The 142,741-nt window shown below is 44.8% G+C and overlaps 2 protein-coding genes and 1 pseudogene across 13 annotated transcripts in view; 2 read left to right on the top strand and 1 right to left on the bottom strand.

Annotated features, from left to right (window-relative positions):
- Window positions 1-9,017, top strand: part of LOC129826629 (calcium/calmodulin-dependent protein kinase type II subunit beta-like) — a 155,095-nt gene extending 146,078 nt beyond the window's left edge. For 10 of the 11 annotated variants that reach the window (XM_055887566.1, XM_055887555.1, XM_055887559.1 and 7 more), the window contains 4 exons: window positions 3,522-3,597; window positions 3,921-4,015; window positions 4,260-4,502; window positions 4,864-9,017. In XM_055887566.1, the coding sequence (XP_055743541.1) occupies window positions 3,522-3,597; window positions 3,921-4,015; window positions 4,260-4,492 (404 nt within the window). In that variant the 3' untranslated portion in view covers window positions 4,493-4,502; window positions 4,864-9,017. The remainder of the gene's footprint in view (window positions 1-3,521; window positions 3,598-3,920; window positions 4,016-4,259; window positions 4,503-4,863) is intronic. The other variant, XM_055887556.1, reaches the window with a different exon arrangement.
- Window positions 9,018-9,608: 591 nt separating this feature from the next.
- LOC129826630 (zinc-binding protein A33-like) lies at window positions 9,609-12,314 on the bottom strand (annotated as a pseudogene).
- A 10,880-nt stretch (window positions 12,315-23,194) lies between these two features.
- LOC129826628 (sushi domain-containing protein 2-like) lies at window positions 23,195-75,933 on the top strand. Of its 2 annotated transcripts, none has more exons than XM_055887552.1 (15): window positions 23,195-24,099; window positions 25,283-25,487; window positions 39,164-39,312; window positions 39,731-40,100; window positions 41,245-41,446; window positions 41,573-41,658; window positions 41,852-42,120; window positions 42,340-42,483; window positions 45,398-45,556; window positions 45,853-46,107; window positions 49,281-49,439; window positions 50,302-50,418; window positions 51,007-51,183; window positions 70,828-70,924; window positions 74,792-75,933. In XM_055887552.1, the coding sequence occupies exons 1-15, from the start codon at window positions 24,030-24,032 to the stop codon at window positions 74,838-74,840; spliced, it is 2,508 nt and encodes an 835-aa protein (XP_055743527.1). In that variant the 5' UTR covers window positions 23,195-24,029; the 3' UTR covers window positions 74,841-75,933. The 2 variants fall into 2 exon arrangements, with proteins under 2 accessions (XP_055743527.1, XP_055743528.1); XM_055887553.1 differs by having other exon boundaries at window positions 23,209-23,244.
- The last annotated feature ends 66,808 nt before the right edge of the window (window positions 75,934-142,741 follow it).

The following is a 142,741-nucleotide window of genomic DNA, read 5'->3' as shown; positions in this document are numbered from 1 at the left end:
TTCACACAGTCTCTGAACAGTTGATGTTGAGATGTGTCTGTTACTTGATCTCTGCGAAGCATTTATTTGGGCTGCAATCTGAGGCTGTTAACTCTAATGAACTTATCTTCTGCAGCAGAGGTAACTCTGGGTCTTCCTTTCCTGTGGCGGTCCTCATGAGAGCCAGTTTCATCATAGCGCTTGATGGTTTTTGCGACTGCACTGGAAGAAACTTTCAAAGTTCTTGACATTTTCATCATTGACCTTCATGTCTTAAAGTAATGATTGACTGTCGTTTCTCTTTGCTTATTTGAGCTGTTCTTGCCATAATATGGACTTTTACCAAATAGGGCTATCTTCTGTATACCACCCCTACCTAGTCACAACACAACTGATTGGCTCAAACGAATTAAGAAGGAAAGAAATTCCACAAATTAACTTTTAACAAGGCACACCCGTTAATTGAAATGCATTCCAGGTGACTACCTCATGAAGCTGGTTGAGAGAATGCCAAGAGTGTGCAAAGCTGTCATCAAGGTAGAAGGGTGTCTATTTTGAAGAATCTCAAATATAAAAAATATTTTGATTTGTTGAACACTTTTTTGGTAAGTACATGATTCCATATGTGTTATTTCATAGTTTTGATGTCTTCACTATTATTCTACAATGTAGAAAATAGTAAAAATAAAGAAAAACCCTTGAATGAGTAAGTGTGTCCAAACTTTTGACTGGTACTGTAGGTACTTAGACAATCAGCACTGTGTTCCAAAATGGCACCATATTCTCTCTCATAGGAAAATGATCTGTTCAGTTTTGTTCTATTATATGTGTTTCGAGAGGTTTTCATTGACATGTTTCATAATCAAAGCAAATAACATTTTATTGGTCACATACACATATTTAACAGATGTTATTGCGGGTGTAGTGAAATGCTTGTGTTTCTAGCTCCAACAGGAACATAAGCATTTCCCTACACCCGCAATAACATCTGCTAAATATGGGCTAAATATGTGTAATCTTCATTCTAAATCTGTTTCATAGAATATGTCCCTTTGTGTGCGTTCTTTAAACGTAGGTTTTTTCATTTTATTTTCTGATCTGTTCTAAACGTCCTTATCTTTTGATTTATTTCTCCTTCTCTATCTTTCCGTTGCTCTCTCTCTCTCCATCCCTCTCCATCCATCCCTCTCTCTCTCTCCTGCGACCAGTATCCCGTCTCTCAGACCTAGTGAGCAATGTTCGCCGGTCGTCCGCCCCATCCCCAGCCCCCACTCCACCTGCGCCCGCCGAGGCGGAGGTGGTACCATCTCCCAGGCCCACCCCCCACCCATCACACCCCACCTCCCCTCCTCCCCCCATGTCCCTCTCCAGCCTCTCCCTCACCTCCCAGAGTGAGTACTCAGCATGACCCCTGACCTCAGAGAATCTACCAATCAAATGGCTTTGTGGGTTTATACCTACAGTGCACGCTGTGATGCCACTCACTCAGCACCTCGACTTGTGTGATGAGCCCTAACGAGTGTTTCCCCGATCATTACACCAGGCGAGGCAGGCCTCTTACCTAGCTCTAGGCCATATAGGTTTGAATCTATTGTTTTAGTGTTTACAACGTGTTTTGAGTGTTGCTCTAGATGCCTTTTTTGCTTTAGGGCATTTAATAGACTGAAATGTCGCTGCAGTGGTTTTACGAGCACCTGACCAATTACAGTTGAAGTCTGAAGTTTACACACACCTTAGCCAAATACATTTAAACTCAGTTTTTCACAATTCCTGATATTTAAAATTGTTTATCTTGGGTCAAATGTTTCAGGAAGCCTTCCACAAGCTTCCCACAATAAGTGTTGACCCATTCCTCTTGACAGAGATGGTGTAACTGAGTCAGGTTTGTAGGTCTCATTGCTCGCACACGCTTTTTCAGTTACTCCCACAGATTTTCTATAGGATTGAGGTCAGGGCTTTGTGATGGCCACTCCAATACCTTGACTTTGTTGTCCTTAAGCCATTTTGCCACAACTTTGGAAGTGTGCTTGGGGTCATTGTTCGTTTGGAAGACCCATTTGCGACCAAGATTTAACTTCCTGACTGATGTCTTGAGATGTTGCTTCAATATATCCACATACTTTTCCATCCTCATGATGCCATCTAATTTGTGAAGTGCACCAGTCCCTCCTGCAGCAAAGCACCCCCACAACATGATGCTGCCACCCGTGTGCTTCACAGTTGGGATGGTGTTCTACGGCTTGCAAGCCTCCCCCTTTTTCCTCCAAACATAACGATGGTGATTATGGCCAAGACATAAGACTCCTGAACATCTAGTCAAATGGCTACCCAGACTATTTGCATTGCCCCTCCCCCTCTTTTACACCGCCGCTACTCTCTGTTGTTATCATCATTGTATAGTCACTTTAATAACTATAGCTACATGTACTTATTAACTCTGTACCCCCCTGTTTATAGACTCACTATTGTTATTTTACTGCTGCACTTTAATTACTTGTTACTTTTATTTCTTATTCTTATCTGTATTTTTTTAACTGCATTGTTGGTTAGGGGCTCGTAAGTAAACATTTCACTGTAAGGTCTACACCTGTTGTATACGGCCCATGTGACTAATACCATTTGATTTGATTTGATCTACCTGTGGGGTGTTGTTTTGCTTGTTGGAAGTGAACATTGTGAATTGTGTGGTTTCCCGTGGAGCAACTAACATTAACTGCAGTGATATTATGCCAGATGGAATGGAAGCGGTTGTTTGTTCAGCTGTGGGAGTTAACAACAGTTTGTGTGTTCAGCTGTGGGAATTACCAACAGTTTGTGTGTTCAGCTGTGGGAGTTAACAACAGTTTGTGTGTTCAGCTGTGGGAGTTATCAACAGTTTGTGTGTTCAGCTGTGGGAGTTATCACCAGTTTGTGTGTTCAGCTGTGAGAGTTATCAATAGTTTGTGTGTTCAGCTGTGAGAGTTATCAACAGTTTGTGTGTTCAGCTGTGAGAGTAATCAACAGTTTGTGTGTTCAGCTGTGGGAGTTATCAACAGTTTGTGTGTTCAGCTGTGGGAGTTATCACCAGTTTGTGTGGTCTGCTGTGAGAGTTATCAACAATTTGTGTGTTTAGCTGTGGGAGTTATCAACAGTTTGTGTGTTCAGCTGTGGGCGTTATCAACAGTTTGTGTGTTCAGCTGTGAGAGTTATCAACAGTTTGTGTGTTCAGCTGTGAGAGTTATCAACAGTTTGTGTGTTCAGCTGTGGGAATTACCAACAGTTTGTGTGTTCAGCTATGAGAGTTATCAACAGTTTGTGTGTTCAGCTGTGAGAGTTATCAACCGTTTGTGTGTTCAGCTGTGAGAGTTATCAACCGTTTGTTCATTCAAGTTGTGAGAGTTATCAACAGTTTGTGTGTAGTTGTGCTGGTGGTTGATACAAGATTACTAATCAATATTGTTTGCGTGTGTTCAGGTGCGTATGAGGTGGATACTCTGCACTCTCACTGCCCTCCACTAGTTCCCTCCACCTGCGTGTGACTCTGTCCTGCTTTCCTCCTACAGCACGTAAACAAGACATCATTAAGATCACTGAACAGCTGATCCAGGCTGTCAACAATGGAGACTTTGAGGCATACGCGTGAGTTCATTTGAGTGTGAGAGAGTCAGTGTGTGTGAGAGAGAAAGAGAGAGAGTGTGTGTGTGTGTGTGTGTGTGTGTGTGTGTGTGTGTGTGTGTGTGTGTGTGGTGTGTGTGTGTGTGTGTGTGTGTGTGTGTGTGTGTGTGTGTGTGTGTGTGAGAGAGAGAGAGTCTCTGTGTGTTAGAGAGTGTGTCTGTGGGTAGCTACACATTTGATGATTGGTTTAGTCATTTGTAGTGTGAACATGTATTGTAATGTGTCTGTGTGTGTGTGTGTGTCTGTCTGTGTGTGAGACATTGACCTGTGTTTGTCTCTCTCCACAGTAAGATCTGTGATCCTGGTCTGACCTCCTTTGAGCCCGAGGCCCTGGGAAACCTGGTGGAGGGAATGGACTTCCACAGATTCTATTTTGAGAACCGTAAGAACAAGCAACAGAGAACTTCTCATAACATGAGTTAATACTCAAGTTATGTTTCTACACCTGCATTGTTTGCTGTTAGGGGTTTTAGGCTGGGTTTCTGTACAGCACTTTGATATATCAGCTGATGTAAGAAGGGCTTTATAAATACATTAGATTTGATGATACTCGTTAGTAGACCAATGGACAAAAACAATGCTCCCTCCCTCCCTCCCTCCCTCCCTCCCTCCCTCCCTCCCTCCAGTCCTGTCTAAGAACAGTAAACCTATCCACACCACCATCCTCAACCCCCACGTCCACCTGATTGGAGAGGACGCCGCCTGCATCGCCTACATCCGCCTCACCCAATTTGTCGACGGCCTGGGCCATCCACGCTCCAGCCAATCAGAGGAGACTAGGGTGTGGCACCGCCGGGACTCCAAGTGGCAGAACGTCCACTTCCACTGCTCGGGCGCCCCCGCTGCACCACTCCAGTGATGTACGTGAGGTACGGAAAGGGCCGCATTCGGTCTTCGACGAGGTCCGGGGGGAGGAGGGGAGGGGGGGGGGGCAGCAGCAGCACTGAAAATGATTTATATATTCCCTCTCCGTCAAAATTAGCAAAGATTAGTCTATCCATGGTGTTGGAATTTTCTATGCTTCTTGACTGCCTAGCTTTCATCTCAGTGATTATTAGTGAGCTGGACACAGTCAATAAACTGTATGAATGTAGGTCCGGTATCATTTATACACAGTTTCAATGCGGTTTTAGTCATTTTAAAGTGTATTGAGTCCCCCCTCGCCCCTTTCCAACTTGTTTCAGAAAGTATTACAATGCCTGTTAAATAGTGTCTTGTCCTGTATTTCAGGAGGAGAATGCCAAAGCCATGTCTGACAAGAGTGCTCTGCTGGAGAGAGAGAGAGGGAGGGAGGGAGGGAGGCGGAGAACATGTCCAGTGTTGGGTGGCTCTAAGCCTGCAGCACCAGACCTCTCGCACACCGGATACCCAGCATGCATCTCTTCTCTACAACTACCGCCCCCTTGTCTGTCGCCGTCTGCCACTGTACCCACTGACAACACCACATCTCAACAACCAACCAACCAACCATCCAACAACAGCAACCCTCTTCTCACCGCAACCCCAACCCACTGTTAACTGTCAACACACGGTCAACCTACTGTCAACTCACTGTCAACCCACTGTTAACTGTCAACACACGGTCAACCTACTGTCAACTCACTGTCAACACACGGTCAACCCACTGTCAACTCACTGTCAACACACGGTCAACCCACTGTCAACTCACTGTCAGCCCACTGTTAACTGTCAACACACGGTCAACCCACTGTCAACTCACTGTCAGCCCTCCCCCAAACCCAACCTCTGCGACTCTCCCCTCGCCACACACCAGTATTTGGGCAGGGAGGGTATTGAGGGTGTGTTAGGGGAGTATTGGACTGTTTTGTTGTCCTCGGTGTGCGTTTGATTCTTCCTCTTTTGTCTCGTGATGTCCTCCTCTTCCTCTTCCCATCTAAACCTGTGTTGTGTAACACAGCAAATACATGATGTAAAGTTAAGTAAAAATCTATTATTATAATCATTATTATCATTATTATTACTACTATTACACCATTTAAATTGTATCTGTAATTGGTATAATTCTAATTCTTTATGCTAGTGGTTTCTAGATAGAGAGAAACTATCTTTTAAGGAAGCATGATGTTTTAGATATTTGGCTGTTTTTTATTGTGGCTATTAAGTGACAAAATGATACTGGCAGTTTTTAGTTTAAGCTTCTTGTACGTTATTTATTATATTATACTCAGCCCAAGATCATGTTCAAGGGGTGTGAGGGGTGTGTTTGACGAGGTGTCAAGGGTGGAAACTGCATCACTACTGAGGTCCTGCAGGGAGCCGTGCCCATGGCTGTCCTCACTGATGCCTGTTTAATATGTGGAGTGGACCTTAATGGAGAGGTAACAGGCAGGCTGTTGGAAGACTATTGTATGTATGTGTGGACTGGAGAGATGTGGGCCTCTGCGATCTGCAGGTGGAAGGTGTTTTAGCCATGAGATCACATGTAGGGAATGCATGTGTTTATTTTGTACACACCTTGACTCTCTGTCCTGTGGTCTCTGTAGTTGCTGCTCATTTTAGAGTGGAGAGCTGTGACTGAGGTCTGACAGGGTATGCAGAGGAGTGTGTGTATGAGGGAGAGCGCCGGTTGTTGGAGTTTCCACGTGAGAGAGAGGTAAGTTAGGACAGGACGGCTTTATTTCAGGGGTCCTTTCAGTCCTCTGCCTTCAGTCCAGGACTTATTTTTCTTATGATTTAATTATCTTTCTATGTATATTATATTTTCACATTTGTAATATCATCCTCATTGACTTGTTACTATCTAGTGTTATTGACTTCTGTTACTACTAATCACCGTGTTTGTGCCAAGGCCAACAGAGATGGACAGATGGATTTAAACACTATAGATGGCTTCATACACGCATGTACTTTAGCAGTGAGGATGTGTCGCTCTCTGAAGAGACATCAACACCCAGATTATTTCTCTTTAACGAATAGGAGTAAGGTTTTCTCCTGACGCCGTCCCACCATAGTCGTTATGCTTGCCTGTGATTGGCTGCCTTAGGAGTCTTGTCGCTATTGGGCAGGCAATTTTTAGCGAAACCCTCGCATTGGACAGTCAGGCGGTCACCCGGTTGGTTAGTCCTCAGGTTTATATTTATTTATTTTGTTGGATAGTTTAAAGTGTATTTACTTAGTTTCTCCTTCAGGTTCATGTTTGATTACTCTCTGTTGATTTATGGTTCCCTAGTTGAAAGTTGAAGGCTTCATTTTATATGTCGCTGGAAGTGTTCCTGAGTGATCGAGCTAACCAAACACGTGACCCCTCCTCCTCCCCCCTCCAAGAAAAACAAGAGGAAGCAGCAAAGGTGGTGTTGTGTTCTTCTTCTTGTGTTTACTAGCACTGAAAATCTATATAAAAAGAAGCATGTTTGAAAAGGGGGGAGTATACAGTACTACACAACTACTATTAACTAGTATCTTAGGGGGGAGTATACAGTACTACACAACCACTATTAACTAGTATCTTAGGGGGGAGTATACAGTACTACACAACCACTATTAACTAGTATCTTAGGGGGGAGTATACAGTACTACACAACTACTATTAACTAGTATCTTAGGGGGGAGTATACAGTACTACACAACCACTATTAACTAGTATCTTAGGGGGGAGTATACAGTACTACACAACTACTATTAACTAGTATCTTAGGGGGGAGTATACAGTACTACACAACCACTATTAACTAGTATCTTAGGGGGGAGTATACAGTACTACACAACTACTATTAACTAGTATCTTAGGGGGGAGTATACAGTACTACACAACCACTATTAACTAGTATCTTAGCTGGCGTTTCTTTGCACGACGACACTAGTTTAGGTGTTTGTCCTTTCTCTTCTTCTCTTTCTAATTTTCTACTGAATGTTGGAATACTAAACCTCTATCTATTCTCTGAGCTTTTAAAGACCATACAACTATTGTCTCGAGAGGATAGATATCAAAGATAGATGAATCCTCTCTAGGTTTCTTCCTAGGTTTTGGCCTTTCTAGGGAGTTTTTCCTAGCCACCGTGCTTCTACACCTGCATTACTAGCTGTTTGGGGTTTTAGGCTGGGTTTCTGTACAGCACTTCGAGATATTAGCTGATGTACGAAGGGCTATATAAAATAAAATTGATTAAAATTGATTGATTATGATAAGGCTATAATGATGATGATGATGATGAAGATGATGATGGTGATGATGAACATGTAATGAAGATTCTATAGCATTCTTTTATATGGGTCTGAGTGTTAATTATAGCTTACTTTTCTACAGTGGAGAGAGTGCATCATGCATTGATGTCAAAGGGAGACTAAGTGAACATTTGACCTCAGTGGGAGTTATGATTCAACATATTCTGAGAGGAACTTTACTCCAAACTAACTCAACAGGACGCATAAAGCATGTTCCATTGTACAGCCACTAGAGGTCACTCTCCCGTGTAATAAAGCACAACTAGCTGATCTGGGGTCAGATTAGGCTCCGGTTGTAAATCACTGTGGCTGGTGAAGTAACTAACCTTTAAGCAAACTGTTAGTAATCAGCTCCGATAGACTTTAGAGGGAAGAACACACTAGAAACGATCACACCTCTAAATACAAAGTGCCCAGTCTACATCAGTAGGTGATTATGTTAGAGGAATTGGAAATGTGTTTTTGGCGTATCCTAACTCCCCCTGAGACTGGGGTCACGGACAGCCATTATCAATGGCGACGATGGCGCAATTGGGGTTAAGTTTATTACCCAAGGGCACATTCACCTTGTCGGCTCCAGGATTCAAACTAGCAACCTTTCGGTTACTGTCCCGATGCTCTAACCACGAAGATACCTGCAACTTCCCAAAGTTATATAATATCGCACAATTTACACATTCATATAGCTTTCACTTGTCCATTACTTTTAGTTAACAAAAAAAACAATCACTGCATTTTCATGTCCAACTTTTTAAGTGACTTCAAGCTTCTTCCAGTGTACTAATCACTTGATAAATATGATGTAATATAAATATGTGTTAGTATGGACTGCAGAGTTAGAGAGGATGTGTTGTGGTCTTCATAAAACTATTCTACCCCCTCCCCCCTCCATCCATCCAGTGACTGGACCACCTGCAATGACAACACTGAGTTAGTATCTCTCTGTAGTATTTATTTAACTATTTTCCTAGTCTCTCTGTTTAAAAACCTTAGTCAATCATTTCTCTCTCTATTTTCCCTGGCTTGTTCTCTTTGTATCAGTTTGGGTTTCTTCTGTAGAATATATTTATCCTAGATTTCTCTACTTCTTCTGGTTATTGATCCGTACTTCAACATGCTACATGTGTTTCTCTAACTTAAGGAAATGTGTTAAGGTGTTACAAATAAAAATGACAATTTAAATAAAGCTACACTTCTCTTTCTCTTTGATTCTCAATCTTTATTGATCAGAGGCGTCCTCAAGGGCTTTTTATTGACGATGAGAAATCATTTTATTTAAATCAAAACAGTTCACATCCCAGAGATGGGCAAATAATATAAAATTGACATTCAATATCTAACAGTTATTTTATCTGTCACGTGTAATTGGGCTAACGGCTTACACTTTACAACCACACATAGTTTGAGGTGATTTATATTTTTATTTCATTGACAGGAGGATAAATCAGTTTCATTCAAATCAGAACAATAATATGAGTGATTAGTAAAACAGTATTACATAGAGTATGTATTGCTATTCAATACTTAACATTTCAATTAGACATTCAAAGGGTATATCATGAGGTTGGAGTAAGATCTTTCAGATACAAAGGCCCAACTGAGTGGAATAATTAACCTATAGAACTCAAGGCATTATAATCACACAGTGAATTTAAAAAAGCCCTTTTTTAAGTGTTAAGATCAAACTGTTTGTGTTTTTAACTACAAGAAACATCACCATGTGAAGGTATTTGTAAGTATGTGTAATGCCCGGGGTGTAGTGGATGAAGGAGTCAGACGCAGGAGACAGAGAGTTCAGAGTAGCGTTCCAATTTAATTCCCAACACGGGTGAAAACACGACGCTACTCTAAAAGTAATGCTCCACCACATAGTGAGAACACGAAATCACAAGACACAACGTACACGAACCGTGACACACAAGAATGTACTACCTGTACACACAACAATCCCGCACACCCAGCAGGTCGGGCTGCTGGGTAATAATGCCCCACTAATCACCCTAACCACAAACAGGTGTAACCACTAAACAAAAGGGAGGGGGAGGAAAAGTCAGTAGCAGCTAGTAGGCCGGTGACGACGACCGCCGAGCGCCACCCGAACAGGAAGGGGAGCCACCTTCGGTGGGAGTCGTTACAGTATGTATGCAGAGTATACCACACGTTAGGACCCCCCCCCCCCCCCCCCCCCTTTCCCCTCAGAACAGCCTCAATTCATCAGGGCATGGACTCGTCAGGGCTGGCCCATGTATTGGCTGAATGTCCTTTGGGTGGTGCAACATTCTTGATACACACGGGAAACTGTTGAGCGTGAAAAACCAAGCAGCATTACATTCCTTTACACACTCAAACCGGTGCACCTGGCACCTACTACCATACCCCGTTCAAATGCACTTAAATCTTGTCTTGCCTATTTACCCTATGAATGGCACACATATACAACCCATGTCTCAATTGTCTCAAAGCTTAAAAATCCTTCTTTAACCTGTCTTCTCCCCTTCATCTACACTGATTGAAGTGGATTTAACAAGTGACATCAATAAGAGATCATAGCTTTCAACTGGATTCACCTGGTCAGTCTGTCATTAAAAGAGCAGGTGTTCCTAATGTTTTGTCCACTCAGTGTATGGAGTACATATACAGTATTGCTATTCAATATTTAACATTCAAAAGTATCTAAAAGTATCAAAAATTTAATGGCTATCAGCTGATACTGTATAATCATAGTTTGACATGAAGATGTAAGCCAATCTCTTAAACAGAAAGGTCATGAAATAAACAAAAGCTTTTGAAAGAAAATCTCTTGCACAGAACAGACCTCTGGAGCTCCTCATTCAGGCATGACAATCATCTCACTGTAACCACACACACACACACACTATGACATCACTGTCAGAGACACCTCTGATTGGCACATCTGTATATGAGGGTGGTTGACATCACCAGCCTTTCCAATAGAGAAGAATGGGTACATTCTCTCAGTAAATGTATCTCTGAAAGTATAGATGTGTGTCAGGTCTTTGGCATCGTAGAAGGACACCTCTCCCCTGTCATAGTCCAGCTGTACTCTGATCCTCTGGGGTCTCCTCTTCAGAGTAAGGGTCTCACCTATTCCTGTTTTATACTTACCACTGTCCAGTTTTAAAAGCCAGACTCCAAAATCTGGGTTAAAATATTGTAGTTTCTCCTGCCTTTTGAATGACTCCTTGGCCACGCCTATAGACCAGTGAGGATGGTCCCCCACCTCCACCTCCCAGCTGTGTTTTCCTGAGCTGAACCCCTCAGAGCCCAGAACAATAGTGTAAATTGTGTTCCTCTCTGGGTTGGCAGGGAGCTGCTGCATTGGGCCTGTCTGACTCACACTGGTCAGATCATCAGACAGAGAGAGAGCCAGCGGGCAGCAGTGTTGGGGTCCAGAATCACAGGAGTGTATTTGACAATCTCCTGCATCTTCTCCCAGACTCTGAACTGCAGGTTGCCCAGGTGTTTGGCCACATCCATCAGTGCTCCTGAGACCAGCTGTGGATCCGGCAGTGTGTACTGGGCTCTGGAGAATGTCTGGGTGTGTTTGTAGCTCTTGAGAAATGGCACCTCTCGTTTCTTGAGTTCCTGTTTCACAGCAGTGATGTTTTCTGTGAGAGAAGAGATCTGGTCCTGAATGTTCTTCATCTCTCTGGCAATCATCTTCCCCTTCTCCTCCTCTTCCTCCCTCAGTGCTGCCAGTCTGGCCTCCTCTACCTCCCTCAGGAACTGGTGAAGCTTCTCAAACTCACCTCTGATCTGTCTCTCTGTGGATACCAGCTGCTTCTTGGAGTATTGAACCATTTTGTTGTATGTCTCCTCTATGTCTTTGCATTTAACCTGTTTGCTCTGCAGTGAGTCTAATTCTGAGGTTAGTTTTTCCTTCAGGTCTTTCACTGCCTGTTCTAAGGGAATGACAGTGTGTCCGTGATGTGAAGGAAACTCACAGACGTGACACACAGCTCTCTGTTCCACTTCACAGAACCATTTAGGTTCATCTGTGTGTTTAGTACAAACCACTTCTCTGTCTTCATTTGGAACCCAGTCTTTCTCCCCTGCTTTCTGTCTCCCGGCATATTTGTCAGACAGTTCCTTCAACTGAAAGTTAACATTTAGATGATCCTTAGAAGATTTCCTCTTACATACCGGACAGTTCTTGTTTTTGGTCTGAACCCAGAATTTGTCCAGACAGCTGGAACAGAAGCTGTGGTGGCAGCCCAGAGAAACAGGCTCTCTGAAAGTCTCTGAACAAATATGACAGCACAGGTAACTATCCAGGTAACTATCTGCCATCTTCTTTCAGTATCCTAGTAAACTTTGATTTTCAAAACAAACACAAAACGAATAATGCAAGCGTCACTAGAACAACCACCACTTTATATGACTAAAATTAAGTCAAATATAAAGTCAAATTAAATCAGAAATATGATTATTCCAGTTGATCGGGAGACGTCTCTGTAATGTCCACACCCTGTAATGGCGACTCGGCTCTTATAACCAATGTCAAACATTTACTTTCAGTTCCACTCACTGCTATCTCAGGTCAACAAAATATATGTTCCAGCACCTGCTTGTTTCCTGTAGATGGTGCTGTTAGATGTGGAATTTGTTGAGGGTTGTATTCATTGACTTTTAAGTGTCCCACCCCTGGTTGTCTGTGGTGTATCCTCATCCCCATCCTCTGAATACTCATGGAGGTAAACCATGCCACTATTCTAGTAAGACATCACACAGCACTGTATTGCCACAGATTTTAATTTCAGAGGTTATTTACAACAGAAGAAAAAGCAGCCATGTTTTACATGTCATCATTCATTCAAGTGTTTGAGGTCAGCAATCCAAGGGCAAATCATAAAATGTTCAACAATCCATAAAAAAACCCTGACATAATTCACTATAAAGTCCCCCGCAGACAAATAGTTATTAAAAAACTATTAATTATTAAGAACAAAACAAAAACTTTTTTTGGGATTGTTTGACCAAAATATGAGATTCCCACACATTGTTTGCTTGCAAAGCTTCAGTTTAATTTAACCATTCCAGTTTCTCCGGCCAGTTTGACCAGCCTCTTGCTGGCCTCCCGCAGTTTCTTGGCCACGCCGGCGTCCCTGGCGAACGGCCTAAGCGTGGCGGGCCGGCAGTCAGTGAAGTATCCCCCACTGTGCTTGGCGGCCTCGTCCGACACGGCGCAGTACACCATGGTCTGAGACGCCCGTCTCACACGGCATCAGCATACGAAACAGGATGGAGTAGTAGAAGATCCAGCTGCTCTGGGAGAGGGAGGGAGAGAGAGAGTAAGGGAGGGAGGAGGGATGGAGGGAGGAGAGAGTGAGTGGGAGGAAGGAGAGAGAGAGAGAGTGGGTGGGAGGGAGGAGAGAAAGGGTCGGTGGGAGAGAGTAAGGGAGAAGGGATGGAGGGAGGAGAGAGTGGGTGGGTGGGAGAGAGAGGGAGGGAGAGATGGAGGGAGGAGAGAGAGAGTGGGTGGGTGGAAGGAGAGAGAGGGTGGGTGGGAGGGAGGAGAGAGGGTCGGTGGGAGGGAGGAGAGAGAGAGAGTGGGTGGGAAGAGAGACAGGGTGAGTGGGTGGAAGGAGAGTGAGGGTGGGTGGGAGGGAGAAGAGAGAGAGTGGGTGGGTGGGAAGAGAGAGAGGGTGGGTGGGAAGAGAGAGAGGGTGGGTGGGTGGGTGGAGAGAGCGGGGCACGCTGGGGGCATGCCTGGGTGGAGAGAGCAGGGCACGCTGGGGGCATGCCTGGGTGGAGAGAGCGGGGAACGCTGGGGGCATGTCTGGGTGGAGAGCGGGGCACGCTGGGGGCATGTCTGGGTGGAGAGAGCGGGGCACGCTGGGCATGCCTGGGTGGAGAGAGCGGGGCACGCTGGGGGCATGTCTGGGTGGAGAGAGCGGGGCACGCTGGGCATGCCTGGGTGGAGAGCGGGGCACGCTGGGGGCATGCCTGGGTGGAGAGAGCGGGGCACGCTGGGCATGTCTGGGTGGAGAGAGCGGGGCACGCTGGGGGCATGCCTGGGTGGAGAGAGCGGGGAACGCTGGGGGCATGTCTGGGTGGAGAGAGCGGGGCACGCTGGGCATGCCTGGGTGGAGAGCGGGGCACGCTGGGGGCATGCCTGGGTGGAGAGAGCGGGGCACGCTGGGGGCATGCCTGGGTGGAGAGAGCGGGGAACGCTGGGGGCATGTCTGGGTGGAGAGAGCGGGGCACGCTGGGGGCATGCCTGGGTGGAGAGAGCGGGGAACGCTGGGGGCATGCCTGGGTGGAGAGAGCGGGGCACGCTGGGCATATCCAGGATCAGTAACTATATACATGGTCAGTTCTAGGGTCAGTAACTATATACATGGTCAGTTCTAGGGTCAGTAACTATATACATGGTCAGTTCTAGGGTCAGTAACTATATACATGGTCAGTTCTAGGGTCAGTAACTATATACATGGTCAGTTCTAGGGTCAGTAACTATATACATGGTCAGTTCTAGGGTCAGTAACTATATACATGGTCAGTTCTAGGGTCAGTAACTATATACATGGTCAGTTCTAGGGTCAGTAACTATATACATGGTCAGTTCTAGGGTCAGTAACTATATACATGGTCAGTTCTAGGGTCAGTAACTATATACATGGTCAGTTCTAGGGTCAGTAACTATATACATGGTCAGTTCTAGGGTCAGTAACTATATACATGGTCAGTTCTAGGGTCAGTAACTATATACATGGTCAGTTCTAGGGTCAGTAACTATATACATGGTCAGTTCTAGGGTCAGTAACTATATACATGGTCAGTTCTAGGGACAGTAACTATATACATGGTCAGTTCTAGGGTCAGTAACTATATACATGGTCAGTTCTAGGGTCAGTAGCTATATACATGGTCAGTTCTAGGGTCAGTAACTATATACATGGTCAGTTCTAGGGTCAGTAACTATATACATGGTCAGTTCTAGGGTCAGTAACTATATACATGGTCAGTTCTAGGGTCAGTAACTATATACATGGTCAGTTCTAGGGTCAGTAGCTATATACATGGTCAGTTCTAGGGTCAGTAGCTATATACATGGTCAGTTCTAGGGTCAGTAGCTATATACATGGTCAGTTCTAGGGTCAGTAACTATATACAGGGTCAGTTCCAGGGTCAGTAGCTATATACAGGGTCAGTTCCAGGGTCAGTAGCTATGTACAGGGTCAGTTCCAGGGTCAGTAGTTATATACAGGGTCAGTTCCAGGGTCAGTATCTACATACAGGGTCAGTAGCTATATACAGGGTCAGTTCGAGGGTCAGCAGCTATATACAGGGTCAGTAGCTATATACAGGGTCAGTTCGAGGGTCAGTAGTTATATACAGGGTCAGTTCCAGGGTCAGCAGCTATATACAGGGTCAGTTCCAGGGTCAGTAGCTATATACAGGGTCAGTTCCAGGGTCAGCAGCTATATACAGGGTCAGCTCCAGGATCAGTAGCTATATACAGGGTCAGATCCAGGGTCAGTAGTTATACACAGGGTCAGTTCCAGGGTCAGTATCTATATACAGGGTCAGTTGCAGGGTCAGCAGCTATATACAGGGTCAGTTGCAGGGTCAGTATCTATATACAGGGTCAGTTGCAGGGTCAGCAGCTATATACAGGGTCAGTTGCAGGGTCAGTATCTATATACAGGGTCAGTTGCAGGGTCAGTAGCTATATACAGGGTCAGTAGCTATATACAGGGTCAGCTCCAGGATCAGTAGCTATATACAGGGTCAGTTCCAGGGTCAGTAGCTATATACAGGGTCAGTTCCAGGATCAGTAGCTATACACAGGGTCAGTTCCAGGGTCAATAGCTACAGTTGAAGTCGGAAGTTTACATACACTTAGGTTGGAATCATTAAAACTCGTTTTTCAACCACTCCACAAATTAGGACATCTACTTTGTGTATGACAAAATAATTTTTTCCAACAATTCCAGAAAATGATGGAATGGCTTTAGAAGCTTCTGATAGGCTAATTGACATCATTTGAGTCAATTGGAGGTGTACCTGTGGATGTATTTCAAGGCCTACTTTCAAACTCAGTGCCTCTTTGCTTGACATCATGGGAAAATGAAAAGAAATCACCCAAGACCTCAGAAAAGAAATTGTAGACATCCACAAGTCTGGTTCATCCTTGGGAGCAATTTCCAAACGCCTGAAGGTACCACGTTAATCTGTACAAACAATAGTACGCAAGTATAAACACCATGGGACCCCACAGCCGTCATACCGCTCAGGAAAGAGACGCGTTCTGTCTCCTAGAGATGAACGTACTTTGGTGCGAAAAGTGCAAATCAATCCCAGAACAACAGCAAAGGACCTTGTGAAGATGCTGGAGGAAACAGGTACAAAAGTATCTATATCCACAGTAAAACGAGTCCTATATCGACATAACCTGAAAGGCCGCTCAGCAACGAAGAAGCCACTGCTCCAAAACCGCAATAAAAAAGCCAGACTACGGTTGGCAACTGCATATGGGGAGAAATGTCCTCTGGTCTGATGAAACAAAAATGGAACTGTTTGGCCATAATGACCATATTTATGTTTGAAGAAAAAAGGGGAGGCTTGCAAGCTGAAGAACACCATCCCAACCGTGAAGCACGGGGGTGGCAGCATCATGTTGTGGGGGTGCTTTGCTGCAGGAGGGACTGGTGCACTTCACAAAATGGATATGGCATCAAGAGGAAGGAAAATTATGTGGATATATTGAAGCAACATCTCAAGACATCAGTCAGGAAGTTAAAGCTTGGTCGCAAATGGGTCTTCCAAATGGACAATGACCCCAAGCATTCTTCCAAAGTTGTGGCAAAATGGCTTAAGGACAACAAAGTCAAGGTATTGGAGTGGCCATCACAAAGCCCTAACCTCAAGCCTATTGAAAATTTGTGGGCAGACCTGAAAAAGCGTGTGTGAGCAAGGAGGCCAACAAACCTGATTCAGTTACACCAGCTCTGTCAGGAGAAATGGGCCAAAATTCACCCAACTTATTGTGGGAAGCTTGTGGAAGGCTACCCGAAACATTTGACCCAAGTTAAACAATTTAAGGGCAATGCTACCAAATACTAATTGAGTGTATGTAAACTTCTGACCCACTGGGAACGTGATGAAATAAATAAAAGCTGAAATAAATCATTCTCTTGACTATTATTCTGACATTTGACACTCTTAAAATAAAGTGGTGATCCTAACTGACCTAAGACAGGGAATTTTTACTAGGAATAAATGTCAGGAATTGTGAAAAACTGAGTTTTAATGTATTTGGCTAAGGTGTATGTAAACTTCTGACTTCAACTGTATCTACTGGTTTAGTGCCAATAACATATTTACAATGTGCAGGGATACTGGAGTGGGAGGGTTAGATATGTATAGGGGTAAGGTGACTAGGCATCAGCATATATGATAAACAGAGTAGCAGCAGCGAATATGATGAATTTATGTGAGTGTGGGTGTGTGTGTAGAGACAGTATGAATATGTTTGTGTGTGTGTGTGTGTGTGTGTGTGTGTGTGTGTGTGTGTGTGTGTGTGTGTGTGTGTGTGTGTGTGTGTGTGTGTGTGTGTGTGTGTGTGTGTGTTGGAGTGCCTGCGTGAGTGTGTAGAGTGTGTACATAGAGTCAGTTGAAAAATACAATAGACGGGTCAATGCAGATAGTCGGTGGAGCCATTTTGTTAGCTATTTAGCAGTCTTATGGCTTGGGGACAGAAGCTATTTAGCAGTCTTATGGCTTGGGGACAGAAGCTATTTAGCAGTCTTATGGCTTGGGGACAGAAGCTATTTAGCAGTCTTATGGCTTGGGGACAGAAGCTATTTAGCAGTCTTATGGCTTGGGGACAGAAGCTATTTAGCAGTCTTATGGCTTGGGGACAGAAGCTGTTTAGCAGTATTATGGCTTGGGGACAGAAGCTATTTAGCAGTCTTATGGCATGGGGACAGAAGCTATTTAGCAGTATTATGGCTTGGGGACAGAAGCTATTTAGCAGTCTTATGGCTTGGGGACAGAAGCTGTTTAGCAGTCTTATGGCTTGGGGACAGAAGCTATTTAGCAGTCTTATGGCATGGGGACAGAAGCTATTTAGCAGTCTTATGGCTTGGGGACAGAAGCTATTTAGCAGTCTTATGGCTTGGGGACAGAAGCTGTTTAGCAGTCTTATGGCTTGGGGACAGAAGCTGTTTAGCAGTCTTATGGCTTGGGGACAGAAGCTATTTAGCAGTCTTATGGCATGGGGACAGAAGCTATTTAGCAGTATTATGGCTTGGGGACAGAAGCTATTTAGCAGTCATATGGCATGGGGACAGAAGCTGTTTAGCAGTCTTATGGCTTGGGGACAGAAGCTATTTAGCAGTCTTATGGCATGGGGACAGAAGCTATTTAGCAGTCTTATGGCTTGGGGACAGAAGCTATTTAGCAGTCTTATGGCTTGGGGACAGAAGCTGTTTAGCAGTCTTATGGCTTGGGGACAGAAGCTGTTTAGCAGTCTTATGGCATGGGGACAGAAGCTATTTAGCAGTCTTATGGCATGGGGACAGAAGCTGTTTAGCAGTCTTATGGCTTGGGGACAGAAGCTGTTTAGCAGTCTTATGGCTTGGGGACAGAAGCTGTTTAGCAGTCTTATGGCTTGGGGACAGAAGCTGTTTAGCAGTCTTATGGCTTGGGGACAGAAGCTGTTTAGCAGTCTTATGGCTTGGGGACAGAAGCTGTTTAGCAGTCTTATGGCTTGGGGACAGAAGCTATTTAGCAGTCTTATGGCTTGGGGACAGAAGCTGTTAAGGAGCCTGTTGGTGTCAGACTTGTTGCTCCGGTACAGCATGCCGTGCAGAAGCAGAGAGAACAGTCTATGGCTTGGATAGCTGGAGGGTCCGTTCACTACCCCGAAAATGTAATGATTCTGTCAGCTAGGACCAATGTAATGGCTTGTTTCTGGCATACTTTGTTTTACTGCGAGCAGTGTGAACATACCCTTACATGGCATTTAGGAATCCTTGGGCTAATGGGTGACAAGACTCCCTCCCTCCCTCCCTCTGTCTCTCCTCTCTCCCTCTGTATCTCCTCCCTCCCTCTGTCTCTCCTCCCTCCCTCTGTCTCTCCTCCCTCCCTCCCTCTGTCTCTCCTCCCTCCCTCCCTCCCTCTGTCTCTCCTCCCTCCCTCTGTCTCTCCTCCCTCTCTCTCCTCCCTCTCACCTGCGTTATTGATGAGTATGTCCAGTCTCTTCTCCGTCTGTAGGAAGGTCTAACAGAACTCCCTCATGGAGCGCATGCTGTCCAGCTCCACGTGAAGGACATTAATGTTGTGAACCCTCATCTTGATCTCACTCACTGCCTTCTCAGCCCTGTCCACGTCACGGCACGCTATGATGACACGGGCACCTCGCATCGCCAAGGCAACAGCAGTCTCTTTTCCGGTGCCAGCACTGCCACCTGAGAGAGGCAGGGAGGAGGGAGAGAGAAAGAGAGAATGAATAATGATTATTCCCAAGTATAGAGCATGGTGTGTAGAATACAGCTGTGGAGTATCATCTATGGACTGGCCACCCATCAGAGCATGGTTCCTCTCTAGGTTTCTTCCTAGGTTCCTGTCTTTCTATGGAGTTTTTCCTAGCCACCGGGCTTCTACATCTGTATTGCTCTCTGGGGTTAAGGCTGCAGGGTATCTGTAAAGCACTTTGTGTCAACTGCTGAAGTGAAATGTCTTTATTAAATATGTCAATTTATAAAATACATTTTCATTATTTGATCTTTAAAAGGATAGCTACATTTGCTATAAAATACCCGGTATTGTATTTAGCTAACAAACTTACTGCTATTGTGCTATGTATGCGCAAGACAAACTAGCTAGTTGCCGTGCAAACAGCGATGCTGTCCCTCTCGGACCATGCGCGACTAGCTAGCTGGTAACAAAATCGGAAATGTATCGGGAATGCAAAGGTTGAGAAAGGAGGCACGAGGTGACAGCTGGAGCCAAGGAGTCGTAAATGACGGCGAGTAGTGGGAATGAAATTGATAAAAAAGTTGGTTAAGCAACAACTGTGCTGGAATGCGAACAATATGGGTGTCAGTTCTGATGGTATGGAGCGGGAGGATGAGGGTCAAGGACTGGAATGGTCGGTTTTGGAAAGACACAGGAAGAAGAGAGATCATGATACAGAAAGACACAGGCAGAAGAGAGATGATGACACAGAAAGACACAGGAAGAAGAGAGATGATGATACAGAAAGACACAGGAAGAAGAGAGATCATGATACAGAAAGACACAGGAAGAAGAGAGATGATGATACAGAAAGACACAGGAAGAAGAGAGATGATGATACAGAAAGACACAGGAAGAAGAGAGATGATGATACAGAAAGACACAGGAAGAAGAGAGATGATGATACAGAAAGACACAGGAAGAAGAGAGATGATGATACAGAAAGACACAGGAAGAAGAGAGATGATGATACAGAAAGACACAGGAAGAAGAGAGATCATGATACAGAAAGAGAGAGGAAGAAGAGAGATGATGATACAGAAAGACACAGGAAGAAGAGATCATGATACAGAAAGCAGTGGAGCGTCTAGTAAAGAAAGCATAAAGAGGGCAAAGGTAAGAAGCAGGAGTAGTGGTGTGTTGGAGTGGAAAGTGGTGATCGTGTTTGATGAGACCACAGGGCCTTATTTACACCCTATCCGACTAACTGATGCTGCAGAGAAAGAGATAGATGAAGTGAAATTAGCTCGGTTCATTGGAAATGGTAGATTGTTCTTATTTTGTGGTAGCCAGGCTCAGCAAGAGAAGATTCTGAAAATGGAAAAGCTTAATGGGAAGAAGATTAAAAGCCATGTCCCTGGTGAATATGCTAGATTGAGGGGAGTCATCACTGGTGTCCCAATATCTATGTCCATATATGATATTAAAGAGAATGTGACGGGAGGCAGAGTGGTTGAGGCCAAAAGGATGATCAGTAGGAAAGAGGGTCAAAGAAGTGAAAGCTTATCACTGCTGCTGAGGTTTGAGAAGGTTTTCCTGGAAAAGTACAGAGAGGATTCCTTAGTTTCAATGTCAGAGAATTTGTCCCATCCCCATTGAGGTGTTTTAAATGCCAAAGAATGGGACATGTAGCTGTTCAGTGTAAATTAAGGAAAATATGTGCCAAGTGTGGAGGGGAACATGATTATGGTGAATGTGGGAGCAATGTGAAGGTTAAGTGTTGTGATTGTGGGGGTGGGACATAGTGCAGCATTTAGTGGATGTGGGAGCAATGTGAAGGTTAAGTGTTGTAATTGTGGGGGGGGACATAGTGCAGCATTTAGTGGATGTGGGAGCAATGTGAAGGTTAAGTGTTGTGATTGTGGGGGGGAACACAGTGCAGCATTTGGTGGATGCCAGGTGGAGAGAGAGGCTCAGAGACATAGAATTCAAATCAAAGGGGTGGCGGGACACAATGCAAATAGTCCGGGTAGCCATTTGATTAGCTGTTCAGGAGTCTTATGGCTTGGGGGTAGAAGCTGTTTAGAAGTCTCTTGGTCCTAGACTTGGCGCTCCGGTACCGCTTGCCATGCGATAGCAGAGAGAACAGTCTATGACTAGGGTGGCTGGAGTCTTTGACAATTTTTAGGGCCTTCCTCTGACGCCTCCTGGTGTAGAGGTCCTGGATGGCAGGCAGCTTAGCCCCAGTGATGTACTGGACTCTGTAGTGCCTTGCGGTGGGAGGCCGAGCAGTTGTCGTATCAGGCAGTGATGTAACCAGTCTGGATGATCTCGATGTTGCAGCTGTATAACCTTTAAGAGGATCTGAGGACCCATGCCAAATCTTTTCAGTCTCCTGAGGGGGAATACGCTTTGTTGTGCCCTCTTCATGACTGTCTTTGTCTTGAATACGTTGAAGGAGAGGTTGTTATTCTGGCACCACCTGGCTAGGTCTCTGACCTCCTCCCTATAGGCTGTCTCGTCGTTGTCGGTGATCAGGCCTATCACTGTTGTGTCGTCTGAAAACTTAATGATGGTGTTGGAGTCGTGCCTGGCCACTCAGTTGTGGGTGAACAGGGAGTACAGGAGGGGACTGAGCACGCACCCCTGAGAGGCTCCAATGTTGAGGATAAGCGTGGCAGATGTGTTGCTACCTACCCTTACCACCTGGGGGCGGCCCGTCAGGAAGTCCAGGATCCAGTTGCAGAGGGAGGTGTTTAGTCCCAGGATCCTTAGCTTAGTGATGAGCTTTGAGGACACTATGGTGTTGAACACTGAGCTGTAGTCAATGAATAGCATTCTCAAGTAGGTGTTCCTTTTGTCCAGGTAGGAAAGGGCAGTGTAGAGCGCAATAGAGATTGCATCATCTGTGGATCTGTTTGAGCAGTATGCAAATTGGAGTGGGTCTAGGGTTTCTGGGATAATGGTGTTAATGTGAGCCATTATTAGGCTTTCAAAGCACTTCCTGGCAACGGACATGAGTGCTACAGGTCTGTAGTCATTTAGGCAGGTTACCTTAGTGTTCTTTGGCACAGGGACTATGGTGGTCTGCTTAAAATACGTTGGTATTACAGACTCAATCAGGGACATGTTGAAAATGTCAGTGAAGACACCTGGCAGTTGGTCAGCACACTTCCTGGTAATCCGTCTGGCCCCGCGGCCTTGTGAATGTTGACCTGTTTTGTATCGTATGCAGAGGCTGTACGACAGAGGAGAGGCACTACAGTGACGGGTCTTCCATGGCTGATCCGTTAGTAAGTGGATCTAATGTCGGGGCTGGTGTTTCTGATGGACCTGTCGTGGTTTCAAGGTCTGTTCAGAAATCTTGTGCTCATGGATGAGTGGTGTCAAAGGACACTTTGATAATGAATAAAGTTGACTTCATAGCTTTTATTGGTAAGGTGATCAATACGACTCTGGTTGTGGAAAGCAGAAATGCCAGGTTGAAGGTAAAATACATATTGGGGGTAAATTTGTTATTTATTTAACTTGGCAAGTCACTAATTTATTTAACTAGGCAAGTCGGACTACCCCGGGCCAATTGTGCACCGCCCAATCACTGCCAGATGTGATACAGCCTGGATTCGATAGTGACACCTCTTGCACTGAGATGCAGTGACTTAGACCGCTGCGCCACTCAGAAGCCCACAGATGTTACTGTTGAAATGGTTGTTGACATGCTGAACAATCCTAAGGGTGGAGTGTTACAGCATGAAATATATATACAGTTTTATGGGGTTTTGGGGGAGGGTGTGGTCGAAGTTAGTAGGGATTTATTAGGTTTTAATTAAATTTTCATGGTAGTAAAGAATTGGGAAGATCCTGATTGATTGTACATTCCAACACAGTAGGTGGCGGCATGCATTTAAACGATTGCTCGCGGACCGCTATGATATCCCAAAAGAATAGCTCGCTAACCTAGCTCATTTTAATTTCGCTTGGGTAGCAGCTGCTTTACCAGTGGTGAGAGCTGTTTTGCCATCCAGTCTTTTCAAGTCCGTGCAATACCTCCTCTTTTCATTCATTTCAAAAACAAAAAGCAAACTAATGAAGCGATAATCGTGTACAAAATATACATTTTTTTGTGAGCTACAGTAGCTCGTTAGCCACATAAATAGCCTGAAAACTGTTTTAGCAAGTTCTAGCATTCTGTTCCGCGACATCATCATGCAGGACGAGAAATCCATGACGTACATATATAAATGACTCGTCTCAGCGACAGCCAATATCGAAATCCCAACCAAATAATAACAGAAAACGACTAAAATAACTTATTTCAATATATCTTGAGAGACATCTGGCTAACCTACTAGATTACGGGCCTGTAAAATGTGCAATTGCGCATGCGTTGAAACCGTGCCTTTTAGTTTATTGAACGAGACTGTTGAAAGCTTTAAGTTATAATGTTGCAGGAAAAAGGTATACAGTTATCGAACTGTAATTCGAAGGCTACTTAACCTATTTAAATATATGTACTTTTTCTGCGAAATGCTATTCTCCCAAATAGCAACAAATTACACTGAAGAGCGATACACTTCTCTACTAGAAGTAAAAATGTGTCGGTGCCATATTCTGTTAAATAATAACAGTACGTGACTCACTTGCCTGAAGCGAAATATTCATTATCGGAAAGACCTTTGTTACTTTCACCACAACCGCAACTGCAGAACTTTTTGAATGCCACATCGTCATATCAGTGTGCTGATAAAAATGAATACACAGGAAAGACCGCAGAACAGCTGTCTACTATGAGGTTCAAGTGGAGACGGAGCATCTTGCTCTTAGCAGTTATACTTGTATGCATTTACGAAATTACTGGTAAGTTACAATTTTTCATGTTAAAGATGTAAATAACAGTTTAAGAATACATTTAATTCTGTCAAGTTAGATACATTATTACTGGGTTAAAAGCTCATAAAAAGGCAAGTACCAGAGTCCAACACATCTGGATTGTCAATAACAGGGTTGTGAGTGTAATTCTAAACAGTAGATTCATTACCAGAGCGCTTTATGCATTTATGTTCAGGAGATAACAGAACTACTTATTGAACAGTATCAGATAGGGCTATTGTCTTACTATTGTATTATTTTGCATATGAAAACTGCTTAGATTGTTCATTTACCATAAAGCCTGTTGTGTATGCGAGTATGTCATCACAATCAAAAAAAAATTACATATAATTTACTAGTCCAGAAACATATTATTTATAATTACCTGCAAATATACTGAACAAAAATATAAACGCAACAATTTCAAAGATTTTACTGAGTTACAGTTCATATGAGGAAATCAGTCAACTGAAATAAATTCATTAGGCCCTAATCTATGGATTTCACATGACTGGGAATAAAGATATGCATCTGTTGGTCACAGATACCTTGAAAACAAATGGGCCTCACAATGGGCCTCAGGATCTGGTCACAATATTTATGTGCATTCAAATTGTTATCGATAACATGCAATTGTGTTCGTTGTCTGTAGCTTATGGCTGCCCATACCACAACCCCACCGCCACCATGGGGCAGTCTGTTCACAACGTTGACATCAGCAAACCGCTCGCCCACACGACGCCATACACGTTGTCTGCGGTTGTGAGGCCGGTTAGACGTACTGCCAAATTCTCAAAAATGATGTTGACCTCCAATAAGCCACCTCGGCTTATGGTAGAGAAATTAACATTACGTTCTCTGGTAACAGCTCTGTTGGACATTCTGGCAGTCAGCATGCCAATTGCCTGCTCCCTCAAAACTTGAGACATCTGTGGCATTATGTTGTGTGACAAAACTGCACATTTTAGAGTGGCCTTTTATTGTTTTTGCTTATAAGAACTCACACAGCTGACCAAATTGCACAAAGTTTTAGTTCTGGGTTAACCAAGATTAATAAGATTACGATACCAACTACTGTAATTGTTACCATAGTTTTGTATGTGAAAAAAAAAAATCTGTTAAAACAAAAGAGTTATCTTTGAGTAAGATAAGAAGATGTATCTTTCTTCAGGTCAATCATGTGATGGACAGTGTGGTGAAACACAGGGGACGTGTTCATGTCATGCAACATGTGTATCCCTTCTGACCTGCTGTGGAGACTACAGGCAGTACTGTCTCCAGATCTCCCCTTACTCAGGAACTATGATGGGTGGAAGTGTCTTCTCTATCCTCAATGCCACCTTCTATCCAAACAAGGAAGAGCAGCTCACCTGCAGGTAGGTGTAGGTCACACACACACGCACACACACACGCACACACACACACGCACACACACACACACACACACACACACACACACACACACACACACACACACACACACACACACACACACACACACACACACACACACACACACACACACACACACACACACACACACACACACACACACACACACACACATTCTCTCTTACACAACAACAGAGAGGTCTGGTTCTGAGATAACTGTGAGAGGTAAACATCTATGTAGCGTCTAGCTGTAGTGATCTTTGTAACACACATTGACATGTTTGAGATATATCATGGGTTAGCCCTGGGATCTTAAATCTTTAACTCACCTCTGTGGTTGGACCCTATAACGTCAATATCTTGAAAGATACCAATTAGTTTAGTCTGTAAACAGCTTATCTTCTCCAACTCCTAACTGTACCCATTAGGATGAAGTGAAAACTGACCTTAATTTAAATCAGTTTCTACCAGGGGCAACCTTATCCTTCCTTACTGTAAATCAGTTTCTACCAGGGGCAACCTCATCCTTCCTTACTGTAAATCCGTTTTTACAAAGGGGCAACCTCATCCTTCCTTACTGTAAATCCGTTTGTACCAGGGGCAACCTTATCTTTCCTTACTGTAAATTAGTTTCTACCAGGGGCAACCTCATCCTTCCTTACTGTAAATCAGTTTGTACCAGGGGCAACCTCATCCTTCCTTACTGTAAATCAGTTTCTACCAGGGGCAACCTTATCCTTCCTTACTGTAAATCCGTTTTTACAAAGGGGCAACCTCATCCTTCCTTACTGTAAATCAGTTTGTACCAGGGGCAACCTCATCCTTCCTTACTGTAAATCAGTTTGTACCAGGGGCAAACTTATCCATCCTTACTGTAAATCCGTTTCTACCAGGGGCAACCTCATCCTTCCTTACTGTAAATCCGTTTCTACCAGGGGCAACCTTATCCTTCCTTACTGTAGCTCCATATGTGTTGTTATGTTGTTGAATACTAACAGTAACCATGTTGTTGTGTTGCAGGTCCAGGGTGTGTTGCAGGTCCAGGGGTGAATCCTAACAGGAACCATGTTGTTGTGTTGCAGGTTCAGGGGTGAATCCTAACAGGAACCATGTTGTGTTGCAGGTCCAGGGGTGAATCCTAACAGGAACCATGTTGTGTTGCAGGTCCAGGGGTGAATCCTAACAGGAACCATGTTGTGTTGCAGGTCCAGGGGTGAATCCTAACAGTATTCATGTTGTGTTGCAGGTCCAGGGGTGAATCCTAACAGGAACCATGTTGTGTTGCAGGTCCAGGGGTGAATCCTAACAGGAACCATGTTGTGTTGCAGGTCCAGGGTGTGTTGCAGGTCCAGGGTGTGTTGCAGGTCCAGGGGTGAATCCTAACAGGAACCATGTTGTGTTGCAGGTCCAGGGGTGAATCCTAACAGGAACCATGTTGTTAAGTTGCAGGTCCAGGGGTGAATCCTAACAGGAACCATGTTGTTAAGTTGCAGGTCCAGGGGTGAATCCTAACAGGAACCATGTTGTGTTGCAGGTCCAGGGATGAATCCTAACAGGAACCATGTTGTTGTGTTGCAGGTCCAGGGGTGAATCCTAACAGGAACCATGTTGTTGTGTTTGCAGGTTCAGGGATGAATCCTAACAGGAACCATGTTGTGTTGCAGGTCCAGGGGTGAATCCTAACAGGAGCCATGTTGTGTTGCAGGTCCAGGGGTGAATCCTAACAGGAACCATGTTGTGTTGCAGGTCCAGGGGTGAATCCTAACAGGAACCATGTTGTTGTGTTGCAGGTCCAGGGGTGAATCCTAACAGGAACCATGTTGTTGTGTTTGCAGGTTCAGGGATGAATCCTAACAGGAACCATGTTGTGTTGCAGGTCCAGGGGTGAATCCTAACAGGAGCCATGTTGTGTTGCAGGTCCAGGGGTGAATCCTAACAGGAACCATGTTGTGTTGCAGGTCCAGGGGTGAATCCTAACAGTATTCATGTTGTGTTGCAGGTCCAGGGGTGAATCCTAACAGGAACCATGTTGTGTTGCAGGTCCAGGGTGTGTTGCAGGTCCAGGGTGTGTTGCAGGTCCAGGGGTGAATCCTAACAGGGACCATGTTGTTGTGTTTGCAGGTCCAGGGTGTGTTGCAGGTCCAGGGATGAATCCTAACAGGAACAATGTTGTTGTGTTGCAGGTCCAGGGATGAATCCTAACAGGAACCATGTTGTTGTGTTGCAGGTCCATGGGTGAATCCTAACAGGAACCATGTTGTGTTGCAGGTCCAGGGTGTGTTGCAGGTCCAGGGGTGAATCCTAACAGGAACCATGTTGTGTTGCAGGTCCAGGGTGTGTTGCAGGTCCAGGGGTGAATCCTAACAGGAACCATGTTGTTGTGTTGCAGGTCCAGGGGTGAATCCTAACAGGAACCATGTTGTGTTGCAGGTCCAGGGGTGAATCCTAACAGGAACCATGTTGTGTTGCAGGTCCAGGGGTGAATCCTAACAGGAACCATGTTGTGTTGCAGGTCCAGGGGTGAATCCTAACAGGAACCATGTTGTGTTGCAGGTCCAGGGTGTGTTGCAGGTCCAGGGGTGAATCCTAACAGGAACCATGTTGTGTTGCAGGTCCAGGGATGAATCCTAACAGGAACCATGTTGTGTTGCAGGTCCAGGGTGAATCCTAACAGGAACCATGTTGTGTTGCAGGTCCAGGGATGAATCCTAACAGGAAAAATGTTGTGTTGCAGGTCCAGGGATGAATCCTAACAGGAACCATGTTGTGTTGCAGGTCCAGGGGTGAATCCTAACAGGAACCATGTTGTTGTGTTGCAGGTCCAGGGTGTGTTGCAGGTCCAGGGGTGAATCCTAACAGGAACCATGTTGTTAAGTTGCAGGTCCAGGGGTGAATCCTAACAGGAACCATGTTGTTAAGTTGCAGGTCCAGGGGTGAATCCTAACAGGAACCATGTTGTGTTGCAGGTCCAGGGGTGAATCCTAACAGTATTCATGTTGTGTTGCAGGTCCAGGGGTGAATCCTAACAGGAACCATGTTGTGTTGCAGGTCCAGGGTGTGTTGCAGGTCCAGGGTGTGTTGCAGGTCCAGGGGTGAATCCTAACAGGAACCATGTTGTTGTGTTTGCAGGTCCAGGGTGTGTTGCAGGTCCAGGGATGAATCCTAACAGGAACAATGTTGTTGTGTTGCAGGTCCAGGGATGAATCCTAACAGGAACCATGTTGTTGTGTTGCAGGTCCAGGGGTGAATCCTAACAGGAACCATGTTGTGTTGCAGGTCCAGGGTGTGTTGCAGGTCCAGGGGTGAATCCTAACAGGAACCATGTTGTGTTGCAGGTCCAGGGTGTGTTGCAGGTCCAGGGGTGAATCCTAACAGGAACCATGTTGTTGTGTTGCAGGTCCAGGGGTGAATCCTAACAGGAACCATGTTGTGTTGCAGGTCCAGGGATGAATCCTAACAGGAACCATGTTGTTGTGTTGCAGGTCCAGGGGTGAATCCTAACAGGAACCATGTTGTGTTGCAGGTCCAGGGGTGAATCCTAACAGGAACCATGTTGTTGTGTTGCAGGTCCAGGGGTGAATCCTAACAGGAACCATGTTGTTGTGTTGCAGGTCCAGGGGTGAATCCTAACAGGAACCATGTTGTGTTGCAGGTCCAGGGGTGAATCCTAACAGGAACCATGTTGTGTTGCAGGTCCAGGGGTGAATCCTAACAGGAACCATGTTGTGTTGCAGGTCCAGGGGTGAATCCTAACAGGAACCATGTTGTGTTGCAGGTCCAGGGTGTGTTGCAGGTCCAGGGGTGAATCCTAACAGGAACCATGTTTTGTTGCAGGTCCAGGGATGAATCCTAACAGGAACCATGTTGTGTTGCAGGTCCAGGGTGAATCCTAACAGGAACCATGTTGTGTTGCAGGTCCAGGGGTGAATCCTAACAGGAACCATGTTGTGTTGCAGGTCCAGGGGTGAATCCTAACAGGAACCATGTTGTGTTGCAGGTCCAGGGATGAATCCTAACAGGAACCATGTTGTGTTGCAGGTCCAGGGATGAATCCTAACAGGAACCATGTTGTGTTGCAGGTCCAGGGGTGAATCCTAACAGTATTCATGTTGTGTTGCAGGTCCAGGGATGAATCCTAACAGGAACCATGTTGTGTTGCAGGTCCAGGGGTGAATCCTAACAGGAACCATGTTGTGTTGCAGGTCCAGGGATGAATCCTAACAGGAACCATGTTTTTGTGTTGCAGGTTCAGGGGTGAATCCTAACAGGAACCATGTTGTTGTGTTGCAGGTCCAGGGGTGAATCCTAACAGGAACCATGTTGTGTTGCAGGTCCAGGGATGAATCCTAACAGGAACAATGTTGTGTTGCAGGTCCAGGGATGAATCCTAACAGGAACCATGTTGTGTTGCAGGTCCAGGGGTGAATCCTAACAGGAACCATGTTGTTGTGTTGCAGGTCCAGGGTGTGTTGCAGGTCCAGGATGAATCCTAACAGGAACCATGTTGTGTTGCAGGTCCAGGGGTGAATCCTAACAGGAACCATGTTGTTAAGTTGCAGGTCCAGGGATGAATCCTAACAGGAACCATGTTGTTAAGTTGCAGGTTCAGAGGTGAAGCCTAACTGGAACCATGTTGTTAAGTTGTAGGTCCAGGGGTGAATCCTAACAGGAACCATGTTGTTAAGTTGCAGGTCCAGGGGTGAATCCTAACAGGAACCATGTTGTTAAGTTGCAGGTCCAGGGGTGAATCCTAACAGGAACCATGTTGTTAAGTTGCAGGTCCAGGGGTGAATCCTAACAGGAACCATGTTGTTAAGTTGCAGGTCCAGGGGTGAATCCTAACAGGAACCATGTTGTTAAGTTGCAGGTCCAGGGGTGAATCCTAACAGGAACCATGTTGTGTTGCAGGTCCAGGGATGAATCCTAACAGGAACCATGTTGTGTTGCAGGTCCAGGGATGAATCCTAACAGGAACCATGTTGTGTTGCAGATCCAGGGGTGAATCCTAACAGGCACTATGTTGTGTTGCAGGTCCAGGGGTGAATCGTAACAGGAACCATGTTGTGTTGCAGGTCCAGGGATGAATCCTAACAGGAACCATGTTGTGTTGCAGGTCCAGGGGTGAATCCTAACAGTAACCATGTTGTGTTGCAGGTCCAGGGGTGAATCGTAACAGGAACCATGTTGTGTTGCAGGTCCAGGGATGAATCCTAACAGGAACCATGTTGTGTTGCAGGTCCAGGGGTGAATCCTAACAGGAACCATGTTGTGTTGCAGGTCCAGGGGTGAATCCTAACAGGAACCATGTTGTGTTGCAGGTCCAGGGATGAATCCTAACAGGAACCATGTTGTGTTGCAGGTCCAGGGATGAATCCTAATAGGAACCATGTTGTGTTGCAGGTCCAGGGGTGAATCCTAACAGGCACCATGTTGTGTTGCAGGTCCAGGGGTTAATCCTAACAGGAACCATGTTGTGTTGCAGGTCCAGGGGTGAATCCTAACAGGAACCATGTTGTGTTGCAGGTCCAGGGGTGAATCCTAACAGGAACCATGTTGTGTTGCAGGTCCAGGGGTGAATCCTAACAGGAACAATGTTGTGTTGCAGGTCCAGGGGTGAATCCTAACAGGAACCATGTTGTGTTGCAGGTCCAGGGATGAATCCTAACAGGAACCATGTTGTGTTGCAGGTCCAGGGGTGAATCCTAACAGGAACCATGTTGTGTTGCAGGTCCAGGGATGAATCCTAACAGGAACCATGTTGTTGTGTTGCAGGTCCAGGGATGAATCCTAACAGGAACCATGTTGTTGTGTTGCAGGTACAGGGGTGAATCCTAACAGGAACCATGTTGTGTTGCAGGTCCAGGGATGAATCCTAACAGGAAACATGTTGTTGTGTTGCAGGTCCAGGGATGAATCCTAACAGGAACCATGTTGTTATGTTGCAGGTCCAGGGATGAATCCTAACAGGAACCATGTTGTGTTGCAGGTTCAGGGGTGAATCCTAACAGTAACCATGTTGTGTTGCAGGTCCAGGGGTGAATCCTAACAGGAACCATGTTGTTGTGTTGCAGGTCCAGGGATGAATCCTAACAGGAACCATGTTGTGTTGCAGGTCCAGGGATGAATCCTAACAGGAACCATGTTGTTGTGTTGCAGGTCCAGGGATGAATCCTAACAGGAACCATGTTGTTGTGTTGCAGGTCCAGGGGTGAATCCTAACAGGAACCATGTTGTTGTGTTGCAGGTCCAGGGGTGAATCCTAACAGGAACCATGTTGTGTTGCAGGTCCAGGGGTGAATCCTAACAGGCACCATGTTGTGTTGCAGGTCCAGGGGTGAATCCTAACAGGAACCATGTTGTGTTGCAGGTCCAGGGGTGAATCCTAACAGGAACCATGTTGTGTTGCAGGTCCAGGGGTGAATCCTAACAGGAACCATGTTGTGTTGCAGGTCCAGGGGTGAATCCTAACAGGAACAATGTTGTGTTGCAGGTCCAGGGGTGAATCCTAACAGGAACCATGTTGTGTTGCAGGTCCAGGGATGAATCCTAACAGGAACCATGTTGTGTTGCAGGTCCAGGGGTGAATCCTAACAGGAACCATGTTGTGTTGCAGGTCCAGGGATGAATCCTAACAGGAACCATGTTGTTGTGTTGCAGGTCCAGGGATGAATCCTAACAGGAACCATGTTGTTGTGTTGCAGGTACAGGGGTGAATCCTAACAGGAACCATGTTGTGTTGCAGGTCCAGGGATGAATCCTAACAGGAAACATGTTGTTGTGTTGCAGGTCCAGGGATGAATCCTAACAGGAACCATGTTGTTATGTTGCAGGTCCAGGGATGAATCCTAACAGGAACCATGTTGTGTTGCAGGTTCAGGGGTGAATCCTAACAGTAACCATGTTGTGTTGCAGGTCCAGGGGTGAATCCTAACAGGAACCATGTTGTTGTGTTGCAGGTCCAGGGATGAATCCTAACAGGAACCATGTTGTGTTGCAGGTCCAGGGATGAATCCTAACAGGAACCATGTTGTTGTGTTGCAGGTCCAGGGATGAATCCTAACAGGAACCATGTTGTTGTGTTGCAGGTCCAGGGGTGAATCCTAACAGGAACCATGTTGTTGTGTTGCAGGTCCAGGGGTGAATCCTAACAGGAACCATGTTGTGTTGCAGGTCCAGGGGTGAATCCTAACAGGCACCATGTTGTGTTGCAGGTCCAGGGGTGAATCCTAACAGGAACCATGTTGTGTTGCAGGTCCAGGGGTGAATCCTAACAGGAACCATGTTGTGTTGCAGGTCCAGGGGTGAATCCTAACAGGAACCATGTTGTGTTGCAGGTTCAGGGATGAATCCTAACAGGAACCATGTTGTGTTGCAGGTCCAGGGATGAATCCTAACAGGAACCATGTTGTGTTGCAGGTTCAGGGGTGAATCATAACAGGAACCATGTTGTTGTGTTGCAGGTCCAGGGGTGAATCCTAACAGGAACAATGTTGTGTTGCAGGTCCAGGGGTGAATCCTAATAGGAACCATGTTGTGTTGCAGGTCCAGGGGTGAATCCTAATAGGAACCATGTTGTGTTGCAGGTCCAGGGGTGAATCCTAACAGGAACCATGTTGTGTTGCAGGTCCAGGGGTGAATCCTAACAGGAACCATGTTGTTGTGTTGCAGGTCCAGGGATGAATCCTAACAGGAACCATGTTGTGTTGCAGGTCCAGGGATGAATCCTAACAGGAACCATGTTGTTGTGTTGCAGGTCCAGGGATGAATCCTAACAGGAACCATGTTGTTGTGTTGCAGGTCCAGGGGTGAATCCTAACAGGAACCATGTTGTTGTGTTGCAGGTCCAGGGGTGAATCCTAACAGGAACCATGTTGTGTTGCAGGTCCAGGGGTGAATCCTAACAGGCACCATGTTGTGTTGCAGGTCCAGGGGTGAATCCTAACAGGAACCATGTTGTGTTGCAGGTCCAGGGGTGAATCCTAACAGGAACCATGTTGTGTTGCAGGTCCAGGGGTGAATCCTAACAGGAACCATGTTGTGTTGCAGGTTCAGGGATGAATCCTAACAGGAACCATGTTGTGTTGCAGGTCCAGGGATGAATCCTAACAGGAACCATGTTGTGTTGCAGGTTCAGGGGTGAATCCTAACAGGAACCATGTTGTTGTGTTGCAGGTCCAGGGGTGAATCCTAACAGGAACAATGTTGTGTTGCAGGTCCAGGGGTGAATCCTAACAGGAACCATGTTGTGTTGCAGGTCCAGGGGTGAATCCTAATAGGAACCATGTTGTGTTGCAGGTCCAGGGGTGAATCCTAACAGGAACCATGTTGTGTTGCAGGTCCAGGGGTGAATCCTAACAGGAACCATGTTGTTGTGTTGCAGGTCCAGGGGTGAATCCTAACAGGAACCATGTTGTGTTGCAGGTCCAGGGATGAATCCTAACAGGAACCATGTTGTTGTGTTGCAGGTCCAGGGATGAATCCTAACAGGAACCATGTTGTTGTGTTGCAGGTCCAGGGGTGAATCCTAACAGGAACCATGTTGTGTTGCAGGTCCAGGGGTGAATCCTAACAGGCACCATGTTGTGTTGCAGGTCCAGGGGTGAATCCTAACAGGAACCATGTTGTGTTGCAGGTCCAGGGGTGAATCCTAACAGGAACCATGTTGTGTTGCAGGTCCAGGGGTGAATCCTAACAGGAACCATGTTGTATTGCAGGTTCAGGGATGAATCCTAACAGGAACCATGTTGTTGTGTTGCAGGTCCAGGGATGAATCCTAACAGGAACCATGTTGTGTTGCAGGTCCAGGGATGAATCCTAACAGGAACCATGTTGTTGTGTTGCAGGTCCAGGGATGAATCCTAACAGGAACCATGTTGTTGTGTTGCAGGTCCAGGGGTGAATCCTAACAGGAACCATGTTGTTGTGTTGCAGGTCCAGGGGTGAATCCTAACAGGAACCATGTTGTGTTGCAGGTCCAGGGGTGAATCCTAACAGGCACCATGTTGTGTTGCAGGTCCAGGGGTGAATCCTAACAGGAACCATGTTGTGTTGCAGGTCCAGGGGTGAATCCTAACAGGAACCATGTTGTGTTGCAGGTCCAGGGGTGAATCCTAACAGGAACCATGTTGTGTTGCAGGTTCAGGGATGAATCCTAACAGGAACCATGTTGTGTTGCAGGTCCAGGGATGAATCCTAACAGGAACCATGTTGTGTTGCAGGTTCAGGGGTGAATCCTAACAGGAACCATGTTGTTGTGTTGCAGGTCCAGGGGTGAATCCTAACAGGAACAATGTTGTGTTGCAGGTCCAGGGGTGAATCCTAACAGGAACCATGTTGTGTTGCAGGTCCAGGGGTGAATCCTAATAGGAACCATGTTGTGTTGCAGGTCCAGGGGTGAATCCTAACAGGAACCATGTTGTGTTGCAGGTCCAGGGGTGAATCCTAACAGGAACCATGTTGTTGTGTTGCAGGTCCAGGGATGAATCCTAACAGGAACCATGTTGTGTTGCAGGTCCAGGGATGAATCCTAACAGGAACCATGTTGTTGTGTTGCAGGTCCAGGGATGAATCCTAACAGGAACCATGTTGTTGTGTTGCAGGTCCAGGGATGAATCCTAACAGGAACCATGTTGTGTTGCAGGTCCAGGGGTGAATCCTAACAGGCACCATGTTGTGTTGCAGGTCCAGGGGTGAATCCTAACAGGCACCATGTTGTGTTGCAGGTCCAGGGGTGAATCCTAACAGGAACCATGTTGTGTTGCAGGTCCAGGGGTGAATCCTAACAGGAACCATGTTGTGTTGCAGGTTCAGGGATGAATCCTAACAGGAACCATGTTGTGTTGCAGGTCCAGGGATGAATCCTAATAGGAACCATGTTCTGTTGCAGGTTCAGGGGTGAATCCTAACAGGAACCATGTTGTTGTGTTGCAGGTCCAGGGGTGAATCCTAACAGGAACAATGTTGTGTTGCAGGTCCAGGGGTGAATCCTAACAGGAACCATGTTGTGTTGCAGTTCCAGGGATGAATCCTAACAGGAACCATGTTGTGTTGCAGGTCCAGGGGTGAATCCTAACAGGAACCATGTTGTGTTGCAGGTCCAGGGATGAATCCTAACAGGAACCATGTTGTTGTGTTGCAGGTCCAGGGATGAATCCTAACAGGAACCATGTTGTTGTGTTGCAGGTACAGGGGTGAATCCTAACAGGAACCATGTTGTGTTGCAGGTCCAGGGATGAATCCTAACAGGAAACATGTTGTTGTGTTGCAGGTCCAGGGATGAATCCTAACAGGAACCATGTTGTTATGTTGCAGGTCCAGGGATGAATCCTAACAGGAACCATGTTGTGTTGCAGGTTCAGGGGTGAATCCTAACAGTAACCATGTTGTGTTGCAGGTCCAGGGGTGAATCCTAACAGGAACCATGTTGTTGTGTTGCAGGTCCAGGGATGAATCCTAACAGGAACCATGTTGTGTTGCAGGTCCAGGGATGAATCCTAACAGGAACCATGTTGTTGTGTTGCAGGTCCAGGGATGAATCCTAACAGGAACCATGTTGTTGTGTTGCAGGTCCAGGGGTGAATCCTAACAGGAACCATGTTGTTGTGTTGCAGGTCCAGGGGTGAATCCTAACAGGAACCATGTTGTGTTGCAGGTCCAGGGGTGAATCCTAACAGGCACCATGTTGTGTTGCAGGTCCAGGGATGAATCCTAACAGGAACCATGTTGTGTTGCAGGTCCAGGGGTGAATCCTAACAGGAACCATGTTGTGTTGCAGGTCCAGGGGTGAATCCTAACAGGAACCATGTTGTGTTGCAGGTTCAGGGATGAATCCTAACAGGAACCATGTTGTGTTGCAGGTCCAGGGATGAATCCTAACAGGAACCATGTTGTGTTGCAGGTTCAGGGGTGAATCATAACAGGAACCATGTTGTTGTGTTGCAGGTCCAGGGGTGAATCCTAACAGGAACAATGTTGTGTTGCAGGTCCAGGGGTGAATCCTAATAGGAACCATGTTGTGTTGCAGGTCCAGGGGTGAATCCTAATAGGAACCATGTTGTGTTGCAGGTCCAGGGGTGAATCCTAACAGGAACCATGTTGTGTTGCAGGTCCAGGGGTGAATCCTAACAGGAACCATGTTGTTGTGTTGCAGGTCCAGGGATGAATCCTAACAGGAACCATGTTGTGTTGCAGGTCCAGGGATGAATCCTAACAGGAACCATGTTGTTGTGTTGCAGGTCCAGGGATGAATCCTAACAGGAACCATGTTGTTGTGTTGCAGGTCCAGGGGTGAATCCTAACAGGAACCATGTTGTTGTGTTGCAGGTCCAGGGGTGAATCCTAACAGGAACCATGTTGTGTTGCAGGTCCAGGGGTGAATCCTAACAGGCACCATGTTGTGTTGCAGGTCCAGGGGTGAATCCTAACAGGAACCATGTTGTGTTGCAGGTCCAGGGGTGAATCCTAACAGGAACCATGTTGTGTTGCAGGTCCAGGGGTGAATCCTAACAGGAACCATGTTGTGTTGCAGGTTCAGGGATGAATCCTAACAGGAACCATGTTGTGTTGCAGGTCCAGGGATGAATCCTAACAGGAACCATGTTGTGTTGCAGGTTCAGGGGTGAATCCTAACAGGAACCATGTTGTTGTGTTGCAGGTCCAGGGGTGAATCCTAACAGGAACAATGTTGTGTTGCAGGTCCAGGGGTGAATCCTAACAGGAACCATGTTGTGTTGCAGGTCCAGGGGTGAATCCTAATAGGAACCATGTTGTGTTGCAGGTCCAGGGGTGAATCCTAACAGGAACCATGTTGTGTTGCAGGTCCAGGGGTGAATCCTAACAGGAACCATGTTGTTGTGTTGCAGGTCCAGGGGTGAATCCTAACAGGAACCATGTTGTGTTGCAGGTCCAGGGATGAATCCTAACAGGAACCATGTTGTTGTGTTGCAGGTCCAGGGATGAATCCTAACAGGAACCATGTTGTTGTGTTGCAGGTCCAGGGGTGAATCCTAACAGGAACCATGTTGTGTTGCAGGTCCAGGGGTGAATCCTAACAGGCACCATGTTGTGTTGCAGGTCCAGGGGTGAATCCTAACAGGAACCATGTTGTGTTGCAGGTCCAGGGGTGAATCCTAACAGGAACCATGTTGTGTTGCAGGTCCAGGGGTGAATCCTAACAGGAACCATGTTGTATTGCAGGTTCAGGGATGAATCCTAACAGGAACCATGTTGTTGTGTTGCAGGTCCAGGGATGAATCCTAACAGGAACCATGTTGTGTTGCAGGTCCAGGGATGAATCCTAACAGGAACCATGTTGTTGTGTTGCAGGTCCAGGGATGAATCCTAACAGGAACCATGTTGTTGTGTTGCAGGTCCAGGGGTGAATCCTAACAGGAACCATGTTGTTGTGTTGCAGGTCCAGGGGTGAATCCTAACAGGAACCATGTTGTGTTGCAGGTCCAGGGGTGAATCCTAACAGGCACCATGTTGTGTTGCAGGTCCAGGGGTGAATCCTAACAGGAACCATGTTGTGTTGCAGGTCCAGGGGTGAATCCTAACAGGAACCATGTTGTGTTGCAGGTCCAGGGGTGAATCCTAACAGGAACCATGTTGTGTTGCAGGTTCAGGGATGAATCCTAACAGGAACCATGTTGTGTTGCAGGTCCAGGGATGAATCCTAACAGGAACCATGTTGTGTTGCAGGTTCAGGGGTGAATCCTAACAGGAACCATGTTGTTGTGTTGCAGGTCCAGGGGTGAATCCTAACAGGAACAATGTTGTGTTGCAGGTCCAGGGGTGAATCCTAACAGGAACCATGTTGTGTTGCAGGTCCAGGGGTGAATCCTAATAGGAACCATGTTGTGTTGCAGGTCCAGGGGTGAATCCTAACAGGAACCATGTTGTGTTGCAGGTCCAGGGGTGAATCCTAACAGGAACCATGTTGTTGTGTTGCAGGTCCAGGGATGAATCCTAACAGGAACCATGTTGTGTTGCAGGTCCAGGGATGAATCCTAACAGGAACCATGTTGTTGTGTTGCAGGTCCAGGGATGAATCCTAACAGGAACCATGTTGTTGTGTTGCAGGTCCAGGGGTGAATCCTAACAGGAACCATGTTGTGTTGCAGGTCCAGGGGTGAATCCTAACAGGCACCATGTTGTGTTGCAGGTCCAGGGGTGAATCCTAACAGGAACCATGTTGTGTTGCAGGTCCAGGGGTGAATCCTAACAGGAACCATGTTGTGTTGCAGGTCCAGGGGTGAATCCTAACAGGAACCATGTTGTGTTGCAGGTTCAGGGATGAATCCTAACAGGAACCATGTTGTGTTGCAGGTCCAGGGATGAATCCTAATAGGAACCATGTTCTGTTGCAGGTTCAGGGGTGAATCCTAACAGGAACCATGTTGTTGTGTTGCAGGTCCAGGGGTGAATCCTAACAGGAACAATGTTGTGTTGCAGGTCCAGGGGTGAATCCTAACAGGAACCATGTTGTGTTGCAGGTCCAGGGGTGAATCCTAATAGGAACCATGTTGTGTTGCAGGTCCAGGGGTGAATCCTAACAGGAACCATGTTGTGTTGCAGGTCCAGGGGTGAATCCTAACAGGAACCATGTTGTTGTGTTGCAGGTCCAGGGGTGAATCCTAACAGGAACAATGTTGTGTTGCAGGTTCAGGGGTGAGATAGAGACAGTGGGCTACACAGACGGAGAAGGCAGAGGTTACTGTGTCTCCCCCTTACTGTTCCAGAGTGGATGGCTTCCCTTTGACGTCTCTACAGATGGACGGAACTTCAACAGTTCTGGAGAATACCTGTCAGGTAAGAGTTCCCGTTTGAGAACACTACAGTTACGGTACCGGTAACGGTATACACAGCTTTTGATTTATTCTTATAAGTCTCGTTAATGTTTAGTAAATGCTGTCTAAAAAGATGGACTCCGTATTGAGGATGAAATGTACACAGTAAACCAAAGTTCATTGCACTTTGCCTGAAGTTTTACCAAGATAAGATTAAAGACAGGATAAGATATTAAGATAAGATGTAAATAACTCCAGAGCTTTGAAACTATGTTATTTCACATTGTCTGCTACTCCCATGTGCAAAGTTGTGTTAAGTTTTCAACGTTTCCAAAGATTCATATTTTTCTTGCAGCTACAGAGTTATAATATAATTTCTTCTCACACAGTTGCAATTTAAGAATTTTCTCACACCTTCTCTATTCTGCTTTTTCTATCAGTTCACCCAAGTAAAATGGACGCTGCATTTAAAGTGACGCTGGTGAATTCAACGCAGTGGCAATACTACGGCACCCCCAACACAGCTGGAACACTGAGGATCACATGGAGCCCTTCTCTGATTGGAGACAAGGACAGAGTCAACATAGAACTATGGGGGTACAGAGAGGTCAATACCTCTACTACTGATACTACATGGGAGGAAGAGTTGCCCCCCCTGAGGGCAGAATGGATCTATCTGTACTCTCTCGGTAAAGGCCTGGCCAACAGCGGCAGTTTCAGCTTCACCCCCAAGTCTTCCCAGAAGCCCTACTCTGACTGGGAGGTGGGGAGTGTCAGAGTGAGCTCCAGTATCTACTCAGATGGAGCCAGGTAGGGAACATGTGCTGTACATGGAGGAGTACTTGCAGAGGATAGCATCTTTTTTTTGCCCTGAGCCAGAGCAAGCACACCTGATTTAACTAATTATCCCATAATCCTTGATGAGTGAAAGCAGGGGTAGAGAAAAAATGTGCACTACTGGCACGCAGCTAGAGAGGACAAACATAGGTACATGGTAAACGTTTCATACTGTACATTTTGTTGAAGTATTTACCATGGGCGAATCGATGCAGTCGAAGCTGATGAATTCCACAAAGCCTGTTCTCTGCTCCACTCTGTCGTTGGTGGAGTTGAGCAGAAACCTCCTTCACCATGGAGTTGAGTTTAGTCAGCTAACCAACAGCCAGTGGTACTGGCTACATTGGTAGCCACTTCACAGGTGCTGTTTCAAAGCCTATGTCAGATACTCCAGTGACTGTAATAATCTCCAATGAGTGCAATTTGCTCAATACTAAGAGATGATGAGCCTGACGTCATTAGAAAGAAGATGTTCAACCATAGAAAAGAAGAGAATACCGCTGCTTTAGTGTACTATCCCTTTAAACATACTGACTATGCCTTTGAACCTGTCCAGATAGTGTACTATCCCTTTAAACATACTAACTATGCCTCTGAACCTGTCCAGGTAGTGTACTATCCCTTTAAACAGACTAACTATGCCTCTGAACCTGTCCAGGTAGTGTACTATCCCTTTAAACAGACTAACTATGCCTCTGAACCTGTTCAGATAGTGTACTATCCCTTTAAACATACTAACTATGCCTCTGAACCTGTTCAGATAGTGTACTATCCCTTTAAACATACTAACTATGCCTCTGAACCTGTTCAGATAGTGTACTATCCCTTTAAACATACTAACTATGCCTCTGAACCTGTCTAGATAGTGTACTATCCCTTTAAACATACTAACTATGCCTCTGAACCTGTCCAGATAGTGTACTATCCCTTTAAACATACTAACTATGTCTCTGAACCTGTCCAGAAACATCAGAGCTGTGTGGAGTGGTGCCCATGCCCTGGCCTGGCACCGTACTCAACCAGGGCCCAGACTTCAGAGTCCTCTCTCACTAACTACATACCTGGAATTGTGCATAGATATACCGTCCCTGTCTATAAACCCTGTAACTGTGTTCAGGAACGTCAAGGCTGTGTGGAGTGGGGCCCATGCCTTGGCCTGGCACCTGGAGGAGGCCTTCAGGCAGGACTCAGCAGCCTGGGCCCTGGACAGGTGCCTGGCCTGGGACATCCTGGAGAAGAGTCTCCCTAACTTCCTGGAGGAGGTGGTGGACTGTCCCTGTACCCTGGCCCAGGCCCGCGCAGACACCGGCAGGTTCCATGTAGGAATTCCTTGTTCTTTGAGGACCAATAACCCCTCAACCAAAGAGCACCTTCAGGCTAGATTTTAGAGGCTCTGGTATTGTATCCTTATAGCACTTTAAAAGTGAATGTCTCTGGTGTTTCAGACTGACTACGGCTGTGACATGGAGAAGGGGAGTGTGTGTACCTACCACCCTGGTTCTGTACACTGTGTCCGAGCCGTACACGCAAGGTAGGCGACACGGCCACCTCATCTCTTAAGTTTGGGAGAATTCAGAAGAAGAATTTGTCACCTACTGACATCAAGTTATATTTTGTCATAAAAAAAATATTTACAGGTCTTTCCTAAGTCAACAATTTGTATACCAAACAAACAGTAGAAAACACCAACTGTATCAATAACAGCCAATGTTTCCCATCCCCAGCCCTGTGTACAGAGCAGGACAGCAGTGTTGCTATGACAGCACGGGGGCCCAGGTTCTGACAGGGGACTCGATTGGAGGCAGCACCCCAGATCGGGCCCACGACTGGGGCTCCCCTCCCTACAGAGACCCCCCTCGGATCCCCAGCCTTTCCCACTGGATGTACGACGTCCTGACATTCTACTACTGCTGTCTGTGGTCTGACCACTGCCAGGTGTACTTCACACACAGACCCTCCAGCGGCTGTAGACACTACACACCACCTACAGCTGGTGAGGAACTCATGGGTGTTTACAGTAGAATAGAATGCTGTCTGGTTGTTACAGAACCATCTACTGTATACTGAGTACTTATCGCAGTCTGGTCTCTCCCTAAGCCTCTCTTCTCTTGTTATGCTGTGTTGTCTCTTCAACACAAACACGTACCAAACTGCTATTTCTCCCCGTAATGATTTTCTATTCCTATTTGTTTTCTCTTTCTCCACCTCCTAGGTGCAGTTCTAGGGGACCCTCATTTTCTAACATTTGATGGTGTGAGGTACACCTTCAATGGGAAAGGAGAGTACTACCTGGTTCTCTCACCAGACAGAGGGCTCAGTGTTCAGGGCCGGACAGAGCAGGTGAAACTAGAGAACGGTGAGTTTGTTCTCCACTGGAAACGAGCCTGTCTGTTTGTAGTGTACTTCCTCTCTCTAGGCTGTCTCTTCTAGCTCTCTGTCTCTTCTAGCTCTCTGTCTCTTCTAGCTCTCTGTCTCTTCTAGCTCTCTGTCTCTTCTAGCTCTCTGTCTCTCTAGCTCTCTGTCTCTCTAGCTCTCTGTCTCTTCTAGCTCTCTGTCTCTCTAGCTCTCTGTCTCTAGCTATCTGTCTCTCTAGCTCTCTGTCTCTCTAGCTCTCTGTCTCTCTAGGCCTCTGTCTCTCTAGGCTGTCTCTTTCTGTCTCTCGCTCTGCCTCTACCGCTCTCTCTCTCTGCTTCTACTGCTCTGTCTTTCTGTCTCTACCCCTCTCTCTCTCTGCCTCTACTGCTCTGTCTTTCTGTCTCTACCCCTCTGTCTCTCTGCCTCTACTGCTCTGTCTTTCTGTCTCTACCCCTCTGTCTCTCTGCCTCTACCCCTCTGTCTTTCTGTCTCTACCCCTCTCTCTCTCTGCCTCTACTGCTCTGTCTTTCTCTCTACCCCTCTGTCTCTTCTGGTCTGTCTCTGCCTCTCAACTTCTATGTCTCTGCCTCTCTGCATCTACCTCTGCCGGTCTCTCTGCCTGCCTCTCTCGCTCTGCCTGTCTGTCTTTCTCTGCCTCTACCCCTCTGCCTCTACCCCTCTCTCTCGCTGTCTCGGCCTCTGTCTCTCTGTCTCTGCCTCTCTCTCGCTCTCTCTGTCTCAACTTCTATTTGTTTGGCTGCTCAGGGATTCATGCTCGTCTCGAAAGAGAAATTCTGTAATAGCTAGGCGGTTTGATTGTATCAAATGAATACTTTTTTACTTCTTAACACATTTTTTTGTCCCCTTTTGAGAACGCTGGATTGCTATTCTTCCCCAAGAGGCATCATCGCAACTCAGCTTCACACACACACGCACATACACACTCTTTTACACAACAACAGAGCGAAGCGGTCTGGTCTTGAGATACTTTTGGAAGTGAAAACATTTTGGAGCTGTGAAAAGACATGTTATTTCTTCTAGTTTTCTCTTGTTCTCTCCTTGTCAATCTCTCCGGGTCAATCTGACTCCAGAACAGCTGTTAGGAAGAGAACGGTGGTTAGGAGCTCCTCCATACCCACAACCCATTACTTTAGGAAACTGATCTGAAGCCAGATGTCAGTGGTAGGGCTCATACCGAAAACGTTTGTGAGGCAATAAAAATATCTCAATGTCAGTTTATTTCCCGTAGTGCTGCCATTTCTGTTCTGTGGATTATATACGAGGATCCAGCGCCTGATGTAAGTTTCTATAAGTTGGAGTCGACCACGTTGTTCATCTTTTCAGATGTCAGTGGTATTCAGCTAATACTAGAACGTCTGGATACGGGTTGATGTTGCCAAGAGCTTCCAATTTAAGATTATATTATACACTGAGTGTACACAACATTAGGAACACCTTCCTATTATTGAGATGCACCCCTTTTGCCCTCGGAGCCTAAAATTCGCCGGGGCATGGACTCTACAAGGTGTCGAAAGCGTTCCACAAAGATACTGGACCATGTTGACTCCAATGCTTCCGACAGTTGTGTCAAGTTGGCTGGATGTCCTTTGGGTGGTGGACCATACACACAGGAAACTGTTGAGCGTGAAAATCCCAGAAGCGTTGCAGTTCTTGACACTCAAACCATTGTGCCTGGCACCTACTACCATACCCTGTTCAAAGACACTTAAATATTTTGTCCTGCCTATTCACCCTCTGAATGGCACACATACAATCCATGTCTCAAAGGCTTAAAAATCCTTCTTTAACCTGTCTTCTCCCCTTAATCTACACTGATTGAAGTGGATTTAACAAGTGACATCAATAAGGGATCATCGCTTTCACCTGGATTCACCTGGTCAATCTATGTCATGGAAAGATCAGGTGTTCCTAATGTTTTGTCCACTCAGTGTATATTTGAGGTTATGCTGTGCGTATGAAATTGAATCCTCTACAGTAGCTTATGTTAAAGTGTGTCCACAGGCCTACAGTAAGTTAAGCATTCAAACAAGTGTCAAGTTGTCACTGATACCTCAACCCAGGGCTATTCAACTAAATTCTTACTGGGCTAGATCTGAAAACATTTTCCACATAGGATTATTCTTCAGAAGAACTGTATGTGTGTATATATATATATATATATATATATATAAAGCAACGCACACACACCAATAAAACACTTTTCCTAAAATGAAGTTGCTAAAACCAACGTGAGTTGAGGTGCAACCAAAAATGATCTCAACATTGAAAAGGAAAAGGTGCAACGCTCGCTCACCATTTTTTATCTATTAAAAGCTTCTTAAAAGAAATTAGGTCATTTTAAAATCATTTGAAAATTAAGTATCTCAGTAAATATGACAAAGATGTGTCAAATCAGGTATTGCCAAATTCCAGTCTGAAAGAATTATGATTTTAATTAATTTCCCTCAGTCATTAGGTATGTTTTTTGTCGCGCTCCTTTCTAACAAGTCCTTGTGAGCATCAGAGAGGGAAACGGAAGGCAAGTAGGTGTTCCTGAGAGTCATAGCTTTCAGGAATGGGGTCATAATATTTTTTTGTAGCATTCAAACGCTTTGTAGGCACTAGAAACCACACAAAAAACTACACTATAGACGACCACCGTAGTTCTTGTCATTTTGGCACTGAATGTCGGATTTTGGCAGTTATTTTTTTGCTGATCTTCTATTAATGTTGAGAATTGATCAAAGGTCCAGTCTAAATTAATATACCGGCCGGATCTGGCCCGCGGGCCGCCAGTTGAATAGCCCATCTTAGCCAATAATTTTTTTGAGAATCTGCTATTCATGTTAATCACTTTTGGTATCTTAACCTATATAGGTTTTACCTGAGAGGATGTTATTTGTATAATCCATCAGGTACATTATCCAAGGCTACCAGGCTATCGGCGGTGGCTATGAGGGAGAGGAGCTCTGATGTCATAGAGGTGCGCCAGGCAGAGCAGCAGAACCAGCTGGAGGTGTTGAGGAACCAGCAGGTCCTCTCCTTCACAGAGCAGTCATGGATGGACCTTCATGGTAGGAGAGAATATCAGGCATCAATATAATCTTGTTTGTGTGCCGTGCTTATATTCTTTAAAATATGAATTAAAGTGCATCTCAACTCGTCTTTTGTTACTGACCAGTGGGTGCCAAGATTACATCTCAACATAAAGATATCAAGTTCATTTGGAAACTAATCTTTACTTGAGGAATGAGGACATAGCCTAAAACTTCTTCACAAATCTCCCACATTGAGTGATGTTATGTGCATGTATCTCAAGTTAGTATTCAGCCTCTCCTTCTGAAGATGCTTTCTGCCTTTCTCCCTCCAGGGGTGTTCCTGTACTCCCCAACACCACAGAACGTGACCGTCATGTTCTCCTCTGGCGTGGGGGTGGAGGTACGGGGGCGAGAGGGGGGCGCCATGGCCGTCACCGTGCTGCTCCCCTCAAACTACACCAACCTCACCCAGGGCCTGCTAGGACAGATGAACTCTGACCCCTTAGATGACCTCCTGACCAGCCTGGGAGGTGTCATCTCCCCAGACAACACCAGTCCTGAGGAAATCTTCACCTTCGGAGCCAGCTGTGAGTGCCTGCGACTCTGTCTTCATTGATACATAAAGTGCATCTTAGGATCCCAAAATGTTGATACATTTTGTTGAGTGATTATCTGAAATGTTGGTTATTTTTCATTTTTTAAATAAGTAATTGACTGACGTCTGTTCAACTATTTAAATTCCGATTTTTTTCTGTGATCTCAACGCACTGTTTCCAGACATAAACCGAATCAAGCACCAACTGTGCGATGTAGTAGGGAGTTGTAGTTTCGAACAGGCAAATATTTGACATAGCTTAGCGCAGAAAACAAGGTAAATAACTACAATGACCACCGGCAGACACAGAGTAGAGAAGAGACAGAAGACACGCGATCGAGAGAGATAGAAAGCAGTTGCTTCACGAGGTATCCACATGAAAATACATGATCTAAGTGATAGTTTTATAGTCAATTTTATTGATAGTTGGTATTCAGCAATCATAAAAGTATGCCTTATTTACTACTAAAGCAGTGATTTTGGAAGACAGCATAGGCAGCAGAGATGATTACTTTAAGTTAAATAATATTCATCAAATAACAAAAACTTAATATAGACAACTAAAATATTTTATTAAAATTATGTGAATAAATGAAAGTTAATAAGTGATAACCAGTAATGGGTAAACATTACATTCATGGGACTTTTGTTAATTGTTTTATGTGTTACAGCATTCAGCCCAAGTAATGCATTTAAAATGTTCAAAAATCAAATTATCAACATTTAAAAAAACAGGATTATTTTTTCATAAACGAACCGAAACCGAACCGATCTCAAAAAGCACTAATCGCTCAGCACTATAAATGTATCGTCATATTGGATCCTTGTGCTTCTCAGTTAAAAAAGAGCCTTATTGTCTTAAAAATCGGTCCTCTCCTTGCTTCCTCCTTCATTGGACAGGCAGAATCAAAAAGGTGACATGAAGGTAACATGTAAATCGACTGAAAAACAGGTGCTACATCTGGAAAAAACAAATAAACTATGTTCTCTCTGTCTGTCTTCACCTTCGCAGCTGTACATCCTTGAATCACCTGGTCTTCTGTATTGACACCAGTGGCTGAGGGGCTAGATTTACTAAACAGATTTACAAATGTTAACCCCCACCCCACAAAAAAATTAACTATAAAACATATGCAGTGTTGGGAAAAGGAGTATAACAAGTTTTATCTTTGTGTCTGTGTGTTTCATACGTACCATACTGAAAAAACAAAAACCGCTGCACTTAACCTTTTGGTACATCTGGAATTGTAAATAACAATTCCTTAATTTGACCTTTTACTCTCTTTCACATTGATATTCTCAAGGAAGAGAAGAGTGTGTGTACTCACCCCTCCCTCCCTCCCTCCCTCAACCCAGCCAACCAACCACCTGTTTAGATTTAAAGGGCGTCCAAAGGGTTTTAATAGATGACAGGTGTGAGTCCCAAGTGGCACCCTATTCCCTATATAGTGCACTACTTTTGTCTAGAGCCTTACAGGATTATTGGTAAAAGTAGTGCACTATGTAGGGAATAGGGTGCCATTTGAGATGCAAATAGAGAGAGATCTTGGCCGAACCATGGTGTCAGACCAGAGAGCAGACCTAATGGCAGGAGATCAGTGGTGTCCTGGCCTGGCCAGCCTGAGCCACAGTCACACACCATGATAACATTCCACACAACCCACAGAGATAAGGAGAAATTAACAGATTTTTCCTCCCACTCTCAGCTGCTCAGATGCACTTCTCTTGTTTCAGAGTTCCTGATAACACTTTCAATGAGCCATCTGTGTTATAATAATATATTGACATCTAATTTATAGTATAATATAGTATTACTGTGCATTTTTGGCCTTTTAGATACACTGTTATTAGAAACGTGCATGCCCCGCCCACTGGAAGATCTGTCTTTTTTTCAGCCGTTTATTTCCTGTTTTCCAGGTGTACAACATGTCTCTTAAATCTTGCTGGATTGATGGCTTTCATTTTACTCCTGCGATAGTGGTGCGTGGGTTAGCTGTTTGTTCATCCACCTTCAATTGCTTATAACCCATCCGCAACTGCCTGAATATGTATGTGATGAAGTGAAAATCTGAGGCCCGTAACCGACCCAAACCGCTAATATATAAAATTCGCTGTGGGCTACAGTCAGAGATAGCTGAACATTTTTTTGAAATTGATTGACCTATTTACATATGTTTCTGCTTATCATTTCCAACATTTCGGTAGGCTATTTGTTTGTCGACTTGTCTATAATTAGACACATGCAGCTTCTCTTCTGTCATTATACTGTATGTTGCCCTAGAAGACTAAATAAACTCTTGCTCACCAGAATAATAACATGCATCGATAGAATTAATCCTTCAATCTAGTTCGCATCGGTAAACTTTTCTCTGGCTGTTTATTTCGCGGCGCAAAGACGTTTAGGGACCGGGGAGAAAATGCAATAAAACAAAATGCTATTTTTTTTTGTTTACAAATTCTGTGCTAAATTTCCAATGATATCAGTTTAACCGGTTGTAAGGGAATATAAAGCTGGAAAAACAACCCAACATGTTTCTGATAAGATTTCAGTTAGTTAAACTATGTTAGTTAAACTGTTAGTTTCACCGACATACTGTAGTTGACTATGTTAGTGAATGAATGAGAGTACATGACCCTGCAGTTGTGTACCCTGTTGTTCAAACCAAACTCCTCTGTAGTTAAAACCAAGTAAACACCAGGTGAATTTACAAACTGGTCCACATACTGTATCATCATGGCCACCTTAATCGTCTTCCAATTGGCTCATTCATTTCCTCTTCTCTCTCCTGTAACTATCCCCCAGGTCGTTGCTGTTAATGTGTTCTTAATCAAGTAACCTGGTAAAATAAAAAACATGTTCTGGGCCTGTATTTACAAAGAGTCTTAGAGTAGGAGTCCTCATCTAGGATCAGTTTGGCCTTGTAGGTCATAATGAATTAGATTACATGGACAGGAGGGACCTGATCCTAGATCAGATGAGACACTTGATAAATATGGGCCCACGTCCCTCTTGTCTTAATCAGTATAATCTTCAAGTCAAAACTGATCCTGTATCAGCCCTCTTTGTGAATATGGGCCCACGTCCCTCTTGTCTTAATCAGTATAATCTTCAAGTCAAAACTGATCCTGTATCAGCCATGTGATGTTGTGTTGTCTTCTCCACAGGGAAAACCTCCAACGAGACGTCTCTGTTCACTTACGACACTAAGTACCTGTTGGACACGTACTACTACGTGAAACACGACCCAGCCTTCGTCCCGGCCTTCTCTGTGTCCGAAGACCCAGCTGACCCTCTGGTGGGGGACATGCTGAAGATGTGTTTCGGTGAGGGGGCTCTCTATTTCTCTAAGTATATATTTTAGGAGTGTTTATGTATTTTGTTGATATAGGACCGTGAAGAGGAGACTTTAACAGTAGGAAGAAATGACTCTGCACTCTTAGGAAAAAAGGTGCTATCTAGAACCTAAAATGGTTCTTTGGCTGGCCCCATAGGATAACCCTTTGAAGACCCCTTTTGGTTCCAGGTAGAACCCTTTTGGTTCCAGGTAGAACCTTTTTTGTTCCAGGTAGAACCCTTTTGGGTTCCATGTAAAAAACCTTTCCACAGAGAGTTCTTATTTAAAACATTTTTTACCCATTTTTCTCCCCAATTTCGTGGTATCCAATTGGTATTTACAGTCTTGTCTCATCACTTCAACTCCCATAAAGACTCGTGAGAGGTGAAGGTCGAGAGCCGTGCGTCCTCCGAAACACAACCCAACCAAGCCGCACTGCTTCTTGACACAATGCCCACTTAACCCGGAAGCCAGCCGCACCAATGTGTCGGAGGAACACACCGTACACCTGGCGACCTGTTCAGCGTGCATTACGCCCAGCCCGCCACAGGAGTCGCAAGTGCACGACGGGACAAGGATAAGGTGTACATGTGTGCAATGTGAAGGCGTCCCCGGTATTAACCGTTGGACCACTCAGTCTACCGGAGCTCTTTCTTTAAAACATATCATACAGACTGCTTTCCAAATGGTAGCCTGTTGTCTTTATGATGTACTACTTCTGCCCCGAGCCCTATATGTTGACATGTGGGAAGTTACCATACCTTTTATGATATGACATTCAACAACATTCAAATGTACAATAACATTTAATTAAATGCAATTGTACATTTTTAACACAATCTTTTATATAGGTGAGGGGGCCCAGTTCTGCAAGTACGACACCCTGAGCACCCGTAGTCTGGTTGTGGGTAACGCCACACTCCTGTCCTTCAAAAGTCACCAGACACTCATGCAGGACCTGGAGGCTGGTATGTATACAGGAGTCACCTCTCTGTCATTGACACGAGTTGTGAAATGGACGTTTATGGAGTTAGTAAAGTCTACTCATTAACCTCAAGACCGTAGACTACAGTGAGGTGAACATAACCTGTATGATCTTAATTGTTAACCTACTTCTTGAATACCATGTGTAAGCAGGACTTTACTGTGTATGTGTGTTGACTAATGCAAGTTACAACACGTTTTTCCCAAAGCAAAGTGCTGAGTAAGTTACAGTAGCTTCTCAAGACGTATAGCGTGTTGCTACAGCCCTGTACTTAACCACAGTGGATAGTATGGTTCTGTGTCATTACTTTGTACATAGGCTTATATTCCAGGTCAGTGTTTCCCGACTCCGGTCCTTGAGTTGTCAACTAATCATCAAGACGTTGAATCAGGTGTTTTTGTCCCAGGTCACAGCAAAAATATATTCTGTTGGGGGTACTGGAGGATCGGAGCTGGGGAAATGATCCCGTATATGTTAATAAGCTGTTTTGAGTGGTTTGACATATACAAATGATTGATTTATCAACGTAATCAATACTTTTATTAGTAGATAACATCCTTCTATTCCTTAGTGGTGTCCTGTGGGTGGCTGGCCTCTCCGAGGTACGGTGAGAAGATAGGTACACGCTACCTAGAGGGTTCGACAGTGAGCTTCACCTGTAACAGTGGCTACGTTCTGTATGGATCACCAGAACGCACCTGTCTACCCAGCGGAGAGTGGACTGGAGAGGAAGCCTCCTGTATCTCTGGTAGGTCCCTATAGTCCAGTAGATACATTTTTGAAAATGTTTCATTTTCATTTAGAAGCATGAAAATTGGCACACCTGTAATATGTTGGTAGGTCTATAGTCATAGGTTATATCACCGTGTGGTCATGCTAGACAGCAGGATGGAAGTCCAACTCTTTCTAACCACACACATGTTCTAACTACAAGCCTAACCTTTAACCTTTAACTGTCACCCATCTGCCAGGGTCTAAATGTGCCCTGCGGCCAGCCTAAAGAAGGGCAACATGACCTTTAACCTACCTCTCAATGGGCTAACTTAGTTGTCTCAATGGGCTAACTTGGCTAACTAACTTTGTGCAATGATGGTCCTCAAATAAGAAACAGAGCAACTTTGAAAATCCCATTTAGCGTGACTCATTAGAAGCAGAGATTCCAGCAACCGTGGTTTGTGCTCTGAGCTAGTTGCCCAGACATACCAACACAAAAAGATATTAGTCCATTAGAGCTGAAGCACGAAAGGCTTTGGCTTGGCCTCTCTCCCCTCTTCCCCCGCTCTCTCTCTCCCCTCTCACCCCCCCCCCTCTCTCTCTCCCCTCTTCCCCCTCTCTCTCCCCTCTTCTCTCTCTCTCCCCTCCTCTCTCTCTCTCTCCCCTCTCCCCCCTCTCTCTCTCTCTCCCCTCTCCCCCCCCCCCTCTCTCTCTCTCTCTCTCTCTCTCCCTCCCTCTTTCTCTCTCTCTCTCCCTCCCTCTCCCTCCCTCCCACCTGTGTTTCCAGAATGCCTTGTTGCAGCCAGTAACAGAAAGCGAGCCTTGGCTGAGAGCAGTTCCACTGACTGAGACTTTCGTTGTAGTGCTCTATCATTGCCGGCAGATGGCAGTGTTTTCCTGGAGAAATCCCAGTCCCCGTCTGGTGGAGAAGCAAGTTGTCCACTTGTCTCAGTCTCACCCCCTGAAGGCTACAACAGCCCAGCCCCTCCATCTGCTCCATTCTCAGACTATCAGTCTTCTCTCATCTTCTTTTCATTAGTCCGCTAGCAGAGACTTCCTTCTGATAGCTATCTGATTATGCTGGATGTTGACGGATTTCATAACAGATCTGGACGGGGAAACACACATATTGACTCCCTGACTGGGTCACAGCTGGATAGGTATTAGATCTGGACGGGGAAACACACATATTGACTCCCTGACTGGGTCACAGCTGGATAAAATAGAAACTAACCTGACTTCACCCACTTCCTTGTTCATGTGGCTGTAGTGTGTGTGTCTGAAATGGCACACTATTCCCTATGTAGTGCACTACTTTGGCTCAGCGCATCGCAGCTGGATAGAATAGAAGGAGCAGAGCCTGACGTCACCTCCTCCTCCGGTCAATGTGTTTCTATTAGTCTTACGATGACATTTCTGGGTATTATATTATTACAGACATACTACAACAACTGGTGTTTGGTATCTTGTTGTCATGCTCTAGTGAAGTATACTGTAACAGTATACGTTGGTGATGTTTTTACTAGGGCCAGTAGTTTTAACCTGAGTTGCAGTAACTTGGGCCTTGAGTTATTCCTGGTCAGGCCACGCAGTCGGGGAACAACTCCAGGCCTTAGTTAGTGCATAACCATAAGTCAAGACAAACTTCACTGTGATCTAGCAGTACACAAGAAATGGGAGAGAACTCTTGGTAACAAGTCATTAGTCTTATCATGTGTACCTGTTGCTGACAGTGACACTAAAACACACTGGTTCCCAATACACTGCCTGGTGGTGCGAGAGGACACCATTATAACACTAACACAGTGTTCCAGGGCCTGGTTCCCAATACACTGCCTGATGGTGAGAGAGGACACCATTATAACACTAACACAGTGTTTCAGGGCCTGGTTCCCAATACACTGCCTGATGGTGAGAGAGGACACCATTATAACACTAACACAGGGTTTCAGGGCCCAATACACTGCCTGGTGGTGAGAGAGGACACCATTATAACACTAACACAGTGTTTCAGGGCCTGGTTCCCAATACACTGCCTGGTGGTGAGAGAGGACACCATTATAACACTAACACAGTGTTTCAGGGCCTGGTTCCCAATACACTGCCTGGTGGTGAGAGAGGACACCATTATAACACTAACACAGTGTTCCAGGGCCTGGTTCCCAATACACTGCCTGGTGGTGAGAGAGGACACCATTATAACACTAACACAGTGTTTCAGGGCCTGGTTCCCAATACACTGCCTGGTGGTGAGAGAGGACACCATTATAACACTAACACAGTGTTTCAGGGCCTGGTTCCCAATACACTGCCTGGTGGTGAGAGAGGACACCATTATAACACTAACACAGGGTTTCAGGGCCTGGTTCCCAATACACTGCCTGGTGGTGAGAGAGGACACCATTATAACACTAACACAGTGTTTCAGGGCCTGGTTCCCAATACACTGCCTGGTGGTGCGAGAGGACACCATTATAACACTAACACAGTGTTTCAGGGCCCAATACACTGCCTGGTGGTGAGAGAGGACACCATTATAACACTAACACAGGGTTTCAGGGCCTGGTTCCCAATACACTGCCTGGTGGTGAGAGAGGACACCATTATAACACTAACACAGGGTTTCAGGGCCTGGTTCCCAATACACTGCCTGGTGGTGAGAGAGGACACCATTATAACACTAACACAGGGTTTCAGGGCCTGGTTCCCAATACACTGCCTGGTGGTGAGAGAGGACACCATTATAACACTAACACAGGGTTTCAGGGCCTGGTTCCCAATACACTGCCTGGTGGTGCGAGAGGACACCATTATAACACTAACACAGTGTTTCAGGGCCTGGTTCCCAATACACTGCCTGATGGTGAGAGAGGACACCATTATAACACTAACACAGTGTTTCAGGGCCTGGTTCCCAATACACTGCCTGATGGTGAGAGAGGACACCATTATAACACTAACACAGTGTTTCAGGGCCTGGTTCCCAATAACCTGCCTGGTGGTGAGAGAGGACACCATTATAACACTAACACAGTGTTTCAGGGCCTGGTTCCCAATACACTGCCTGGTGGTGAGAGAGGACACCATTATAACACTAACACAGGGTTTCAGGGCCCAATACACTGCCTGGTGGTGAGAGAGGACACCATTATAACACTAACACAGGGTTTGAGCGGTTTGTCAAAGAATGCCTTTCCCACAAGGCCGTCCAAGTATACAGATGTCCAAACACTTGCATTTCTTTCTCTCTCTTTCTTTCTCTCTCTCATAAAGTAATAACAGAAGAGAAGCAGGTCGGGTTGGGTGCCTCAGACTTTCACTATCACATATAGTCGGTGGTTTCTGATGGGTTATAAGCAAATGTGTGCGGGTGAACAAACAGCTGACCCACGTATCACTAACACACACACACACACACACACACACACACACACACACACACACACACACACACACACACACACACACACACACACACACACACACACACACATACACACACACACACACACACACACACACTCCAAACAACTTCTGAAATGTGTGCTACCCCACTTATTTAGGGAATAGGTTGCCATTTGGGACTCAACCAGTTACTCATGTCCCATCCTATAGGACTCCTATCTATGTCCCATAAACACTCATCTCTGTTAACCCAGAGGAGAATCTCTCATGTCATTTGTTCAGCTGCGTGATTAACTTCTGGGTTCATACGTGTTAGACATTGAGAGTCTCCACCGACGCAAAACGAAACTCTCAGCCAAACCAGCCGAGTTGAAGCAGTTTAGCATCGCCTTTCCCCAATCCTCATACGTCCAAATAACCAATGACTAAAGCCCACAAAACCGGAACTAATGCTGCTGGGATCTCACTCATCCCATTCAGTCCTGGCAGATTCTCTCAGTCAACATGTAGCATCTGCCCATGGGGAGATGACATAAACACTAAACGGTGACAGTAGAGACAGGAAATGCTTTGTCTGTGTTCTCCTCAGCCTGTTTGAGTCACTACGGCAGGTCTAGAGTAGCATAAACATCCAGTGAAGAGTAGTTAGCTGTAGGAAAGGTAATGGCAGGGTGATACAGGAGAACAGAGGCCTCCACATCCAGTGTGTCCTCTTTACACAGCATCGTATGGTCAAAGTATTTTTATGCTATTTGAAAGATTTCAAATACTATTTGGACCCTGGTCTGGCTTCAATGGTGACACTGATGTGTCTAGTTGCTTTATGTACAGTGGGGCAAAAAAGTATTTAGTCAGCCACCAATTGTGCAAGTTCTCCCTCTTAAAAAGATGAGAGAGGCCTGTACTTTTCATCATAGGTACACTTCAACTATGACAGACAAAATCAGGAAAAAAAATCCAGAAAATCACATTGTAGGATTTTTTATGAATTTATTTGCAAATTATGGTGGAAAATGGTGGAAAATAAGTATTTGGTCAATAACAAAAGTGTATTGTGTATTGTGTATTTAATCCTGGTGTTAATTTTTTTTCTCCCAAATAATAATAATTATTATACTTTTGAACTTTTATTGTATTTTGCATTGTTGGAAAAGGAGGCATTAGTAAGCATTTCACTGTTGTTTACGACACGTGACAATAAAAATGTGATTTGATGTGACAGGCGAGGTGACACACAGTTCTCTCTGTCAAAGGAGATTATAGATCAACATTTCTCTGTCACCAGAACTGGAGCTCCGCCAGTCCCTAATTATAATTCATTGGCGCTGTACCTCGTCATGTACATCTACTGTATGAGCAGGTCAGTGGAGGCTGGTGGGATGCGCTATAGGAGTATGGGCTCATTGTAATGGTTGAGATGGAATAAATTAACGAGTCAAAAGTGTGGTTTCCATATGTTTGATGTGTTTGATACCATTCCATTGAATCTATTCCAGCCATTACAATGAGCCCGTCCTCCTACAGCTCTTCCCACCAGCCTCCGCTGGAGCAGATACTATTTGAAATCTTTCATATATATATACGGCCTCCCAAGTGGTGCAGCGGTCTGAGGCACTGCACCAGGCTCTGTCACAACCGGCCGTGACTGGGAGTACCGTAGGGGGGGGCACAATTGGTCCAGCATCATCCGGGTTAAGGGAGGGTTTTAGGGGGGCTTTACTTGGCTCATTGCTCTGTAGCGACTCCTTGTGGCGGGCTGGGCACCTACAGGCTGACTTCAGTCATCAGTTGGTGCAGCTGGCTTCCGGGTTAAGCGAGCGAGTGTTAAGAAGCGCAGCTTGGCGCGTCATGTTTCAGGGGACGCATGACTCGACGTTCGCTTCTCCCGAGCCCGTTGGGGAGTTGCAGCGATGAGACAAGATCGTAGTCATGAAAAAGGGGGAAAAAATGTATATATATATATATATTTTTTTTTAACGAATCTTTAATTTACTTTGAGCGCTAGATGGGCGGGGTTTGCCGTTTTGGGAATTCCATGTTTTTCATAGCGCCAGACAAACTCAATAAACCACAGATAAACTATTTGATTGATTGGAAATAGTATTTGAACCCGGTTCTGTGTATGATAAATTACCTTTATCAGGGGGTAATTTATTCTGCTAATCCATTGTAATGTTCTTCGGCGTGGGAGATGAGAGTCACGCAGTGGAAGGGTGAGAGAGAAAGTCCCTTTCGTAACTTCAAAAAGGACTCGGGAGAAAGAATCATCAAGTTGTAGAATTAGGCTGGGTCAAGTCACGCTCAGAGGAAGAGCGGAGGAGATGATTAAAGTCGAAAAGACAGCAGCAGAGGACAGATGAAAAGAGAGAGAGAGAAAGGTAGAGATGCTGACTGAAAAAGGCAGAGGAAATAAAACAATGAATAAAAGTATTGTCTGTTTATTTCCCTATGGCAACAAGGCACAGTGCAGAAAGTGCGAGAGACTGGCGGCAGGTAGCTTAGTGGTTAAGAGCGTTGGGCCAGTAAATGAAAGGTTGCTGGTTCGAATCCCGAGCCGACTAGGTGAAAAATCTGCCTGTGCCCTTGAGCAAGGCACCTTAACCCTAATTGCTCCTGTAAGTCGCTCTGGATAAGAGCGTCTGCTAAATGACTCAAATGTCAATGTAGACAAAGAGAGAGAGAAAGAGAGTGTGTGTCGGAATTGAAGAAGCAGGTTGTATAGAGAGGAGGAACTTGAAATGCCATCACAGTGCAAGACATTTAAACCTGTCATGTCCCTCTGCACCACTGTCTCTGTAAGGGAGCCTTCCTGAATGAACAAGGTCCCTGTCTGGGACCTCAGAGTAAACAATCTATTGTGATTAAAGTGGCTCTCTATCTTCACTTCTTCTCTTTTTCTTTCTTCATATTCTTTCTCATCTGCATCTCTCTCTCTCTCTCGGTCACAAAGACCTGAGGGAGCTTGTGTGCTGGATCAGAGCAGAGTTGAGAAACAAACACACACCATTTCCATATTACAGGGCAGGTATTATTTATACTTGTTCATATTTATTTGCAGTATTTCTCCTCAGATTTTGACAGTCAAGTCCTCCTCTGAAATCTAAAGTGCTGTGAACTTATAATAAACCCATGATGGAGGATGCTGATGAACTCAGTCACCGCTACAGAAAGTAACTCATATTTAGATATGCGCTTTAGATATCAATATCAATTTATTTCGTTCAGAATGTATTCAGACTCCTTCTCTTTTTCCACATTTTGTTACGTTACAGCCTTATTCTAAAATGTATTAAATAATTTTTCCCCCTCATCCATCTACACACAATATCCAATAATGACAAAGCGAAAACAGGTTTTTAATTTTTTTGTATTAATGTATTAAAACTGAAATTGAGCTCAGGTGCATCCTGTTTTCATGGGTCATCCTTGAGATGTTTCTACAACTTGATTAGGAGTCCACCTGTGGTAAATTCAGTTGATTGGACATGATTTGGAAAGCCACACATCTGTCTATATAAGGTCCCACAGTTGACAGTGCATGTCAGAGCAAAAACCAAGCCATGAGGTTGAATGAATTGTCCGTAAAGCTCTGAGACAACATTGTGTTGAGGCACAGTTCTGGGGAAGGGTATCAAAAAATGTCTGCAACATTGAAGGTCCCCAAGAACACAGTGGCCTCCATCATTCTTAAATGGAAGAAGTTTGGATACACCAAGACTCTTCCTAGAGCTGGCCGCCCGGCCAAACTGAGCAATCGGGGGAGAAGGGCCTTGGTCAGGGAGGTGACCATGAACCCGATGCTCACTCTGACAGCGCGCCATAGTTCCTTTGTGGAGATGGGAGAACCTTCCAGAAGGACAACCATCTCTGCAGCACTCCATCAATCAGGCCTCTATGGTAGAGGGGCCAGACAGAAGCCACTCCTGAGTAAAAGGCACATGACCGACCGCTTGGAGTTTGCCAAAAGGCGCCTAAAGACTCTCAGACCATGAGAAACAAGATTCTCTGGCCTGATGAAACCAAGATTCAACTCTTTGACCTGAATGTCAAGCGTCACGTCTTGAGAAAACCTGGCACCATCCCTACGGTGAAGCATGGTGGGGGCAGCATCATGCTGTGGGGATATTTTTCAGTGGCAGGGACTGGGAGGCTAGTCAGGATCAAGGGATAGATGAACGAAGCAAAGAGATCCTTGATAAAAACATGCTCCAGAGCACTCAGGACCTCAGCCTGGGGAGAAGGTTCACCTTCCAACAGGCCTTCGACTCTAAGCACACAGCCAAGACAACGCAGGAATGGCTTCGGGACAAGTCTCAAAATGTCCTTGAGTGGCCCAGCCAGAGCCCGGACTTGAACCCGATCGAATATCTCTGGAGAGACCTGAAAATGGCTGAGCAGCGACACTCCCCATCCAACCTGACAGAGCTTGAGAGGATCTGCAGAGAAGAATGGGAGAAACTCCCCAAATACAGGTGTGCCAAGCTTGTAGCGTCATACCCAAGAAGACTCTAGGCTGTAATCGCTGCCAAGGGTGCTTCAACAAAGTACTGAGTAAAGAGCCTGAATACCTATGTAAATGTGATATTTCAGTTATTTTGCTTTGTCATTATGGGGTTTTGTGTGTAGATTGAGGTGGGGAAAAAAACAATTTAATCATTTTTAGAATAAGGCTGTAACGTAATTTTTTTTTAGAAAAAGTCAAGGGGTCTGAATACTTTCCGAATGCACTGAATGCAGTATGAAACAGTGAATACTTGGTGTGATGGTGTGTAAACACATTCTGCATACACGTAACCTCTGTTTATCATCCTCGACACGTAACCTCTGTTTATCATCCTCAACACGTAACCTCTGATTATCATCCTCGACACGTAACCTCTGTTTATCATCCTCGACACGTAACCTCTGATTATCATCCTCGACACGTAACCTCTGATTATCATCCTCGACACGTAACCTCTGATTATCATCCTCGACACGTAACCTCTGTTTATCATCCTCGACACGTAACCTCTGTTTATCATCCTCGACACGTAACCTCTGATTATCATCCTCGACACGTAACCTCTGTTTATCATCCTCGACACGTAACCTCTGATTATCATCCTCGACACGTAACCTCTGATTATCATCCTCGACACGTAACCTCTGATTATCATCCTCGACACGTAACCTCTGTTTATCATCCTCGACACGTAACCTCTGTTTATCATCCTCGACACGTAACCTCTGTTTATCATCCTCGACACGTAACCTCTGTTTATCATCCTCGACACGTAACCTCTGTTTATCATCCTCGACACGTAAACTCTGATCATTGTCAGACTATGAATGAGTTTGCATTCGTTTAGCCTTGTTTCTCAATACAGACCCTCGTGATATCACAGCCCTGTTTCACCATACAGTGGGCTGTGGGACAGTCTCCCCCCTCTCTCTCTCCCTCCATCCATATTTTTGGACAGACTCCAGTCCGGATGATTAGGTAGTGGACTGGAGATCTGATATAGTAGGATGGACTGGAATGGCATCTGCAGACGTGTAAAAACACAGCCATAGGTGATGTATCCATCAGTGGAATGAGTGAAAGATAGAATCACAGTGCTCCTTATCTCCCTGGGGGGAAGGGAGAAGAGAAGACATGTGGAGAAGGAGAGTGTTCTAAGGAGGAAGGGTGGAGGGAGAGAATGTGTGGGTGGGACAGTGATGATATTATTATTTTATATATTTTTATTTAACCTTTATTTAACTAGGCAAGTCAGTTAAGAACAAATTCTTATTTACAATGACGGCCTACACCGGCCAAACCTGGACGACGCGGGGCCATTTGTGCTGCGCCCTATGGGACTCCCAATCACGACCGGTTGTGATACAGCCTGGATTTGAACCAGGGTGTCTAGTGACGCCTCTAGCACAGAGATCCAGCGCTTTAGACCGCTGCGCCACTCGGGAGGCCCGGTGGTAAAGTGAGAGATATAGAGGTACTGCAGCATCCTAAAGAGACACCTTCTTAAATCCCCCTTACCTTCATGTGATGGTGTTTTCCTTTCTCCTTATTGACACAAACTGTGTGGGGAAACGGAGCGTGAAGAAAGACACGCTGCACACTTGAAGGTTACTCTCCTTGACTTTAAAGCAGAGTAATGGAAAAATAGAATGGCTGTGCATACGTCCCAAATGGCACCCTATTTCTTGTTTAGTGCACTACTTTTAAGGAAGGGTCAATAGGGCTCTGGTCAAAAGTAGTGCACTATATAGGGAATAGGGTGCCATTTGGTATGCACACAGATTGTCTGTGACAAAGTTCTTCTGATCTCTGTGCCACTGATTCAGTTGACTGTAATGTTATGTGGGTTTAACTCAGCCTCTCAGGCTTCCACCGTTATCAGCTTGTACTGGCCTTCTAAGAGCCCTCATACATACTAGCTAGCTGTAAACAACGGCTTAATGGCACTCTCACTTTCTGTGTGTTTTCACTGTCCTGTACCACAAACACACCATATGTTTGAAAGACAACAAGTAAGAGAGCATGTAAAGTACAAAAGTCACAATTGAAAAAGTGATCAAATAGAGGATGGGTGATATGATATTTAATAGAGGATGGGTGGTATGATATCTACTGGAGGATGGGTGATATCATACCACCCATCCTCCAGTAGATATCATATCTACTAGAGGCTGGGTGATATGATATCTAATAGAGGATGGGTGGTATGATATCTACTGGAGGATGAGTGGTATGATATATACTAGAGGCTGGGTGGTATGATATCTACTGGAGGCTGGGTGGTATGATATCTACTGGAGGCTGGGTGGTATGATATCTACTGGAGGCTGGGTGGTATGATATCTACTGGAGGCTGGGTGGTATGATATCTACTGGAGGATGGGTGGTATGATATCTACTGGAGGATGGGTGGTATGATATCTACTGGAGGATGGGTGGTATGATATTTACTGGAGGATGGGTGGTATGATATCTACTGGAGGATGGGTGGTATGATATCTAATAGAGGATGGGTGATATGATATCTAATAGAGGATGGGTGATATGATATCTAATAGAGGATGGGTGGTATGATATCTAATAGAGGATGGGTGGTATGCTATCTAATAGAGGATGGGTGGTATGCTATCTAATAGAGGATGGGTGGTATGCTATCTAATAGAGGATGGGTGGTATGATATCTAATAGAGGATGGGTGGTATGATATCAAATAGAGGATGGGTGGTATGATATCTACTAGAGGATGGGTGGTATGATATCTACTAGAAGATGGGTGGTATGATATCTAATAGAGGATGGGTGGTATGATATCTAATAGAGGATGGGTGGTATGATATCTCATAGAGGATGGGTGGTACGATATATACTAGAGGATGGGTGGTATGATATCTAATAGAGGATGGCTGGTATGATTTCTAATAGAGGATGGCTGGTATGATTTCTAATAGAGGATGGCTGGTATGATATCTGAGGATGGCTGGTATGATATCTGAGGATGGGTGGTATGATATCTAATAGAGGATAGGGGATATGATATCTACTAGAGGATGGGTGGTATGATTTCTAATAGAGGATGGCTGTTATGATATCTACTAGAGGATGGGTGATATCTCAAATAGAGGATGGGTGATATCTCAAATAGAGGATGGGTGGTATGATATCTAATAGAGGATGGGTGATATGATATCTACTGGAGGATGGGTGGTATGATATCAACTAGAGGATGGGTGATATGCTATCTAATAGAGGATGGGTGGTATGATATCTACTGGAGGATGGGTGGTAAGATATCTACTAGAGGATGGGTGATATCTCAAATAGAGGATGGGTGATATGATATCTACTGGAGGATGGGTGGTATGATATATACTAGAGGATGGGTGGTATGATATCTACTAGAGGATGGGTGGTATGGTATCTACTAGAGGAAGGGTGGTATGATATCTACTAGAGGATGGGTGATATCATACCACCCATCCTCTATTAGATATCATATCACCCATCCTCTAGTAGATATCATACCACCCTTCCTCTAGTAGATACCATACCACCCATCCTCTAGTAGATATCATACCACCCATCCTCCAGTAGATATCATATCACCCATCCTATATTTGAGATATCACCCATCCTCTAGTAGATATCATACCACCCATCCTCCAGTAGATATCATACCACCCATCCTCTATTAGATATCATATCTACTGGAGGATGGGTGGTATGATATCTACTAGAGGATGGGTGATATCTCAAATATAGGATGGGTGATATGATATCTACTGGAGGATGGGTGGTATGATATCTACTAGGGGATGGGTGGTATGGTATCTACTAGAGGATGGGTGGTATGATATCTACTAGAGGATGGGTGATATGATATCTAATAGAGCATGGGTGGTATGATATCTACTGGAGGATGGGTGGTATGATATCTACTAGAGGATGGGTGATATCTCAAATATAGGATGGGTGATATGATATCTACTGGAGGATGGGTGGTATGATATCTACTAGAGGATGGGTGGTATGGTATCTAATAGAGGATGGGTGGTATGATATCTACTAGAGGATGGGTGGTATGATATCTAATAGAGGATGGGTGGTATGATATCTAATAGAGGATGGGTGGTATGATATCTACTGGAGGATGGGTGATATGATATCTACTAGAGGATGGGTGGTATGATATCTACTGGAGGATGGGTGATATCTCAAATAGAGGATGGGTGATATGATATCTACTAGAGGATGGGTGATATATATCTACTAGAGGATGGGTGATATGATATCTACTAGAGGATGGGTGATATGATATCTACTAGAGGATGGGTGATATGATATCTAATAGAGGATGGGTGGTATGATATCTAATAGAGGATGGGTGGTATGATATCTACTGGAGGATGGGTGGTATGATATCTACTAGAGGATGGGTGGTATGATATCTACTGGAGGATGGGTGGTATGATATCTACTGGAGGATGGGTGGTATGATATCTACTGGAGGATGGGTGTTATGATATCTACTAGAGGATGGGTGGTATGATATCTACTAGAGGATGGGTGGTATGATATCTACTGGAGGATGGGTGGTATGATATCTACTGGAGGATGGGTGGTATGATATCTTCTGGAGGATGGGTGGTATGATATCTACTAGAGGATGGGTGGTATGGTATCTAGTAGAGGATGGGTGGTATGATATCTACTAGAGGATGGGTGGTATGATATCTACTAGAGGATGGGTGATATGATATCTACTGGAGGATGGGTGGTATGATATCTAATAGAGGATGGGTGGTATGATATCTACTGGAGGATGGGTGGTATGACCTCCCGGGTGGCGCAGTGGTCTAGGGCACTGCATCGCAGTGCTAGCTGCGCCACCAGAGTCTCTGGGTTCGCGCCCAGGCCCTGACGCAGCCGGCCGCAACCGGGAGGTCCATGGGGCGACGCACAATTGGCATAGCGTCGTCCGGGTTAGGGAGGGTTTGGCCGGTAGGGATATCCTTGTCTCAGTATGTAAAATGTAATAAAATGTATGCACTCTACTGTAAGTCGCTCTGGATAAGAGCGTCTGCTAAATTACTAAAATGTAAATGTAAATGATATCTACTAGAGGATGGGTGGTATGAGATCTACTAGAAGATGGGTGGTATGATATCTAATAGAGGATGGGTGGTATGATATCTAATAGAGGATGGGTGGTATGATATCTCATAGAGGATGGGTGGTACGATATATACTAGAGGATGGGTGGTATGATATCTAATAGAGGATGGCTGGTATGATTTCTAATAAAGGATGGCTGGTATGATTTCTAATAGAGGATGGCTGGTATGATATCTGAGGATGGCTGGTATGATATCTGAGGATGGGTGGTATGATATCTAATAGAGGATAGGGGATATGATATCTACTAGAGGATGGGTGGTATGATTTCTAATAGAGGATGGCTGTTATGATATCTACTAGAGGATGGGTGATATCTCAAATAGAGGATGGGTGATATCTCAAATAGAGGATGGGTGGTATGATATCTAATAGAGGATGGGTGATATGATATCTACTGGAGGATGGGTGGTATGATATCAACTAGAGGATGGGTGATATGCTATCTAATAGAGGATGGGTGGTATGATATCTACTGGAGGATGGGTGGTAAGATATCTACTAGAGGATGGGTGATATCTCAAATAGAGGATGGGTGATATGATATCTACTGGAGGATGGGTGGTATGATATATACTAGAGGATGGGTGGTATGATATCTACTAGAGGATGGGTGGTATGGTATCTACTAGAGGAAGGGTGGTATGATATCTACTAGAGGATGGGTGATATCATACCACCCATCCTCTATTAGATATCATATCACCCATCCTCTAGTAGATATCATACCACCCTTCCTCTAGTAGATACCATACCACCCATCCTCTAGTAGATATCATACCACCCATCCTCCAGTAGATATCATATCACCCATCCTATATTTGAGATATCACCCATCCTCTAGTAGATATCATACCACCCATCCTCCAGTAGATATCATACCACCCATCCTCTATTAGATATCATATCTACTGGAGGATGGGTGGTATGATATCTACTAGAGGATGGGTGATATCTCAAATATAGGATGGGTGATATGATATCTACTGGAGGATGGGTGGTATGATATCTACTAGGGGATGGGTGGTATGGTATCTACTAGAGGATGGGTGGTATGATATCTACTAGAGGATGGGTGATATGATATCTAATAGAGCATGGGTGGTATGATATCTACTGGAGGATGGGTGGTATGATATCTACTAGAGGATGGGTGATATCTCAAATATAGGATGGGTGATATGATATCTACTGGAGGATGGGTGGTATGATATCTACTAGAGGATGGGTGGTATGGTATCTAATAGAGGATGGGTGGTATGATATCTACTAGAGGATGGGTGGTATGATATCTAATAGAGGATGGGTGGTATGATATCTAATAGAGGATGGGTGGTATGATATCTACTGGAGGATGGGTGATATGATATCTACTAGAGGATGGGTGGTATGATATCTACTGGAGGATGGGTGATATCTCAAATAGAGGATGGGTGATATGATATCTACTAGAGGATGGGTGATATATATCTACTAGAGGATGGGTGATATGATATCTACTAGAGGATGGGTGATATGATATCTACTAGAGGATGGGTGATATGATATCTAATAGAGGATGGGTGGTATGATATCTAATAGAGGATGGGTGGTATGATATCTACTGGAGGATGGGTGGTATGATATCTACTAGAGGATGGGTGGTATGATATCTACTAGAGGATGGGTGGTATGATATCTACTGGAGGATGGGTGGTATGATATCTACTGGAGGATGGGTGGTATGATATCTACTGGAGGATGGGTGTTATGATATCTACTAGAGGATGGGTGGTATGATATCTACTAGAGGATGGGTGGTATGATATCTACTGGAGGATGGGTGGTATGATATCTACTGGAGGATGGGTGGTATGATATCTACTGGAGGATGGGTGGTATGATATCTACTGGAGGATGGGTGGTATGATATTTACTGGAGGATGGGTGGTATGATATCTACTGGAGGATGGGTGGTATGATATCTAATAGAGGATGGGTGATATGATATCTAATAGAGGATGGGTGATATGATATCTAATAGAGGATGGGTGGTATGATATCTAATAGAGGATGGGTGGTATGCTATCTAATAGAGGATGGGTGGTATGCTATCTAATAGAGGATGGGTGGTATGCTATCTAATAGAGGATGGGTGGTATGATATCTAATAGAGGATGGGTGGAATGATATCAAATAGAGGATGGGTGGTATGATATCTACTAGAGGATAGGTGGTATGATATCTACTAGAAGATGGGTGGTATGATATCTAATAGAGGATGGGTGGTATGATATCTAATAGAGGATGGGTGGTATGATATCTCATAGAGGATGGGTGGTACGATATATACTAGAGGATGGGTGGTATGATATCTAATAGAGGATGGCTGGTATGATTTCTAATAGAGGATGGCTGGTATGATTTCTAATAGAGGATGGCTGGTATGATATCTGAGGATGGCTGGTATGATATCTGAGGATGGGTGGTATGATATCTAATAGAGGATAGGGGATATGATATCTACTAGAGGATGGGTGGTATGATTTCTAATAGAGGATGGCTGTTATGATATCTACTAGAGGATGGGTGATATCTCAAATAGAGGATGGGTGATATCTCAAATAGAGGATGGGTGGTATGATATCTAATAGAGGATGGGTGATATGATATCTACTGGAGGATGGGTGGTATGATATCAACTAGAGGATGGGTGATATGCTATCTAATAGAGGATGGGTGGTATGATATCTATTGGAGGATGGGTTGTAAGATATCTACTAGAGGATGGGTGATATCTCAAATAGAGGATGGGTGATATGATATCTACTGGAGGATGGGTGGTATGATATATACTAGAGGATGGGTGGTATGATATCTACTAGAGGATGGGTGGTATGGTATCTACTAGAGGAAGGGTGGTATGATATCTACTAGAGGATGGGTGATATCATACCACCCATCCTCTATTAGATATCATATCACCCATCCTCTAGTAGATATCATACCACCCTTCCTCTAGTAGATACCATACCACCCATCCTCTAGTAGATATCATACCACCCATCCTCCAGTAGATATCATATCACCCATCCTATATTTGAGATATCACCCATCCTCTAGTAGATATCATACCACCCATCCTCCAGTAGATATCATACCACCCATCCTCTATTAGATATCATATCTACTGGAGGATGGGTGGTATGATATCTACTAGAGGATGGGTGATATCTCAAATATAGGATGGGTGATATGATATCTACTGGAGGATGGGTGGTATGATATCTACTAGGGGATGGGTGGTATGGTATCTACTAGAGGATGGGTGGTATGATATCTACTAGAGGATGGGTGATATGATATCTAATAGAGCATGGGTGGTATGATATCTACTGGAGGATGGGTGGTATGATATCTACTAGAGGATGGGTGATATCTCAAATATAGGATGGGTGATATGATATCTACTGGAGGATGGGTGGTATGATATCTACTAGAGGATGGGTGGTATGGTATCTAATAGAGGATGGGTGGTATGATATCTACTAGAGGATGGGTGGTATGATATCTAATAGAGGATGGGTGGTATGATATCTAATAGAGGATGGGTGGTATGATATCTACTGGAGGATGGGTGATATGATATCTACTAGAGGATGGGTGGTATGATATCTACTGGAGGATGGGTGATATCTCAAATAGAGGATGGGTGATATGATATCTACTAGAGGATGGGTGATATATATCTACTAGAGGATGGGTGATATGATATCTACTAGAGGATGGGTGATATGATATCTACTAGAGGATGGGTGATATGATATCTAATAGAGGATGGGTGGTATGATATCTAATAGAGGATGGGTGGTATGATATCTACTGGAGGATGGGTGGTATGATATCTACTAGAGGATGGGTGGTATGATATCTACTAGAGGATGGGTGGTATGATATCTACTGGAGGATGGGTGGTATGATATCTACTGGAGGATGGGTGGTATGATATCTACTGGAGGATGGGTGTTATGATATCTACTAGAGGATGGGTGGTATGATATCTACTAGAGGATGGGTGGTATGATATCTACTGGAGGATGGGTGGTATGATATCTTCTGGAGGATGGGTGGTATGATATCTACTAGAGGATGGGTGGTATGGTATCTAGTAGAGGATGGGTGGTATGATATCTACTAGAGGATGGGTGGTATGATATCTACTAGAGGATGGGTGATATGATATCTACTGGAGGATGGGTGGTATGATATCTAATAGAGGATGGGTGGTATGATATCTACTGGAGGATGGGTGGTATGACCTCCCGGGTGGCGCAGTGGTCTAGGGCACTGCATCGCAGTGCTAGCTGCGCCACCAGAGTCTCTGGGTTCGCGCCCAGGCTCTGACGCAGCCGGCCGCAACCGGGAGGTCCATGGGGCGACGCACAATTGGCATAGCGTCGTCCGGGTTAGGGAGGGTTTGGCCGGTAGGGATATCCTTGTCTCAGTATGTAAAATGTAATAAAATGTATGCACTCTACTGTAAGTCGCTCTGGATAAGAGCGTCTGCTAAATTACTAAAATGTAAATGTAAATGATATCTACTAGAGGATGGGTGATATGATATCTACTGGAGGATGGGTGATATGGTATCTATTAGAGGATGGGTGGTATGGTATCTACTAGAGGATGGGTGGTATGGTATCTACTAGAGGATGGGTGATATGATATCTAATAGAGGATGGGTGGTATGATATCTAATAGAGGATGGGTGGTATGATATCTACTGGAGGATGGGTGGTATGATATCTACTAGAGGATGGGTGGTATGATATCTACTGGAGGATGGTGATATGATATCAAATAGAGGATGGGTGATATGATATCTACTGGAGGATGGGTGGTATGATATCTAATAGAGGATGGGTGGTATGATATCTACTAGAGGATGGGTGATATGATATCTAATAGAGGATGGGTGGTATGATATCTAATAGAGGATGGGTGGTATGATATCTACTGGAGGATGGTGATATGATATCAAATAGAGGATGGGTGATATGATATCTACTGGAGGATGGGTGGTATGATATCTAATAGAGGATGGGTGGTATGATATCTACTAGAGGATGGGTGATATGATATCTAATAGAGGATGGGTGGTATGATATCAAATAGAGGATGGGTGATATGATATCAAATAGAGGATGCGTGGTATGATATCTACTAGAGGATGGGTGGTATGATATCTACTAGAGGATGGGTGGTATGATATCTACTAGAGGATGGGTGGTATGATATCTACTAGAGGATGGGTGGTATGATATCTACTAGAGGATGGGTGATATGATATCAAATAGAGGATGGGTGATATGATATCAAATAGAGGATGCGTGGTATGATATCTACTGGAGGATGGGTGGTATGATATCTACTAGAGGATGGGTGATATCTCAAATAGAGGATGGGTTGTGTGTTTGCATGTGTACAATAGGCTGTAAGAGAGATTAGTTTATTAGTTTATATCCTTGCTTTTCTCCACAGACTTTCACATGAAATACTGCAGCAGAACTGTTATTCATTCAGACAACTTGGATCTGTAGTCTGGTTCTGTCAGATAGCTTTACTTGAATCCAGGATGGGATTTAAAGTGCAGTAATACTTTCTAATGGAAAAAGCTACTGGGCATCTAAAAATGTGTTCCTTGGATCAATGTGGTTTTTCAACAGATAAACAAGAAGATCAAATCAGTTTTCCACTTTTTTTGTGACTTCCACCTAACCATAAAGTAGGGTTATGTCTGCGTGAAAGCCTATTTCTCATCTGCTATAACTTCTCAACCTCTTCCCTCCATTACCCTACATGTACATATGTTGTGTGTTGACCCTGTGACCCCCCCCCCCCCCCCCCCCCCCCCTCTGGGGTAATGTGATGGTCCAGTGTGATCGCTGATGCATGCATCTATTGCTCCCTTGGGCCGTACTATGAGATTGGGTGGGGGTGGGGGGGTAGTGAAGTAATGATCTGCCTGAGGCTATTGAACCAGGATCAGAGGAATGTTAGACCTGACTTCCCAGTCTCCCTGTGTTCCTAGCCTCCAGGCCCACAGGCAGGTCTTTTATCAGGGCCGCCTGTCAACCCGTGCCCCAGGTTTTGGGCCTGGCCTGGTAGAGGGACTCAGGAGGCCTCTGCTCCAGCATCTGAGGGCCAATACATATGGTGGTTAGATGTGGATCTAACCACCATATGGAGAGATTAATTGGAAAACTTCAGGGAGCATGCTATGGCTGTGTGTGTGTGTTTCTGTCTGTCTGTCTTCGTGTGTGTGTGTGTGTTTCTGTCTGTCTTCGTGTGTGTGTGTTTCTGTCTGTCTTCGTGTATGTGTGTGTTTCTGTCTGTCTGTCTTCGTGTATGTATGTATGTATGTATGTGTGTGTGTTTCTAGTCCTCTTCGAATCATATTATATAGTTCCTTGGTTTCCTTCTGCCTGTGCTGTATTGATAAGTAACACATTGATCAATTGTCCTACACTGAGAGATACATTAGTTTGTTGCGTGTAACATGTCTTTGGTTTTGAGGAAAGCTCTATGTATTATTTTAGTTTGTTGTGTGTTTTCCAGATAATGTCCTAGGAGTGGTGCTGGGTTCTGTGTTTTCCATAGCTACTCTGATAACCATGGGGGCGATGGTCAATCTACACTTCAGGAAACAGAAAAGGTGGGTTCACTGTTTCTCTCTCTCACACACACTTGCACACACACACACACACACACACACACACACACGGAAACACACTCACAGACACACACACACTCGCGTGCACGGACACACACACACACACACACACACACACACACACACACACACACACACACACACACACACACACACACACACACACACACACACAGTATGGACACACGTTTTAGCTAAGAAACCAAAGCAGTGATCTACAGTAACAGATTGGGTCTCAAACCCGGGCCGTCTGTTCCTGGGATCCCACCACTGAGCTAAAGCCTGTTAGATTTACACACCAGTCTACTACTGCTAGATGGTTGTTACTAAAAACAGTAGAAATGTACCTAATGATTTGTCCACTCAGTGTACATTATACAGATGTTATAGAGATCGACATAGGGATAATTTAAACAAAAAAATTATATATATATTTTTTTACATTACTTTAACTAGGTAAGTCATTTAAGAACAAATTATTATTTACAATGATGGTCCACCGGGGAACAGTGGGTTAACTGCCTTGTTCAGGGGCAGAACAACACATTTTTACCTTGTCAGCTCAGGGATTCGATCCAGCAACTTTTCGGTTACTGGCCCAATGCTCTAACCACTAGGCTACCTGATAAGATATGATAAAATAGATAAGATATATGATAAAATAGATAGGATATATGATAAAATAGAAATGATAAAATAGATAAGACATGATAAAATAGATAAGATATATGATAAAATAGATAAGATATATGATAAAATAGATAAGATATATGATAAAATAGAAATGAACAAATAGATAAGATATGATAAAATAGAAATGAACAACCAGATAAGATATGATAAAATAGATAAGAAATGATAAAATACAAAATGAACAAATAGATAAGATATGATAAAATAGATATCCCTCATTTGTCTAAATTCCCAATGAACAAAGAAAACGATGATTCATGATTACCATTGATCCCACCTGCCTCTGAGCCCCCCTCATAAACCACAGACACACACACACGCTCATAAAACCCTTCTGATCTGATCAAACGATACAGTATATCTTCATATTCGGCTAGACCCCGGCTGTGTCCCAAATGGCATCGTCTTCCCTATGTAGTGCAATATTTTTGACTAGGGCCCATAGGGAAATAGGGTGCCATTTGTGATGTAGAATACACCCTGTGGATAAACCTCTCACTCAGTACACTACACTACTGGAACAGAAGCCAGCTACCGTAGCTCCTGGGCTCGCTTGCTAACCAAATGACAAGCCTATTTTTACGGGTCTCGTAGATGTCAAGAGGGCTTCCCCCCCGCCATAACTCTCCTATGGAAGAGAGAAGGGATGGTTTGTCTCGGCTCCCAGGTGCACTTGGAGCGTTCAGCCTGTGTTCTGCAGGTAGAGAAATGAACGACTATGGTTTACACCCGTAAGGGGGAGAGGGAGAGCACCTGCCTTGTTTTTAGAGGGTTACATCTACATACATGTTACATGATGAGGTTATAAGGACACACATCTACATACATGTTACATGATGAGATTATAAGGACACACATCTACATACATGTTACATGATGAGATTATAAGGACACACATCTACATACATGTTACATGATGAGGTTATAAGGACACACATCTACATACATGTTACATGATGAGGTAATAAGGACACACATCTACATACATGTTACATGCTGAGGTTATAAGGACACACATCTACATACATGTTACATGCTGAGGTTATAAGGACACACATCTACATACATGTTACATGCTGAGGTTATAAGGACACACATCTACATACATGTTACATGATGAGGTTATAAGGACACACATCTACATACATGTTACATGCTGAGGTAATAAGGACACACTTCTACATACATGTTACATGCTGAGGTTATAAGGACACACATCTACATACATGTTACATGATGAGGTTATAAGGACACACATCTACATACATGTTACATGATGAGGTTATAAGGACATACATCTACATACATGTTACATGATGAGGTTATAAGGACACACATCTACATACATGTTACATGCTGAGGTTATAAGGACACACATCTACATACATGTTACATGATGAGGTTATAAGGACACACATCTACATACATGTTACATGCTGAGGTAATAAGGACACACATCTACATACATGTTACATGCTGAGGTTATAAGGACACACATCTACATACATGTTACATGATGAGATTATAAGGACATACATCTACATACATGTTACATGATGAGGTTATAAGGACACACATCTACATACATGTTTCATGATGAGGTAATAAGGACACACATCTACATACATGTTACATGATGAGGTAATAAGGACACACATCTACATACATGTTTCATGATGAGGTAAATAAGGATACACATCTACATACATGTTACATGAGGTAATAAGGACACACATCTACATACATGTTACATGCTGAGGTAATAAGGACACACATCCACACACATGTTACATGCTGAGATAATAAGGACACACATCCACACACATGTTACATGCTGAGGTAATAAGGACACACATCTACATACATGTTACATGCTGAGGTAATAAGGACACACATCCACATACATGTTACATGCTGAGATAATAAGGACATACATCTACATACATGTTACATGCTGAGGTTATAAGGACACACATCTACATACATGTTCCATGCTGAGATAATAAGGACACACATCTACATACATGTTCCATGCTGAGATAATAAGGACACACATCTACATACATGTTACATGCTGAGGTAATAAGGACACACATCTACATACATGTTACATGCTGAGGTAATAAGGACACACATCTACATACATGTTACATGCTGAGGTTATAAGGACACACATCTACATACATGTTACATGCTGAGGTAATAAGGACACACATCTACATACATGTTACATGCTGAGGTAATAAGGACACACATCTACATACATGTTACATGCTGAAGTAATAAGGACACACATCTACATACATGTTACATGATGAGGTAATAAGGACACACATCTACATACATGTTACATGATGAGGTAATAAGGACACACATCTACATACATGTTACATGCTGAGGTTATAAGGACACACATCTACATACATGTTACATGCTGAGGTAATAAGGACACACATCTACATACATGTTACATGCTGAGGTAATAAGGACACACATCTACATACATGTTACATGCTGAGGTAATAAGGACACATGGGAAAGCTCACCAAAGGCATTCCTGTGAACTCATACCATTAAACACACCATGACATCTTCCTTGGGTCAACACCCACTTGTCATTGATGTGTGGAGACACACACACACACACACACACACACACACACACACACACACACACACACACACACACACACACGCCTTGTCTGGTATGGCCTGGCTTGGTCTGGTCTTGTTTGCGTGATACTCTGCTACTTCCTCTTATGCTGTGTGGAGATGGTATGGGCCTCCCTGCCCTAACAGCCCCTTGCTTCATCCCCAGCCCCTTGCTTCATCCCCAGCCCTCAGCCCCTTGCTGCAGCCTCAGCCCATTGCTGCAGACACATCTAGGGTTACCCTGCAGGCCCCAACAGGCCCTAGTCCTCCCCACCCTGCGTGCAACGGCAGGACACATCAAAGAAGGACAAGGGGCCTCGGTCAGAAACCACCCAGGGGGTCGGCGATGGGTCGGTGGGGTTATGTGTGTGTCTGAGTAGCCTGTTATGCACAGACAGTCTTCCAGTATTAATGTTTCTGTAATCTATTGCTCGCAGCACCTTATCACAAATTCTGGGTATGTGTAGAGTAAAAGTGATTCTGATTCTTTCTGCTTTATTTCAGAGAAAGACAAGAGAGGCTGGATGGAAAGGTGATATTTGAACAGAGTTGATGTCCTCCAGTGTAACTCTCCCTGTCCAGGATATTTTTCAATGAACCGACAATTGCATCACCCTTAAGCTGGCATCAACATGCGCTAATGTAGGTGCAAATTATGTTTTCTACACCATGTAGGATTTTTGTGGATCAGGGATAATGCATTAACTTCATGGTGTAGTACATGTGTACATTGCACTGTAGATTACTTTAAATAACGGTCTGTAAATGAATGCTTACAGAGCAGGCCTGCTTGGTTTGTTCACGGTCTGTAAATGAAGGATAACAGAGCAGGCCTGCTTGGTTTGTTCACGGTCTGTAAATGAATGCTTACAGAGCAGGCCTGCTTGGTTTGTTCACGGTCTGTAAATGAATGCTTACAGAGCAGGCCTGCTTGGTTTGTTCACGGTCTGTAAATGAATGCTTACAGAGCAGGCCTGCTTGGTTTGTTCACGGTCTGTAAATGAATGCTTACAGAGCAGGCCTGCTTGGTTTGTTCACGGTCTGTAAATGAATGCTTACAGAGCAGGCCTGCTTGGTTTGTTCACGGTCTGTAAATGAATGCTTACAGAGCAGGCCTGCTTGGTTTGTTCACGGTCTGTAAATGAATGCTTACAGAGCAGGCCTGCTTGGTTTGTTCACGGTCTGTAAATAAATGCTTACAGAGCAGGCCTGCTTGGTTTGTTCACAGGACTTTTCCTAGGACTAAATGTTATGTTCTTTTGCCGGGAAACAATATTATGTGAATACTTTGAGGTCCCGTCTATGTTATCACTCCATGTTCCTATTAACTTAGAATGGTCCCAGATGTACACTCTCTTAGGTGTTTAGAGTCAATCTCCTGATCGTTTTAAAAGGTTGAATGACTTTGTCCAGTAATATAGCTCATGTGTGTGGGCTCACTGCCTTTGTTCATTCCATTCAATGGTTGAGAAAAAGTAATTTAAAAGAACATGCCACCAAATGGCTGACAATTGCACAATAGCAAAGCTCATGCTTTTTCTATCTTCAAATGAAGTAGAAGTATTGAATAATGAATACTAGATACTGTGGTACAATAATATTTGAATGTAATTCATTAAAGGGAAATAAATACAATTGTGAAAGTATGGCTGTGAATTTTGTTGTTCCTCTGTTCTTTTGAAAACGTGGTCTATGGCTGTGGCAATGCATTATTGCAAAAATAATTGGCTATTTTTGTGTTCTGTTGCATCCAGCTAATGGTCACTGTGTTACAGGTTAGTGTGTCTCTATGTCCCTGTGTTACAGGTTAGTGTGTCTATGTCACTGTGCTACAGGTTAGTGTGTCTATGTCACTGTGCTACAGGTTAGTGTGTCTCTATGTCACTGTGCTACAGGTTAGTGTGTCTCTATGTCACTGTGTTACAGGTTAGTATGTCTTTATGTCACTGTGCTACAGGTTAGTGTGTCTCTATGTCACTGTGTTACAGGTTAGTGTGTCTCTATGTCACTGTGCTACAGGTTAGTGTGTCTCTATGTCACTGTGTTACAGGTTAGTGTCTCTATGTCACTGTGCTACAGGTTAGTATGTCACTATGTCACTGTGCTACAGGTTAGTGTGTGTCTATGTCACTGTGCTACAGGTTAGTGTGTCTATGTCACTGTGCAACAGGTTAGTATGTCTATGTCACTGTGTTACAGGTTAGTGTGTGTCTATGTCACTGTGCTACAGGTTAGTGTGTCTGTCACTGTGCTACAGGTTAGTATGTCTGTCACTGTGCTACAGGTTAGTGTGTCTATGTCACTGTGCTACAGGTTAGTGTGTGTCTATGTCACTGTGCTACAGGATAGTGTGTGTCTATGTCACTGTGCTACAGGTTAGTGTGTGTCTATGTCACTGTGCTACAGGTTAGTGTGTCTATGTCACTGTGCTACAGGTTAGTGTGTCTATGTCACTGTGCTACAGGTTAGTGTGTCTGTCACTGTGCTACAGGTTAGTGTGTCTGTCACTGTGCTACAGGTTAGTGTGTCTGTCACTGTGCTACAGGTTAGTGTGTGTCTATGTCACTGTGTTACAGGTTAGTATGTCTCTATGTCACTGTGCTACAGGTTAGTGTGTGTCTATGTCACTGTGCTACAGGTTAGTATGTCTCTATGTCACTGTGCTACAGGTTAGTGTGTCTATGTCACTGTGCTACAGGTTAGTGTGTGTCTATGTCACTGTGCTACAGGTTAGTATGTCTCTATGTCACTGTGCTACAGGTTAGTGTGTCTCTATGTCACTGTGCTACAGGTTAGTATGTCACTATGTCACTGTGCTACAGGTTAGTGTGTCTATGTCACTGTGCTACAGGTTAGTGTGTCTATGTCACTGTGCTACAGGTTAGTGTGTCTGTCACTGTGCTACAGGTTAGTGTGTCTGTCACTGTGCTACAGGTTAGTGTGTCTGTCACTGTGCTACAGGTTAGTGTGTGTCTATGTCACTGTGTTACAGGTTAGTATGTCTCTATGTCACTGTGCTACAGGTTAGTGTGTCTATGTCACTGTGCTACAGGTTAGTGTGTGTCTATGTCACTGTGCTACAGGTTAGTGTGTGTCTATGTCACTGTGCTACAGGTTAGTATGTCTCTATGTCACTGTGCTACAGGTTAGTGTGTCTATGTCACTGTGCTACAGGTTAGTGTGTGTCTATGTCACTGTGCTACAGGTTAGTATGTCTCTATGTCACTGTGCTACAGGTTAGTGTGTCTCTATGTCACTGTGCTACAGGTTAGTATGTCACTATGTCACTGTGCTACAGGTTAGTGTGTCTCTATGTCACTGTGCTACAGGTTAGTATGTCTTTATGTCACTGTGCTACAGGTTAGTGTGTCTCTATGTCACTGTGTTACAGGTTAGTGTGTCTATGTCACTGTGCTACAGGTTAGTATGTCACTATGTCACTGTGCTACAGGTTAGTGTGTCTCTATGTCACTGTGCTACAGGTTAGTGTGTCTTTATGTCACTGTGCTACAGGTTAGTATGTCTCTATGTCACTGTGTTACAGGTTAGTTTGTCTCTATGTCACTGTGTTACAGGTTAGTGTGTCTCTATGTCACTGTGTTACAGGTTAGTGTGTCTGTCACTGTGTTACAGGTTAGTGTGTCTCTGTCACTGTGCAACAGGTTAGTGTGTCTGTCACTGTGTTACAGGTTAGTGTGTCTATGTCACTGTGTTACAGGTTAGTGTGTCTATGTCACTGTGCAACAGGTTAGTGTGTCTGTCACTGTGTTACAGGTTAATGTGTCTATGTCACTGTGTTACAGGTTAGTATGTCTGTCACTGTGCAACAGGTTAGTATGTCTGTCACTGTGCTACAGGTTAGTGTGTCTATGTCACTGTGCTACAGGTTAGTGTGTGTCTATGTCACTGTGCTACAGGTTAGTGTGTCTATGTCACTGTGCTACAGGTTAGTGTGTCTATGTCACTGTGCTACAGGTTAGTGTGTGTGTCACTGTGCTACAGGTTAGTGTGTCTGTCACTGTGCTACAGGTTAGTATGTGTCTATGTCACTGTGCTACAGGTTAGTGTGTCTGTCACTGTGCTACAGGTTAGTGTGTCTGTCACTGTGCTACAGGTTAGTGTGTCTGTCACTGTGCTACAGGTTAGTGTGTGTCTATGTCACTGTGCTACAGGTTAGTGTGTCTATGTCACTGTGCTACAGGTTAGTGTGTCTGTCACTGTGCTACAGGTTAGTGTGTCTGTCACTGTGCTACAGGTTAGTGTGTCTGTCACTGTGCAACAGGTTAGTATGTCTATGTCACTGTGTTACAGGTTAGTGTGTGTCTATGTCACTGTGCTACAGGTTAGAGTGTCTGTCACTGTGCTACAGGTTAGTATGTCTGTCACTGTGCTACAGGTTAGTGTGTCTATGTCACTGTGCAACAGGTTAGTGTGTGTCTATGTCACTGTGCTACAGGTTAGTGTGTGTCTATGTCACTGTGCTACAGGTTAGTGTGTGTCTATGTCACTGTGCTACAGGTTAGTGTGTCTATGTCACTGTGCTACAGGTTAGTGTGTCTGTCACTGTGCTACAGGTTAGTTTGTCTGTCACTATGCTACAGGTTAGTGTGTCTGTCACTGTGCTACAGGTTAGTGTGTGTCTATGTCACTGTGTTACAGGTTAGTGTGTGTCTATGTCACTGCTACAGGCTAGTGTGTCTATGTCACTGTGCTACAGGTTAGTGTGTGTCTATGTCACTGTGCTACAGGTTAGTATGTCTCTATGTCACTGTGCTACAGGTTAGTGTGTCTATGTCACTGTGCTACAGGTTAGTGTGTGTCTATGTCACTGTGCTACAGGTTAGTATGTCTCTATGTCACTGTGCTACAGGTTAGTGTGTCTCTATGTCACTGTGCTACAGGTTAGTATGTCACTATGTCACTGTGCTACAGGTTAGTGTGTCTCTATGTCACTGTGCTACAGGTTAGTATGTCTTTATGTCACTGTGCTACAGGTTAGTGTGTCTCTATGTCACTGTGTTACAGGTTAGTGTGTCTCTATGTCACTGTGCTACAGGTTAGTATGTCACTATGTCACTGTGCTACAGGTTAGTGTGTCTTTATGTCACTGTGCTACAGGTTAGTGTGTCTCTATGTCACTGTGTTACAGGTTAGTGTGTCTCTATGTCACTGTGTTACAGGTTAGTGTGTCTCTATGTCACTGTGTTACAGGTTAGTGTGTCTATGTCACTGTGTTACAGGTTAGTGTGGCTATGTCACTGTGCAACAGGTTAGTGTGTCTGTCACTGTGCTACAGGTTAATGTGTCTATGTCACTGTATTACAGGTTAGTGTGTGTGTCTCTGTGCAACAGGTTAGTATGTCTGTCACTGTGCTACAGGTTAGTGTGTCTATGTCACTGTGCTACAGGTTAGTGTGTGTCTATGTCACTGTGCTACAGGTTAGTGTGTGTCTATGTCACTGTGCTACAGGTTAGTGTGTCTATGTCACTGTGCTACAGGTTAGTGTGTCTGTCACTGTGCTACAGGTTAGTGTGTCTGTCACTGTGCTACAGGTTATTGTGTCTGTCACTGTGCTACAGGTTAGTATGTGTCTATGTCACTGTGCTACAGGTTAGTGTGTCTATTTCACTGTGCTACAGGTTAGTGTGTCTGTCACTGTGCTACAGGTTAGTGTGTCTGTCACTGTGCTACAGGTTAGTGTGTGTCTATGTCACTGTGCTACAGGTTAGTGTGTCTATGTCACTGTGCTACAGGTTAGTGTGTCTATGTCACTGTGCTACAGGTTAGTGTGTCTGTCACTGTGCTACAGGTTAGTGTGTCTGTCACTGTGCTACAGGTTAGTGTGTGTCTATGTCACTGTGCTACAGGTTAGTGTGTCTATGTCACTGTGCTACAGGTTAGTGTGTCTGTCACTGTGCTACAGGTTAGTGTGTCTGTCACTGTGCTACAGGTTAGTGTGTCTGTCACTGTGCTACAGGTTAGTATGTCTGTCACTGTGCTACAGGTTAGTATGTCTGTCACTGTGCTACAGGTTAGTGTGTCTATGTCACTGTGCTACAGGTTAGTGTGTCTGTCACTGTGCTACAGGTTAGTGTGTCTGTCACTGTGCTACAGGTTAGTGTGTCTGTCACTGTGTTACAGGTTAGTGTGTGTCTATGTCACTGTGTTACAGGTTAGTGTGTGTCTGTCACTGCTACAGGCTAGTGTGTCTATGTCACTGTGCTACAGGTTAGTGTGTGTCTATGTCACTGTGCTACAGGTTAGTATGTCTCTATGTCACTGTGCTACAGGTTAGTATGTCTCTATGTCACTGTGCTACAGGTAAGTATGTCTCTATGTCACTGTGCTACAGGTTAGTGTGTCTATGTCACTGTGCTACAGGTTAGTATGTCTCTATGTCACTGTGCTACAGGTTAGTGTGTCTATGTCACTGTGCTACAGGTTAGTGTGTGTCTATGTCACTGTGCTACAGGTTAGTATGTCTCTATGTCACTGTGCTACAGGTTAGTGTGTCTCTATGTCACTGTGCTACAGGTTAGTATGTCACTATGTCACTGTGCTACAGGTTAGTGTGTCTCTATGTCACTGTGCTACAGGTTAGTATGTCTCTATGTCACTGTGCTACAGGTTAGTGTGTGTCTATGTCACTGTGCTACAGGTTAGTATGTCTCTATGTCACTGTGCTACAGGTTAGTGTGTCTATGTCACTGTGCTACAGGTTAGTGTGTGTCTATGTCACTGTGCTACAGGTTAGTATGTCTCTATGTCACTGTGCTACAGGTTAGTGTGTCTCTATGTCACTGTGCTACAGGTTAGTATGTCACTATGTCACTGTGCTACAGGTTAGTGTGTCTATGTCACTGTGCTACAGGTTAGTGTGTCTATGTCACTGTGCTACAGGTTAGTGTGTCTGTCACTGTGCTACAGGTTAGTGTGTCTGTCACTGTGCTACAGGTTAGTGTGTCTGTCACTGTGCTACAGGTTAGTGTGTGTCTATGTCACTGTGTTACAGGTTAGTATGTCTCTATGTCACTGTGCTACAGGTTAGTGTGTCTATGTCACTGTGCTACAGGTTAGTGTGTGTCTATGTCACTGTGCTACAGGTTAGTGTGTGTCTATGTCACTGTGCTACAGGTTAGTATGTCTCTATGTCACTGTGCTACAGGTTAGTGTGTCTATGTCACTGTGCTACAGGTTAGTGTGTGTCTATGTCACTGTGCTACAGGTTAGTATGTCTCTATGTCACTGTGCTACAGGTTAGTGTGTCTCTATGTCACTGTGCTACAGGTTAGTATGTCACTATGTCACTGTGCTACAGGTTAGTGTGTCTCTATGTCACTGTGCTACAGGTTAGTATGTCTTTATGTCACTGTGCTACAGGTTAGTGTGTCTCTATGTCACTGTGTTACAGGTTAGTGTGTCTATGTCACTGTGCTACAGGTTAGTATGTCACTATGTCACTGTGCTACAGGTTAGTGTGTCTCTATGTCACTGTGCTACAGGTTAGTGTGTCTTTATGTCACTGTGCTACAGGTTAGTATGTCTCTATGTCACTGTGTTACAGGTTAGTTTGTCTCTATGTCACTGTGTTACAGGTTAGTGTGTCTCTATGTCACTGTGTTACAGGTTAGTGTGTCTGTCACTGTGTTACAGGTTAGTGTGTCTCTGTCACTGTGCAACAGGTTAGTGTGTCTGTCACTGTGTTACAGGTTAGTGTGTCTATGTCACTGTGTTACAGGTTAGTGTGTCTATGTCACTGTGCAACAGGTTAGTGTGTCTGTCACTGTGTTACAGGTTAATGTGTCTATGTCACTGTGTTACAGGTTAGTATGTCTGTCACTGTGCAACAGGTTAGTATGTCTGTCACTGTGCTACAGGTTAGTGTGTCTATGTCACTGTGCTACAGGTTAGTGTGTGTCTATGTCACTGTGCTACAGGTTAGTGTGTCTATGTCACTGTGCTACAGGTTAGTGTGTCTATGTCACTGTGCTACAGGTTAGTGTGTGTGTCACTGTGCTACAGGTTAGTGTGTCTGTCACTGTGCTACAGGTTAGTATGTGTCTATGTCACTGTGCTACAGGTTAGTGTGTCTGTCACTGTGCTACAGGTTAGTGTGTCTGTCACTGTGCTACAGGTTAGTGTGTCTGTCACTGTGCTACAGGTTAGTGTGTGTCTATGTCACTGTGCTACAGGTTAGTGTGTCTATGTCACTGTGCTACAGGTTAGTGTGTCTGTCACTGTGCTACAGGTTAGTGTGTCTGTCACTGTGCTACAGGTTAGTGTGTCTATGTCACTGTGCAACAGGTTAGTATGTCTATGTCACTGTGTTACAGGTTAGTGTGTGTCTATGTCACTGTGCTACAGGTTAGAGTGTCTGTCACTGTGCTACAGGTTAGTATGTCTGTCACTGTGCTACAGGTTAGTGTGTCTATGTCACTGTGCTACAGGTTAGTGTGTGTCTATGTCACTGTGCTACAGGTTAGTGTGTGTCTATGTCACTGTGCTACAGGTTAGTGTGTGTCTATGTCACTGTGCTACAGGTTAGTGTGTCTATGTCACTGTGCTACAGGTTAGTGTGTCTGTCACTGTGCTACAGGTTAGTGTGTCTGTCACTATGCTACAGGTTAGTGTGTCTGTCACTGTGCTACAGGTTAGTGTGTGTCTATGTCACTGTGTTACAGGTTAGTGTGTGTCTATGTCACTGCTACAGGCTAGTGTGTCTATGTCACTGTGCTACAGGTTAGTGTGTGTCTATGTCACTGTGCTACAGGTTAGTATGTCTCTATGTCACTGTGCTACAGGTTAGTGTGTCTATGTCACTGTGCTACAGGTTAGTGTGTGTCTATGTCACTGTGCTACAGGTTAGTATGTCTCTATGTCACTGTGCTACAGGTTAGTGTGTCTCTATGTCACTGTGCTACAGGTTAGTATGTCACTATGTCACTGTGCTACAGGTTAGTGTGTCTCTATGTCACTGTGCTACAGGTTAGTATGTCTTTATGTCACTGTGCTACAGGTTAGTGTGTCTCTATGTCACTGTGTTACAGGTTAGTGTGTCTCTATGTCACTGTGCTACAGGTTAGTATGTCACTATGTCACTGTGCTACAGGTTAGTGTGTCTTTATGTCACTGTGCTACAGGTTAGTGTGTCTCTATGTCACTGTGTTACAGGTTAGTGTGTCTCTATGTCACTGTGTTACAGGTTAGTGTGTCTCTATGTCACTGTGTTACAGGTTAGTGTGTCTATGTCACTGTGTTACAGGTTAGTGTGGCTATGTCACTGTGCAACAGGTTAGTGTGTCTGTCACTGTGCTACAGGTTAATGTGTCTATGTCACTGTATTACAGGTTAGTGTGTGTGTCTCTGTGCAACAGGTTAGTATGTCTGTCACTGTGCTACAGGTTAGTGTGTCTATGTCACTGTGCTACAGGTTAGTGTGTGTCTATGTCACTGTGCTACAGGTTAGTGTGTGTCTATGTCACTGTGCTACAGGTTAGTGTGTCTATGTCACTGTGCTACAGGTTAGTGTGTCTGTCACTGTGCTACAGGTTAGTGTGTCTGTCACTGTGCTACAGGTTATTGTGTCTGTCACTGTGCTACAGGTTAGTATGTGTCTATGTCACTGTGCTACAGGTTAGTGTGTCTATTTCACTGTGCTACAGGTTAGTGTGTCTGTCACTGTGCTACAGGTTAGTGTGTCTGTCACTGTGCTACAGGTTAGTGTGTGTCTATGTCACTGTGCTACAGGTTAGTGTGTCTATGTCACTGTGCTACAGGTTAGTGTGTCTATGTCACTGTGCTACAGGTTAGTGTGTCTGTCACTGTGCTACAGGTTAGTGTGTCTGTCACTGTGCTACAGGTTAGTGTGTGTCTATGTCACTGTGCTACAGGTTAGTGTGTCTATGTCACTGTGCTACAGGTTAGTGTGTCTGTCACTGTGCTACAGGTTAGTGTGTCTGTCACTGTGCTACAGGTTAGTGTGTCTGTCACTGTGCTACAGGTTAGTATGTCTGTCACTGTGCTACAGGTTAGTATGTCTGTCACTGTGCTACAGGTTAGTGTGTCTATGTCACTGTGCTACAGGTTAGTGTGTCTGTCACTGTGCTACAGGTTAGTGTGTCTGTCACTGTGCTACAGGTTAGTGTGTCTGTCACTGTGTTACAGGTTAGTGTGTGTCTATGTCACTGTGTTACAGGTTAGTGTGTGTCTGTCACTGCTACAGGCTAGTGTGTCTATGTCACTGTGCTACAGGTTAGTGTGTGTCTATGTCACTGTGCTACAGGTTAGTATGTCTCTATGTCACTGTGCTACAGGTTAGTATGTCTCTATGTCACTGTGCTACAGGTAAGTATGTCTCTATGTCACTGTGCTACAGGTTAGTGTGTCTATGTCACTGTGCTACAGGTTAGTATGTCTCTATGTCACTGTGCTACAGGTTAGTGTGTCTATGTCACTGTGCTACAGGTTAGTGTGTGTCTATGTCACTGTGCTACAGGTTAGTATGTCTCTATGTCACTGTGCTACAGGTTAGTGTGTCTCTATGTCACTGTGCTACAGGTTAGTATGTCACTATGTCACTGTGCTACAGGTTAGTTTGTCTCTATGTCACTGTGCTACAGGTTAGTATGTCTTTATGTCACTGTGCTACAGGTTAGTGTGTCTCTATGTCACTGTGTTACAGGTTAGTGTGTCTATGTCACTGTGCTACAGGTTAGTATGTCACTATGTCACTGTGCTACAGGTTAGTGTGTCTCTATGTCACTGTGCTACAGGTTAGTGTGTCTTTATGTCACTGTGCTACAGGTTAGTATGTCTCTATGTCACTGTGTTACAGGTTAGTTTGTCTCTATGTCACTGTGTTACAGGTTAGTGTGTCTCTATGTCACTGTGTTACAGGTTAGTGTGTCTGTCACTGTGTTACAGGTTAGTGTGTCTCTGTCACTGTGCAACAGGTTAGTGTGTCTGTCACTGTGTTACAGGTTAGTGTGTCTATGTCACTGTGTTACAGGTTAGTGTGTCTATGTCACTGTGCAACAGGTTAGTGTGTCTGTCACTGTGTTACAGGTTAATGTGTCTATGTCACTGTGTTACAGGTTAGTATGTCTGTCACTGTGCAACAGGTTAGTATGTCTGTCACTGTGCTACAGGTTAGTGTGTCTATGTCACTGTGCTACAGGTTAGTGTGTGTCTATGTCACTGTGCTACAGGTTAGTGTGTCTATGTCACTGTGCTACAGGTTAGTGTGTCTATGTCACTGTGCTACAGGTTAGTGTGTGTGTCACTGTGCTACAGGTTAGTGTGTCTGTCACTGTGCTACAGGTTAGTATGTGTCTATGTCACTGTGCTACAGGTTAGTGTGTCTGTCACTGTGCTACAGGTTAGTGTGTCTGTCACTGTGCTACAGGTTAGTGTGTCTGTCACTGTGCTACAGGTTAGTGTGTGTCTATGTCACTGTGCTACAGGTTAGTGTGTCTATGTCACTGTGCTACAGGTTAGTGTGTCTGTCACTGTGCTACAGGTTAGTGTGTCTGTCACTGTGCTACAGGTTAGTGTGTCTATGTCACTGTGCAACAGGTTAGTATGTCTATGTCACTGTGTTACAGGTTAGTGTGTGTCTATGTCACTGTGCTACAGGTTAGAGTGTCTGTCACTGTGCTACAGGTTAGTATGTCTGTCACTGTGCTACAGGTTAGTGTGTCTATGTCACTGTGCTACAGGTTAGTGTGTGTCTATGTCACTGTGCTACAGGTTAGTGTGTGTCTATGTCACTGTGCTACAGGTTAGTGTGTGTCTATGTCACTGTGCTACAGGTTAGTGTGTCTATGTCACTGTGCTACAGGTTAGTGTGTCTGTCACTGTGCTACAGGTTAGTGTGTCTGTCACTATGCTACAGGTTAGTGTGTCTGTCACTGTGCTACAGGTTAGTGTGTGTCTATTTCACTGTGTTACAGGTTAGTGTGTGTCTATGTCACTGCTACAGGCTAGTGTGTCTATGTCACTGTGCTACAGGTTAGTGTGTGTCTATGTCACTGTGCTACAGGTTAGTATGTCTCTATGTCACTGTGCTACAGGTTAGTGTGTCTATGTCACTGTGCTACAGGTTAGTGTGTGTCTATGTCACTGTGCTACAGGTTAGTATGTCTCTATGTCACTGTGCTACAGGTTAGTGTGTCTCTATGTCACTGTGCTACAGGTTAGTATGTCACTATGTCACTGTGCTACAGGTTAGTGTGTCTCTATGTCACTGTGCTACAGGTTAGTATGTCTTTATGTCACTGTGCTACAGGTTAGTGTGTCTCTATGTCACTGTGTTACAGGTTAGTGTGTCTCTATGTCACTGTGCTACAGGTTAGTATGTCACTATGTCACTGTGCTACAGGTTAGTGTGTCTTTATGTCACTGTGCTACAGGTTAGTGTGTCTCTATGTCACTGTGTTACAGGTTAGTGTGTCTCTATGTCACTGTGTTACAGGTTAGTGTGTCTCTATGTCACTGTGTTACAGGTTAGTGTGTCTATGTCACTGTGTTACAGGTTAGTGTGGCTATGTCACTGTGCAACAGGTTAGTGTGTCTGTCACTGTGCTACAGGTTAATGTGTCTATGTCACTGTATTACAGGTTAGTGTGTGTGTCTCTGTGCAACAGGTTAGTATGTCTGTCACTGTGCTACAGGTTAGTGTGTCTATGTCACTGTGCTACAGGTTAGTGTGTGTCTATGTCACTGTGCTACAGGTTAGTGTGTGTCTATGTCACTGTGCTACAGGTTAGTGTGTCTATGTCACTGTGCTACAGGTTAGTATGTCTCTATGTCACTGTGCTACAGGTTAGTGTGTCTATGTCACTGTGCTACAGGTTAGTGTGTGTCTATGTCACTGTGCTACAGGTTAGTGTGTGTCTATGTCACTGTGCTACAGGTTAGTATGTCTCTATGTCACTGTGCTACAGGTTAGTGTGTCTATGTCACTGTGCTACAGGTTAGTGTGTGTCTATGTCACTGTGCTACAGGTTAGTATGTCTCTATGTCACTGTGCTACAGGTTAGTGTGTCTCTATGTCACTGTGCTACAGGTTAGTATGTCACTATGTCACTGTGCTACAGGTTAGTGTGTCTCTATGTCACTGTGCTACAGGTTAGTATGTCTTTATGTCACTGTGCTACAGGTTAGTGTGTCTCTATGTCACTGTGTTACAGGTTAGTGTGTCTATGTCACTGTGCTACAGGTTAGTATGTCACTATGTCACTGTGCTACAGGTTAGTGTGTCTCTATGTCACTGTGCTACAGGTTAGTGTGTCTTTATGTCACTGTGCTACAGGTTAGTATGTCTCTATGTCACTGTGTTACAGGTTAGTTTGTCTCTATGTCACTGTGTTACAGGTTAGTGTGTCTCTATGTCACTGTGTTACAGGTTAGTGTGTCTGTCACTGTGTTACAGGTTAGTGTGTCTCTGTCACTGTGCAACAGGTTAGTGTGTCTGTCACTGTGTTACAGGTTAGTGTGTCTATGTCACTGTGTTACAGGTTAGTGTGTCTATGTCACTGTGCAACAGGTTAGTGTGTCTGTCACTGTGTTACAGGTTAATGTGTCTATGTCACTGTGTTACAGGTTAGTATGTCTGTCACTGTGCAACAGGTTAGTATGTCTGTCACTGTGCTACAGGTTAGTGTGTCTATGTCACTGTGCTACAGGTTAGTGTGTGTCTATGTCACTGTGCTACAGGTTAGTGTGTCTATGTCACTGTGCTACAGGTTAGTGTGTCTATGTCACTGTGCTACAGGTTAGTGTGTGTGTCACTGTGCTACAGGTTAGTGTGTCTGTCACTGTGCTACAGGTTAGTATGTGTCTATGTCACTGTGCTACAGGTTAGTGTGTCTGTCACTGTGCTACAGGTTAGTGTGTCTGTCACTGTGCTACAGGTTAGTGTGTCTGTCACTGTGCTACAGGTTAGTGTGTGTCTATGTCACTGTGCTACAGGTTAGTGTGTCTATGTCACTGTGCTACAGGTTAGTGTGTCTGTCACTGTGCTACAGGTTAGTGTGTCTGTCACTGTGCTACAGGTTAGTGTGTCTATGTCACTGTGCAACAGGTTAGTATGTCTATGTCACTGTGTTACAGGTTAGTGTGTGTCTATGTCACTGTGCTACAGGTTAGAGTGTCTGTCACTGTGCTACAGGTTAGTATGTCTGTCACTGTGCTACAGGTTAGTGTGTCTATGTCACTGTGCTACAGGTTAGTGTGTGTCTATGTCACTGTGCTACAGGTTAGTGTGTGTCTATGTCACTGTGCTACAGGTTAGTGTGTGTCTATGTCACTGTGCTACAGGTTAGTGTGTCTATGTCACTGTGCTACAGGTTAGTGTGTCTGTCACTGTGCTACAGGTTAGTGTGTCTGTCACTATGCTACAGGTTAGTGTGTCTGTCACTGTGCTACAGGTTAGTGTGTGTCTATGTCACTGTGTTACAGGTTAGTGTGTGTCTATGTCACTGCTACAGGCTAGTGTGTCTATGTCACTGTGCTACAGGTTAGTGTGTGTCTATGTCACTGTGCTACAGGTTAGTATGTCTCTATGTCACTGTGCTACAGGTTAGTGTGTCTATGTCACTGTGCTACAGGTTAGTGTGTGTCTATGTCACTGTGCTACAGGTTAGTATGTCTCTATGTCACTGTGCTACAGGTTAGTGTGTCTCTATGTCACTGTGCTACAGGTTAGTATGTCACTATGTCACTGTGCTACAGGTTAGTGTGTCTCTATGTCACTGTGCTACAGGTTAGTATGTCTTTATGTCACTGTGCTACAGGTTAGTGTGTCTCTATGTCACTGTGTTACAGGTTAGTGTGTCTCTATGTCACTGTGCTACAGGTTAGTATGTCACTATGTCACTGTGCTACAGGTTAGTGTGTCTTTATGTCACTGTGCTACAGGTTAGTGTGTCTCTATGTCACTGTGTTACAGGTTAGTGTGTCTCTATGTCACTGTGTTACAGGTTAGTGTGTCTCTATGTCACTGTGTTACAGGTTAGTGTGTCTATGTCACTGTGTTACAGGTTAGTGTGGCTATGTCACTGTGCAACAGGTTAGTGTGTCTGTCACTGTGCTACAGGTTAATGTGTCTATGTCACTGTATTACAGGTTAGTGTGTGTGTCTCTGTGCAACAGGTTAGTATGTCTGTCACTGTGCTACAGGTTAGTGTGTCTATGTCACTGTGCTACAGGTTAGTGTGTGTCTATGTCACTGTGCTACAGGTTAGTGTGTGTCTATGTCACTGTGCTACAGGTTAGTGTGTCTATGTCACTGTGCTACAGGTTAGTGTGTCTGTCACTGTGCTACAGGTTAGTGTGTCTGTCACTGTGCTACAGGTTATTGTGTCTGTCACTGTGCTACAGGTTAGTATGTGTCTATGTCACTGTGCTACAGGTTAGTGTGTCTATTTCACTGTGCTACAGGTTAGTGTGTCTGTCACTGTGCTACAGGTTAGTGTGTCTGTCACTGTGCTACAGGTTAGTGTGTCTATGTCACTGTGCTACAGGTTAGTATGTCTCTATGTCACTGTGCTACAGGTTAGTGTGTCTATGTCACTGTGCTACAGGTTAGTGTGTCTGTCACTGTGCTACAGGTTAGTGTGTCTGTCACTGTGCTACAGGTTAGTGTGTGTCTATGTCACTGTGCTACAGGTTAGTGTGTCTATGTCACTGTGCTACAGGTTAGTGTGTCTGTCACTGTGCTACAGGTTAGTGTGTCTGTCACTGTGCTACAGGTTAGTGTGTCTGTCACTGTGCTACAGGTTAGTATGTCTGTCACTGTGCTACAGGTTAGTATGTCTGTCACTGTGCTACAGGTTAGTGTGTCTATGTCACTGTGCTACAGGTTAGTGTGTCTGTCACTGTGCTACAGGTTAGTGTGTCTGTCACTGTGCTACAGGTTAGTGTGTCTGTCACTGTGTTACAGGTTAGTGTGTGTCTATGTCACTGTGTTACAGGTTAGTGTGTGTCTGTCACTGCTACAGGCTAGTGTGTCTATGTCACTGTGCTACAGGTTAGTGTGTGTCTATGTCACTGTGCTACAGGTTAGTATGTCTCTATGTCACTGTGCTACAGGTTAGTATGTCTCTATGTCACTGTGCTACAGGTAAGTATGTCTCTATGTCACTGTGCTACAGGTTAGTGTGTCTATGTCACTGTGCTACAGGTTAGTATGTCTCTATGTCACTGTGCTACAGGTTAGTGTGTCTATGTCACTGTGCTACAGGTTAGTGTGTGTCTATGTCACTGTGCTACAGGTTAGTATGTCTCTATGTCACTGTGCTACAGGTTAGTGTGTCTCTATGTCACTGTGCTACAGGTTAGTATGTCACTATGTCACTGTGCTACAGGTTAGTTTGTCTCTATGTCACTGTGCTACAGGTTAGTATGTCTTTATGTCACTGTGCTACAGGTTAGTGTGTCTCTATGTCACTGTGTTACAGGTTAGTGTGTCTATGTCACTGTGCTACAGGTTAGTATGTCACTATGTCACTGTGCTACAGGTTAGTGTGTCTCTATGTCACTGTGCTACAGGTTAGTGTGTCTTTATGTCACTGTGCTACAGGTTAGTATGTCTCTATGTCACTGTGTTACAGGTTAGTTTGTCTCTATTGTCACTGTGTTACAGGTTAGTGTGTCTCTATGTCACTGTGTTACAGGTTAGTGTGTCTGTCACTGTGCTACAGGTTAGTGTGTCTGTCACTGTGCTACAGGTTAGTATGTCTGTCACTGTGCTACAGGTTAGTATGTCTGTCACTGTGCTACAGGTTAGTGTGTCTATGTCACTGTGCTACAGGTTAGTGTGTCTGTCACTGTGCTACAGGTTAGTGTGTCTGTCACTGTGCTACAGGTTAGTGTGTCTGTCACTGTGTTACAGGTTAGTGTGTGTCTATGTCACTGTGTTACAGGTTAGTGTGTGTCTGTCACTGCTACAGGCTAGTGTGTCTATGTCACTGTGCTACAGGTTAGTGTGTGTCTATGTCACTGTGCTACAGGTTAGTATGTCTCTATGTCACTGTGCTACAGGTTAGTATGTCTCTATGTCACTGTGCTACAGGTAAGTATGTCTCTATGTCACTGTGCTACAGGTTAGTGTGTCTATGTCACTGTGCTACAGGTTAGTATGTCTCTATGTCACTGTGCTACAGGTTAGTGTGTCTATGTCACTGTGCTACAGGTTAGTGTGTGTCTATGTCACTGTGCTACAGGTTAGTATGTCTCTATGTCACTGTGCTACAGGTTAGTGTGTCTCTATGTCACTGTGCTACAGGTTAGTATGTCACTATGTCACTGTGCTACAGGTTAGTTTGTCTCTATGTCACTGTGCTACAGGTTAGTATGTCTTTATGTCACTGTGCTACAGGTTAGTGTGTCTCTATGTCACTGTGTTACAGGTTAGTGTGTCTATGTCACTGTGCTACAGGTTAGTATGTCACTATGTCACTGTGCTACAGGTTAGTGTGTCTCTATGTCACTGTGCTACAGGTTAGTGTGTCTTTATGTCACTGTGCTACAGGTTAGTATGTCTCTATGTCACTGTGTTACAGGTTAGTTTGTCTCTATGTCACTGTGTTACAGGTTAGTGTGTCTCTATGTCACTGTGTTACAGGTTAGTGTGTCTGTCACTGTGTTACAGGTTAGTGTGTCTCTGTCACTGTGCAACAGGTTAGTGTGTCTGTCACTGTGTTACAGGTTAGTGTGTCTATGTCACTGTGTTACAGGTTAGTGTGTCTATGTCACTGTGCAACAGGTTAGTGTGTCTGTCACTGTGTTACAGGTTAATGTGTCTATGTCACTGTGTTACAGGTTAGTATGTCTGTCACTGTGCAACAGGTTAGTATGTCTGTCACTGTGCTACAGGTTAGTGTGTCTATGTCACTGTGCTACAGGTTAGTGTGTGTCTATGTCACTGTGCTACAGGTTAGTGTGTCTATGTCACTGTGCTACAGGTTAGTGTGTCTATGTCACTGTGCTACAGGTTAGTGTGTGTGTCACTGTGCTACAGGTTAGTGTGTCTGTCACTGTGCTACAGGTTAGTATGTGTCTATGTCACTGTGCTACAGGTTAGTGTGTCTGTCACTGTGCTACAGGTTAGTGTGTCTGTCACTGTGCTACAGGTTAGTGTGTCTGTCACTGTGCTACAGGTTAGTGTGTGTCTATGTCACTGTGCTACAGGTTAGTGTGTCTATGTCACTGTGCTACAGGTTAGTGTGTCTGTCACTGTGCTACAGGTTAGTGTGTCTGTCACTGTGCTACAGGTTAGTGTGTCTATGTCACTGTGCAACAGGTTAGTATGTCTATGTCACTGTGTTACAGGTTAGTGTGTGTCTATGTCACTGTGCTACAGGTTAGAGTGTCTGTCACTGTGCTACAGGTTAGTATGTCTGTCACTGTGCTACAGGTTAGTGTGTCTATGTCACTGTGCTACAGGTTAGTGTGTGTCTATGTCACTGTGCTACAGGTTAGTGTGTGTCTATGTCACTGTGCTACAGGTTAGTGTGTGTCTATGTCACTGTGCTACAGGTTAGTGTGTCTATGTCACTGTGCTACAGGTTAGTGTGTCTGTCACTGTGCTACAGGTTAGTGTGTCTGTCACTATGCTACAGGTTAGTGTGTCTGTCACTGTGCTACAGGTTAGTGTGTGTCTATTTCACTGTGTTACAGGTTAGTGTGTGTCTATGTCACTGCTACAGGCTAGTGTGTCTATGTCACTGTGCTACAGGTTAGTGTGTGTCTATGTCACTGTGCTACAGGTTAGTATGTCTCTATGTCACTGTGCTACAGGTTAGTGTGTCTATGTCACTGTGCTACAGGTTAGTGTGTGTCTATGTCACTGTGCTACAGGTTAGTATGTCTCTATGTCACTGTGCTACAGGTTAGTGTGTCTCTATGTCACTGTGCTACAGGTTAGTATGTCACTATGTCACTGTGCTACAGGTTAGTGTGTCTCTATGTCACTGTGCTACAGGTTAGTATGTCTTTATGTCACTGTGCTACAGGTTAGTGTGTCTCTATGTCACTGTGTTACAGGTTAGTGTGTCTCTATGTCACTGTGCTACAGGTTAGTATGTCACTATGTCACTGTGCTACAGGTTAGTGTGTCTTTATGTCACTGTGCTACAGGTTAGTGTGTCTCTATGTCACTGTGTTACAGGTTAGTGTGTCTCTATGTCACTGTGTTACAGGTTAGTGTGTCTCTATGTCACTGTGTTACAGGTTAGTGTGTCTATGTCACTGTGTTACAGGTTAGTGTGGCTATGTCACTGTGCAACAGGTTAGTGTGTCTGTCACTGTGCTACAGGTTAATGTGTCTATGTCACTGTATTACAGGTTAGTGTGTGTGTCTCTGTGCAACAGGTTAGTATGTCTGTCACTGTGCTACAGGTTAGTGTGTCTATGTCACTGTGCTACAGGTTAGTGTGTGTCTATGTCACTGTGCTACAGGTTAGTGTGTGTCTATGTCACTGTGCTACAGGTTAGTGTGTCTATGTCACTGTGCTACAGGTTAGTGTGTCTGTCACTGTGCTACAGGTTAGTGTGTCTGTCACTGTGCTACAGGTTATTGTGTCTGTCACTGTGCTACAGGTTAGTATGTGTCTATGTCACTGTGCTACAGGTTAGTGTGTCTATTTCACTGTGCTACAGGTTAGTGTGTCTGTCACTGTGCTACAGGTTAGTGTGTCTGTCACTGTGCTACAGGTTAGTGTGTGTCTATGTCACTGTGCTACAGGTTAGTGTGTCTATGTCACTGTGCTACAGGTTAGTGTGTCTATGTCACTGTGCTACAGGTTAGTGTGTCTGTCACTGTGCTACAGGTTAGTGTGTCTGTCACTGTGCTACAGGTTAGTGTGTGTCTATGTCACTGTGCTACAGGTTAGTGTGTCTATGTCACTGTGCTACAGGTTAGTGTGTCTGTCACTGTGCTACAGGTTAGTGTGTCTGTCACTGTGCTACAGGTTAGTGTGTCTGTCACTGTGCTACAGGTTAGTATGTCTGTCACTGTGCTACAGGTTAGTATGTCTGTCACTGTGCTACAGGTTAGTGTGTCTATGTCACTGTGCTACAGGTTAGTGTGTCTGTCACTGTGCTACAGGTTAGTGTGTCTGTCACTGTGCTACAGGTTAGTGTGTCTGTCACTGTTTTACAGGTTAGTGTGTGTCTATGTCACTGTGTTACAGGTTAGTGTGTGTCTGTCACTGCTACAGGCTAGTGTGTCTATGTCACTGTGCTACAGGTTAGTGTGTGTCTATGTCACTGTGCTACAGGTTAGTATGTCTCTATGTCACTGTGCTACAGGTTAGTATGTCTCTATGTCACTGTGCTACAGGTAAGTATGTCTCTATGTCACTGTGCTACAGGTTAGTGTGTCTATGTCACTGTGCTACAGGTTAGTATGTCACTATGTCACTGTGCTACAGGATAGTGTGTGTCTGTCACTGTGCTACAGGTTAGTGTGTCTGTCACTGTGCTACAGGTTAGTGTTTGTCTATGCGACTGTGCTACAGGTTAGTGTGTCTATGTCACTGTGCTACAGGTTAGTGTGTCTATGTCACTGTGCTACAGGTTAGTGTGTCTGTCACTGTGCTACAGGTTAGTGTGTGTCTATGTCACTGTGCTACAGGTTAGTGTGTCTATGTCACTGCGCTACAGGTTAGTGTGTCTGTCACTGTGCTACAGGTTAGTGTGTCTGTCACTGTGCTACAGGTTAGTGTGTCTGTCACTGTGCTACAGGTTAGTATGTCTGTCACTGTGCTACAGGTTAGTATGTCTGTCACTGTGCTACAGGTTAGTGTGTCTATGTCACTGTGCTACAGGTTAGTGTGTCTATGTCACTGTGCTACAGGTTAGTGTGTCTGTCACTGTGCTACAGGTTAGTGTGTCTGTCACTGTGCTACAGGTTAGTGTGTCTGTCACTGTGTTACAGGTTAGTGTGTGTCTATGTCACTGTGTTACAGGTTAGTGTGTGTCTATGTCACTGCTACAGGCTAGTGTGTCTATGTCACTGTGCTACAGGTTAGTATGTCTCTATGTCACTGTGCTACAGGTTAGTATGTCTCTATGTCACTGTGCTACAGGTTAGTGTGTCTATGTCACTGTGCTACAGGTTAGTATGTCACTATGTCACTGTGCTACAGGATAGTGTGTGTCTATGTCACTGTGCTACAGGTTAGTATGTCTCTATGTCACTGTGCTACAGGTTAGTGTGTCTCTATGTCACTGTGCTACAGGTTAGTGTGTCTCTATGTCACTGTGCTACAGGTTAGTGTGTCTCTATGTCACTGTGCTACAGGTTAGTATGCCACTATGTCACTGTGCTACAGGTTAGTGTGTCTCTATGTCACTGTGCTACAGGTTAGTGTGTCTCTATGTCACTGTGTTACAGGTTAGTGTGTGTCTATGTCACTGTGTTATAGGTTAGTGTGTGTCTATGTCACTGTGCTACAGGTTAGTGTGTCTCTATGTCACTGTGCTACAGGTTAGTATGTCTCTATGTCACTGTGTTACAGGTTAGTGTGTGTATGTCACTGTGCTACAGGTTAGTGTGTCTCTATGTCACTGTGCTACAGGTTAGTATGTCTCTATGTCACTGTGCTACAGGCTAGTGTGTCTATGTCACTGTGCTACAGGTTAGTGTGTCACTGTGTTACAGATAAATGTGTCTCTGTCACTGTGTTACAGGTTAGTGTGTGACATAGACATACTAACCTGGAGCACAGTGACATAGACACACTAACCTGTAGCACAGTTACATAGACACACTAACCTGTAGCACAGTGACATAGAGACATACTAACCTGTAGCACAGTGACAGATACACACACTAACCTGTAACACAGTGACAGAGACACATTAACCTTTAGCACAGTGTTATACATGCACAGTATATATGTCACTGTGCTACAGGTTAGTATCTCTTTGTCACTGTGCTACAGGTTAGTATCTCTTTGTCACTGTGCTGCCCAACACAACAACCCCACCAAACTGTGTCCCCTTCATGACTTTGAACCCAAGTAACTTTTCCTTCTCCAAAACAAACTCTGGGAGGGTACGAGGAAACGGAGGGACCCCTTCCATCCAACACCAATGATCTCATAATAAGATACAGTACCTTCAGAAAGTATTCAGACCCCTTGATTTATTCGACGTTTTGTTGTGTTACAGCCTCAATTCAAAATTAATTAAATATTGTTTTGTTCTCACCCACCTACACACAATACCCCATATTGACAAAGTGAAAACATGCTTTTAGAAGTTTTTGCAAATTTATTGAAAATGAAATACAGAAATATCTCACTTACAGAAGTATTCACACCCCTGTGTCAATAATTTGTAGGACCACCTTTGACAGCGATTTGAGCTTTGAGTCGTCTTTGGTATGTCTGTATCAGCTTTGAGTCGTCTTGGGTATGTCTGTATCAGCTTTGCATATCTGGATTTGGGGATTTTATCCCATTCTAAGTTAAATGGGGAGTGGTGGTGAACAGCAATCTTCAAGTCTTTCCACATATTTTCAAGGGTGTTCAAGTCTGCGCTTTGGCTGGGCCACTCTAGGATGTTCACATTCTTGTTCTGAAGCCATTCCAGCGTTGATTTAAATGTATGCTTAGGGTCCTTGTCTTGTTGGAACACAAATATTCACCCCTGTCTAATGTTTCTTGCACTCTGAAGCAGGTTCTCATCAAGGATTTGCCTATATTTGGCTCCATTCATTGTTCCCTCTATCCTTACCAGTCTCCCAGTCCCTGCCGGTGAAAAGCATCCTCATAGCATGATGCTGCCACCAGCAGACATAGTGTTTTGCATTCAGGCCAAAGACTTCAATCAGTCTTTCACATGCATTTTCTCAGGAGTGGCTTTCTCTTCCACTCTCTCATGAAGCCCAGATTGGTAAAGGGCTCTAGAGACTGAGGTCCTTCTGGCAGGTTCTCCCGTCTCAGCCAAGGAACTCTGTAGTTCTGTCAGAGTGGTCATTTCTAGTTCTTGTTCACCTCCCTGACCAAGGTCCTTCTTGCCCGGTTGCTCAGTTTGGTCAGACGGCCAGGGAGTTCCATATTTTTCAAATGGCCCAAGGATGGAGACCACTGTGCTGTTGGAAACTTTCAACACTCTAGAAATTGTTTCATACCCTTCCCCAGATATTTGCCGCATTACAATCTCTATCTCAGAGATTTACAGTCCGTTCCTTTGACTTTATGGTATAGTTTCTGCTCTGACAAGTCAAGGGGTGTGTGTGTGTGGGTACTGCCGGCGATGGAGCGGGGTATGTGTGTGTGTTTGCATTCGTGTGTCTATGTGTTAGGGGGAGGCTAATTGAAATAGCCTGTCCCTGGTGGACTTTAGGTCTTTGATGTTGTGCGGTGGGCAGCCCGGCGAGCTGTGGTTGGTTCATGGCTACCAGCTGTGATCCATTACCAGGACCAGAGGAACCACATAGACCCTGTAGACAGAGGCTGGTTGTTGGGGAATGGGTACTACAGGCCATACTACAGGCTACTGTAGAGAGACCCTGTAGACAGAGGCTGGTTGTTGGGGAATGGGTACTACAGGCCATACTACAGGCTACTGTAGAGAGACCCTGTAGACAGAGGCTGGTTGTTGGGGAATGGGTACTACAGGCTAACTGGGGATGCTAATAAAATCCTAAATACAGGTGCTGTCTGAATGTCTTTTTGCAAAAACACCCTAGAGATAGACAGAGAGTGACATAGACACACACAGCTACTGCCCTAGAGATAGACAGAGCAAGACATAGACACACACAGCTCATGTCCTAGAAATAGACAGAGAGTGACATAGACACACACAGCTCATGTCCTAGAGATAGACAGAGAGTGACATAGACACACACAGCTACTGCCCTAGAGATAGACAGAGAGTGACATAGACACACACAGCTCATGTCCTAGAAATAGACAGTGACATAGACACACACAGCTCATGTCCTAGAAATAGACAGTGACGTAGACACACAGCTCCTGCCCTGACACCAACAACAACAAAAATAACACCCTCACGTACAGTACACTCCTGTACACACAGACACACACACGCACACACACTTACAGCTGCTAAGACACCAACAACAACGTTAAAAGAACACACCTGGTGTGTACTAGCTCAGCTCTACAAGTCTCCTACATTGGAGGTCTATATACATATATAACTGAGATTAGTTGACTGTGAAATTTCACTGCTTTCATGTGTCAATCGCTGGTTACAAGGAAGGCATTGGAGCAGATCGCTAAGGCCTGTACAGTTCAGAGAGTGACATGCTGATTAAGTTGTGCGTGCGTGTGTGTTTCATCTCAGCGGGGGCCTGTTCATTTCTGAAGCAGAGTATTTACGCATGTCTTATAGCCCACTCCTCTTAATTAGCCAAATCAAATTCAAACACAAATAAATGCTTTTTGCTCTGTCCAAGCCTGTTTCTCTCACTGGGAGTTTTCCCCTGCTTTAAATCTTCTGTTTTATCCTCCTTTAAACTGAAGGATTAGGGAAAAGGCCCTGTGTAGTGGTTTTGGCCAAAGCTTCTGTTTTTAGTGAGCGTTTTGTTTCAAGTCTGGTGTTGCAGCTTTGCAGGTGCACATTGTTTTGGCTTCTCTTGATGATTTGACTCATAGAAACAGTAGAAACAGACATGAGGAGACATGAGGAGCTACTCCAGAACCTTATGGAAGGACTCCATACTGACCAGGGTTTCAAAGCATTACTGGAGAAATTCCTTGGACTTTCAGGCAGCATGCAACAATGGAGACCTCCCGAACGCTCAGTAATCCCCATACCAGTGGTGGTTTTGTCTAGCATACCCCGGCTCCCCGAGAACCCCGCTTACATCCTCCGGAGCGATTTGTCTAGCATACCCCGGCTCCCCGCTTACATCCTCCGGAGCGATTTGTCTAGCATACCCCGGCTCCCCGAGAACCCCGCTTACATCCTCCGGAGCGATTTGCCTAGCATACCCCGGCTCCCCGAGAACCCCGCTTACATCCTCCGGAGCGATTTGCCTAGCATACCCCGGCTCCCCGAGAACCCCGCTTACATCCTCCGGAGCGATTTGTCTAGCATACCCCGGCTCCCCGAGAACCCCGCTTACATCCTCCGGAGCGATTTGCTGGGGATCCTGGAACCTGCCGGGCGTTTCTTTCCCAGTGCTCTCTCATCTTTGAGCTGCAACCCTCTTTGTTTCCTTTGGATCATTCGGAGATAGCCTATCTCATAACGCTGATGTCCGGAAGGGCGCTCACCTGGGCTACGGCGGTTTGGGAGCAACAATCTGCCATTTGCCGTCATCTGGAGGATTTTGTGGCAGAGGTGAGGAAAGTGTGGTCTGGAAGCTACTTCTTTCTCGCCTCCGAAGAACCCCCGGAAGTCCCTGACACCTGCATTCCCGAGAGGATCTAAAGTTACCCGAGCCCCCTCAGGAATCATCGGTGACAGATGACTCATTTACTCCAGAGCCTATGCAACTGGGCAGGGCCAGATTGTTGCCTAACAATTACGCAAGCTGAGTTCCAACGGTTGCCTATATTGTGGTGCTACAGGGCATCACATATCCACTTGTCCAGTAAAAGGCCAGGCTCAACAGTAGGTATGAGTACGCTGGTGGGCCATACTGGGAATCTTCTAACTTCTATTACTCGTACTCCTCTCCATGTTATCCTGCTGTGGGGTGATTGGTCTGAATCTCTCCGGGTGCTCATTGACTATGGGGCTGATGAGAGCTTCGTGGACGCTACTCTAGTATGTAAACTGGGTATCTCCACACAACTCCTCTCCGTTCCCATGGACGCCAGAGCACTGGGCGGACGCTCCATCGGCAGGGTCACTCACAGTACGGTTCCCATTAACCTGCGAGTGTCGGGCAATCACAATGAGTCCATACAGCTTCTACTTATTGAATCTCCCCATGTTCCTGTTTTGTGATTTTCATGGTTCCAGAGGCACAACCCCCTGATTGACTGGACCACTGGTTCTATCCTGGGTTGGAGCCCGTTCTGCCACTCACATTGCCTCAAAGCGGCGCAGCCTGCCCCGGGACGTTCTCCTGCAGGCTCTGGAAAAGCCTCGGATTTCTCAGCCGTTCCCACGGAGTACCAGGACCTCCTAGAGGTTTTCAAGCAAGGCTTGCGCCACCTCCCTTCCTCCGCATCATCCTTGCGATTGCGCCATTGACCTCCTCCCAGGCACCACACCGCCTTTTGGACGGATATATTCCCTATCTGGCACTGTGACCAAGGCCATGGAGGAGTACACTGAGGACTCTCTGGCTGCTGAGGGCATTCGTCCTTCTGCTACCCCTGCCGGCGCAGGTTTCTTCTTTGTGGAAAAGAAGGACAAGACCCTGCGTCCATGTATCGACTACCGGGGCCTCAATGACATCCCTGTAAAGAATCGCTACCCTCTGCCACTCCTCTCCTCGGCTTTCGAACCTCTCCAGGTGGCAACCATCTTTTCTAAATTGGACCTTTGGAACACCTACCACCTAGTTCGGATACGGGAAGGAGACGAGTGGAAGACAGCCGTCAACGCGGCTAACGGACACTACGAGTACCTGGTAATGCCGTTTGGACTGACTAACGTCCCCGCAGTGTTCTAGGCCTTGGTTAACAATGTGTTCCATGACATGTTGAATCGGTTTGTGTTTTTCTACTTCGACAAGAGCATGTCCTCCATGTCCAACAAGTCCTTCAGCGCCTCCTGGAGAACCAGTTGTTTGTGATAGCTGAGAAGTGTGAATTCCATCGCTCCACTATCTCTTTTCTGGGATACGTCATCGCTGAAGGGAACTTTCAGATGGATCCTGACAAGGTGAGAGCGGAGGTGGATTGGCCCCAACCCACCTCTAGAGTGCAGCTGCAACGTTTTCTGGGATTCGCTAATTTGTACCGCCGCTTCATTCAGGGCTACAGCACCCTGGCTTCTCTCTTCTCTGCACTTACTACTCCTAAGGTCTGTTCACATGGTCCCCAGCTGCCGACAGTGCGTTTTTGGACCTTAAGCATTGTTTCACCACAGCCCCCATCCGCATCCATCTGAACCCGTCCCTTCAGTTCGTGGTGGAGGTTGACGCCTCGGATGATGTTGAAGTGGGTTTCGTTCTGTCCCAACGTTCGGCCCAGGACCAAAAGTTGCACCCTTGTGCTTTCCTTTCTCATCACCTCAACACCGCTGAGAGGAACTGTGACGTTGGTAATCGGAAGTTTCTTTCTGTTAATATGGCGCTGGAGGAGTGAAGGCACTGGCTTGAAGGGGCAGAACACACATTCTTAGTTTGGACCAACCATAAGAATCTTGAATATCTCCGCACTGACAAACGCCTCAACTCTAGACATGCTCGTTGGGCTCTTTTATTCACTCGGTTTAACTATACCATCACCTACCACCCTGGGTCCAAGAATGTTAAGCCTGATGCTCTCTCTCGCCTGTATAGTTCTGCGGCTACACCATCAGACCAAGAGACCATCCTCCCTACCTCCTGTCCCGCTGCTACACTGGTCTGGTCAGCTGTCCTAGCTGGAGCACGGGGGGGGGGGGGGGGGTAACCGGATGTTTTGTCCCTGGGTCCATTCCTCGAAGCTTACCTGTTTTTGGTGGCCCACTATGGTTTCTGACGTCTCCACATTCGTCGCCACCTGCACTGTGTGCGCTCAGAACAAGACTCTGCGGCAAGCTCTGGCTGGCCTACTTCAACCTCTCCCTGATCCTCATCACCCCTGGTCCCATATGTCCCTGGACTTTGTCACTGGTCTCCCTCCGTCTGATGGAAACACCATCATCCTTACAGTGGTGAATAGGTTATCTTAAGCCGCCCATTTCATTCCCCTCCCCAAGTTACCTTTAGCCAAGGAGACGGCCCAGCTCATGGTGCAGCATGTCTTCCGAATCCATGGACTTCCAGTCTACATGGTCTCCGATCGTGGTCCTCAGTTCTCAATCCGATTCTGCAAGGTGTCCTACACCCTCATTGGGCGTCGGCAAGCCTGTCTTCCGAGTTTCATCCTCAGTCCAACGGCCAGTCAGAGCGTCCCAATCAAGACCTGGAGATGACTCTTCGGTGCCTCGTCTCGGCCAATCCCACCACCTGGAGCCAGCAACTCGTGTGGGGTGGAGTACGCTCGGAACACCCTTCCCTACACTGCCACTGGGCTCTTGCCTTTCGAGTGTTCCCTGTGTTACCAGCCTCCGTTCTTCCCAGAGAAAGAGGTCAGCATACCCTCAGCCCAGATGTTTGTCCGTCACTGTCGGTGTACCTGGAAGAGAGCCCGGTCCTCTTCTTAAGACCACCTCCAGGTATCGGCGACAAGCGGACCACCACCGGACCCCGGCTACCCGCTATCGTCTCTGGCAGAGGCTATGGCTCTCCACTCAGGATCTGGCCCTCAGGGTGGAATCCCGTAAACTCCCCCCCCGCTTTATCGGCCCCTTTCCCATCTCCAAGATCCTTAGTCCAACTGCTGTTTGTCTTCCTCCGTATACATTCCACGTTTCATGGCCCTCATTGCTGACTTTCACCGCCGGCATCCCGATCAGCCAGGTATGGCGTCCCTAGAGGGGGGGGGTACTGTCACACCCTGATCTGTTTCACCTGTCTTGTGCTTTCTCCACCCCCAACCAGGTGTCTGCCATTTGTTCCCATTATCCCTTGTGTATTTATACCAGTGGTTTCTGTTTGTCTGTTGCCAGTTCATCTTGTCTTGTCAAGCCTATTCGCGTGTTTTTCCATACTCCTGTTTGTCTAGTCCTCCCGGTTCCGACCTTTTTTGCTGGCCCTGACCCTGAGGCTGCCTGCCATACCATTTTGCCTGCCCTGACCTCGAGCCTGCCTGCCGTCCTGTACCCATCTGACTCAGACCTGGTTTACGAACTTCTGCCTGTCCTCGACCTGCCTCTTGCCTGCCCTTGTCTATTAATAAATATCACAGACTCTAACCATCTGCCTCCTGTGTCTGCATTTAGGTCTCGTCCTGTGTCGTTATACTGTGTGACTTTATCACAGAGAAAACAGCATGGCTACCCACCATTCCTTACCCCTAACATTAGATGCTGAACCCTATTCCCCTCTGAGGCACCCTAACCCTAATCTACACACCAGTACAAAGTATATGGCCGACTCTCATTTTTCATTTTGACTCAGTTGTTTTAATAATGGAGCACGTCATCTTCCTAGGCCACAGAAAAAGCTGATACCTCTCTTTAACTGCACCACAGATGAGGGTAACAGAGAGGGAGAGAGAGAGAGAGCAGGCCCTGCCTGTGTGCCCGCCCGGTCCGCCCTTACAGATGTTATGCTAGTCCTCGTCTACGTTCCAAATGGCACCCTATTCCCTAGATAGTGCACTACTTTGGACTTTGGTCTATATAGGGAATAGGGTGCCATTTGGGATGCATCCTTCCAGTCTGCCCAACAGAGGAAGCCATTAAAGACTGAATCAATCAGCTAGCGCTATGGAAACGGGGCACTAACCTCCGTGGTAAGCCTGCGGAAGGGCACGAAGCCAGGGTAGTGAGACGTTCGCCCTCCTTACCCAAATATAAATTCATTGCAGACTACTTGGAAACTTTGTGTTTAAATAAACAGAAGAGAAAAAACTGGGTGGAGGGAAGTGATTCCCCTGATTTTGAGATGATTCATATGCAAAACAGGGTGTGCAGGGACCGCAGAGAGAGACGAACGAGAAAGAGACAGAGAGGTAGTAGAAATAAATATTTTAGTCACAGTATTGTTAGCCCAAGCCGTTTATCCTGTTTGGAGGATTATTCTGAGAACACTTTCTGATAAGAGGGAAATCACTTCAGTGGTGATAAACTTCACAGAACTGTAGAATGTCCTAACATTTTTCTGCATGAAATGGTGACAAACGTTTTGTCTTATAATTTAAAAAATATCAAATATTTATTATTACACTGGAGAGATGACATAAACATAACCCTCTCCCCAGCGTGTCTCATCCTCTCCTCTCAGTATGTAAAGATCATAACCCTCTCCCCAGCTCCTCTCAGTATGTAAAGATCATAACCCTCTCCCCAGCTCCTCTCAGTATGTAAAGATCATAGCCCTCTCCCCAGCTCCTCTCCTCTCAGTATGTAAAGATCATAACCCTCTCCCCAGCTCCTCTCAGTATATAAAGATCATAATCCTCTCCCCAGCTCCTCTCAGTATGTAAAGATCATAACCCTCTCCCCAGCTCCTCTCAGTATATAAAGATCATAACCCTCTCCCCAGCTCCTCTCCTCTCAGTATGTAAAGATCATAACCCTCTCCCCAGCTCCTCTCCTCTCAGTATATAAAGATCATAACCCTCTCCCCAGCTCCTCTCCTCTCAGTATATAAAGATCATAACCCTCTCCCCAGCTCCTCTCCTCTCAGTATATAAAGATCATAACCCTCTCCCCAGCTCCTCTCAGTATGTAAAGATCATAACCCTCTCCCCAGCTCCTCTCCTCTCAGTATATAAAGATCATAACCCTCTCCCCAGCTCCTCTCCTCTCAGTATATAAAGATCATAGCCCTCTCCCCAGCTCCTCTCCTCTCAGTATGTAAAGATCATAACCCTCTCCCCAGCTCCTCTCAGTATATAAAGATCATAATCCTCTCCCCAGCTCCTCTCAGTATGTAAAGATCATAACCCTCTCCCCAGCTCCTCTCAGTATATAAAGATCATAACCCTCTCCCCAGCTCCTCTCCTCTCAGTATGTAAAGATCATAACCCTCTCCCCAGCTCCTCTCCTCTCAGTATATAAAGATCATAACCCTCTCCCCAGCTCCTCTCCTCTCAGTATATAAAGATCATAACCCTCTCCCCAGCTCCTCTCCTCTCAGTATATAAAGATCATAACCCTCTCCCCAGCTCCTCTCAGTATGTAAAGATCATAACCCTCTCCCCAGCTCCTCTCCTCTCAGTATATAAAGATCATAACCCTCTCCCCAGCTCCTCTCCTCTCAGTATATAAAGATCATAACCCTCTCCCCAGCTCCTCTCCTCTCAGTATGTGAAGATCATAGCCCTCTCCCCAGCTCCTCTCAGTATATAAAGATCATAACCCTCTCCCCAGCTCCTCTCCTCTCAGTATATAAAGATCATAACCCTCTCCGCAGCTCCTCTCCTCTCAGTATATAAAGATCATAATCCTCTCCCCAGCTCCTCTCAGTATATAAAGATCATAACCCTCTCCCCAGCTCCTCTCAGTATATAAAGATCATAGCCCTCTCCCCAACTCCTCTCCTCTCAGTATATAAAGATCATAGCCCTCTCCCCAGCTCCTCTCCTCTCAGTATATAAAGATCATAGCCCTCTCCCCAGCTCCTCTCCTCACAGTATATAAAGATCATAGCCCTCTCCCCAGCTCCTCTCCTCACAGTATATAAAGATCATAGCCCTCTCCCCAGCTCCTCTCAGTATATAAAGATCATAACCCTCTCCCCAGCTCCTCTCAGTATATAAAGATCATAGCCCTCTCCCCAGCTCCTCTCCTCTCAGTATATAAAGATCATAGCCCTCTCCCCAGCTCCTCTCCTCACAGTATATAAAGATCATAGCCCTCTCACCAGCTCCTCTCAGTATGTAAAGATCATAGCCCTCTCCCCAGCTCCTCTCCTCACAGTATATAAAGATCATAGCCCTCTCCCCAGCTCCTCTCAATTTGTAAAGATCATAACCCTCTCCACAGCTCCTCTCCTCTCAGTATGTAAAGATCATAACCTTCTCCCCAGCTCCTCTCCTCACAGTATATAAAGATCATAGCCCTCTCCCCAGCTCCTCTCCTCTCAGTATGTAAAGATCATAACCCTCTCCCCAGCTCCTCTCCTCTCAGTATATAAAGATCATAGCCCTCTCCCCAGGTCCTCTCCTCTCAGTATGTAAAGATCATAACCCTATCCCCAGCTCCTCTCCTCTCAGTATATAAAGATCATAGCCCTCTCACCAGCTCCTCTCAGTATGTAAAGATCATAGCCCTCTCCCCAGCTCCTCTCCTCACAGTATATAAAGATCATAGCCCTCTCCCCAGCTCCTCTCCTCATAGTATATAAATATCATAGCCCTCTCCCCAGCTCCTCTCCTCACAGTATATAAAGATCATAGCCCTCTCCCCAGCTCCTCTCCTCACAGTATATAAAGATCATAGCCCTCTCCCCAGCTCCTCTCAGTATATAAAGATCATAACCCTCTCCCCAGCTCCTCTCAGTATATAAAGATCATAACCCTCTCCCCAGCTCATCTCAGTATATAAAGATCATAGCCCTCTCCCCAGCTCCTCTCCTCTCAGTATATAAAGATCATAGCCCTCTCCCCAGCTCCTCTCAATTTGTAAAGATCATAACCCTCTCCACAGCTCCTCTCCTCTCAGTATGTAAAGATCATAACCTTCTCCCCAGCTCCTCTCCTCACAGTATATAAAGATCATAGCCCTCTCCCCAGCTCCTCTCCTCTCAGTATGTAAAGATCATAACCCTCTCCCCAGCTCCTCTCCTCTCAGTATATAAAGATCATAGCCCTCTCCCCAGCTCCTCTCCTCTCAGTATATAAAGATCATAACCCTCTCCCCAGCTCCTCTCCTCTCAGTATATAAAGATCATAGCCCTCTCCCCAGCTCCTCTCAGTATGTAAAGATCGTAACCCTCTCCCCAGCTCCTCTCCTCTCAGTATATAAAGATCATAACCCTCTCCCCAGCTCCTCTCCTCTCAGTATATAAAGATCATAACCCTCTCCCCAGCTCCTCTCCTCTCAGTATATAAATATCATAACCCTCTCCCCAGCTCCTCTCCTCTCAGTATATAAAGATCATAACCCTCCCCCCAGCTCCTCTCAGTATATAAAGATCATAACCCTCTCCCCAGCTCCTCTCAGTATATAAAGATCATAACCCTCTCCCCAGCTCCTCTCCTCTCAGTATATAAAGATCATAACCCTCTCCCCAGCTCCTCTCAGTATATAAATATCATAACCCTCTCCGCAGCTCCTCTCCTCTCAGTATATAAAGATCATAGCCCTCTCACCAGCTCCTCTCAGTATGTAAAGATCATAGCCCTCTCCCCAGCTCCTCTCAGTATATAAAGATCATAATCCTCTGCCCAGCTCCTCTCAGTATATAAAGATCATAACCCTCTCCCCAGCTCCTCTCAGTATATAAATATCATAACCCTCTCCGCAGCTCCTCTCCTCTCAGTATGTAAAGGTCATAACCCTCTCCCCAGCTCCTCTCAGTATGTAAAGGTCATAGCCCTCTCCCCAGCTCCTCTCCTCTCAGTATATAAAGATCATAGCCCTCTCCCCAGCTCCTCTCCTCTCAGTATATAAAGATCATAGCCCTCTCCCCAGCTCCTCTCCTCTCAGTATATAAAGATCATAGCCCTCTATCCCAGCTCCTCTCAGTATGTAAAGATCATAGCCCTCTATCCCGGCTCCTCTCAGTATATAAAGATCATAACCCTCTCCCCAGCTCCTCTCCTCTCAGTATATAAAGATCATAACCCTCTCCCCAGCTCCTCTCCTCTCAGTATGTAAAGATCATAACCCTCTCCCCAGCTCCTCTCCTCTCAGTATATAAAGATCATAGCCTTCTCCCCAGCTCCTCTCCTCTCAGTATGTAAAGATCATAACCCTCTCCCCAGCTCCTCTCCTCTCAGTATATAAAGATCATAACCCTCTCCCCAGCTCCTCTCCTCTCAGTATATAAAGATCATAGCCCTCTCCCCAGCTCCTCTCCTCTCAGTATGTAAAGATCATAACCCTCTCCCCAGCTCCTCTCAGTATATAAAGATCATAACCCTCTCCCCAGCTCCTCTCCTCTCAGTATATAAAGATCATAACCTTCTCCCCAGCTCCCCTCCTCTCAGTATGTAAAGATCATAGCCCTCTCCCCAGCTCCTCTCCTCTCAGTATGTAAAGATCATAACCCTCTCCCCAGCTCCCCTCCTCTCAGTATGTAAAGATCATAGCCCTCTCCCCAGCTCCCCTCCTCTCAGTATATAAAGATCATAACCCTCTCCCCAGCTCCTCTCCTCTCAGTATGTAAAGATCATAGCCCTCTCCTCAGCTCCTCTCCTCTCAGTATGTAAAGATCATAACCCTCTCCCCAGCTCCTCTCCTCTCAGTATATAAAGATCATAACCCTCTCCCCAGCTCCTCTCCTCTCAGTATATAAAGATCATAGCCTTCTCCCCAGCTCCTCTCCTCTCAGTATGTAAAGATCATAACCCTCTCCCCAGCTCCTCTCCTCTCAGTATATAAAGATCATAACCCTCTCCCCAGCTCCTCTCCTCTCAGTATGTAAAGATCATAACCCTCTCCCCAGCTCCTCTCCTCTCAGTATATAAAGATCATAACCCTCTCCCCAGCTCCTCTCCTCTCAGTATATAAAGATCATAGCCTTCTCCCCAGCTCCTCTCCTCTCAGTATGTAAAGATCATAACCCTCTCCCCAGCTCCTCTCCTCTCAGTATATAAAGATCATAACCCTCTCCCCAGCTCCTCTCCTCTCAGTATGTAAAGATCATAACCCTCTCCCCAGCTCCTCTCCTCTCAGTATATAAAGATCATAACCCTCTCCCCAGCTCCTCTCCTCTCAGTATGTAAAGATCATAACCCTCTCCCCAGCTCCTCTCCTCTCAGTATGTAAAGATCATAACCCTCTCCCCAGCTCCTCTCAGTATGTAAAGATCATAACCCTCTCCCCAGCTCCTCTCAGTATGTAAAGATCATAACCCTCTCCCCAGCTCCTCTCCTCTCAGTATATAAGGATCATAACCCTCTCCCCAGCTCCTCTCCTCTCAGTATATAAAGATAATAGCCCTCTCCCCAGCTCCTCTCCTCTCAGTATATAAAGATCATAGCCCTCTATCCCAGCTCCTCTCAGTATGTAAAGATCATAGCCCTCTATCCCGGCTCCTCTCAGTATATAAAGATCATAACCCTCTCCCCAGCTCCTCTCCTCTCAGTATATAAAGATCATAACCCTCTCCCCAGCTCCTCTCCTCTCAGTATGTAAAGATCATAACCCTCTCCCCAGCTCCTCTCCTCTCAGTATATAAAGATCATAGCCTTCTCCCCAGCTCCTCTCCTCTCAGTATGTAAAGATCATAACCCTCTCCCCAGCTCCTCTCCTCTCAGTATATAAAGATCATAACCCTCTCCCCAGCTCCTCTCCTCTCAGTATATAAAGATCATAGCCCTCTCCCCAGCTCCTCTCCTCTCAGTATGTAAAGATCATAACCCTCTCCCCAGCTCCTCTCAGTATATAAAGATCATAACCCTCTCCCCAGCTCCTCTCCTCTCAGTATATAAAGATCATAACCTTCTCCCCAGCTCCCCTCCTCTCAGTATGTAAAGATCATAGCCCTCTCCCCAGCTCCTCTCCTCTCAGTATGTAAAGATCATAACCCTCTCCCCAGCTCCCCTCCTCTCAGTATGTAAAGATCATAGCCCTCTCCCCAGCTCCCCTCCTCTCAGTATATAAAGATCATAACCCTCTCCCCAGCTCCTCTCCTCTCAGTATGTAAAGATCATAGCCCTCTCCTCAGCTCCTCTCCTCTCAGTATGTAAAGATCATAACCCTCTCCCCAGCTCCTCTCCTCTCAGTATATAAAGATCATAACCCTCTCCCCAGCTCCTCTCCTCTCAGTATATAAAGATCATAGCCTTCTCCCCAGCTCCTCTCCTCTCAGTATGTAAAGATCATAACCCTCTCCCCAGCTCCTCTCCTCTCAGTATATAAAGATCATAACCCTCTCCCCAGCTCCTCTCCTCTCAGTATGTAAAGATCATAACCCTCTCCCCAGCTCCTCTCCTCTCAGTATATAAAGATCATAACCCTCTCCCCAGCTCCTCTCCTCTCAGTATATAAAGATCATAGCCTTCTCCCCAGCTCCTCTCCTCTCAGTATGTAAAGATCATAACCCTCTCCCCAGCTCCTCTCCTCTCAGTATATAAAGATCATAACCCTCTCCCCAGCTCCTCTCCTCTCAGTATGTAAAGATCATAACCCTCTCCCCAGCTCCTCTCCTCTCAGTATATAAAGATCATAACCCTCTCCCCAGCTCCTCTCCTCTCAGTATGTAAAGATCATAACCCTCTCCCCAGCTCCTCTCCTCTCAGTATGTAAAGATCATAACCCTCTCCCCAGCTCCTCTCAGTATGTAAAGATCATAACCCTCTCCCCAGCTCCTCTCAGTATGTAAAGATCATAACCCTCTCCCCAGCTCCTCTCCTCTCAGTATATAAGGATCATAACCCTCTCCCCAGCTCCTCTCCTCTCAGTATATAAAGATAATAGCCCTCTCCCCAGCTCCTCTCCTCTCAGTATATAAAGATCATAGCCCTCTCCCCAGCTCCTCTCAGTATGTAAAGATCATAACCCTCTCCCCAGCTCCTCTCAGTATATGAAGATCATAACCCTCTCCCCAGCTCCTCTCCTCTCAGTATGTAAAGATCATAACCCTCTCCCCAGCTCCTCTCCTCTCAGTATGTAAAGATCATAGCCCTCTCCCCAGCTCCTCTCCTCTCAGTATATAAAGATCATAACCCTCTCCCCAGCTCCTCTCAGTATATAAAGATCATAGCCCTCTCCCCAGCTCCTCTCCTCTCAGTATGTAAAGATCATAACCCTCTCCCCAGCTCCTCTCAGTATGTAAAGATCATAGCCCTCTCCTCAGCTCCTCTCCTCTCAGTATATAAAGATCATAGCCCTCTCCCCAGCTCCTCTCCTCTCAGTATATAAAGATCATAACCCTCTCCCCAGCTCCTCTCCTCTCAGTATATAAAGATCATAACCCTCTCCCCAGCTCCTCTCCTCTCAGTATATAAAGATCATAACCCTCTCCCCAGCTCCTCTCCTCTCAGTATATAAAGATCATAGCCCTCTCCCCAGCTCCCCTCCTCACATAATAATGTTGTTTATCCCAGTTGTTTGTTTGCTTGGTAAATATTTTGAAGAACCAGGCTTCAGAACACACACACACACACACACACACACACACACACACACACACACACACACACACACACACACACACACACACACACACACACACACACACACACACACACACACACATATATATATATCACAGTCTTGTACAGCTACACTTTTGTGGACACAAAATTCAGTCCCATTCAAAATCCTTTTTTTCCCCTAACTCTAACCCTTACGCTAACCTTAAACACTAACCTTAAACCTAACCCTAAAACTAACCCTAGCTTCTAAACCTAATACTAACTCTAACCCTTACCCTAACCTTAAACACTAACCTTAAACCTAACCCTAAAACTAACCCTAGCTTCTAAACCTAATTCTAACACTAACTCTAACCTTAACCCTAAATCCCCTAGAAATTGCATTTGACCTTGTGGGGACTAACAAAAGGTCAAAATGTTTGTTAGTTTACAAGTGTAGTTAGTTAAACGAGTATACACACACACACACACAGTACAGTTAAACAAGTACACACACACACACACAGTACAGTTAAACAAGTACACACACACACACACACACACACACACACACACACACACACATATAGCTTCAGGACACAACCCTATCCCCCAACAACCTGCGACACTGCTCTTTAGTTCCCATATCTGACTGCTAACCGAGCGAGTCAACATGGAACCGTGGAAACTTAATTCAATTCAATCCTATCAGATTCCCACTAGATCCTCCATACCCTTCCCCCATACCCACATTTGTTTCACACACAAGTGAGAAACCAACATGCCAAAGTATAGGCCATATATTATGTTCCCTACAGGTTGTAGAAAAGAGCAGAAACTCTGAACTATCCGTTCTCTCCTCAGTCATACCTACCTACAGGTTATGGAACATGTGCTTTTTGAGCATTGTGTCCAATAGGTTTCCTCAAGGAGAAAACCCACACTGCTATTCCAAAGATAATACAACTAAAGCATTATAGTAAATACTACAGTATACTACAGTCAGCAAAAACACTACAGTTTTTGTTTACTACAGTATTTATAATATAGTAAACTGTAAATACTACATTATACTAAAGTCATGTCTGCAACACTGCAGTAAATAGTAGTGTTTTTGCAGTATTTATAAACAGTATTTATACCATAGTATACTATAGTATTTTATCATGTGGGTAGCTGTGGATCTCTGTCTGATCTGTGGTGTGTGTGTGTGCGTGTGTGTGTGTGTGCGTGTGTGTGTCTCTGCCTGATCTCTCCGCTCTGTGTTTTGCCACCCAGCCAAGACAAACAAACCTTATTTTTTTAACAATCGCCCTCAACTGTTGCATTTCACTGAAGCTCGACAGGTTGCACTTTTGAATGCTACTTTTATATTGAATGCTTAGGTTAGCAGTTTTCAAGTTGATGGTTTTTCAGAGATACTTTTAGAGGGAAGCTTTGATCCTTGATTTCCTGTACGTCATCCCTGAAATGAAATGTTCTTATGATCTTTGCTTTAGCATTTCAGGGAACACTACAGTGCTGTTTTAATCCACGTGGCCAACACCTGCTTCTTCCGGTTACTGACAGACATGCGCCCATCAAGAAACTGACTGTTAGAACTGCCAAGTCCCCATGGATAAATGATGATTTGAAAAACTGTATAGCTGAAAGGGATGAGGCAAAGGGTATAGCAAATAAGTCTGACAACACAGCAGACTGGTAAACATACTGTATGGTAAACTAAAAACAAACATAAGAAACTATATTATGGAACAAAGATACATTATTTAAAGAATGATAGTAAAAAGCACTGGTGTACTTTAAATGAAATTCTAGGCAAAAAAACAAAAGCCACTTCCATCCATCATTGAGGCAGATGGCTGGTTCATAACTAAACCCTTTGATATTGCCAACTACTTTAATAACTTTTTTGTTGACAAGATTAACAAACTTAGGCCTGACATGCAAAAAAACCAAATGCAGAGCCTTCATATTCATGCATAATGGACCAACTAATGAAAGACAAGCACTGTTGTTTGGAGTTCCACAAAATGGGTGTGGAAGAGGTGAAACAATTGTTGCCATCTATAAATAAGTACTAACCACCTGGTACTCAACCATAAGTACTAACCACCTGGTACTCAACCATAAGTACTAACCACCTGGTACTCAACCATAAGTACTAACCACCTGGAACCGACAACCTGGATGGTAAATTGTTGTGGTTGGTAGCGGTTGCCAGCTGTGTGGTTTATCGATGGTAACCGCCATCGATAAAAGATTTTACTGTGCAGCCGTCTTCATCGACCTGGCCAAGGCTTTCGACTCTGTCAATCCCCATATACTTATCGGCAGACTCAACAGCCTTGATTTCTCAAATGACTGCCTCGCCTGGTTCACCAACTACTTCTCAGACAGAGTTCAGTGTGTCAAATCGGAGGGCCTGTTGTCCGGATCTCTGGCAGTCTCTATGGGGTTGCCACAGGGTTCACTTATTGGACCGACTCCTTTTTTCTGTATATATCAACGATGTCGCTCTTGCTGCGGGTGATTCTCTGATCCACTTCTACGCAGACAACACCATTCTGTACACATCTGACCCTTCTTTGGACACTGTGTTAACAAACCTCCAAACAAGCTTCAATGCCATACAACTCTCCTTCCGTGGCCTCCAGATGCTCTTAAACGCTAGTAAAACTAAATGCATGCTCTTCAACCGTTCGCTGCCCGCACCCGCCCGCCCGACTAGCATCACTACTCTGGACGGTTCTGACTTAAAATATGTGGACAACTACAAATACCTAGGTGTCTGACTACACTGTGCACTCTCCTTCCAGACTCATATTAAACATCTCCAAACCAAAAATGAATTATAGAATCGGCTTTCTATTCCGCAACAAAGCCTCCTTCATGTCACGTCTGCTCACGCTCTTCCCGCCCCCTGGCGCTTGAGGGCGCCAGATTACCCTGCATCACGCACTCCTGCCATCCATCATGCACACCTGCCTTCCCTCGTCACTCGCATCAGCGTTATTGGACTCACCTGGACTCACTTAGCTCCTGTTTATTTCCTCCCCTATATTTGTCAGTTCCCCAACTCTGTTCCCCGCTGCTGCATTGTATTGTCTGTGTATTTGTTTCTGAAGCTGTTCCTGTCTCGTCTGTCAGTTGTTTATTAAATGTTTACTCCCCGTAGCTGCGTCGTCTCTCTAGCGTCATTCCGCGTGACATTTCACTCATGCCGCCAAACATCCCCTCATATAACTGACTATCCTACCGATCCTCGACTTCGGCGATGTCATTTACAAAATTTCCTCCAACACTCTACTCAGCAAACTGGATGCAGTCTATCACAGTGCCGTCCGTTTTGTCACCAAAGCCCCATATACCACCCACCACTGCGACATGTATGCTCTAATCAGCTGGCCCTCGCTACATATTCGTCGCCAGACCCACTGGCTCCAGGTCATCTATAAGTCTTTGTTAGGTAAAGCTCCGCTTTATCTCAGCTCACTGGTCACGATAACAACACCCACCCGTAGCACGCACTCCAGCAGGTATATCTCACTGGTCATCCCCACAGCCAACACCTCCTGTGGCCGCCTTTTCTTCCAGTTCTCTGCTGCCAATGACTGCAACTTATTGAAAAAATCGCTGAAGCTGGAGACTTCTATTTCCCTCACTAACTTTAAACATCAGCTATCCAAGCAGCTAACCGATCGCTGCAGCTGTACATAGCCCATCTGTAAATAGCCCATCCAACTACCTCATCTCCACACTGTTATTTATTTATTTTGCTCCTCTGCACCCCAGTATCTCTACTTGCACATTCATCTTCTGTACATCTGTCACTCCAGTGTTTAATTGCTATATTGTAATTATTTCGCCACTATGGCCTATTTATTTATTGTATATATACTTTTTCTATTGTATTATTGACCGTATGTTTGTTTATTCCATGTGTAACTCTGTGTTGTTGTTTGTGTCACACTGCTTTGCTTTATCTTGGCCAGGTCACAGTTGTAAATGAGAACTTGTTCTAAACTAGCCTACTCGGTTAAATAAAGGTGAAATTAAACATTAAAAAATGTGCGGCAAAGAAGTACATACTGTAGGTAAATTGCAGTTGGTCCAGAACAATGCAGCACGTATCGCACTTAGATGTACACGGAGGGAAAGTGTCAGTAACATTCATGTCAGTCCCTCTTGGCTCAAAGTTGAGGAGAGATTGACTGCGTCACTATTAGTCTTTGTGCGATGTATTGATGTGTTGAAGGTACTGAACTCTCTGTTCAAGCAGTTGCACACAGTTCGGACACTTCATCTGTACAACACAAGACATGCAACCAGAGGTCTCTTCACAGTCCCCATTTCCAGAACAGAGGCTGGAATACACACAGTATTAAATAGAGCCAATAGTCTCATAATAGTCTCAGACGGCACAGAATAGTCTCAGAATAGTCTCAGATGGCCCAGAATAGTCTCAGAATAGTCTCATAGTGGTCTCAGAATAGTCTCAGAAGTCTCAGAATAGTCCCAGATGGCCCAGAATAGTCTCAGATTAGTCTCAGAATAGTCTCAGACGGCCCAGAATAGTCTCAGAATGGTCTCAGAATAGTCTCAGATTAGTTTTAGAATTGTCTCAGAAGGCTCAGAATAGTCTCAGATGGCCCAGAATAGTCTCAGAATAGTCTCAGATGGCCCAGAATAGTCTCAGAATAGTCTGGGTGGTCTCATAAGGCTCTGAATAATCTCAGAATAGTATCAGAAGGCTCTGAATAGTCTCATAATAGTCTCAGAATAGTCTCATAGTGGTCTCAGAATAGTCTAAGATGGCCCAGAATAGTCTCCGGAGGCTCGGAATAGTCTCAGAATAGCATAGGAAGGCTCTGAATAGTCTCAGAATATTCTCAGAACAGTCTCAGAATGGTCTCAGAATGGTCTCAGAATAGTCTCAGATGGCCCAGAAGAGTCTCAGATGGCCCAGAATAGTCTCAGATGGCCCAGAATAGTCTCAGAATAGTCTCAAAATAGTCTCGGAATAGTCTCATAATAGTCTCAGAATGGTCTCAGAATAGTCTCAGAATAGTCTCAGATGGCCCAGAATAGTCTCATAGTGGTCTCATAGTGGTCTCAGAATAGTCTGACGGCCCAGAATAGTCTCAGATGGCCCAGAATAGTCTCAGAATAGTCTCATAGTGTTCTCAGAATAGTCTCAAAAGTCTCAGAATAGTATCAGATGGCCCAGAATAGTCTCAGATTAGTCTCAGAATAGTCTCAGACGGCCCAGAATAGTCTCAGAATGGTCTCAGAATAGTCTCAGATTAGTCTTAGAATTGTCTCAGAAGGCTCAGAATAGTCTCAGATGGCCCAGAATAGTCTCAGAATAGTCTCAGATGGCCCAGAATAGTCTCAGAATAGTCTGGGTGGTCTCATAAGGCTCTGAATAATCTCAGAATAGTATCAGAAGGCTCTGAATAGTCTCATAATAGTCTCAGAATAGTCTCATAGTGGTCTCAGAATAGTCTAAGATGGCCCAGAATAGTCTCCGGAGGCTCGGAATAGTCTCAGAATAGTATAGGAAGGCTCTGAATAGTCTCAGAATATTCTCAGAATAGTCTCAGAATGGTCTCAGAATGGTCTCAGAATAGTCTCAGATGGCCCAGAATAGTCTCAGATGGCCCAGAATAGTCTCAGATGGCCCAGAATAGTCTCAGAATAGTCTCGGAATAGTCTCATAATAGTCTCAGAATGGTCTCAGAATAGTCTCAGAATAGTCTCATAGTGGTCTCATAGTGGTCTCAGAATAGTCTGACGGCCCAGAATAGTCTCAGATGGCCCAGAATAGTCTCAGAATAGTCTCATAGTGTTCTCAGAATAGTCTCAAAAGTCTCAGAATAGTATCAGATGGCCCAGAATAGTCTCAGATTAGTCCTTGACGGCCCAGAATAGTCTCAGAATGGTCTCAGAATAGTCTCAGATTAGTCTCAGAATTGTCCCAGAATGCTCAGAATAGTCTCAGATGGCCCAGAATAGTCTCAGATTAGTCTCAGAATTGTCTCAGAAGGCTCAGAATAGTCTCAGATGGCCCAGAATAGTCTCCGGAGGCTCGGAATAGTCTCAGAATAGTATCAGAAGGCTCTGAATAGTCTCAGAATAGTCTCAGAATAGTCTCAGAATAGTCTCAGAATGGTCTCAGAATAGTCTCAGATGGCCCAGAATAGTCTCAGAATAGTCTCAGATGGCCCAGAATAGTCTCATAGTGGTCTCATAGTGGTCTCAGAATAGTCTGACGGCCCAGAATAGTCTCAGATGGCCCAGAATAGTCTCAGAATAGTCTCATAGTGTTCTCAGAATAGTCTCAAAAGTCTCAGAATAGTATCAGATGGCCCAGAATAGTCTCAGATTAGTCCTTGACGGCCCAGAATAGTCTCAGAATGGTCTCAGAATAGTCTCAGATTAGTCTCAGAATTGTCCCAGAATGCTCAGAATAGTCTCAGATGGCCCAGAATAGTCTCAGATTAGTCTCAGAATTGTCTCAGAAGGCTCAGAATAGTCTCAGATGGCCCAGAATAGTCTCCGGAGGCTCGGAATAGTCTCAGAATAGTATCAGAAGGCTCTGAATAGTCTCAGAATAGTCTCAGAATAGTCTCAGAATAGTCTCAGAATGGTCTCAGAATAGTCTCAGATGGCCCAGAATAGTCTCAGAATAGTCTCAGATGGCCCAGAATAGTCTCAGAATAGTCTCAGAATGGTCTCAGAATAGTCTCAGATTAGTCTCAGAATTGTCTCAGAATGCTCAGAATAGTCTCAGATGGCCCAGAATAGTCTCAGATTAGTCTTAGAATTGTCTCAGAAGGCTCAGAATAGTCTCAGAATTGTCTCAGATGGCCCAGAATAGTCTCAGAATAGTCTGGGTGGTCTCAGAAGGCTCGGCATAATCTCAGAATAGTATCAGAAGGCTCAGAATAGTCTCAGAATAGTCTCAGATGGCCCAGAATAGTCTCCAGAGGCTCGGAATAGTCTCAGAATAGTATCAGAAGGCTCTGAATAGTCTCAGAATGGTCTCAGAATAGTCTCAGATGGCCCGGAATAGTCTCAGATGGCCCGGAATAGTCTCAGAATAGTCTCAGAATATTCTCAGAATAGTCTCAGAATGGTCTCAGAATAGTCTCAGATGGCCCGGAATAGTCTCAGATGGCCCGGAATAGTCTCAGAATAGTCTCAGATGGCCCACAATAGTCTCAGAATAGTCTCAGAATAGTCTCAGATGGCCCAGAATAGTCTCAGAATAGTCTCAGAATAGTCTCAGAATAGTCTCATAGTGGTCTCAGAATAGTCTGACGGCCCAGAATAGTCTCAGATGGCCCAGAATAGTCTCTGAATAGTCTCATAGTGGTCTCAGAATAGTCTCAGAGTCCCCCAAGACTATGTTCCTACTATTGGAGATGAAGGGCTTGAATCTGCCTCTTGGCCTCTGGGCATTCTATTAACCTTAACGGTCTTCTTAACTGTCCTCGTTACGCCACAGGAGAAAATGAAACTCCAGACAACACATTTAGAGTAGTGTAGATGCTTGGTGAGGTTTGTGTTTTCCCCCTCTTTGTAGTCTAACACGCAAAGTGGTATTCATAAGATGCACAGATAAACTTGCACACCTGGAGTTTCATCGGAGGGTTTTTGGCACTGACACATACGTGCATGTGTGTGTGCATAGTCTCACACAGTGTAGCAGAGATGTGCTGATGAGACTGTGTACCAGTCCAGACTTGATTGTCTCTGTCTCACTGTCTAGATTATAATTGTGTTTTATTGAACCTTTATTTATCCAGGCAAGTCAGTTAAGAACAAGTTCGGCCTACACCGGCAATTTGTGCACCGCCCTATGGGATGGCCGGTTGTGATACAGCCTGGAATCGAACCAGGGTGTCTGTAGTGACACTTCAAACACTGAGATGCAGTGCCTTAGACCTCTGCCCCACTCGGGAGACCAAACTCACAGTGACTCCTCTCCTTCAGACTAATGGTTTATTAAACAATACCTCCGTGTTGTGTTACCTACTGTACACTCTTAAAGGGTTCAGAAAGGCTTCTTCATTGGTTGGAGGAAAGGGTTCTGCCTGGAACCAAAAAAGGGTTCTTCATTGGTTGGAGGAAAGGGTTCTGCCTGGAACCAAAAAAGGCTTCTTCATTGGTTGGAGGAAAGGGTTCTGCCTGGAACCAAAAAAGGCTTCTTCATTGGTTGGAGGAAAGAGTTCTGCCTGGAACCAAAAAAGGCTTCTTCATTAGTTGGAGGAAAGGGTTCTGCCTGGAACCAAAAAAGGCTTCTTCATTGGTTGGAGGAAAGGGTTCTGCCTGGAACCAAAAAAGGCTTCTTCTACCTACAAGGACAGCCGAAGAACTCTTCATTTTTAGCCAGTCATGTTCTGTATACAGTGGACTCCTACAACAAGACTGTTTCTAGATTATTAGATTGAATGCCCAGCATACCTTCTATGGAGCATTCCGCTATCAAAACTACAAACCACATTTTCATCCACTGTGAATTATGCTTCAGAAAAAAACTTTCTGCACATTTTTTGTCAGATCAGACTGCTCAACATTTCATAAACTCTTTTGATTTGAAATACCAAACCTCATTATTCCCCCCAACATTTAGGTGTACACTCATAACATGTACACTGCAATGATTGATTGACTACTTTACTCAGTAGCCCACGACTTGTCTCAATCAGTATTACTTGTTATTAGATGAAATCCATTATGTGAGCTGATTCCTTTGTGAAGTCAGTGGGGAAATTTCCCTTCAGTAGTTGTGGTTTTAACACCATAGAAGAGAGGTGGGGGTTCCCAGGTATGGGGCCCTATGGTATCTGGTTGTGGTTAGCACACACACAGGCACAGGCACACACAGACATACAGGCCTGGGAGGCAACTACTGTTACTGTCTAATGTCTGGAGCACTCCTTTCTTTCTCTCTCTCTCTCTCTTGCTCTCTGTGTGTCTGTGTGTGTGTGCCTGTGTGTGTCTGTGTGCCTGTGTGTGTCTGTGTGTGTCTGTGTGCCTGTGTGTGTCTGTGTGCCTGTGTGTGTGTGTGTGTGCCTGTGTGTGTATGTGTGACTGTGTCTGTGTGTGTGTGTCTGTGTGTGCCTGTGTGTCTGTGTGCCTGTGTGTGTCTGTGTGTCTGTGTGACTGTGTCTGTGTGTGCCTGTGTGTGTGTGTGTGTGTGTGCCTGTGTCTGTGTGTGTCTGTGTGTGTCTGTGTGTGTCTGTGTGTGTGTGTCTGTGTGTGTGTGCCTGTGCGTGTGTTGGGTTGCGTCCATATGCTCTTCTCTCTCCCGCCATCGTATTATACACGTTATGAGTCAGAGTGTATTCTCTCCTCCATTACTTGGTGTGGCAGGTCCACTGAGGTTAAAGCGCTCATAGTTATTCATACTATCATCTGTTCTGCTCTGCGCTCAACTCCCAACTTAATGGACCAGACATTGACACTCGTTACATCATCAGATGAATTGTTATGCTATTCAAATCATACGTATTTAGAAGGTGTGATCCAGAATGAGATGAAGGTCAGTAGCAGTGTGATAAAGTACTAAAATGACCAGTCTCAAAATGGTCAGCCAGTGTGGGGAAACTACAGTTATGTGGTAGAAACGACCAGCGTCTTGCTATCCTCTGATCCACCATTCCCAGTCCACACTTAAGGGCTGGAGTTTAACTCCTAACTAGTTTAAATCCTAACTAGTTGAACTCCTACAGTACCTAGGGCCCAGAGTTATCCTGGCCAGGTCTCATGGTCAAGAAAAACTCCTGGTCTAGATGTAAGTAACTGACTTCCTATGAAGTACATAACCTCCTACTGTACCTTTTAGGAAGTAAAGAAGTACTGATACACCAATGCTGTTGTACTATGTTAACTACTGTGGTACCAATACTGTGGTACTATGTTAAGTACTGTGGTACTATGTTAAGTGCTGTGGTACTATGTCAAGTACTGATACACCAATACTGTGGTACTATGTTAAGTACTGTGGGACCAATACGGTGGTACTATATTAAGTACTCTGGTACCAATACTGTGGTACTATTTTAAGTACTGTGGTACCAATACTGTGTTACTATGTGAAGTCTTCTATCATTCATCCTCTTTTAAAGTCCTGAGTCTGCAGCCTGGTCTCATAAACTACACCTATATAGTACATGTAAATCCTGGACACTGATATTAGTATGATATGTTACATTTGGTATCATACGAAATGGATGATTGACATCCACAAATGAATACATACCATACGAAACGTAACATATCATACTAAATGAACTGTCCTGTATTTATGTACAGAATATTATGAAATGCTCTGAGAATAGGTTGGAGTCTGACACAAACTAGAGTTGCACAATTGCTCTGCGGCGGGAAATAACATTACTGCCTTTGAATGTGATTTATGGCTAACCGCCATTCTCCGTGAATCAGTTGTCAGGAGAGGGCATAGCAGACATACTTCCCCCTGACTAGATTCATTTGGTAATTGGGAGTGAGTTGTGCGGTTGGTTTGAGCAGTGCCAAACATCAGAGGCACATTACCACGGTTCAGTAACAAGAAACATTCGGGGGGGGGGGGGGGGGTAGAAGGCCTAGGCCAGGGTTCCCCAATAGGCCGCCCCCAAGTTTTCTGTACAACATAGATCATATATAATTTTTTATTATTTTAAAGTTAAAGGGGGATACCTAGTCAGTTGTACAACTGAAAGGAAAGGAGGATACCTAGTCAGTTGTACAACTGAATGTATTCAACTGAAATCTGTCTTCCACATTTAACCCAACCCTTCTGAATCAGAGAGGTGCGGGGGGCTGCCATAATGAACATCCATGTCAACGGCGCCCGGGGAACAGTGGGTTAACTGCCTTGCTCAGGGGCAGAACAACAGATTTTTACCTTGTCAGCTCGGGGACTTGATCCAGTAACCTTTCGGTTATTGGCCCAACACTCCTACCCGCCAGGCTACGGTATAATCACCAGGAAATGAGCTCAAAGTGATTTAAATTTAGGAAATCTGTTCCCAAGTATTCCCACGCATAAGTAGAGAGGTATATGTGATCGTATTCCAATATAATCAATGTTTGATATGATTCAGTTTTTATCAAATACTACATCTCTTTAGGCTTCAGTGTACACCCCCCACCCCCACCCCCCCCGCCCCCGACCATCCGCTCAAGGAAAAATCCTTCCATGGCTGAATATAGTTGGGGACCCTGGCGTAGGCCCTGTTCAAAAGTAGTGCACTAGGTAGGGAATAGGGCTCTGGTCTATAGTAGTGCACTAGGTAGGGAATAGGGCCCTGGTCTAAAGTAGTGCACTAGGTAGGGAATAGGGCCCTGGTCTAAAGTAGTGCACTAGGTAGGGAATAGGGCCCTGGTCTAAAGTAGTGCACTAGGTAGGGAATAGGGTGCCGTTTGTGACACATCCACAGTGATTTCTGGAGCTGTTGAAATGAAATATGAATCTGCATCAATGTGAAGCCTTTCATCTGTTCCTTCTGCTGCTGTAAACATTGTGTCCACCCCGAGAAGAGCATTCTATTCCCTATGTAGTTCATTAACTTTTGACTAGGGGCCCCGCTCAAAAGTAGTGGACTATATAGAGAATAGGGTACCATTTGGGACTCAGGCTAAGTATGTTTCTCATCAGGAGCTATTTACTCTGGTCATATGGTTCACTGCGGTGGAGACACTGCATTCTCTGGAGGGACCAAATGAAAGAAAGGACACTCATCAGAGAATGTTTGCGGTGTTGTCGGAAAAAGTTTAGAAAAAGGAGGTATAGTGTCGGAATCAGGGTTTGTCCTCAATGTACCCCACACACACACACACACACACACACACACACACACACACACACACACACACACACACACACACACACACACACACACACACACACACACACACACACACACACACACGTACAAACACACAGCTAAAACCTCTTATCGTGTTCACGCTTGAGAAGAAATGACATGTGGAATGAACTCCGGATGGTATAAGGGAACCATTTTCTACAACCATTAAAGGGCATGAAGACTATCAAAGCTTTCTGAAGAAAACATCTTTTTTGAGCTTCAGTAATACATGCCAGCCTGCACTTCAGTAATACATGCCAGCCTGCACTTCAGTAATACATGCCAGCCTGCACTTCAGTAATACATGCCAGCCTGCACTTCAGTAATACATGCCAGCCTGCACTTCAGTAATACATGCCAGCCTGCACTTCAGTAATACATGCCAGCCTGCACTTCAGTAATACATGCCAGCCTGCACTTCAGTAATACATGCCAGCCTGCACTTCAGTAATACATGCCAGCCTGCACTTCAGTAATACATGCCAGCCTGCACTTCAGTAATACATGCCAGCCTGCACTTCAGTAATACATGCCAGCCTGCACTTCAGTAATACATGCCAGCCTGCACTTCAGTAATACATGCCAGCCTGCACTTCAGTAATACATGCCAGCCTGCACTTCAGTGATACATGCCAGCCTGCACTTCAGTAATACATGCCAGCCTGCACTTCAGTAATACATGCCAGCCTGCACTTCAGTAATACATGCCAGCCTGCACTTCAGTAATACATGCCAGCCTGCACTTCAGTAATACATGCCAGCCTGCACTTCAGTAATACATGCCAGCCTGCACTTCAGTAATACATGCCAGCCTGCACTTCAGTAATACATGCCAGCCTGCACTTCAGTGATTGTTCCATTTTATAGAATTCAGTGAACCTTCTTAGAAAGTCCAACAGAACAACATAACTGGACAGTGATAGGCTACCTACCATAGAACATTCCATTCCAGCCCAGTGGTTCTGGGTCAAAGTTCGTGTTGTTGTTTGGGAGCCAGTTCAGTTCAGGTTAATCAAAGTGAACTAACACATTAACACTGAAAAACAGCTTCTATCTTCAGGCCATCAGACTGTTAAATAGTCCCCACTAGCCGGCCTCCGCCCAATACCCTGTCCTGAACCTTAGACACTGTCACTATCCAGCTATCACCTGATCCTCTACCCTGCCCTTTAGAGACTGCTGCCCCATGTACATAGTCATTGAACACTGGTCACTTTGGTTTTACCCACTTCATATGTACACTGCTCAAAAAAATAAAGGGAACACTTAAACAACCCAATGTAACTCCAAGTCAATCACACTTCTGTGAAATCAAACTGTCCACTTAGGAAGCAACACTGATTGACAATACATTTCACATGCTGTTGTGCAAATGGAATAGACAAAAGGTGGAAATTATAAGCAATTTGCAAGACACCCCCAATAAAGGAGTGGTTCTGCAGGTGGTGACCACAGACCACTTCTCAGTTTCTATGCTTCCTGGCTGATGTTTTGGTCACTTTTGAATGCTGGCGGTGCTTTCACTCTAGTGGTAGCATGAGACGGAGTCTACAACCCACACAAGTGGCTCAGGTAGTGCAGCTCATCCAGGATGGAACATCAATGCGAGCTTTGGCAAGAAGGTTTGCTGTGTCTGTCAGCGTAGTGTCCAGAGCATGGAGGCGCTACCAGGAGACAGGCCAGTACATCAGGAGACGTGGAGGAGGCCGTAGGAAGGCAACAACCCAGCAGCAGGACCGCTACCTCCGCCTTTGTGCAAGGAGGTGCACTGCCAGAGCCCTGCAAAATGACCTCCAGCAGGCCACAAATGTGCATGTGTCTGCTCAAACGGTCAGAAACAGACTCCATGAGGGTGGTATGAGGGCCCGACGTCCACAGGTGGGGGTTGTGCTTACAGCCCAACACCGTGCAGGACGTTTGGCATTTGCCAGAGAACACCAAGATTGGCAAATTCGCCACTGGTGCCCTGTTCTCTTCACAGATGAAAGCAGGTTCACACTGAGCACATGTGACAGACGTGACAGTGTCTGGAGACGCCGTGGAGAACGTTCTGCTGCCTGCAACATCCTCCAGCATGACCGGTTTGGCGGTGGGTAAGTCATGGTGTGGGGTGGCATTTCTTTGGGGGGCCGCACAGCCCTCCATGTGCTCGCCAGAGGTAGCCTGACTGCCATTAGGTACCGAGATGAGATCCTCAGACCCCTTGTGAGACCATATGCTGGTGCGGTTGGCCCTGGGTTCCTCCTAATGCAAGACATTGCTAGACCTCATGTGGCTGCAGTGTGTCAGCAGTTCCTGCAAGAGGAAGGCATTGATGCTATGGACTGGCCCGCCCGTTCCCCAGACCTGAATCCAATTGAGCACATCTGGGACATCATGTCTCGCTCCCTCCACCAACGCCACGTTGCACCTAGGATCTAGGATGTGTTATTTTAGTGTTCCCTTTATTTTTTTGAGCAGTGTATATACTGTATTCTAGTCAAGGCTCTTCTTATATAACTACTGCTGTACACACCCTTTCTATTCACAGACTGTCCATACTGTCCATACAATCCATCATATACATGTATATATTTATATTCCGGACTCTGATCCAGGAGCTAATTTCCTACAATTCTATCAGTTTAGCCATGGGGTTTATACTGTGTATTTATATACTGAATTCTCTGCATTCTGATATTTCTACTACTGTACATTGTATTTTAGTTTCACTGTTTATACACACTGCATATTTATTTATTTACTGGATTATTGACATAGTTCACTCTAATATATCTACTGCTGTACATACAGTATCATTCTTAGTATATCTCGTGTAAATTCATCCGGTGTAGTTAGGTATAGATTACATTTGGATTACTGTTACACTGCTATTTGGGGTTATACATTTGATTCTCTTCGACATTTCTTAATTTCTATTTTTTTTTTTTACTTTTTGGATTATGTGTGTTTTGTTATTGTCCTGTTAGGTATTACTGTACTGTCGGAGCTAGAAATATAAGCATTTCGCTGCACCTGCGATAACATCTGCAAATCTGTGCACGCCACCAATAAACTTTGATTTGATAATAGTGTACTTCTTTTGACCAGAATCCTATGTGCCGACTGTAGTCAAAAGAAGTGCACTATACAAGGGATAGGGTGCCATTTGGATTTACTCCAGGGCTTCAGGGCTCTCTTCTTTTCTGCCCTGGTTGATTCTGACAGGATTATAGGAGGGAAAAGTGTTGAGTCATATCTCTCATCTCTATCTGTATCTATATCTCTCTGTCTCTATCTTTCTCTGTCTCTTTCTCTCTAGGCCCCATCTCTCTTTCTCCCTTTCTCTCCCTTTTTCTATTTCTCAGTCACTCATTCTTCTCTCTCTTCTCTCTCTTCTCTCTCTTCTCTCTCTCTCTCTCTCTCTCTCTCTCTCTCTCTCTCTCTCTCTCTCTCTCTCTCTCTCTCTCTCAATTCAATCTCTCTCTCTCTCAATTCAATCTCTCTCTCTCTCAATTCAATCTCTCTTTCCCGCCATTTGGGCTAAGAAATTTCCTGTTTTACCAGTCTGCTGTGCTGCCACTGAGAGCCCTCTGGGGACATACATCTCTGTGTGGTTCCCACAGACTTGAACAAGAACAGGGCGTGGCCATCTTGTTTTGGCATCCCTGTAGCAAGTATCGTGTAATGACTTGAAAATAGTATGATGGTGGTGGTAGTGGTGATGATGATAATGGTGGTGATGATGATGATGGTAGTGGTGATGATGGTGGTAGTGGGGATGGTGGTAGTGGTGATGATGATGGTAGTGGTGATGATGATGATGGGGTAGTGGTGATGATGATGATGGTGTAGTGGTGCTGATGATGATGGTAGTGGTGATGATGGTGGTAGTGGTGATGGTGGTAGTGGTGATGATGATGGTGGTAGTGGTGATGGTGATAGTGGATATGATGATGATGATGGTAGTGGTGTTGATGATGATGGTAGTGGTGATGATGGTGGTAGTGGGGATGATGATGATGGTGGTAGTGGTGTTTGTGATGGTAGTGGTGATGATGATGGTGGTAGTGGATATGATGATGGATATGGATATGATGATGGATATGGTGATGATGATGATGGTAGTGTTGGTGATAATGGTGGTAGTGGTGATGACGAAGTTGATGATGATGGTGGTAGTGGTGATGATGATGATAGAGGTAGTGGAAATGATGATGATGGTAGTAGTGGTGGTGATGATGGTGGTATAAGTGGTGATGATGGTGGTAGTGGTGATGATGATGGTAGTGGAAATGATGATGATGGTAGTGGTGGTGATGATGATGATGGTAGTGATGATGATGATGGTAGTAGTGGTGGTGATGATGGTGGTGGTAGTGGTGGTGATGATGATGATGGTAGTGATGATGATGATGGTAGTAGTGGTGGTGATGATGGTGGTGGTAGTGGTGATGATGATGGTAGTGGTGATGATGGTGGTAGTGGTGATGATGATGGTAGTGGTGATGATGGTGGTAGTGGTGATGATGATGATGGTAGTGGTGGTGGTGGTGGTGATGATGATGGTGGTAGTGGTGATGATGAAAATGGTAGTGGTGATGATGATGATGGTAGTGGTGTTGATGATGATGATGATGATGATGGTGATGATGATGTAGTGGTGATGATGATGATGATGATGATGGTAGTGGTGATGATGATGATGGTAGTGTTGGTGATACTGGTGGTAGTGGTGTTGATGATGATGATGATGATGATGATGATGATGATGATAGTGATGATGATGGTAGTGGTGATGATGATGATGATGATGATGATGATGATGATGATGATGATGATGATGATGGTGATGATGATGGTAGTGATGATGATGATAGAGGTAGTGGAAATGATGATGATGGTAGTGGTGGTGATGATGATGGTGGTGGTAGTGGTGATGATGATGGTGGTATTAGTGGTGATGATGGTGGTAGTGGTGATGATGATGGTAGTGGAAATTATGATGATGATGGTAGTGGTGATGATGATGATGGTAGTGGTGGTGATGATGATGGTAGTGATGATGATGATGGTAGTAGTGGTGGTGATGATGGTGGTGGTAGTGGTGATGATGATGGTAGTGGTGATGATGGTGGTAGTGGTGATGATGATGGTAGTGGTGATGATGATGATGGTAGTGGTGGTGGTGGTGATGAGGATGGTGGTAGTGGTGATGATGATAATGGTAGTGGTGATGATGGTAGTGGTGTTGATGATGATGCTAGTGGTGATGATGATGTTAGTAGTGGTGATGGTGGTGATGATGATGATGATGGTAGTGGTGATGATGATGATGATGATGATGATGATGGTGGTAGTGGTGATGATGATGTTAGTAGTGGTGGTGGTGATGATGATGGTGATGATGATGGTAGTGGTGATGATGATGATGATGATGATGATGATGATGATGATGATGATGATGATGGTGGTGGTGGTAAAGGTGATGATGATGATGGTAGTGTTGATGATGATGGTGGTGGTGATGATGATGATGGTGGTGGTGATGATGATGGTAGTGGTGGTGATGATGGGCTAGTGGTGATGATGATGGTAGTGGTGATGATGATGTGGTAGTGGTGATGATTATGTGGTAGTGGTGATGATGATGATGGTGGTGGTGTTGATGATGATGGTAGTAGTGATGATGATGGTGGTAGTGGTGATGATGAAGTTGATGATGATGGTAGTGGTGGTGATGATGATGGTAGTGGTGATGATGAAGTAGATGATGATAGTAGTGGTGATGATGGTAGTGGTGATGATGATGATGGTAGTGGTGATGATGGTAGTGTTGATGATGATGATGGTGGTAGTGGTGATGATGATGATGGTGGTAGTGGTGAAGATGATGATGGTGGTAGTGGTGATGATGAAGTTGATGAAGATGGCAGTGATGATGATGATAGAGGTACTGGTGGTGATGATGATGGTAGTGGTGATGATGATGATGATGGTAGTGGTGATGATGATGATGATGGTGGTAGTGGTGGTGATGATGGTGGTGGTGGTAAAGGTGATGATGATGACGATGATGGTAGTGGTGATGATGATGGGGTAGTGGTGATGATAATAGTAGTGGTGGTGATGATGATGGTAGTGGTGGTGAAGATGATGATGATGATGATGATGATAGTAGTGGTGGTGAAGATGATGATGATGGTAGTGATGGTGAAGATGATGGTGGTGATGATAGTAGTGGTGGTGATGATGGTGGTGATGATGGTAGTGGTGATGATGATGATGATGGTAGTGGTGGTTAAGATGTGGTGATGATTATAGTAGTGGTGGTGGGGATGATGGTAGTGGTGATGATGATGTTAGTAGTGGTGATGATGATGGTGGTACTGGTGATGATGATGATGGTAGTAGTGATGATGATGATGATGGTAGTGGTGATGATGATGATGATGGTGGTAGTGGTGATGATGATGATGGTGGTAGTGGTGATGATGATGATGGAAGTGGTGATGATGATGATGGTAGTGGTGGTGATGATGATGATGGTAGTGGTGATGATGATGATGGTAGTGGTGATGATGATGATGGTAGTAGTGATGATGATGATGGTGGTAGTGGTGATGATGATGATGGTAGTGGTGATGATGAAGTTGGTAGTGGTGGTGATGATGATGGTAGTGGTGATGATGATGATGGAAGTGGTGATGATGATGATGGTAGTGGTGGTGATGATGATGATGGTAGTGGTGATGATGATGATGGTAGTGGTGATGATGATGATGATGATGATGGTAGTGGTGATAATGATGATGATGATGATGATGATGGTAGTGGTGGTGATGATGGTAGTGGTGGTGATGATGATGATGATGATGGTAGTGGTGATGATGATGATGATGATGATGATGATGATGATGATGATGATGATGGAAGTGGTGGTGATGATGATGGTAGTGGTGATGATGATGATGGTAGTGGTAGTGGTGATGATGATGATGATGGTGGTGGTAAAGGTGGTGATGATGGTGGTAGTGGTGATGATGAAGATGGTGGTAGTGGTGATGATGGTTGATGATAGCGGTAGTGGTGATGATGATGATGGTAGTGGTAATGATGATGATGATGATAGTGGTGATGATTATGATGGTAGTGGTGATGATGATGTTAGTAGTGGTGATGATGATGGTGGTAGTGGTGATAATGATGATGGTGTTAGTGGTGATGATGAAGATGGTGGTAGTGGTGGTGATGATGATTGTAGTGGTGGTGATGATGATGATGGTAGTGGTGGTGATGATGGTAGTGGTGATGATGATGATGGTAGTGGTGATGATGATGATGATGATGATGGTGGTAGTGGTGGTGATGATGATGGTGGTAGTGGTGATGATGATGATGATGATGATGATGATGGTGGTGGTGGTAAAGGTGATGATGATGATGGTGGTGGTGGTGATGATGAGGATGGTGGTCATGATGATGAAGGTGGTAGTGGTGATAATGATGATGATGGTGGTGGTGATGATGATGGGCTAGTGGTGATGATGATGGTAGTGGTGATGATGATGATGGTAGTGGTAGTGGTGATGATGATGATGATGATGATGATGATGATGGTGGTGGTAAAGGTGGTGATGATGGTGGTAGTGGTGATGATGGTGGTAGTGGTGATGATGGTTGATAATAGCGGTAGTGGTGATGATGATGATGGTAGTGGTAATGATGATGATGATGATAGTGGTGATGATGATGATGGTAGTGGTGATGATGATGTTAGTAGTGGTGATGATGATGGTGGTAGTGGTGATAATGATGATGATGGTAGTAGTGATGATGATGGTGGTAATGGTGATGATGATGATGGTGGTAGTAGTGATGATGATGGTGGTAGTGGTGATAATGATGATGGTGGTAGTGGTGATGATGATGATGGTGGTAGTGGTGATGCTGAAGTTGATGATGATGGTAGTGATGATGATAGAGGTAGTGGTGAATATGATGATGGTAGTGGTGTTGATGATGGTAGTGGTGATGATGATGATGATGGTGGTAGTGGTGGTGATGATGGGCTAGTGGTGATGATGATGGTGGTAGTGGTGGTGATGATGATGGTGGTGGTGGTGATGATGATGATGATGATGATGATGATGATGGTAGTGGTGATGATGATGGTAGTGGTGATGATGATGGTAGTGGTGATGATGATGATGATGGTAGTGGTGATGATGATGATGATGATGATGGTGATGGTGATGATGATGATGATGATGATGATGATGGTGGTAGTGGTGATGATGATGATGATGGTGGTGGTGGTAAAGGTGATGATGATGATGGTGGTGGTGGTGATGATGAGGATGGTAGTGGTGATTATGATGGTGGTAGTGGTGATGATGATGATGATGTTGGTCATGATGATGATGGTGGTAGTGGTGATAATGATGATAATGGTGGTTGTGATGATGATGATGGTAGTGGTGGTGAAGATGATGATAGTAGTGGTGGTGATGATGATGGTAGTGGTGATGATGATGGTGGTGATGATGATGATGATAGTAGTGGTGGTGATGATGATGATGGTAGTGGTGATGATGATGGTAGTAGTGGTGGTGATGATGATGGTAGTAGTTGTGGTGATGATGATGGTTGTAGTGGTGGTGATGATGATGGTAGTGGTGGTGAAGATGATGATGATGATGATGATGATGATGATGATGATGATGATGATGGTGGTGATGATGATGTTAGTAGTGGTGGTGGTGATGATGATGGTGATGATGATGGTAGTGGTGATGATGATGATGATGATGATGATGATGATGATGATGGTGGTGGTGGTAAAGGTGATGATGATGATGGTAGTGTTGATGATGATGGTGGTGGTGATGATGATGATGGTGGTGGTGATGATGATGGTAGTGGTGGTGATGATGGGCTAGTGGTGATGATGATGGTAGTGGTGATGATGATGTGGTAGTGGTGATGATTATGTGGTAGTGGTGATGATGATGATGGTGGTGGTGTTGATGATGATGGTAGTAGTGATGATGATGGTGGTAGTGGTGATGATGAAGTTGATGATGATGGTAGTGGTGGTGATGATGATGGTAGTGGTGATGATGAAGTAGATGATGATAGTAGTGGTGATGATGGTAGTGGTGATGATGATGATGGTAGTGGTGATGATGGTAGTGTTGATGATGATGATGGTGGTAGTGGTGATGATGATGATGGTGGTAGTGGTGAAGATGATGATGGTGGTAGTGGTGATGATGAAGTTGATGAAGATGGCAGTGATGATGATGATAGAGGTACTGGTGGTGATGATGATGGTAGTGGTGATGATGGTAGTGGTGATGATGATGATGATGGTAGTGGTGATGATGATGATGATGGTGGTAGTGGTGGTGATGATGGTGGTGGTGGTAAAGGTGATGATGATGACGATGATGGTAGTGGTGATGATGATGGGGTAGTGGTGATGATAATAGTAGTGGTGGTGATGATGATGATGATGGTAGTGGTGGTGAAGATGATGATGATGATGATGATGATAGTAGTGGTGGTGAAGATGATGATGATGGTAGTGATGGTGAAGATGATGGTGGTGATGATAGTAGTGGTGGTGATGATGGTGGTGATGATGGTAGTGGTGGTGATGATGATGATGATGGTAGTGGTGGTTAAGATGTGGTGATGATTATAGTAGTGGTGGTGGGGATGATGGTAGTGGTGATGATGATGTTAGTAGTGGTGATGATGATGGTGGTACTGGTGATGATGATGATGGTAGTAGTGATGATGATGATGATGGTGGTAGTGGTGATGATGATGATGATGGTGGTAGTGGTGATGATGATGATGATGGTGGTAGTGGTGATGATGATGATGGAAGTGGTGATGATGATGATGGTAGTGGTGGTGATGATGATGATGGTAGTGGTGATGATGATGATGGTAGTGGTGATGATGATGATGGTAGTAGTGATGATGATGATGGTGGTAGTGGTGATGATGATGATGGTAGTGGTGATGATGAAGTTGGTAGTGGTGGTGATGATGATGGTAGTGGTGATGATGATGATGGAAGTGGTGATGATGATGATGGTAGTGGTGGTGATGATGATGATGGTAGTGGTGATGATGATGATGGTAGTGGTGATGATGATGATGATGATGATGGTAGTGGTGATAATGATGATGATGATGATGATGATGGTAGTGGTGGTGATGATGGTAGTGGTGGTGATGATGATGATGATGATGGTAGTGGTGATGATGATGATGATGATGATGATGATGATGATGATGATGATGGAAGTGGTGGTGATGATGATGGTAGTGGTGATGATGATGATGGTAGTGGTAGTGGTGATGATGATGATGATGGTGGTGGTAAAGGTGGTGATGATGGTGGTAGTGGTGATGATGAAGATGGTGGTAGTGGTGATGATGGTTGATGATAGCGGTAGTGGTGATGATGATGATGGTAGTGGTAATGATGATGATGATGATAGTGGTGATGATTATGATGGTAGTGGTGATGATGATGTTAGTAGTGGTGATGATGATGGTGGTAGTGGTGATAATGATGATGGTGTTAGTGGTGATGATGAAGATGGTGGTAGTGGTGGTGATGATGATTGTAGTGGTGGTGATGATGATGATGGTAGTGGTGGTGATGATGGTAGTGGTGATGATGATGATGGTAGTGGTGATGATGATGATGATGATGATGATGATGTGGTAGTGGTGGTGATGATGATGGTGGTAGTGGTGATGATGATGATGATGATGATGATGGTGGTGGTGGTAAAGGTGATGATGATGATGGTGGTGGTGGTGATGATGAGGATGGTGGTCATGATGATGAAGGTGGTAGTGGTGATAATGATGATGATGGTGGTGGTGATGATGATGGGCTAGTGGTGATGATGATGATGGTAGTGGTGATGATGATGATGGTAGTGGTAGTGGTAGTGGTGATGATGATGATGATGATGATGATGGTGGTGGTAAAGGTGGTGATGATGGTGGTAGTGGTGATGATGGTGGTAGTGGTGATGATGGTTGATAATAGCGGTAGTGGTGATGATGATGATGGTAGTGGTAATGATGATGATGATGATAGTGGTGATGATGATGATGGTAGTGGTGATGATGATGTTAGTAGTGGTGATGATGATGGTGGTAGTGGTGATAATGATGATGATGGTAGTAGTGATGATGATGGTGGTAATGGTGATGATGATGATGGTGGTAGTAGTGATGATGATGGTGGTAGTGGTGATAATGATGATGGTGGTAGTGGTGATGATGATGATGGTGGTAGTGGTGATGCTGAAGTTGATGATGATGGTAGTGATGATGATAGAGGTAGTGGTGAATATGATGATGGTAGTGGTGTTGATGATGGTAGTGGTGATGATGATGATGATGGTGGTAGTGGTGGTGATGATGGGCTAGTGGTGATGATGATGGTGGTAGTGGTGGTGATGATGATGGTGGTGGTGGTGATGATGATGATGATGATGATGATGGTAGTGGTGATGATGATGGTAGTGGTGATGATGATGGTAGTGGTGATGATGATGATGGTAGTGGTGATGATGATGATGATGATGATGGTGATGGTGATGATGATGATGATGATGATGATGATGGTGGTAGTGGTGATGATGATGATGATGGTGGTGGTGGTAAAGGTGATGATGATGATGGTGGTGGTGGTGATGATGAGGATGGTAGTGGTGATTATGATGGTGGTAGTGGTGATGATGATGATGATGTTGGTCATGATGATGATGGTGGTAGTGGTGATAATGATGATAATGGTGGTTGTGATGATGATGATGGTAGTGGTGGTGAAGATGATGATGGTAGTGGTGGTGATGATGATGGTGGTAGTGGTGATGATGGTTGATGATAGCGGTAGTGGTGATGATGATGATGGTAGTGGTAATGATGATGATGATGATAGTGGTGATGATTATGATGGTAGTGGTGATGATGATGTTAGTAGTGGTGATGATGATGGTGGTAGTGGTGATAATGATGATGGTGTTAGTGGTGATGATGAAGATGGTGGTAGTGGTGGTGATGATGATTGTAGTGGTGGTGATGATGACGATGGTAGTGGTGGTGATGATGGTAGTGGTGATGATGATGATGGTAGTGTTGATGATGATGATGATGATGATGGTGGTAGTGGTGGTGATGATGATGGTGGTAGTGGTGATGATGATGATGATGATGATGATGGTGGTGGTGGTAAAGGTGATGATGATGATGGTGGTGGTGGTGATGATGAGGATGGTGGTCATGATGATGAAGGTGGTAGTGGTGATAATGATGATGATGGTGGTGGTGATGATGATGGGCTAGTGGTGATGATGATGGTAGTGGTGATGATGATGATGGTAGTGGTAGTGGTGATGATGATGATGATGATGGTGGTGGTAAAGGTGGTGATGATGGTGGTAGTGGTGATGATGGTGGTAGTGGTGATGATGGTTGATAATAGCGGTAGTGGTGATGATGATGATGGTAGTGGTAATGATGATGATGATGATAGTGGTGATGATGATGATGGTAGTGGTGATGATGATGTTAGTAGTGGTGATGATGATGGTGGTAGTGGTGATAATGATGATGATGGTAGTAGTGATGAGGATGGTGGTAATGGTGATGATGATGATGGTGGTAGTAGTGATGATGATGGTGGTAGTGGTGATAATGATGATGGTGGTAGTGGTGATGATGATGATGGTGGTAGTGGTGATGCTGAAGTTGATGATGATGGTAGTGATGATGATAGAGGTAGTGGTGAATATGATGATGGTAGTGGTGTTGATGATGGTAGTGGTGATGATGATGATGATGGTGGTAGTGGTGGTGATGATGGGCTAGTGGTGATGATGATGGTGGTAGTGGTGGTGATGATGATGGTGGTGGTGGTGATGATGATGATGATGATGATGATGTTAGTGGTGATGATGATGGTAGTGGTGATGATGATGGTAGTGGTGATGATGATGATGGTAGTGGTGATGATGATGATGATGATGATGATGGTGATGGTGATGATGATGATGATGATGATGATGATGATGGTGGTAGTGGTGATGATGATGATGATGGTGGTGGTGGTAAAGGTGATGATGATGATGGTGGTGGTGGTGATGATGAGGATGGTAGTGGTGATTATGATGGTGGTAGTGGTGATGATGATGATGATGTTGGTCATGATGATGATGGTGGTAGTGGTGATAATGATGATAATGGTGGTTGTGATGATGATGATGGTAGTGGTGGTGAAGATGATGATAGTAGTGGTGGTGATGATGATGGTAGTGGTGATGATGATGGTGGTGATGATGATGATGATAGTAGTGGTGGTGATGATGATGATGGTAGTGGTGATGATGATGGTAGTAGTGGTGGTGATGATGATGGTAGTAGTTGTGGTGATGATGATGGTTGTAGTGGTGGTGATGATGATGGTAGTGGTGGTGAAGATGATGATGATGATGATGATGATGATGATGATGATGGTGGTAGTGGTGATGATGATGTTAGTAGTGGTGATGATGATGGTGATGATGATGGTAGTGGTGATGATGATGATGATGATGATGATGATGATGATGATGATGGTGGTGGTGGTAAAGGTGATGATGATGATGGTAGTGTTGATGATGATGGTGGTGGTGATGATGATGATGGTGGTGGTGATGATGATGGTAGTGGTGGTGATGATGGGCTAGTGGTGATGATGATGGTAGTGGTGATGATGATGTGGTAGTGGTGATGATTATGTGGTAGTGGTGATGATGATGATGGTGGTGGTGTTGATGATGATGGTAGTAGTGATGATGATGGTTGTAGTGGTGATGATGAAGTTGATGATGATGGTAGTGGTGGTGATGATGATGGTAGTGGTGATGATGAAGTAGATGATGATAGTAGTGGTGATGATGGTAGTGGTGATGATGATGATGGTAGTGGTGATGATGATGATGGTGGTAGTGGTGATGATGATGATGGTGGTAGTGGTGAAGATGATGATGGTGGTAGTGGTGATGATGAAGTTGATGAAGATGGCAGTGATGATGATGATAGAGGTACTGGTGGTGATGATGATGGTAGTGGTGATGATGGTAGTGGTGATGATGATGATGATGGTAGTGGTGATGATGATGATGATGGTGGTAGTGGTGGTGATGATGGTGGTGGTGGTAAAGGTGATGATGATGACGATGATGGTAGTGGTGATGATGATGGGGTAGTGGTGATGATAATAGTAGTGGTGGTGATGATGATGGTAGTGGTGGTGAAGATGATGATGATGATGATGATGATAGTAGTGGTGGTGAAGATGATGATGATGGTAGTGATGGTGAAGATGATGGTGGTGATGATAGTAGTGGTGGTGATGATGGTGGTGATGATGGTAGTGGTGGTGATGATGATGATGATGGTAGTGGTGGTTAAGATGTGGTGATGATTATAGTAGTGGTGGTGGGGATGATGGTAGTGGTGATGATGATGTTAGTAGTGGTGATGATGATGGTGGTACTGGTGATGATGATGATGGTAGTAGTGATGATGATGATGATGGTAGTGGTGATGATGATGATGATGGTGGTAGTGGTGATGATGATGATGGTGGTAGTGGTGATGATGATGATGGAAGTGGTGATGATGATGATGGTAGTGGTGGTGATGATGATGATGGTAGTGGTGATGATGATGATGGTAGTGGTGATGATGATGATGGTAGTAGTGATGATGATGATGGTGGTAGTGGTGATGATGATGATGGTAGTGGTGATGATGAAGTTGGTAGTGGTGGTGATGATGATGGTAGTGGTGATGATGATGATGGAAGTGGTGATGATGATGATGGTAGTGGTGGTGATGATGATGATGGTAGTGGTGATGATGATGATGGTAGTGGTGATGATGATGATGATGATGATGATGGTAGTGGTGATAATGATGATGATGATGATGATGATGGTAGTGGTGGTGATGATGGTAGTGGTGGTGATGATGATGATGATGATGGTAGTGGTGATGATGATGATGATGATGATGATGATGATGATGATGATGATGATGATGATGATGATGGAAGTGGTGGTGATGATGATGGTAGTGGTGATGATGATGATGGTAGTGGTAGTGGTGATGATGATGATGATGGTGGTGGTAAAGGTGGTGATGATGGTGGTAGTGGTGATGATGAAGATGGTGGTAGTGGTGATGATGGTTGATGATAGCGGTAGTGGTGATGATGATGATGGTAGTGGTAATGATGATGATGATGATAGTGGTGATGATTATGATGGTAGTGGTGATGATGATGTTAGTAGTGGTGATGATGATGGTGGTAGTGGTAATAATGATGATGGTGTTAGTGGTGATGATGAAGATGGTGGTAGTGGTGGTGATGATGATTGTAGTGGTGGTGATGATGATGATGGTAGTGGTGGTGATGATGGTAGTGGTGATGATGATGATGGTAGTGGTGATGATGATGATGATGATGATGTGGTAGTGGTGGTGATGATGATGGTGGTAGTGGTGATGATGATGATGATGATGATGATGATGGTGGTGGTGGTAAAGGTGATGATGATGATGGTGGTGGTGGTGATGATGAGGATGGTGGTCATGATGATGAAGGTGGTAGTGGTGATAATGATGATGATGGTGGTGGTGATGATGATGGGCTAGTGGTGATGATGATGGTAGTGGTGATGATGATGATGGTAGTGGTAGTGGTGATGATGATGATGATGATGATGATGATGATGATGGTGGTGGTAAAGGTGGTGATGATGGTGGTAGTGGTGATGATGGTGGTAGTGGTGATGATGGTTGGTAATAGCGGTAGTGGTGATGATGATGATGGTAGTGGTAATGATGATGATGATGATAGTGGTGATGATGATGATGGTAGTGGTGATGATGATGTTAGTAGTGGTGATGATGATGGTGGTAGTGGTAATAATGATGATGATGGTAGTAGTGATGATGATGGTGGTAATGGTGATGATGATGATGGTGGTAGTAGTGATGATGATGGTGGTAGTGGTGATAATGATGATGGTGGTAGTGGTGATGATGATGATGGTGGTAGTGGTGATGCTGAAGTTGATGATGATGGTAGTGATGATGATAGAGGTAGTGGTGAATATGATGATGGTAGTGGTGTTGATGATGGTAGTGGTGATGATGATGATGATGGTGGTAGTGGTGGTGATGATGGGCTAGTGGTGATGATGATGGTGGTAGTGGTGGTGATGATGATGGTGGTGGTGGTGATGATGATGATGATGATGATGATGATGGTAGTGGTGATGATGATGGTAGTGGTGATGATGATGGTAGTGGTGATGATGATGATGGTAGTGGTGATGATGATGATGATGGTGATGGTGATGATGATGATGATGATGATGATGATGATGGTGGTAGTGGTGATGATGATGATGATGGTGGTGGTGGTAAAGGTGATGATGATGATGGTGGTGGTGGTGATGATGAGGATGGTAGTGGTGATTATGATGGTGGTAGTGGTGATGATGATAATGATGTTGGTCATGATGATGATGGTGGTAGTGGTGATAATGATGATAATGGTGGTTGTGATGATGATGATGGTAGTGGTGGTGAAGATGATGATAGTAGTGGTGGTGATGATGATGGTAGTGGTGATGATGATGGTGGTGATGATGATGATGATAGTAGTGGTGGTGATGATGATGATGGTAGTGGTGATGATGATGGTAGTAGTGGTGGTGATGATGATGGTAGTAGTTGTGGTGATGATGATGGTTGTAGTGGTGGTGATGATGATGGTAGTGGTGGTGAAGATGATGATGATGATGATGATGATGATGATGATGATGATGATGATGATGATGATATTAGTGGTGATGATGGTAGTGGTGATGATGATGACGGTAGTGGTGATGATGATGATGGTGGTAGTGGTGAAGATGATGATGGTGGTAGTTGTGATGATGAAGTTGATGAAGATGGCAGTGATGATGATGATAGAGGTACTGGTGGTGATGATGATGGTAGTGGTAATGATGATGATGATGATAGTGGTGATGATGATGATGGTAGTGGTGATGATGATGTTAGTAGTGGTGATGATGATGGTGGTAGTGGTGATGATGATGATGGTGGTAGTGGTGATGCTGAAGTTGATGATGATGGTAGTGATGATGATAGAGGTAGTGGTGAATATGATGATGGTAGTGGTGGTGATGATGGTAGTGGTGATGATGGTGGTAGTGGTGGTGATGATGGGCTAGTGGTGATGATGATGGTGGTAGTGGTGATGATGATGATGGTAGTCGTGGTGATGATGATGGTAGTGGTGGTGATGATGATGGTAGTGGTGATGATGATGGTAGTGGTGATGATGATGATGGTAGTGGTGATGATGATGATGATGATGATGATGATGATGATGATGATGATGATGATGATGGTGGTAGTGGTGGTGATGATGATGGTGGTAGTGGTGATGATGATGATGATGGTGGTGGTGGTAAAGGTGATGATGATGATGGTGGTGGTGGTGATGATGAGGATGGTAGTGGTGATTATGATGGTGGTAGTGGTGATGATGATGATGATGGTGGTCATGATGATGACGGTGGTAGTGGTGATAATGATGATGATGGTGGTTGTGATGATGATGATGGTAGTGGTGGTGAAGATGATGATAGTAGTGGTGGTGGTGATGATGGTAGTAGTGGTGGGGATGATGATGGTTGTAGTGGTGGTGATGATGATGGTGGTGAAGATGATGATGATGATGATGATGGTGATGGTGATGATGATGATGATGATGATATTAGTGGTGGTGGTGATGATGGTAGTGGTGATGATGATGACGGTAGTGGTGATGATGATGATGGTGGTAGTGGTGAAGATGATTATGGTGGTAGTGGTGATGATGAAGTTGATGAAGATGGCAGTGATGATGATGATAGAGGTACTGGTGGTGATGATGATGGTAGTGGTGATGATGATGATGGTAGTGGTGATGATAATGATGATGGTGGTAGTGGTGGTGATGATGGTGGTAGTGGTAGTGGTGATGATGATGATGGTGGTGGTGGTAAAGGTGATGATGATGACGATGATGGTAGTGGTGATGATGATGGGGTAGTGGTGATGATGAAGATGATGGTAGTGGTGATGATGATGATGATGATGATGATAGTAGTGGTGGTGGTGATGATGGTAGTGGTGGTGATGATGATGAAGATGGTAGTGATGGTGAAGATGATGGTGGTGGTGATGATGGTAGTGGTGGTGATGATGATGATGATGGTAGTGGTGGTGAAGATGATGGTGATGATGATAGTAGTGGTGGTGGGGATGATGGTAGTGGTGGTGATGATGATGAAGATGGTAGTGATGGTGAAGATGATGGTGGTGATGATAGTAGTGGTGGTGATGATGGTGGTGATGATGGTAGTGGTGGTGATGATGATGATGATGATGATGATGATGATGATGATGATGATGGAAGTGGTGGTGATGATGATGGTAGTGGTGATGATGATGATGGTAGTGGTAGTGGTGATGATGATGATGATGGTGGTGGTAAAGGTGGTGATGATGGTGGTAGTGGTTATGATGAAGATGGTGGTAGTGGTGATGATGGTTGATGATAGCGGTAGTGGTGATGATGATGATGGTAGTGGTAATGATGATGATGATGATAGTGGTGATGATTATGATGGTAGTGGTGATGATGATGTTAGTAGTGGTGATGATGATGGTGGTAGTGGTGATAATGATGATGGTGTTAGTGGTGATGATGAAGATGGTGGTAGTGGTGGTGATGATGATTGTAGTGGTGGTGATGATGATGATGGTAGTGGTGGTGATGATGGTAGTGGTGATGATGATGATGGTAGTGGTGATGATGATGATGATGATGATGTTGGTAGTGGTGGTGATGATGATGGTGGTAGTGGTGATGATGATGATGATGATGATGATGATGGTGGTGGTGGTAAAGGTGATGATGATGATGGTGGTGGTGGTGATGATGAGGATGGTGGTCATGATGATGAAGGTGGTAGTGGTGATAATGATGATGATGGTGGTGGTGATGATGATGGGCTAGTGGGGATGATGATGGTAGTGGTGATGATGATGATGGTAGTGGTAGTGGTGATGATGATGATGATGATGATGATGATGATGATGGTGGTGGTAAAGGTGGTGATGATGGTGGTAGTGGTGATGATGGTGGTAGTGGTGATGATGGTTGATAATAGCGGTAGTGGTGATGATGATGATGGTAGTGGTAATGATGATGATGATGATAGTGGTGATGATGATGATGGTAGTGGTGGTGATGATGATGTTAGTAGTGGTGATGATGATGGTGGTAGTGGTGATAATGATGATGATGGTAGTAGTGATGATGATGGTGGTAATGGTGATGATGATGATGGTGGTAGTAGTGATGATGATGGTGGTAGTGGTGATAATGATGATGGTGGTAGTGGTGATGATGATGATGGTGGTAGTGGTGATGCTGAAGTTGATGATGATGGTAGTGATGATGATAGAGGTAGTGGTGAATATGATG

This window comes from Salvelinus fontinalis, chromosome 28 (assembly GCF_029448725.1).
Source record: "Salvelinus fontinalis isolate EN_2023a chromosome 28, ASM2944872v1, whole genome shotgun sequence".
Taxonomy (NCBI): domain Eukaryota; kingdom Metazoa; phylum Chordata; class Actinopteri; order Salmoniformes; family Salmonidae; genus Salvelinus; species Salvelinus fontinalis.
Note: the sequence above shows the minus strand (reverse complement) of the source record. Positions and strands in the feature narration are given on the sequence as shown.

Excerpts from the sequence above, each read along its gene's own strand:
- LOC129826628 (XM_055887552.1), top strand. The coding sequence starts at position 24,030 with ATGAGGTTCAAGTGGAGACGGAGCATCTTGCTCTTAGCAGTTATACTT. Across the intron at positions 42,121-42,339 it reads CTACACACCACCTACAGCTG|GTGCAGTTCTAGGGGACCCT; the intron begins GTGAGGAACTCA and ends TCCACCTCCTAG. Across the intron at positions 45,557-45,852 it reads GTCATGGATGGACCTTCATG|GGGTGTTCCTGTACTCCCCA; the intron begins GTAGGAGAGAAT and ends TTCTCCCTCCAG.